Source organism: Pleurodeles waltl, chromosome 7, assembly GCF_031143425.1.
Source record: "Pleurodeles waltl isolate 20211129_DDA chromosome 7, aPleWal1.hap1.20221129, whole genome shotgun sequence".
Taxonomy (NCBI): domain Eukaryota; kingdom Metazoa; phylum Chordata; class Amphibia; order Caudata; family Salamandridae; genus Pleurodeles; species Pleurodeles waltl.
In genome coordinates, this window is record NC_090446.1 from 471,360,371 (window position 1) to 471,484,526 (window position 124,156).

The following is a 124,156-nucleotide window of genomic DNA, read 5'->3' on the forward strand; positions in this document are numbered from 1 at the left end:
CCGAGGTTGCGGGCGTGGTCTGCGGGGGTCGGTGCGGTGCCGAGGGCCGTGGGCCACCAGGAGTCGTCCCAGGCGGACGGGGTGTTGCCGAGGATGAGGACTTCCGTTTTTTCAGAGTTCAGCTTTAGGCGGCTGAGCCTCATCCAATCTGCGACGTCCTTCATACCCTCTTGTAGGTTGGTCTTGGCGCTGGCGGGGTCCTTGGTGAGGGAGAGTACAAGTTGGGTGTCGTCGGCGTAGGAGGTGATGATGATGTCGTGCTTGCGTACGATGTCGGCGAGGGGGCTCATGTAGACATTGAAGAGTGTCGGGCTGAGCGATGAGCCTTGAGGTACGCCGCAGATGATCTTGGTGGGTTCTGAGCGAAACGGAGGGAGGTAAACTCTTTGGGAGCGGTTAGCGAGGAAGGAGGCGATCCAGTCCAGGGCCTGGCCTTGGATCCCGGTGGAGCGTAGGCGGGTGATTAGGGTGCGGTGACAGACGGTGTCAAAGGCAGCCGAGAGGTCGAGGAGAATGAGGGCGACTGTTTCACCGTTGTCCATCAGGGTTCTGATGTCGTCTGTGACTGAGATGAGGGCGGTTTCCGTGCTGTGGTTGGTTCGGAATCCGGTTTGTGAAGGGTCGAGCAGGTTGTTGTCTTCCAGGAAGGTGGTCAGCTGTTTGTTGACGGTCTTTTCTATTACCTTGGCTGGGAAAGGTAGAAGAGAGATGGGGCGGAAGTTTTTCAGGTCGCTTGGGTCAGCCGTAGGTTTCTTTAGTAGGGCGTTGACTTCAGCGTGCTTCCAGCATTCGGGGAAGGTAGCAGAAGAAAAAGAAGAGTTGATGACGGTCTGGAGGTGCGGGGCGATGATGTCGTCGGCTTTGTTAAAGATGAAGTGCGGGCAGGGGTCCGAAGGGGCGCCGGAGTGGATAGAGTTCATGATGGATTTGGTTTCTTCCGTGTTGATGTGGGTCCAGTTGTTGAGGGTGATGTCCGGGGAAGCGGGTTCAGTGGTGTATGGTTGGGTCTGGTGTCCGAAGCTGTCGTGGAGGTCGCTGATCTTGCGATGGAAGAAAGTGGCGAGGGATTCGCATAAATCCTGTGAGGGCGTGACGGCGTTGGCGCTGGCGCTGGGGTTGGAGAACTCTTTGACGATGCTGAAGAGTTCTCTGCTGTTGTGGCTGTTTTTGTCTAGTCTGTCGGTGAAAAAGTTCCTTTTGGCAGTGCGGATCAGGTGGTGGTGTTCGCGTGTAGCGTTCTTGAGGGCGGTCATGTTGTCAGCGGTGTGGTCCTTGCGCCAGGCCTTCTCAAGGGCACGACAAGTTTTCTTTGATTCTTTGAGGGTGTCAGAGAACCAGAGAGGTTTTTTGGTGTTGGTCTGTCGATGCGTGCGTTTGAGGGGAGCAAGGTTGTCAGCGCAGTTGGAGATCCAGTTTGTGAGGTTGAGAGCTGCGTCGTTGGGGTCGGTGGTGAGGGTGGGTTGGTTGGCGGCGAGAGCGGAGAAGAGTTGCTCTTCAGGGATCTTGTTCCACTGTCGATGAGGGATGGGTTGAGTGCGGAGGTGGGAGGTCTTGCGTCGGAATGTGAAGTGGACGCAGCTGTGGTCGGTCCAGTGTAGGGCAGAGGTGTGGCTGAAGAAGACGTGTTTGCTGGCGGAGAAGATAGGGTCGAGCGTGTGCCCGGCGATGTGGGTGGCGGTGTTCACCAGTTGTTTGAGGCCGAGGTTGGCGAGGTTGTCGAGCAGGGTGGTGGTGTTGGGGTCGTTGTTTTGTTCCAGATGGAAGTTGAGGTCGCCTAGGAGGATGTAGTCCGGTGAGGCGAGGGCGTGCGGGGAGATGAAGTCGGCGATGGCGTCGCTGAAAGAGGCGCGAGGTCCGGGAGGACGGTAGACGAGGGATCCTCTGAGGGTGGTCCTTGGGTCGGTGCGAATCTGAAAATGCAGGTGTTCAGCGGCGAGGGGGGGGTCTTCGGTGGAGGTGGTGACGCTGATGGAGTCTTTGAAGATGATGGCGACACCTCCTCCTACTTGGTTGGTGCGGTCTTTTCTGGAGATCTTGTAGCCTTCGGGGATGGCGGGTAGCGATGTCTGGAGCAGAGGAGGCGTTCATCCATGTCTCCGTGATGAAGGCGACGTCCGGGGCTGTGGAGTCCAGGAGGTCCCAAAGTTCAACGGCGTGCTTGTGGACGGAACGAGCGTTGATCAGGATGCACTTGAGGTGGTTGATGGCGCGTGGGCTTGTGGTCGTGGTAGTTGCGTGGTGGAAGATGCGTTTGCAGGAGTTGCAGGCGAAGGGTCCATGGGTGCGTTTGGGGTGAGCTAGGAAGCAGGTTTTGGAGCGCCCTGGGTTGAGGGCGTGGAGGGTGGTGGGGTCGTAGCGGATCAGCGGGGCTTGGGGGAGCTGGGGACCAGGGGTCGTGGCGCTGGGCGCGGGCCAGGAGCGGACGGGCGCAGACGGGCTTGCCTCTGGCGCGCCTCCGGCGCGCCAGCGGCGCAGTCGCGCAGCGGCCGCCATAAGAGGTAGGAGGGGGGGGAGGGGTCAGCTGGGGGCGAATGGGAGCTGGGGGGCGGGGGCGTGCAGGAGGTCGCGGCGGGAAAGCGCGAGGGAGGGGGGGGGACAGGTAGAGTGAGAGGAGCTGGGGGAGGGGGTTTAGGGTGGAGGAGGGTGAGTGTTAGGAGGTTTGGAGATTAGGGAGAGAGATAGGAGTAGGGTTGTGAAGATAGGGGAGGGGGGGTTGTAGAGGTGGGTGAGGGAGAGAGGTAGAGTGAGAGGATAGGGAGATAGGTAGTAGAGGGGGTGGCGGGAGGGGGGGAGAGATAGAGAAATAGATAGAGAAAATAGATAGAGAAGTCGATAGATAGGGAAATAGATAGATAGACAGATAGGTAGGTAGGAGGAGGTGGAGAGTGGGGGAGTTAGATAGTGAGATAGGGAGCTAGAGAGATAGGAAGATAGGAGGAGTGAGGGAGGTAGATAGCGAACGGGTTAGCTAGGGGTGAGAGAGGGGGAGGCGAGTGAGGGAGGGGGATGAGGAAGGAGCAGGAGGGCAGGCTCGGGGGAAGAAGACGGAGGAGGTAGAAGAGCCGAAGACAGGAGAACAGAAGACAGAAGAACAGATATCAATATCAATATCAATATCAAACCAGTTTAGTTTAATTCTAAAAATGCAGCATTTCCCACACCCACAGCAGGGATATTTCGAATAACCTTGCCAAATTGTACCTTGGTGTGTACTTCTCTCACGCTAGTAGACAGAGTGGCTGTCATTTATTGCAATCTAGCGCCCTCTTGCGGCACACTCAGGGAACCGCCTATAGATTCCTTGATTACACTAACACTAACCATATCTGGGGGCTTATTTTGAAGGCCTTCAACCACTTCTTGTTCAGTTACTTCAGAAGCAGGTGTCAGAAACTCAAGAGGAGGAAATGCTTGTAAAGCTGGCCCCTAAAATCAAATGTGTTAGAGGACAAACTGCATTAACGGTGATCCTAGGCTTTGAATCAGTGGCTCAGTGAGGGAACACAGCGAACTGGATTTAATGCAGCACAGCGTGGCATGCTCTGTGAGTGTTTCACTATTTTGTCATTTTAACACATTACTAGTTGAGCAACATTTTACCCACTAAGGTGGTATCTGTAAAGATTAATCCTGCCCAGATTATTATCTCTCAAATTAGTAGGAATCTTTTTTTGCAGTTTTATATAGCGCTCACTCCAAGGTGGGGTGATTTACATGAGCAACAGTTACATCACGCATGGGTAGTTTAAGTGATTTGCCCAGAATAACAGGATGTTGATCTGGCGTCTAAGACTTGAACCTGGTTTCCCAGTTCCAAAGTCGGCAGCGCGGACAACCTCTTAAAGCCATATTAGTTTAGCTCCCAACTGCTTCATTCAAACAAATAAATGCTTTCATTACATCTTTTATTTGGGGACACAGGAGGCTCAGAAGATCTCTACAACACTTGGAGCTCCCAATCCAGAGGGGTGGATGGGCCTTCACTAGCACGAGATTTGATTACTGGGCTGCTACTTGAAAGAGGCTCGCCACATTGATCAAAGACCAGGACCCCTTCCACCCCATATCTTCCGTCCACCCAGCATGCAGACATGGACCATGACTTGATGGACCATCCATTACTTTGGCAAATGAAAGCATTTGGATAAAGCCTCGAAAACATATCCTCTGATTTGTGGGAACATAGTAATGTGCAGCCGGGATGAGATTACCGTGACCAGCCTCAAGTGATAAAGCATTCCGGATTATAACTTGTATATGCATTGATTCAGCAATCTGTCTTCTTTGTTTACTTTTGCTGAACCTTTGGCCTGAATAATAATAACAATAATAACAACAACAGTGATAATAAATCTGCAAGTGAATGATGAGCAGCTGAACTTTACAAATTTCATGCCATTGTGTGGCATCACTTGGGGCAAGTTTTCGTTGTACCTTCTGATATGTTTGTGTTAGAAACACAATTTATGTTGAAATCTGTAAATTATGCAGCAGCTGGTAGGTTATTCGCAGAGTGGTAAATCAATTATTATGCTCAAAATTCATTGGCTGCTGTGTTGGTTATTCCAGAGTCTCTGAGTATGAGCGACTGAATACATTGGTTTTTGATTTATAAAAATATAGCAGCTAAACAGGGACATAATTACGAATTGGATTCAGTTGGGCCCCGCGCTGCAGTATGTGATCAAGTCACCCCAGGAGAACGAGACAGAGGCCTATTCTGCGTCACACAGAGACACAGCATTGTAGTGTATACTCTCTCTCTCTGTGCTTCAACAATTTTTTTAAACGCTAGACCGTGTCGTAAAAACACCGACCATCATCCAAATTATTTTCAGGGAGAAAAGTGAGAGTACTCCCAAGGCCAGGCTTACATCACCCTACCCGCCAAAAAAAAAGTAACATAATGGGGAGCCACGGCCAACAGCCAATATGTCAAGGGAGAAGCGGGTCGAAAAAGTTTGGGAACGACTGCCCAAGGGAAACATATGGAGAACTTCACCACCTTGGATAAGGCACATGCTTCCATGAGAAACGTGTTTGGAGATGGCTTGTGTTTGTTTAAATGATATAGTAATTCTTTTTTATTATTTTATTGTTCATGTATAATTTCAAAATTAAAGCCTTTGCAACAATAAGCATCTGAAGGAGAGGGCAACCTTTCAGTCATACCTACATACCTACTATAAAAGGCCTTATGGACAACTTTTAACCTCAAAGAGGGAGAGGAGGAAGGACCAGATCGGCTCGAGGGAGTGCACAGGGATCTTATCGAGGACAAGGAGAGTACGAGGAATGAGATATTTGATACAGGAATGGAAAGAAATAATAAACAACCAATGACTGATAAGAACAGTGACAGCTTATGTAACAGAATTTCATCCACAGCCTCTTCAGAAGAAGGAACTAAGAAAGTTAAGTTTTCAAGACAGTCTAAAGAAAATTATAGCGTAGGAAAGAGCTGCTCTAAAAAAAGTGGTAATACAAGTAGGAGAGGATCAGACTGGTTTGTCAGTACCTTGGTTTTGGTGAAGAAAAAAGACAAATGGTGGAGACCTGAATTACATTTCAGAGCACTTATTTATTTTGTAATTTACAGACACTTCAAGATGAAAGGAATACATCGGTTGAGAGACATTTTGATAGATTTAGATTGGGTGAAGACAGATCTAGAAGATGCATATTTTTAAATCCCCATTGCACAGGACAGTCAAGGTTTTCTTCATTTCAGATGAAATGGATAGATGTACCAATACCGTTTTTTTCCCTTTAGTCTGTCTTCAGTACCATGGTGTTTTTCATAAGTGTTGCAGCCAGTAGTGGGGTTTCTCGGAGATCATGGAGTGAGATTCATTATTTACTTGGACAATAGTGCTGCACTTGTGTGCCTGACAAAGGAATGAAAAGGAATAGGGAAGCTGTGGAAATTGAACAAATGCAGTGTTACCTTTATGATGAGTAGAAGGAGATAGAGGAAGCTAGACATAAGCAGCAGAGGACATCGAACATATTCTAAATTTGTCAAGAGGGAAAATGATGGCTGTTTTGTGTGATGGCTCCCAGAGCCATCAGAGGGGGAACATTGAGGACGAAAAATCGATGTTGTTATGTTTGCTTAAATAGCATGTTCATCTGTAACTCTCAATACCTCTAGCAGACATGATTTAATTATCATGTACTCAAATTATGTCACTTATTAGCTGTATGTTAATCACGTTTAGATTTAGCAGAGGGAACCTTTTACATATATTTGGTTAATTTTAGTTTGCCTGTGTCCATTTAAAGTTAGCTTGAGTGGGCATAGCTGCTCAACACTATTTTTATAATAAATGTGTTTTTCTGTTTCAGATGCCAAAATCACTGTGTGTTCATTTAAAATATTATTCTTTGCTAGCTCACATTTAGAAGGTCAGAGTATAATGATTAGTTTGGTTGGATCAAAACCTCAACACCTTTATTGAATGAGAAAGTTGAGTTGATACTCCTTTGTGGTGGGAGAAAGAGTTGGCACTGTATTACTTTGTGAGAAAGATGCAGACTCTAGGCACAGAAAGAGCACTGGGATTTTGATTGTTCATCATCTGGTGGAAGACATGAAGATTGTAAGGTTTGGACAAAATGTTGTGTTTTTAACTGTGTGTCGTTTGTTAGTGAGCTCTTGCAGCTATCCTGCTTTGCAGACAGACATCTTCTCTCACCTCCTGAGGTCAGTGCTCCTTATTTTCATTGGGATCTTTATCTAGTTTATCTTTCAGTTCTATATTTTCTAATACAAAGTGCTTTTGACATTACCGGTCTTACCCCCAATCTTTTGTTTGGAATTACGGTGTTTCCTTCATGGAAACGAGTCTTTGCTTTGCTTCCCACTTTATGCATTTGATACACTGAACCATATTATTATTAATTGTATTTCTTGGATTATATTCACGCATCTTGTAACCGAGAAAAATCCTATTTTGTCTGATTGAACTGCTGTGAGATGTAATTTCATTAATCTGTTAATAAACCTTCAATCTGCTTCCCTTCTCTTTACTTGTGTGAGAAAAATCTGCGTCACTGTCAATGAAATGGTAGCGGATTGAGAGCTCAGCCTCAGTTCAAGACAAAGGCCCCCATGGGTAGAGATAACAGCTTTTCGAAATTGCTCCAAGATTAGCCAGGCGCAAATACCATCCTTATCTCATCTAATCTGAAAATCATTTGTAACAGTAAACATATGAGGATAATACTTTAAAATGTGTTCTCCAGCTGCCCGAATCACCCCTGCCCGATCATTAAACTGAACAAAGAAAGAAACGGCTTGTTAAAAATGAATGCAGACAAGTTCATGTTAAGTTGTACTTTGCAGATTGCATGAACGGATGCATGGTATTTTCTTTCTGTAAAGTGTGGCAACCGTGCGTCTTGTCCAGGTGCAGTTGCTACTGCTCGGCTAGGCGATTCAGGGAAAATACCTCTTGGAACACGTTTGTTAGGAATGAAAAATCCTTTGCATGGTTATGGACATGAACCCCCGCCCTGAGTACCCCAACTGTACTGATGCCTGGATCTCTAATGCCTATTTTCTCTTGTGATAGGCAAATACAGGACATGCATGTGTGCCATGACAAAGGTCTGTCTCATGGATTGGGGTCTTGTTGGATCAAGGATGCCACCCAAAGTGCCACCTTCATAGGGCTGAAAGGCTACTTACTGCATTTACTAAGAGTTAAGCAGCATAAGCCCAGTGCTGACAGCACACCATGTGGTAAGCAGTAGGAGGGAACAGGTCTTTTGTTATCTGTGTCACTGGAGCGAGACCTACAGGCCGCTGCTGTATGCTTAATTCACCCTTGACCTACATTTGTTTGGTGTATAGTTATGTGCATGTGTGATCTACATGTGTGAGGTGTATGTATGCCAGTGAATGGTATAATACAGGGATAATGCCGTACTGTGCTGTGTGTGTGTTTCTTATATGTATTGATGGGTGTATGTGTGCCTCCGAGTGGTACAATGTATAAATGATGTAGTGCTGTGCAGTGCATGTATGCATGCATGCACTGGGTGTATGTGTGCCTGTGAATTGTACAACACATGCAAAGCCTGGTTCCATTTTCGGAGACCTACGGCTGTATGGGTAAATAAGAGTTGAGGAAGTACAGAAATTCCCCCAGACAGATTTGTGTATTGCTGGATTTTTTTATTATTTGTATTTTTTTTAAATTACTTATTAACTCTTTTTTTATTGTTCATGTATAATTTCAAAATTAAAACCTTTACAACAATAAGAAATAGCTGCATTTACATGTAAAATATATTCATTAATATGTATTCACTTAGGTGCCACTTAAGGGAGTAAACATACTACCACGCTGCAATTCCTACAGAGCATAAGAGACAATGGTAAAACATATACAGCAATTCATAATAGATGTGCAAACCTCAGCAAAAGCTCATTATAATAAAGGTAAAGCCATAAACACATTATTAGGTCGTATAGATTTTTAAGGATTCTGGCCGACAAGTCAAAAAGGCTATGTGACCTGGGCCTGCTAGAGTGGGGAAGCATTTAATAATAAAGGTCCAATTGTAGTTGACAATACACCATGTCCATCAGCCAGTGTCCAGTAGAGGATACCCGCCCACGACCCCATATGCAGCCCACTTAGCAAGAAGCAATGCCAGGGAAATAAACTTTTTATTGTCAGCTGGCATTTCCGTCGGGAGACACAGGAGCGCCAATCTTGGTGATGGATGCAGGCGATAGCAGAGAATATCAGAGAGGGTGGAGAAAACAGCCATCTGGTAGACCAAAATTGGAGGACAAAATGGCCAAGTGCAAAAAAATCAGCCCTTCCCCCATGGCATTTGGCACACTCATCGGTGGCACACAACCTATATCGATACAGTTTAGATGGTGCATTATAGGCCTGATCAAGGAATCGAAAACGTACAATGCGAAGCTTGCCATTGGGGTACAAAGGCTGTATTTAGGCAACAGGTACCCGCCAAATCTTTCTCAGAAATTGATTTGCCCAAGTCCATTTCCCACCGACACTTACCTGTTGCAAACCCAAGAGCATCTCATACTGCACAGAAGGGTAGAAACAGGATAAGGGATATTGGGGGAAGGATGCTGTAAGGAGGCGAGAGCTTTGTCCAGATGTGGAAAAAGTGAACAGATCTAGGTCCAGCAGTGTGTCAGTACTGGTAGTCAATCTCTCACAAAATTGCCCATCAGGAAAAAGAGCACCCCTCTCCACCACCCCCTAACGTGACACCATCTGGGCCACCAATCCTTCCTGCAGTATGAAATGCATCGGGGAGTGAACCACCAATTGCTCGGGGAGTATAACATCTGATGTCCAAGCCTAGCTTGTAACCGAACCCAGGCTTGCTGCATACATAAAACCGTGTATATTTCACCATAAGATTGACTTGGGGTCAGTCCAATCAAGGCCAGAAGAGGGGTGGGGTGGACCTGGTCGGGTTCAGGTGCAAAAGGTTTCGTATACAGGGGTGGCCGAAACCAGTACTGGGCAAATGAAGCTTGGGCACAAAGGTAGTACAGCGATCGTAAAGTCAGGGTTTACCAACTGAGTCGTGACTGTCTCCCAGCCCACTCGAGGCACACCATAATGGTGCGGTCTCATAAAAAAAGTGGCGTAGGCGAGGAATAGGTATGTTCATAAAAAGATAAAGCAGCCTTGGGAGAGCGTCCATCTTCATGATAGCAACACGCCCCATCCAGGAGAGAGGCAGCTTGATCCATCCGCAGATCTGTTCTTCCAACGTGGATAGTGGTACTCCATAGTTCTCAAGTATCATTGCCTGTTCGTTTGCACTGACCCTAACCCTAAAGTATTTATTAGAGTCTGTTACCCAGTGGAGGGGCAGCGAAAGCGAGCAAATTGCTGCAGCCAGGGTACAGGGGAAAATAGAAGACTTGGTTCAATTAATCACCACGTCAGATATTACCCAAAACAGCGAAAACTCACATTTAAGTAGGTCCAGGTTCTCCCCTGGTTTCCTCAAATACAGCACAATATCATCAACATAGAGCAAAGTTATAATATTACGAGAAGCCGACATACAGCTGAGGCTAAGGGGTTTAGTCACCAGAGCATAAAGTAACAGTGACAAGGGGCAGCACTGATTAGTGGATCTGTAAATGGGGATGGGGTCGATCAAGAGCCCATTAACACGGATCCTCAATAAGGAGGTCATGTACAACAACTGACCTAAGCGCACTTAAGTATCAGGGATCCCGTGGTGTGCAGAACTCCAAACAAAAAGGAGCACTGAAAAGAATCAAAGGCTTTAGTGGCATCAAGGAAGGCAGCGGCCGCTTCTTTGTCCAGCGCAGTTGATGGAGGAAGGCAAAAAGTGTCCTGAGGTTGAGAGAGGTAGAACTGCTGTGTATGAATTCGGCCTGGTCAGGCAGTATAAGGTCAGGGAGTAAAAGAATTAGCCTGTTGACCAATACCTTAACAAGTATCTTAGCATCAGTGTTTATTAGTGAAAGGGGCTGGTAGGAACCTGGATGCTCTGGAGGTTTGTCTGGTGTGAGAAGAATTATGAGAATACTTTCCCATAAGAAGGGGGTAATACACCTGTTTGCAAGGCTTCTTTATTTACCTGGAAGAGGCGAGGAGGGCCAAAAAAGCCTTATAGAATGCTGAACAAAGCCCATCATCTCCTTGGGAGTTGCAGGTAGGCAACCCACTGATAGCAGGAGTGATCTCATCCAGGGTTATGGGCTCAGCTAGGAAAGCCCTATGGGGGCCCTCCTGCCAGGCCAAACTCAGTCGACTAAGGTAGGCTGTGTATTCTGTCTGTATATGCGGTTGTCAGGGGGTATATAAGTGACCACAGTATTCTGCAAATTCTTTCAAGATATCTTCAGCTTCTAGTATCCTGCTACCATCACATCAGTTCAGTTGAGTAACAACCGAGGGGGGCCACCGTTGGCGCAATACATGTGCCAATATCCAGCCTTGCCTATCATCCTTGGCCCGCTCTGTGTCATAGTGGTATAGGTGTTTGTGCTCTCTGTCTACCAAGGTATTGTAGGGTCGCCTGTACCTCTGCAATCTGAGGCAGCTTTTAGGCTGCCTCTATGTCGCACTCCAGCTGTTGAAGATAAAGTTTCATTAACTCCAACAGACCCCAGATATCTTTTTGGATCCAGAATTGCTTGGACATGCACATCCCCCTAATGTACACTTTGAATGTTTCCCAAACTGTCCCCACCGAACCGTCCCCACTGACTCCACGAAGCCCCCATTAGTCTCAAAGAATTCAATGAATCATGCTGGATAGCAGATGGAAAGACTGGATCTAAAAGTGCCTGGGGACAATATTTCCACGCAAATGCAGTGTGCTTGGAGGCAGGGAGAGCAAGGGTGAGTATTACCAAGGAATGATCTGAAAGGGTCCTAGGCAAGTGCTCTACGCATGTGACCCAGCTACAGACATCCTGGGTGCCCAACCAGTAAGCCAGTCCAGCCCAGGATTCATGCACTATTGAGATGAGTGTGCCCTCTCTGACCCAGGGGTGGCATACTCTCCATGGGTCGAGCTAGTCATAGTGTTGTGGCCACAGTCCGGTGGGTTTTGGATTCAGGGTTAGAACAGTCCCTACTGACGAGATTAAAATCCCCACCCAATAACACACTACCGGGGGTTAGTGTTAACCAGTGCCTCCAGCCAGTCCAAATGAATTCCTAGTCATCAATGTTGGGTCCCTAGGCAGTAAGAATGGTGAACTGCTTCCCTTGAATGACCAAACGCAGTATGACATACCTACCTTGCAGATCAGCAATCTCTTCCACTAAGCGGCTGGTAGGCCCTTCCGAACCAGCAGTACCACCCCCTGGCAAAGGCTCAGTAATTGGAGTAGACCCCCATGGTCAGCCCAGTTCCCAGTAAAATGGACCTCTGTCTGGGGCTTAGTGTGTGTTTCTTGCAATGATGCAATATGAATATTATGACGTGTCAAATAAGTTAATACCTTTTGCTTTTTCCATAGATCACTGAAACCCTGCGCAGTTCAAGTGATATCAATCGTATTATTGACCGGTGATGATATCCAGGTATGAAAAGAGCGATATAATTAAGAGCCTGGCTAAATTGAAAGGCCATAAGGGCTTGATGAGCTGTTTATCAATCCCGCATGAGCAGGCAGCAAAGATCAAATGCACAGTTGAAAGTTGGCAGTTATGTTGTGGACCCATTCCAGAAATCTAGGCGCAAACAGAACCCCCTCCACCCACCTCCTGCCACACTTACCATTCCCAGCATCAGTGTACACCCTAGAGCAAGAAACAATCATTAACTCAAAACCAAATATCAATCTACAAACTTTCATCGAAAATAACAGGTTGAACGTGCAATGCACGGGGGAAACAATTCATTCAGCCACCCCACCTACAGATTGATGAAGCAGAGCTGATTTCTATTATGGAGCTGTTAGGATTGGAGCCATTGCTCAGGCCACAGTAGACCTGACGGCCTCAGGAGCTGGGTTGGGGGCTGGTGTGAGGGGGAAGGTGGATGGTGGGACTGGCTTGTTTTCTATTATATGTATGGCACAATTATGTATCGCAACAGTTAACATCTGTGGCCTAAATGATAGTAATAAAGACGCAAAGTGACCCTGGAGTTAAGGTTCCTGCAGACAACAATTCTCTGCCTGGAGGAAACCCACAGAGAGGTGACAGAAGAAATGTACTTGATTCCCAGGGGTTTCCACTGGTAGTGACAACAACCCAAGCTGTCAGAACTCAGGTGTGGCTATCTTGGCGCAACATCAACTCTGTTTTAAGTGCAGTTTAGCAGACAGGCATGGTAGGTGGGCTATTATGGAATTTAGTAATTCTGGGCAGCCATTTACGATTTGCTCTGTTTAGGATTCGATACTCGATGATCTATCATGTCTTGACTGGTTGACAGGTGAACTGGCAGGGTGGCCGACTCCAATCAAAATCGCTGGGGTTCTTAATTTTTATATATTGAGGGATCATCTGGAGGACAGAGCTTGGGTATATATAGGTTACAAACCTAAAGTCCTTTGATCTGTGGTTCAGTTGGCCACTGACCACAGGCTGATTGACACTCAGCCTGGTTACACGTACTACTCGGAGCGGTATAAGAAGCAGGACTGACTCAATTCCTGGTCTCCTGCTGCCTGCTACAAGGATGTCAAATTGAGAAATACCTAAGGGTACTGCCTGACCATAATCCCTTGGTATTCGAGTTTCCTCTAGGGTCCCTAGACCTGTCACCCTTCAATTGGACATTCGAAAGAGCGTTAGTATTGGATGTGGAGTACATTTCATAAATTAATGAACGGATCTTAGTGTTTTTTAGGGTCAATGTAGGAAGTACATCGTCACTAGTGGTGTGGGATGCCTTTAAAACTGCTGTCAGGGAGGAAACAATCAGCTGTAGTCACAGTAAGAAGAAAAAAAACAGGATCAACAGGTTAAACAACTGTATAAAGAATTAGAAAGAGCGGAGACTCAGTTAAGTTTAGCAAAGTCAGAGGGGATCCGGAAAACACGCAGGTGTCAGTGGCGTTGGTGAACGCAGTAATTTGTGTTATTTCTTCACAGCAAGCTGCAGAAAAAAATGTTGGCATGGAGACAGAAGTGCCACAAGTACAGATAGCGGGTAGGGCACTTGCTAGCGAACCGCTCTCACCAAAAGGAGTAAACGCGGGAAATCGAGGGCATTATGAATGTGCAGGTCACGCTTGTCGACATCAGGGAGGCCTTTCGAGAATATTATGAGAAGCTTTATACCCGCTAACACTAAGAAAAGAGACTTGTGACCGACATCTCTCCCATGTCCACACATCACACATTTTCACTTTGACTAACGTGCCTGCCTGCTTACAAACCCTTGCCCATCTGTTTGACAACAACCTTTATTCATATTCACCGAATCCTCCTTACCTACTGGACCCTGCTTATTTATCATGTTATTGCTTTATTTGCATTGGAGAGCTCTGAATTCTACCTTCTTCCTGACATTAGCAGACCAAATTCCTAAGAGATCACCACATCTTGTGCACTTCATTCAAAACCCCGAAAGGGCAGGGACACTTACATTTCTTCAGCTGAAGTTTGAGGCTGCCGTTGGCCTTGGAATGATCCTCAACAGTGCATTGCCGTTTTCTACCTGTGATCCACTGATTAGCTGACATCACTCCAGGGTAGGGAACCACTTACACTGTGTCTTGGCATTAGCCATATTTTCAAACTGAGAGCTGCATTTGTTACCTGTGCATTTCTGCTATCATTTCCATGGACTACACAAGGGACTGACACACATTGGGTTCTATTTAACACCTATATTCCCTCACATCATTTGTACAAACTCAACATTGATATCACTCAGACCCAGACCTTCCCTCCTTCCCCAACCTTCACCTCTTGTGCATCTGTTACTCTACTCCCAGTAGCACAATGAACTTCAGAACACTGCCGCATGTTGCTTCGTATGGAATGTCAATCTGGCCTAGCACCTAAGGGCAAGCATGGGGCAACAAGAAAGCTACATAAATCCATAATAGGATGTCCTGCGTTTGCCTTTTCTCCTCATCAAGCAAGCTCTCTCTTCCTCCATATCAGGAAAAGCCCATAGTTAACAAGAGAATAAAGCAGACATCACATAGAAATATTGGCAAACCTTTATTGTGATACAAAAAGGCACACACAGAAATACAGCAAACCATGAAAACAATGTGCATACAAACATTTCTGTAGAAAAATAAATCTTTATTTTATTAAACAAATTAACAAGATTATCAAAACAATCCAGAGAATTCACAGAATATTGAAAACATTGAGGTGGTATAAAGGACACATGGAGACTGGCCTATAGGTAAGTGTGAGACTTGGGGGTCTCAGAAGGCATTTGGGGTCTTTTTTAAAATACAAAACGACAGGTCACATCCAGCAAAGTCTACCAGGAGCAGTCAGAGTGAGTGCTTAGTGACCAAAGTATATTTAGGTGCGAGTTACAGACTTCAAGCGAAGGAAGAGCAAAGGATAAACTGTTGTTAAGAAGAAAATCAGCTTGCTTTGTTTGCTGATCCTCAGGCAGGTGACTCTTATTACTTCATTAGATAGCTACCAGTTGTTGCAATGTTTCCTTTCCCTGAATACTAAAGAGTAGCTTTGAACCAGGGGAAGGCACCAAAGAAGCTGAAGATCCTTACCTACAGAGTCTTCTTCAATTAGAGAGAACTTATTCCAGGACTAAAAGTGACATTTACAGCACTCTCATGGACACTAAGGGATTCTCGGGTATTACCAGTAATTGTTGGACCTCTTCTGTGTTCCCAAGGATGCCCGGAACCATTCCAAGCCTCACTGTGATATTAAGTCCTGTTCTACAATTCTTGGGATACCTGGAACCTCCCCGCAATTTGCAGGGATAATGGAGCGTTTTCCTTTACTGTTTTATCTTAAATTCACAAATGTCAGCAGTTTGGCTCCTTGCAAAATCTAACACGCCAAATGCAAGAATATGAAAAAGGGTTTTGCATTTTAAGATTGGATTCAGAGAATCCATGGATGATTGAATTTTGTCAAAGGAATGCTTCCATGTTACTTTGAGCCTGATATACAACATTTCCATTTGCAAAAAGTCACAAAATGTACACTGGCTTTTTGCGAATGAAAAAGAACATTGCAAAACAACCTTTGTACTAAAAGATTGCTACACCAAATACCAATTCGTACTGGATCGCAATGTGATCTACCACATCACAATTCATTAACCAGATCACAAATTGCGTCTCACTACAATTGCATGCCATCACACTGATGGTGGCTGCTGGGATCAGCAAACCATCATGTCTGACAGCATTTAAATGAAGTAAACCTTTCTTTTAAGTATGTTTGAGAGCTGGCACTGGTCCCATAGACTGTCTTCTTCCCAACAAACTTTTCTTTTACATTCACAAAGAGGTGAGAACCCAAGGGGACCCATTCCCTTTTGCAGGTGTGTTACAACCCCCACTCGGCAGCTGATCACTTTTCAATGTTTTGTTACTGTATTTCAGTCACAAAACATTGATAGAGATCACATCACAATGAATCACAAAGTGCTTTTTCCAAATGGCCATTCCTTAAGCTTTTCTAAACTCATTTTGCAATTTGCTACCCTGTTACTGGTTCAGAAAACATGTTTAGTACATTTAAAAATCAATTTTGCAGTCACATGACTTATGCTTTTGTGAACCGCAGCCTTGCCACTGTAAAACAACATTATACATTAGGCCCTTTATTTTCTTCTTTTTTATGGGTGCTATAACCCCATAACCTTAACTTTTTTCCCCTCCCCTAGTCTGTTCTTTTTTTCTCTTCTCCCTCAACGCCATTTTTCTCCCTTACAAATAAGCTGCAAGTTCCCCCACTTCATCCATTACAATCACTTTTTCCCGCTTACGTTATCCCTCCCAGTTCTTCCTTACATCCACGCATCTCCCCTGCTTGATAGCGGATGATTTTCCCTCCCATTGCCTTAGTCCCTACCACGTTGGCTGTGCCCACTCCTCCTAACCATTTGTGTTTTTTTGCTATGCACAGTGTTACTTAGCTCTTGGACTCTGTCCTCTGTCTCTAGTTTAATATCAGTTGTGATAAAAACATTAGACAAATTACTGCAGCCCAATCTTTTTGTCTGTATCAAACCTCTATAATAGTTTTCCACAGTTGCTGGGTCTGTGGGCTTTGTTTGTCAATTAATTAATACCAAAAAGTTGCTAAACATCAAATTAATCATTTATCAGCTTTACCCTTAATCAAAATACAGTCAGGGCTATGCTTTCTTTTATTCTAACTTATGATAGACCATATTTAGGATCTCTAGTACATTGCCTGCAATAGGAAGTGTTTCTCCTGTACTACCAGGTATAAGATGGACCCCTTAAACTCTCCCAGGGATACTATGCTAATCCGGCATTTTCTGGTATATAGAAGCCTTGTGCTGTACTACCTATGACAGCTGTGACTTGGCCTGCATTGCAGGTGATAAAGTATATGGTGGAGTAATCCGAAATACTTAGATTTGGCAAAGTAGAACAATGACAACGAGAAAACATGAAATTAATAAGTAGAAGGCCCGGATGGTAAGCTGCAAATGTGCAGATGGCTGCCATTTCCCCAAGAATTTTCGGAAGAGGATTCTCAACTAAAGGCAGAGGGTTTGAATAGCTTCAGGTATTCTAGGTCTGAGCTGAATTAGCCAAGTTTATGAAAGTAGAGGAAGAGCAGGTGGGCACCGAACCTTGCACAAAACATTAAAATGGGTGAGGTGATACTGGAGCCAGTATAAAAACGTGACCAAGAGGAAAGGAGGATGTGAGTAAAGGTGGGGGACCACACTCCTTGCAAAGCCCAGTGAGGGAGGGGACAAATGCTGTAATAAAGAGGAAGGTGGGTGGAGGGTTGAAGGTCGAACTTAATACACAGGCCTAGGATGGTTAAAGAATAAGAAAGGGCAGGAAATCCTGAACAATTGGCAAAAAGTGGGGAATGGTGGGCAAAGGACAAGTGAACACTATACAGGCCATTGCAGCAGTTTGAAATCACACACAGTGCATCATCTACAGTACAAAGGTCATGTCAGGGGTTTGAAATCAGACAAAAGACTGCTACAAAGACAGGCCATACTGGGACTTGAAGGCTAAAGCATGAGGCAGTGAGTACAGAGCCAATACTGAAGCCAGAGCAAGAACGGATAAAGGACCAGATTTTTCCATAGAGGTCTAACATTTTGGGACTTTAAAAAACATATGGCTTTTCTAAACAGCTAACACGTCATTGTCAATCAAGTGAATGGGACATATCCATAACATGAAAGACTCTGGAAAAGAACATGAAAAGAGATAGTGGTGGTCGATTTTTATTCCAAAAGGAATGCAAATTATGAACCATCTTTTTTGGGTCTCAATACACTTAATGACCCATACAAAATTTATCTGGGCTCAGAACAATGCTTTTAGGAGTGATCTGGATCAGCCAGTGACGGCCCTTTTTCTCTTATTAATGGAGCTCCCCTAGATAAAGCCTCACTTTCAGCTTGCTCCATTTCAAACACCATCACAAATGACAAATGGATGAGCACATTAAAGGAAAACACATTAACAAGATGTGCACCTGGGTTCCATTCATATAGGAGCTGGCTGAAAATCAGGCCACGTCTGTGGGAACATTGGCTGAAGGGGCAATGGATTACTAGCAAGCCAAGGCAACAGCCAGGCATTAACTACGTCGAAGTTGGATATGGTAACTTTGAGGGAAAAGGGGTGAAGCACAATAAGAAAGAGATGGGGTTCACAGGTGAAGATGTTCCTTAAAATTATTATTTTTTTATTTTTATTTTTTAAATCACTTACCTGCTTTGCTCCCATGCCGGTCCCCTCCCGTCACTGATGCAGACACAGGCTCCCAGCCTGCCCTGCACCCAAGCCTCTCACCATGTTGCTGAGCTGGAGACAGCCCTGTGCGCATGTGTGTTTGGCCAGCCCGAGAGGCCGGCCAAACACACATGTGCTCTGAGGGGAGCGCACAGTGCAATCCCCTCAGCTAGTCACCCCCAATGCCCTGCCCCTTTCACATGGAAAGTATAATAAACAGAGTTTATCCTTTCCATGGAAAAGGATTTGCAGCAGTTGCTGCTGGCGGGGGAGGCGGGGGGCAACGCTCCTCCGCCCAAACGGAGAAGTAGCGCTTGCAGACTAATAAGAAGAGGGCTGGGGAGGAAGAGTGGAACCTTGGGAAAAAAGATGTAGACACTCCACCTTGTTGGTGACTTCTATTCATTGTTAGGTTTTACCTCCTCCTCCAGTATCCTTTGTTTTCTCCTCATTATCTGAATCCTTCACCATGCCCTCTTCTTCTACCTGTTTTTACTTGTTTTTTGTTACATCCACTTACATCTGAGATATTTAACCCCATGGTGAGCAAAAGAGATCAGTGCATGACAATGTACTATTTATAGACATTTAAATCATCAAATCTTTCACAGTTCTGCTAACCACAAATGTGCAGCGTTACATATTGCTACATGCGATCACCTGGGTAGCGTTTGGAATAATTTTATTCTCATGTGTTATTTCACCCCTAACTATTCAGGAAAGCTGCGCACAGGTGAAAGAAGACGCCCAAAAATCACACCCTGTGCCTTGAGAAGTGCAGAGGGTCACACAGCTGCTCAGCTGATCACTGCAGATCTGTGTTTCAAGAGTTCTACCTTGTGTCCACAGTACCACACATATACTAAATGAGCTCATACAGACAGGCATGTTTACGTCCCTTACTGAATGTTCGCTAGGTGCATATTCGGCTTACAACCCAAATGCATTTGATATAAATAACTTGAGATGAAGCTTGCACACTCAAATATACCACCTCCTGGCCAGTCTCTCTTGGTTCCCAAAATGCCTAAGACCAGCCTGGCTTTGGGGCGCAAGCATTCATAGATGCAAATATTCATATTTTTATGTAGCAATTAATGCCAATGGCAACCATATTACAAAGCTCCCATTTTTGGAAGGAAAGGGATCTTGAACACTTAAATATAGTGTGATTTATCCAGGATCAGGAAATAATGTAGTTTATTTATAATCTGTGTCTTCTGATGCCACTGTCGGCTATTTAATGGTTAGACCCCATTTCATTTGCAGGTTTTACTCAGTCCCCTGTCAAGGTATGCCATTTAACCTCTCCTACAGTCAATCCATGATGGCTTGAAAATGCAATGGGCTATAAAGTCACACGGAAGGCAGCCTGGATTAGCCTGGATTCTTATGCACTGAAGAGGGCTGCAATTCGGCATCTCTTTGAAAGGCGGACATCAGCTTTTCTTCTGCTGTATTTCAGGTCTTGCTAAAAGGATTCAGCAGGGGCCGGTGTTCTCCTTGTCCCTCAAAGGCATTCAATAACCTACCTAGCCAGCCATCCCAGAATCAGAGAGATGGGTCTTTTATATACTCTTGCGCTGGTCTCATCTTTCCACCAAGGCTCAGCTTCTCCAACAGCTGGGTGTAGGCCGTCGTTCAACTATGTCCTACACCTACGGACATTCTTGTCTGCCTGCCAATACCCAGTTAGCACTAGGGCCGCCAGATGAGGGTCTATAGCAAATATACAAAGAAACTTAGATCTTCCCAACTTAACCCACATTCTGATCTGGTCGCAAACATTCATCGAAGCTTGACTTCAAAACATATGCAGTTGAGGCTGTCGCAGTCAGGGGGCTGGTAGGCACAGGCACAGTCGCAGAGCGGGCAGAACTGGCATCCGGCACAACTCTCACAGTCACAGCCCTGGAATCAGATGGACAAAAAAGTGAGGGAAGTAAAAAACAAGCATAAAGGTAAATGAGAGAAAGAGAGATCGAGAGAGAGAGAGAGAAAGTAATGTAAATGGTTAGAAAGGGAAATGGGGGGGGGGAAGCGGAGAGTGTGGAATACGAATCACCATGTACCTATTTGAGAGCCTAATGTAGTAGACTCTTCTATCCGAGTTGTTGTAAAGGAAATATTAATCTCTCTTGTTGCCTCTTCACTCACAGTACAAATAAATTTTTCTAAGAGCTATTCAAATCAATGTTTAAACTAATAGAAGAAGTTAGAGACATTTCTTCAGCATTGGAAGTTAGAGGTTTTAGAGAGTGTCAGGGAAAGATCTGCAGTTTAGGCACAATTAGCTATTTGCCTCTGTTGAAAACAAGGGACAAAAGATATTCAACAACCGGTGAACAAAATTAATAAGAAGGAGTTTGTTAATCAAAATGTGATCCATCAACCAATAGCTGCAAATACTTTTTCATTGTTAAAATGAACATCATCTACTACAGGGAAGTCGTACAAAAATACTGAAACTAAGTCCTTCCTGTGAAAATATAGTTTGCATGTTGGTTTTGCTCAAAATAGTACGAGAAGGATGTTCTGGAGTAGCTTAAGATGCACCAGGATATAATCGCCGAAGCCGGGTACAGGAGAGCAGATGCGGTACCGTTACTCATGTTTCCGATAACAGTAGCTTGAGAGTCTTAGTCTTGACCCTCTTCACAATCAATGAAAACTGCCTGCTCTGGGGCTTCCCATTGTGTCACTCCACGCAAGACGCAACAACCATACATGGCTCACCAACGATCCCCACCAGTTCCTGCATTTTGTTTTCACTGACATGCAGGGCTCCAGCAGGGCTTGTGATCTGCAGAGATGGCTGTTTAGATAGTTAGGGAAGGAGAGCAAGCACCAAATGAGCCAAAATCAACACGAAGGTCTTCTTCCCTGCTTTTACATCTATAAAATGGATGGTTTATTTATTCATTTTACTGAAAATTGGATCTTGGTTCTGTTTTATGTGCATTTGTAAAAAACACAATCACCTGCAAGGGTATGGCGCTGGGCGGGGGTGTGTATACTTAGCCCTGCCTATGGCAGGTTAGATAATTGAAAAGCCAAGTCTTCAGCTTCTTGCAGAAATCGAGAAGAAAGGAGGAGGCTCTGATGTGGCTTGAGAGGCTGTTCCACACTTTAGGAGTGAGATAACCTGGTTCCAGGTATAATATGGCAGAAAACAAGTTACTTACCTGTAACTTCAGTTCTGCAGTTTTGGTATCTTACATAGATTCTCATACTTGAATCATCCCCGTTGTCGAAGTGAGAGTTCCACGGTACACTAACATGGCAGTATATATCATTCATTACCATAGGCCCTAATGGCAATGAACGGTCTCTTTGATAACATATCCATGTACTTAAAAAAAAAAAAAACGCCCAAACGACTTATGACTAATCAGGTGATAGCACCCTCTAGAACACTCCGAAGAGAGGCTGATTCCCTCAGATGTTTGAGGACAAGTAGGAATTTTATCCCTAGTTATAAGAGGAGCCTCTCAGGGGAGGAGGGTGGGTCGCCTGTGAATCTATGAAAGATACCAATACAGAGGGAACTGAAATTAGAGGTAAGTAACTAATTTTCTTCTACAGTATTGGATCTTTCATAGATTCACATGCTTGAATCAGAATAGCAAGGAGTAACTATAACCAGTAAAAACTTTTTGTCCCATAAATATATATGTGTGGATGGTGGGTTATAAGATTAAATGTATATTGTTAAATAAACCTTCATATGTATATAAATAAAAAAAAAAAGGAAAATGTTACTTACCCAGTAGACATCTGTCCGTGGCATGTAGTGCTGCAGATTCACATGCTTTGCATAAGTGCGCCATCTCTCTACGGAGTGTTATAAGTTCTTTTTCTTCAAAGAAATTTTTTCGAGCCACGAGATCGAGTGACTCCTCCTCTAGGTGATAGTGCGCATGTGCATCGAGTCCTTTGTTAGATCGTTTTCCCGCAGGAAAGTGAAGTAAAGAGTGTAGAAATGTATATGTACATATATATATATACATATATATATGTACACACATGTATATAGATATATAGTGAGAAAAGAAAAAGAAGATGTCCATGCAGTGTGTATACATATTTATAAAAAGAATATACTACAACGGCTACAGACCTCCGGGGAGGAGGGAGGGTGCATGTGAATCTGCAGCACTACATGCCTCAAACAGATGTCTACTGGGTAAGTAACATTTTCTGTTGGATGGAATGTGTAGCTGCAGATACAAATGCTTTGCATAGAATGAAAAGCAGTCCCCTCCCAAAATAAGCAGTGGCTAGCCTGTTTGAGTTGGAGTAGTCTGAAATATTGTTTTAAGCACTGCTTGTCCAACATTTGCTTGTAGGCGAGATAAAACATCCACAGAGTAGCGTTTAGTAAATGTGTGTGGTGTGGACCATTTGGATGCTTTTCATATATCTGCCACTGATATATTTCCTAAGAATGCCATTGAAGCTCCTTTCTTTCTAGTAGAATGTGCTTTAGGAGTTACTAATAACTGTCTCTTAGCCTTAAGATACCAAGTTTGAATACACTTTACTATCCCTCTGACTAATCCTTGTTTTGAAATTGGATTACCCTTATGAGGTTGTTGAGAGGCCACAAAAAGTTGTTTAGATTTCATGAAATCTTTTCTTCTACCTACATAATACTTGAGAGCTCCTTTAACATCAAGGGTGTGAAGAGCTCTTTCAGGAACTGAATCTGGCTAAAGAAAGAAGACTGTCAATTCCTCTGACTAATTGATGTGAAATGGTGAAACTATTTTAGGTAGAAATTTTGGGTTTGTCCTAAGTACGATTTTATTTTTGTGAATTTGGAAGAAAGGTTCTTCTAAAGTGAATGCCTGAATTTCACTAACTCTTCTTAAGGAAGCAAATGCTACTAGGAAAGCAACCTTCCATGACAGAAATTGGAGAGTGCATGGGTTCAAATGGTGGACCCATAATGCTGGTGAGCATGATATTAAGATTCCAGACAGGAGCTGGTGGAGCTCTAGGTGAAATAATTCTTCTAAGGCCTTCCATAAAAGCTTTTATAAGAGGAATCCTAAACAGAGAAGTGTGCTGTCTGTTTTGGAGGTACCCAGCTATTGCTGTTAAATGGATTTTAATAGATGAGCATGCAAGATATTTGCTTTTTGTAAATGATGCAAATAACAGATAATACCCTGTACTGATGCTTTAAGTGGATTAATGTTTTTGGGTTGACAGTAATATACAAAATGTTTTAATTTACTGCATAACACTGGTTGTAGGCTTGAGTGCATCCTTTAGAATATTCATACATTCTGTTGGAAGCTGTAGATATCCAAAATCTATGACCTCCGTTGCCAAATTGGCAGGTTGAGCATACTGGGATTGGGATGCCAGAATTGACCTTTGTTCTGAGTCAATAGGTCTGGTCTGTTTGGAAGCTTGTGATGTGGTACTACAGACAGATCCAACAGTATTGTGTACCAGTGTTGCCGTGCCCATGTGGGAGCTATGAGTATCATAGTGAGGGAGGTGTGACGTATTTTGTTAACCAGCAATTGAGTTAGTGGGAGAGGGGGGAAAGCGTAAGCAAATATCCCTGACCAATTGATCCATAGAACATTGCCCTTAGATTGAGGGTGTGGGTACCTGGATGCGAAGTTTGGGCATTTTGCATTTTCGCTTGTGACAAAGAGGTCTATGTCTGGGGTTCCCCACATTTGGAAGTATTGTTGAATAACCTGTGGGTGAATCTCCCATTCGTGTATTTGTTGCTTTGTCCTCCTTAAGAGGTCCGCTAGTTGGTTGTGTATCCCTGGGATATACTCTGCTAGTAGTTAAATGTGATCGTGAATTGCCCATTTCCAAACTGTCTATGCTAGAAGGGACAATTGAGAAGAGTGAGCCCCCCCCACTCCCCCACAGTTTATGCAGATAATACATTGTGGCCATGTTGTTTGTCCTTATTAACACTGTTTTGTATGTAATCTCAGGTTGGAAAGCTTTGAGTGCTAGGAACACTGCTAGCAATTCCAAATGGTTTATGTGATATGTTCGATGAATTGAGTCCTTTTCCCCTTATATGGTAAGGTTGTTGAGATGGGCTCCCCAACCTATCATTGCTGCATCTGTGGTGATTATGGTTTGTGGCACAGGGTCCTGAAATGGCCTCCCTTTTAATAAGTTGGTGTGATCCCACCATTGCAGAGAGTGGTAAGTCTGGCGGTCCAACAACACTAGATCATGAAGTTGGCCCTGTGCTTGAGACCATTGTTGCGAGGGACACTGTTGTAGCGGTCTCATGTTTAGACGTGCATTGGGTACTATTGCAATGCATGATGCCATCATTCCCAAGAGATCCATGAGGAACCTTACTGTGTAAGTGTGATTGTATTGTAGTTGAGATATGAGATTGTGGAAAGCTTTAATTCTCAGTGGGTTTGGGTATGCTAATGCTGACTGAGTGTTCAGAATTGCTCCCAGATATGCTTGTATTTGTGCTGGCTGCAGATGAGATTTTTTGGTAATTGATTGTGAATCCTAGGTTGTGTAAGATGTCCACTGTGTACTGTGTGTGCTGTTGACAAGTTTGAATGGTGCTGGTTTTTATGAGCCAGTCGTCCAGATTGGGAAATATATGTATATGTTGCCTTCTGAGATATGTTGCGACCACTGCAAGGCATTTGGTGAATACCCTTGGTGCTGTTGCTACTCCATAAAATAGAACTTTGAACTGGTAGTGTTTCCCTGCTATCACAAATCTTAAAAATTTGTGATGTGCTGGATTTATGGGAATGTGGAAGTAACCATCTTTTAAGTCTAATGCTGTCATGTAGTCTTGTTTCCGTAGCAGGGGAATGATGTCCTGTAGAGTGACCATGTGGAAATGCTCTGACAGAATGTACTGATTGAGGGGGTCTTAGATCCAAGATTGGTCTGAGTGTACCATCCTTCTTTGGTATGAGGAAGTATAGGGAATTTACTCCTGACCCTTGCTGGGATATAGGTACCATCTTTATGGCACCTTTGGGTAGAAGTGATTGTACTTCTTGTTTTAATAAATGTAGATGTTCCAGAGAAAGTCTGTGCGAGCGAGGGGGAATGTGTGGTGGAGTAGAGATAGGTTCTAGGTAATATCATGTTGGATAATTGATAGCATCCGTTGATCTGTAGTAATGTTGTGCCATTGTTGGTAGAAATTATCTAGTCTTCTCCGAAGATGTCGGGCGTTTGTTCCGATGACTTGGACGCCATCTCCAACCGACGTGCTCTTCGAGCCGTAAAAGTTTTCTTCGAACGGAAGGATCGACAGGCTTCACAGCTTTCTTCTTTGTGATCCGGAGAAAGAGAGATTGGACACAGAGTGCTGATCTGTGTATGGAAACTTGGCTTAACACCGAGGGCAAAAGTGAAATGGAGTCAGTTCCATCAGCCTGACATTGTTCGACAACCACAAGTCGAAGTAGGCCCAGGAAGGGTGCGGTCGCCCAAAAAGGGCATTTAATTGACCTCAACAATTACAATTGGATCAAATGTAAGTTAGACAATGCGATCAAGAACTATATCGACGTTTATAGAAAAGAGAAAAGTTCAGACAGTACCGAACCGAGACGAAACGTCCGAACCCAACAGCAGAAAGAAAACAAGCTAACAAAGGACTTGATGCCCATGTGCACCATCATCGTGGCTCGAAAAACCTTCTTCGAAGAAAAACAACTTATAACACTCCGAGCCCAACACTAGATGGTGGCCCTTATGCAAAGCATGTGTATCTGCAGCTACACATGCCATCGAACACACATATATATCACTTAAAAAAACAAAAGGTTACAGGGACGTTATAGTTAGGCTCATATTTTAAACATACAAAACCATAGAAATTCACCAATTATAGATAGAGTTACCTTAAGTAACTATAACTCATGCCCTAAGATAACTATATCTCGCACCCCTGGCATCCACAGTTTTTTCATCAAAAATGTTACTGCAAATATTACATTGATATCATCAATGATGTTATCAAAGATGTTATGTGTGGTGTAATTTATGGGGTCATTAGCACTGCATGGCGAGGGCACGAGTTATAATTACTTGAGATAACTAACTATAACTGGTGGATTTCTATGGTTTTGAATGTTTAAAATGTGAGCCTAACTATAATGCCCCTGTAACCTTTGTTGGTTTAAGTGAATTTCTATGTTTTTTTAAACTGTATTTCCTAACTAATAAGTCCCTGTAACCTTTGTTTTTTCAGTGAATTTCAAAGGTTTTTTAAACGTATAGTGATTTTCTCCAGCCAAGCCCTAAGGCCAACCCCCTATAAGCACCCGACCTTGCACCGTGCACGGCCTTCATCCGTGAGCAGGGGAGGTTGTTGGCAAGACCTGGCCTACAACCAGACCCTGCGGCCAACCCCCCTAACCACCCAACCCCATGCGGTGCACAGCCCTTTGGCCCTTTGTAAGCAAAGACCTGGCATTTGCTGTTTTCTTATGTTGCGAACAGACTGAGGGCTGTTTTGCCTCATAGAGAGAATATTCGCTCCAGTGTGGACTGATCCAGTTCCCAATCGTGGTAAGACTTTGTTGCTCAGCTCAAGTATGTTTGGCACGAATAGTGATGCCATGCTTCATTGTCCAATTCCATATTCTCTGTGCTTCCATGGACAGGGGTAACGATCTTGTGCCTCCCTGCTTGTTGATATAGTACATGCTGGTGGTATTGTCTGTACATATCAGAACTGAAGCATTTTCTATTCTCGGCAGGAAAGCCTGGAGGCTGATGTGCATGGTCTTCTGAGCTGGGACCACTTCCCCTGGATTTGCAACTCTTGCAGATGTCCTCCCTATTTGCCTAGGTAAGAATCCGTGGAAATTACATAGTCAGGAACCTTGGGTAGGAATGAGAGACTTTTGTCCAGATGGTGTGGTAGAGACCACCAGCTTAGAGCCAAAGTGACTGTGATTAGATAATCGAAGGATCCGTTTACTTGCAACCACGGCTTGACGAGCTCCTCATGCAAAGGCCTCATCTTCAAGCGAGGTAATGATATGAGATCTATGGAGGAGGACATCATCCCTAGGAGCGACTTTACAAATACACTGAAACTGATTTTCTTGTTTGTAGTTTCAGGCTAAACACTGCCGTTTTTGTTGTCTTTCCTGCGAAAAGAAAGCTTTGTTCTGTATGGTGCCCAATGTTGCTCCTAGGAATACTATACTATATGTGTTTATGGCACAGTGGAGGATTTGAGAAGGTTGATTGTTAGTCCAAAGTTGTTGAAAAACTTCAGGCAAGCTGAATCAGTTTCTATCGCTTGACTGGGTGACGGTGCCTTGATCAGCCAATCATCAAGGTATGGGAATACCTAATGTCCAGAACTTCTCAGTGCAGCCACCACAGGAGCTAGGCATTTTATGAAGATTTGTGGTGCTGACTTGAGACCAAAGGGAAGAACCTTGAACTGGTAATGAGTACCAGTTACTGTAAATCTCAAGAATTTTCCATTTTTGTGATATATAGGGCTGTGGAAATATGCATCTTGAAAATCTAGAGTTGTCATGTGGTCCCCATGATTTAGGAGTCTCAGGATGTCTGAAAGAGTGATCATACGGAAGGACTGTTTTCGCAGGAACTTGTTCAACTTCCGTAGGTCTAGGATGGGTTGTCATTCCCCCGATTTCTTTTGGATTAGACAAAAACGGTAAGAGAAACCCATTCCCTTCTGGGATGGAGGAACTCTTTCTATCGCTCCCTTCTTTAAAATGATGCGGGCTGCTTGTTGAAGTAAGTAAAGATGAGGTGGGTGCGCTCCCTTTGGGGAAGTTGTAGGTGGTCACTGAATGAATTCCAGGGTGTGACCTTGGGAGACAAGGTCTCATACCCACTTGTCTGTTATTTTCAGCCAATAATGAATGTCGTTTGAAATATTTGCACCCACTGGTAGTGAAGGACCAGGAGTAGCCAACACTTGATACAGGTCACTGCTTTCTGTTGGACTCTTTCCCTTAAAAGACATGTTTTCTGCAAGGCCCTTGTTTGTTGTAGGTTGCTGTAGGCAGTGGTCTATAGCAGTGGTTCCCAACCTCTTGACTTCTGTGGACCTCCACTTTATCATTACTGGGACCAGGGGTCCCCCACTGAATCACTATTGGAATCAGTGGACCGTCCACGGAGTCATTACTGAAAGCTGGAGACCTAATCTGTTAATATCATTGAATTTTCTGAGCAGATAGGGACCCCTTGAGGAGGCTTTGCGGATCCCCAGGGTGTAGAGGACTGCTGTTGAAAATACGGTCTGTATTGTTGGTGATATGGTTGTTGAAATCGCTGATAAGTACTTCGATACGAGGAGAGGCCTCTCCCATGAACTCCCCTGAAGGACATTTTGCTGCACTGTAAAGTACCCAGCGACCTTGCTGTCTCCATGTCAGCTTTTATTGACTGCAGTGCCTATATGTTTCCCAAAAAGTGCTTCTCCATCTAAGGCCTTGTCTAATATTTTGTTTGGACTTCCGGAAGTGGATTTTAACCACCCTTGGCATCTCAGGACTGTGGCACCTGCCCTTTGACGGAACCCTGTAGACGCAATGTCCACTCCGCAGTCAGTTATTTCCGAAGATGTTCTCATGCACTCTTGCAGTAATTTCTTGGCTTCCGTTCTTCTGTCCTCAGGTACCAGTTCAATCAGAGCTACAATATCCAACCTTATCTGTTGGTTGTATTGGGCTAAGATGGCCAGATCATTACCCCCCCAGGACCGTAACTGCAGACATTGAAGATAAACTTTTGTCTATATTGTCTAGGCGTCTCCCTTCACGATCAGGACGAGCCAAAACGGTTGCAGAAGGAGTTTTGAAGCAGCATTGTGCTGCTTGTGTAATAACCAAGCCTGCCTTCGGAAGGCCCACTAAACAGGCTGGTGAATCTTCAGGGGGCTTTATATTCCTTGTTTTTCTGAAGCAAGACAGCCAGCACTGTTGCTGGGTTCTGCATCATTTTAACTCCTTCCTGCCTGATGTAATTAATGATTGGGATAGCATGCACTGGTTTTCTTGCTGGCTCTTTAAAATCATACAGAAAAACAGTCAGACTGTCATTGGAAGCTGAAATCTATTAGCAGATCTCTCCATCTGAGTATGAAAACCTCCTACATCATTCAAAAAAGAATCTACTGAGTGGAGATGGTGTGGGAAGTAGGTATTCATTCCATTCTTGGTGCGAGCGGTTGTCAGGGATTGCTCCTTCTTGTTTTATGCTAGTTGACAAAGGAACCTCCCAAGAGGGAGCAGCAATGGTGGATGCTGGAATCATCCTTGGCCTCATTGGTGGATGAATATGTTCTAGAGTTTTAAGAGGAGCAATAAAATGTTCTGTAGTGGCTGGTCTAGCCGGTACAGGAAATCATGTTTGACAATTCTTTAGCAGGCCTTGTAGGTCCTGCAATAAAAATAGATCTTGGCACTTCACTCTTCATTCAGAGGGACTATGTGCTGCTCCAAATGGTCCCTCATTGGCGGAATCATCTATATCCAGCAGATGACTTGGACGATATGGAGACACCTTACTGGGAGAGAAGTGCTCCGGACGAATAAACTTTTTTGAAATTGTTATGATCCTCAACTGTGTTGTCATCGAGTTTTTCAGGGTCGTCAGTGGCGGTAATGTCTTCATCAACAAATCCGTTGTCCACAGTGGGGGTCGTCATCCACTGGGCCGTCATCGACTGTAACTTCTGTGGCGTCATTGGTGTTTTCATCAACAAGATCCCGGAAGACGGAATAGATGTTAAGGCAAAGGTGGACGGCGTTGTTGTTGTAGTCGTTGATGCCCTAGTTGGCGTTAAGGTAGAACCTGCTCTCATCGCCGGTGTTGTCGACGATGCAGTCATCATCGGGAGCTTAAAAGTATATTTCACCATCGATAACTGAAAAGGATTTTTAAGAGTGCATACCTCACCTCTATGGCGGAGCTGAAGGATAGGATCTACTGTGAGTGGAGTTTAACTTTTTGCTGGTGTGCCTTTAAAAGACACCCGAAGAGACTTTTTCCATTTTTAAAGGACTTTTTTGATGTTTCGAGATGTTCTTTGTCAGAAGACCTCTCCCTTTTTGATGACTTCTTGTGGTCACAAAGGAGTTCGTGTCCTCATTTGAGCTGACAGTTATTGAGGTTTTTGACCTCAATAGCCACAGGAAGTCACCTTTCTGATCTTTTAATGTTTTAGATGAAAAGGTGCAACAAATATTACAGTCTTTCACCCTATGTAGAGGGTATAGACAGTATATACAGTCCTTGTGTGAATCAACATGCGGTCTCTTCTTTCCACATGAATCAGAGTGTCAATAACCCTTTTTTAGGTGTTTCAGCCATATCAGAGAGGTAAGAGAGATTACAATACCAGTAAGTTGAGGAAAAACCGAGCAGGGCTCAGGGAGACTCCCTTCACACGACGTGCAGTAGAAAATCTGAGCCAATCACCCTCTCTTGGGCGTGTTCTAGAGGGTGCTGTCACATGATTGGTCATAGGTCAAATTTGTTCCTTTTTTTTTTTAAATAGGTCATGGATATGTTATTAAAGAGACTGTTCATTGCCATTAGGGCCTATGGTAATGATATATACTGCTGTGGTAATGTACTGTGGGACTCCCATGTCAGCGACCAGGATGATTCATGCATGTGAATCTATGAGAGATCCTATACTAGAGAATGAAGGTAAAAAAAAAAAAGTGTAAACTCAGACACAACTGAGAGCTTTCTTAGCGCAAGAAAACTCAGATTCAGACACAGTTCTACAGGGACATTTTTCCACAACTTGGGCATATGCCAGAGAAGACCTCAAATAAATAAGCTGTGAAGAAATTTCTTGTCATAAATGGTTTCTTTTGGCAAAGATGGCACTAACCAATAATGCATGCAAACAGAAGGACACACAGATATTTTATAACCTTATAAAATCTAGGATGGGAAGATGTCTTTGTAAATGCATCAATGCTGGAGTCATTTTGGTGGCGAAAAGGAAGACCACACAGAGAAGCCTGAACATCTCTATTGTCAAGCAATGTTTGTAATAAAAGAAACAATACGCCTTGCACAAATGATCTTAGATGCAGTTGCTTGAGAAGACAACTGTCAGGTACAAAAAGATGACAGAGGAAGTTTAGGGGAATCAATTCCTTTCTCTGGCCCAGTCAAATAGAAAGGTGTCTTGTTGCTACCAAAGACTTGTAGCATGCTCCGTTTGTTACCAAAATCCCTTCTCCAGCTTTCCTAATCTACTTTTGCCTTTGAATCTACTTCATCTTGAGTTGGGTATCAACAGTATTAATCAACCAGACGTTTTCCTCCTTTGGTTGCAATGGGTAAAGATTTGGTACTATGTGCATCAGAACTTCTATATGAACACCTGGATAAATCAACTCAAAAGTTTGTAACTTGTCCGTGATTGTATGAGGAAATTGCTCTCGAGCATTTAGGTTAGAACCAGAGGTAAAATAGTTTAAAACAATCTTTAAACAGGGCATGTTCTCGGGCATAGGTTAAGAAAGCCAACCTGGCACAAGTCTAAAACCTTTTTATGTTTGATTGTAGCTAGGCGTGATCTCACTAGGTAGGATAAACAACTGGAAGGAAACCCACCTCTCCTTTTGTATCTGCTTTTAGGATGATAAATATTTAAAGTCAGTGACTTATTCGAGCCCAATTCAATTAGATACTGGAACTTTAGGAATTGTTTCAAAATTTAAAAAGTACGAGAGTTGTACAATAACGGAAGTATTGGGATGGGGATGCACCTGGGTGGTAGTACAAGAGTGCACTCCTTCCCTGAGTGGACCCAGCTGTAGTGTATCTGGTATCCTGAAATTCTTTTATTTTTTTGGGAGGGGGGAGGAGAGAGAAGGGAGAGAGAAAGAGAAAGAAAGAGAAAAAGAAAGAGAAAGAAAGAAAAAGAGAGAAAGAAAGCGAGAGAGAAAGACAGGGAAAGAGAGAGAGAGATAGGGAAAGAGAGAGAGAGAGAGAGAGAGAGAGAGAAAGAGAGAAAGAGAGAAAGACAGAAAGACAGGGAAAGAGAGAGAAAGAGAGAAAGACAGGGAAAGAGCGAGAGAGAAAGAGAGAAAGAGCGAGAGAGAGAGAGACAGGGAAAGAGCGAGAGAGCGAGAGAGAGAGAGAGAGAGAGAGATTGATTGTTTCCCCCCCAAAACTAGACCTTGTAACTGACCATGAGAGCCAGGGCCTGGCTCTGAGGTCTGGAGGTTCGTACCAAGGAACATGAGACTAGGACATACACATTAAATGGTGACCTTCGTTCGTAAAGACCTATAGATCATGCCTTGTTCAGCACAGCAATTTGGATGATGGTGGGCATCAGCATGTAGAATGGTCCGTTTTGTTGTGTGGTGGGAGTAAGCAGGAACTGCCCCCTTTATCTCCACCCAGAGTACTACCCCAGAAGGCTGAAGACAGTTAGGTGCATAGTCTTCCCCCTTATGCTTAGGTTTAGGCGCTCCAGTGCTGAGGCAGCATCGTCACTATTTGCTGTGAGAGCCATTCAAGAAGGCTGTTTCTGCTGCTGCTGTTCCAGAACCCTTACCATGGAATCAACATTTCCCGTCTTGAAAATGACTGTAAAACTGGAACCCAAACTATTCCAATTGGTTCCACTTCCTTCATGACCAAGGAAATGACTGCTCTGCAGAGTGCTTGAGAACTATTAAATGCCTAGCTGATGTCCTTGACAGCCTGCATCCCACAGGTGAAGGAACATCGCCTGAAGTCTGCTCCATTTTGCTGTAAGAGCTGTGGGTCTTTCTTGTGAATGGGAACCTACCAGACCTGCTAAGAGAGTGGATCTCCCAAGGAGGAAAAGCCCAGTCATTTTGGCCACGGTGTGGGGCAGCCTAGAAGAGTAGCCTGAATTAAAGGAGCGTAACTAACAATGGCAGGAGTCTAAAAGTGGGCCTAATGGCATCCCTGGGCATATCATTACAAAGCTTCTTATGCCTACACAGTGGAAAGCCTGATCATCAGCACAACTGTGATATTGCAGCCCACTAGCAGGAGTGGAATAACTCATGCAAACACTGCATTGAGCTAACACCACAGACTGAGAACCTCACCCCCCACCACCCTTACCCCCCTCCCCATCTCTTCTCCCCTCTACCTGTCCCCCCTCCCTCCGCTTTCCCGCCGCCACCACCTGCACGCCCCGCCCCCCAGCTCCCATTCGTCGCCCCACTCCCCCCCACCCCCAGCTGACCCCTCCCCCCCTCCTCCCTCTTATGGCGGCCGCTGCGCGACTGCACAGCGGGCGCGCCGCTGGCGTGCCGAGGGCGCGCCAAAGGCAAGCCTGTCTGCGCCCGTCCGCGGCCAGCGCCACGACCCCTGGTCCTCAGCACTCCCAAACCCCGCTGCTCCACTACGACCCCACCACCCTCCACGCCCTCAACCCAGGGCGCTCCAGCACCTGCTTCCATGCTAACCCGAAACGTACCCATGGACCTTTCGCATGTCACACCTGCAAACGTATCTTCCACCACGAAACTACCACGACCACCAGCCCACGCGCCATCAACCACCTCAAATGCATCCTGGTCAACGCTCGATCCGTCCACAAGCACGCCGTTGAACTCTGGGACCTCCTGGATTCCACAGCATCGGACGTCGCCTTCATCACGGACACCTGGATGAACGCCGCTTCGGCCCCAGACATCGCCATAGCCATCCCCGAAGGCTACAAGATTTCCAGGAAAGAAAGCACCAACCAAGTAGGAGGAGGAATCGCCATCGTCTTCAAAGACTCCATCAGCGTCACCACCTCCACCGAAGACACCCCCCTCGCCGCAGAGCACCTGCACTTCCAGATCCGCACCGACCCCAGGACCACCCTCAGAGGATCACTCATCTACCGCCCCCCCCGGACCGCGCGCCCGTTTCAGCAACTCCATCACCGACTTCATCTCCTCGCACGCCCTCGCCTCGCCAGACTACATCCTCCTCGGCGACCTCAACTTCCATCTAGAACAGAACAACGACCCCAACACCACCGCCCTGCTCGACAACCTCGCCAACCTCGGCCTCAAGCAACTGGTGAACACCCCCACCCACATCGCCAGACACACGCTTGACCCCATCTTCTCCGCCAGCAAACACGTTTCCTTCAGCCACGCCTCCGCTCTACACTGGACCGACCACAGCTGTGTCCACTTCACCTTCCGACGCGAGACCCGCCACCTCCGCACTCAACCCATCCCTCGTCGACAGTGGAACAAAATCCCCGAAGAACAGCTCTTCTCCACGCTCATCGACAACCAACCTACCTTCACCACTGACCCCAATGACGCAGCCCTCAGCCTCACGAACTGGATCACCAACTGCGCAGACAACCTTGCTCCCCTCAGACGCCCTCCAAGACAGGCCAACACCAAAAAACCTCTCTGGTTCTCTGACACCCTTAAGGAATCAAAGAAAACCTGTCGCGCCCTCGAGAAAGCCTGGCGTAAGGACCACACCGCTGACAACATGACCGCCCTCAAGAACGCTACCCGCGAACACCACCACCTGATCCGCGCAGCCAAAAGGAATTTCTTCACTGATAGACTGGACAAAAACAGCCACAACAGCAGAGAACTCTTCAGCATCGTAAAAGAGTTCTCCAACCCCAACGCCATCACGCCCTCACAAGACCTGTGCAACTCCCTCGCCACCTTCTTCCATCGTAAGATTACCGACCTCCACGACAGCTTCGGACACCAGACCCAGCCGATCAACACTGAACCCACACCCCCAGCCATCAACCTCAACGCCTGGACCCACATCAACACTGAAGAGACCAAAACCACCATGAACTCAATCCACTCCGGCGCCCCCTCGGACCCCTGCCCACACTTCATCTTCAATAAAGCCGACGACATCATCGCCCCGCACCTCCAGACCATCATCAACTCCTCTTTTTCATCTGCTACCTTCCCCGAAAGCTGGAAACACGCCGAAGTCAACGCCCTACTAAAGAAACCTACGGCTGACCCAAGCGACCTGAAGAACTTCCGCCCCATCTCGCTCCTCCCCTTCCCTGCCAAAGTCATAGAGAAGACCGTCAACAAACAGCTTACCAACTTCCTTGAAGACAACAACCTTCTCGACCCCTCACAATCCGGATTCCGAGCCAACCACAGCACTGAAACCGCCCTCATCTCAGTCACAGACGACATCAGAACCCTGATGGACAATGGTGAAACAGTCGCCCTCATCCTCCTCGACCTCTCGGCTGCCTTCGACACCGTCTGTCACCGCACCCTAATAACCCGCCTCCGCTCCACCGGGATCCAAGGCCAGGCCCTGGACTGGATCGCCTCCTTCCTCTCCAACCGCTCTCAAAGAGTCTACCTCCCTCCTTTTCGCTCAGACCCCACCGAGATCATCTGCGGCGTCCCTCAAGGCTCATCGCTCAGCCCGACACTCTTCAATGTCTACATAAGCCCCCTCGCCGACATCGTACGCAAGCACAGCATCATCATCACCTCCTACGCCGACGACACTCAACTTATATTCTCCCTCACCAAGGACTCCGCCAGCGCAAAGACCAACCTGCAAGATGGTATGAAGGACGTCGCAGACTGGATGAGGCTCAGCCGCCTGAAACTGAACTCAGACAAAACGGAAGTCCTCATCTTTGGCAACACCCCGACCGCATGGGACGACTCCTGATGGCCCACGGCCCTTGGCACCGCACCGACCCCCTCAGACCACGCCCGCAACCTTGGCTTCATCTTGGACCCTCTTCTCACCATGACCAAACAAGTCAACGCCGTGTCCTCCTCCTGCTTCCTCACCCTCCGCATGCTCCGCAAGATCTTCCGCTGGATCCCCGCCGACACCAGAAAGACCGTGACCCATGCCCTCGTCACTAGCCGCCTAGATTACGGCAACACCCTTTATGCTGGGACCACCGCAAAACTCCAGAAATGTCTGCAACGTATTCAAAACGCCTCCGCCCGCCTCATCCTCGACATACCCCGCAACAGCCACATCTCCGCTCACCTGAGACACCTGCATTGGCTCACAATCAGCAAAAGGATCACCTTCCGACTTCTCACCCACGCACACAAAGCCCTCCACAACAAGGGACCAGAATACCTCATCCAACGCCTCAACTTCTACGCCCCCACCCTTCTCCTCCGTTCCACCAGCCTCGCTCTCGCCGCCGTGCTTCGCATCTGCCGCTCCACAGCGGGTGGGAGGTCCTTCTCCTACCTGGCGGCCAAGACTTGGAACACCCTCCCCACCAGCCTCAGGACCACCCAGGACCACTCCGTATTCCGGAGACTCCTCAAGACCTGGCTCTTCGAGCAGCAGTAACCCCCTTCCCCCTAGCGCCTTGAGACCCGCACGGGTGAGTAGCGCGCTTTATAAATGTTAATGATTTGATTTGATTTGATTTGATTTGACCGCCAACAGTGGGGAGGCTCCTCCTTTTTTTGGGCAGTGGAACATCCAGGTCTGTGCTGCTGCTTTGCCAGAGCTGCCTCAATTCTCAAACAACATTGGGAAAAGGAGGTGAAGCGCCTACCCATGCCACAGCTGTGAACCACGAGCAGGACCACTTTTATACTGCTGTTGTCTACAGTCCTTGCAAATCACACTGTTGTTGTCTGCATACCTTGCACTGAAGATTCACAAGCGCCCAATAATTCAAGTAAACCACAAAAGTGAACTAAATCATGGGCTGCCCCTTTATCACTAAAAGAATGTGTATTTGTTTCCTTTACATAGTGGAACCCTGAGATAACTTTTTAGTACTGGAATACGATCAAACTGACCTAGGGGGTTACAGAACCAGGAAGGCTGCTCGCCCACACCTAAGTGTGATTGCATCTGTGCCATAATATCACCTAGTCATATTCTGTGTAATTACAACCTTGTAACTCTCACATTAGAACCCTGTGCCTGACTGACCTTAACGTACTATTATGTTTTGATGAGTGATAAAAGTACATACAATAAAGAAAGGCCCTGGGCTTGGTAGCATTTATTGTCTTTCGCAAAACTGTATAAGTTCTGTGTTTCTAGTACACCTGCTTCCCCCCCCCCCCCACACACACAATTCTTCCCTAAGAAGAATTTGACTGCTCACTCTCACTAACCTGAGAGTCAAGTGTGAAAGGGTGTACTTGGAGCCAGAGCCTAAAATGGAAATATAAAAGGGCAGGTACACATTAACCCAGAGTACTTGTTTGGTACTGTGAAGTGCTGGTACTCTCCCATTAGACACTCTCCTATTAGAAGTATTACAACCCTCATGAGAAGCACTGGTACTCCCCTTTTCAAATTAAGGAAATGAAGGTACTCAGCATCTGGCAGTACCTGCCATTTAAAGCACTGCTTGATGTCCAGTTGCAGTCAGTGCCATTGTTGGTCAGGCAACAGAACATCAGTGGAAAAAAGTCCCAGCTGTAATGGTTGATGCCCAGAACCTCCTCCGCTTGCCCTTTTAACCTTGAATGGGTACTGCTGATGGAGAGGAGAAGCAAGATCACTGGAGGAACTCCTTGCAACTGCAAAACACAATCAGCCAGATTTCCTTAAAGGAACTTGTGATGGCTACGGAAGTGGTTGATTTTGGTGAAATTCAAAATCTATCACATGCTTCTCTTTGAAGTATATCTATAATTATTTTCTCCTTGCATAAAGACCAAATTATTCATAACACTGTTGTACCAGTGAGGTCCTTATTTATTTTTATTTATTGAAAAGCCAATTATTGCAAAGCCACGTATTTCCTCCTGAAACACAGAAAAATCTTTCCTCCACAGCATATGAGGGGGAAAAACTCAAATATATTTCCAGCTTGAAGACTGAACACTGTGTTTGCATACATGTTCCCAAGAGAACGCAGGAGTTAGAATAGGATATGTTACCCTGATTTGCTGATGTTCCCAAGTGCCAGCCTCTTTATCACGAACTGATGAAGGGAGTCACTGGGCTTTTCTATTTTTCCCGGGCTGTGGCAACTATTCCACATTTCTATAATTACGAAAGCTTTACCTCTGGCCATTTTTTCCTTTCCTTTCCTTCTCATATTTTAGAGATTGTAGTGTGTTTTCTGTTAAAGTTGACCCCATGCAGAACAAGGCTTTCACAGAACAACTGAGTGCTTGCTCTGAAGAGTACTGAGGGAGCAGTTTAGAAGTCAGAGGTTTAAGGAGCATTTTGCTCCTAATATTGGGCCGTATTACTGATCGAATTGAGGAGGACCCCTTCAAGATCAAGATCCGGGGTGGGTGTATCTGTGTCCACCTTTTCTTCGTCTTATAGTGGAGCGACACAGCTCCTTCACAGTAAGCCGTCTAACAGGTTCTGGTAGGAAACTAGAAGAAGCAGGATGGAAGCAGGGCTATAAAGCAGGCAAGGAGAGTCTGTCCTTTAGGTGCTCTGGTCGGAAAACTTTGAGATCATGACTGTCTTAGCCAATTTGGCTGAATAATCAGCAGCATTCCATATTTTGGAAACTTTGGGGAGGCTGAAGTGTTTTCTGTAGGTAGAACTGAGGTTAAAAAATACACAAAAGAAACTGAATAACTTTTGCTCATAGTAACAAGATAAATAATAAAACTTTCATATCTGAGAAATAGTGGTTATAAAACCTGGAGAACACCAGCTGAAATTAAGAGGTGGGGATAAGCTTGGGCAAGGAATCTGATCAATGAAATACAGACACTAGTCCAAAACCCGAATCCTATGGCAAAAATGTAGCAGTAGTTGATGTCTCTCCCTACAGCACAGTGTCAATGAGATATTAATATTGTACTAGAGGGGATCAAAAGCACTGAAAATATTTATCACCAACGACAGGAGGTGCAGAGATTTAGGAACAATCTCTACTAATAGTAAAGACAATGATATAAGGGTGGTTTTAGTACCCAAGTTCCAGGTTACTTGCACTGAAACCATTGCCGATTTGTACTTTTATTTCTGCATCTTATCATTCTTTAGCTTCGCGTGCTTTTTTAGGCACAACAACGATCCAGAACTAGCACCCATTGTACTTGGGAAACTGCGCTCTGTGCCCCTTTTGTGTCTCGCACCCGTGAATCAAGGACCATGATGGTCTAGGTTTTGGAAAAATCTGTGCAGCTGTGCGGCTCAGAGGTACATCTGTAGCTCGTCCATTAGTGTTGGTACTTGCAAAAGATACTAGTTCTCCAAAATAAGAGATTTGGGCAAAGGCCTAGCAATATGTTTGAGAAGTTTTGCTTTAGATGTGGGACATTTTGAAAAGTCACACAGCACAATACGATCCCAAAGTCATTCAACTCAGTTGTATTATTCAGAACATACCAAAATGTGTGTGTTTGAAGTTAGAAAGGGTCCAAGATCAGGGAACCTCTGACAGGCACTGTTGAATCATGTTGAGTAGGTGACTGCACATTACAAAATCCCTTTTAGTTAAAAAGAAGCAACGTCTGTCCCGCAACAAGAGTCCATAATCACAGCTAATACTGAATGAGGGTTGTACCTCAGTACCATATGTATTCCAGAGCCAAATGGACAGTCATTCACTGGATAAGACTTGATCAAGCATGAAACGCATGCTTTGTATGGGCTGTTCAATAATACAAAATGTAAAAAAAAAATAAAAAATAAAAAACAATTGCCGTTCTAAATCACAATCCTACAACAGCATGTAATGTAAACTGGTGCTCCATAAGTTAGAGCTGTGACTTTCCTGGGGTATGAAGTCACATAAATTCACTTTTGCAAGTCATCACAAGAAAAAAGTCTTAGAAGAATAAAACAAATGGATGTGAAATGTACAAATAAGATGATTTATCATAATAATGAAGGAATAATGAAAGAATAGGAAGTAATAGAAATAGCAATTTTATAGTCCAATGTGGAAGTAAGTAATGCATAAATGGCTCAAAATAGAAGATGGGCATTCTGCCTCAAGCAGAATGCGTGTTACGAGGATTCATGCAAAATCTGCCTTCAACATTTGTCAGCCTTAAAGTGGTAGTTGTGGTGAAAATATGCTCAAATGCAGTAGCGAAAAATATCCTTTGAGAGAACAAATGCGACTACATTTGAAAATCGCAAGAAAAAAAAAATTGTGATCGGACTGTTGCATGAAACATTGGTATGATATTCCTGTGACAGCTTATTCAGAGAAGACAAACCAGATATTCATAATTAGCTCTCTTCCACAACAACCTGGCCTCCAGGTGTAACTACATGCTACTAATCAATATTAGAACATTGGAATGCTGGAAGCTCCATTGAAAACAATGGAGTGCTGCGGGCTTTTACTGGCCGGTAAAAGCCCACAGCGCCAACATTCCAATGTTCGCTTTGTTCACAGCAACAGCTGTGAACAAAGCCTCACGGAGCCCGAGGGGATTTAAATCCCCTCGGGCTCCGTGAACATTTTTTTTTTTTTAATAGAACATTCTGCCCTGTGTGGCAGAATGATCTAATAGCCTTAGAACCCGCCGTAGCGGGCTCTACCGGCTATTAAAGTCCCTCTCCCTTGTTAAATGCCCTCGCTTTCGGCTCGGGCATTTAACGCGGGGAGCTGGCCTTTAATAGCCGGTAGAGCCCGCTACGGCGGGTTCTAAGGCTATATGGTGAACTCTCCTCTGAATCTTGACATGCACCGGTTTTTCCCTTATGACATCACAGAAGGTGATGACTCACTCTTTATCTGTACCTTGAGAGTGCACACCTTTCCAAACTTGGACCACAACATAATATGAACTCAACTTGGTGACTAGTAAGGTTTTTGATAATCTTTGATCCTTTGGCACATGCTATTACTTAGCTTTGTACTTTACCAAAACAGTCCATAGGAACAATATAGTTTAACAGATATGACAATTTTGAACTATCATCATAAATATTGAACAATGACAGTAATGTAACTACAATCTCTAATAACTACAAAAGCGTTTTTTTTTGTTTTTTTAAATCAAGACTATGTATGTTCTTAATTTAAGACATTATTTTATTACTTCATGTTGCAATTCGCTAAAGGCCTCATTATAAGTCTGACGGTCGTTCGCCACCGTGAGTCTGGCTGTCTGTCAGACCACATTATGACCACATCTGCAGCCATGGCAAGGCTGGTGGAATGAGGGCATTGGGGAGCCCCTTGGCATGGGCAGTGCAGGGGCCCCCATGCACAGCTCTGTTGCACATTCCACTGCCCGAATTACGGGCAGTGGAATGCACGACGCGTGCTGCTGCACCCGCTGCACCGCCACATTGGCACCAGCTCCATTAGGAGCCGGCCTCAATGTTAAAACCCTGTTCACCACACGTCCGGCTGGTGGCCCGCCGGCCATGCAGTGAGCTCCTTATAGGGCCGGCGGTGTTCAGGCCGCACAGGCAGCCTGAAGACGGTAAGAGTTTGACAGGAGGCCTCCGACGCCTGCCAAACTCATAATGAGGCCCTAAGTTTTATGTATAATTGATTACTCGCCATCTAAACTGGCATTCAACTGTGTATCAAAAGGCAATAATACCATGAATTTCACCAATATTAACACTTAGGCGGTCATTCCTACCTTGGCGGGCGGCGGTCGCCGCCCGCCTGGCGGGAACCGCCAGAAGACCGTACCGCGGTCAGAAGACAGCGGCGGTCATTCTGTCTTTCCCGCTGGGCTGGCGGGCGACCGCCAAAAGGCCGCCCGCCCGCCCAGCGGGAAAGCACCAGCAACGAGGAAGCCGGCTCCGAATGGAGCCGGCGGAGTTGCTGGTGTGCGACGGGTGCAGTTGCACCCGTCGCGATTTTCAGTGTCTGCCAAGCAGACACTGAAAATCAATGTGGGGCCCTGTTAGGGGGCCCCACGACACCCGTTCCCGCCAGCCAGGTTCTGGCAGTGAAAACCACCAGAACCAGGCTGGCGGGAAGGGGGTCGGAATCCCCATGGCGGCGCTGCTTGCAGCGCCGCCGTGTAGGATTCACAGGGGCAGCGGGAAGCCGGCTGGAAACCGCCGGCTTCCCTTTTCTGACCGCGGCGGTCAGAATAGCCCCAGAAGCACCGCCAGCCTGTTGGCGGTGCTTCCTCCGTCCCCTACCCTGGCGGTCTCGGACCGCCAGGGTAGGAATGACCCCCTTAGTTCCTTTCTAAGACTATATATGCCATTTGTTTTTGTCTCTGCTCAGAAGGCAAGTAATCCCTGATAAAATGTGGCTGTATTTATATTCTTCCCTGAAGCTCTATCTGTAAGGTAATAGACATTGGTATTAGTGCTGTGTGGACTTACCACCTCATGCACCACTACAATCACCATTTTGTTGTTTCAATTTTGAAATGTCTTTATAGTGAAGTTTGTTATCCCAACACATTTTCCAATGTTGCATTCGATCTCGTTGACATGAAAACACATATAGTGTTAAGACTAACATACACTGAAAGTGGATTTTATATGAGAGCTCCCATCAAATGCCGCCTCCTCCTCCTCCAATGGACTGCCTGTCCGCTAATTTTGTTCCATTCAAGAATCACTCTGCATGATTCTTCCACACTATTGGTATTTTTTCATTTATTATATATATATAAAAAAAAATAAAAAAAAATTAAAAAAAATAAAAAAACTTGCCTATACTCTACATTTTGCTTTTTATTTATTTCCTTTTACCAATATTTTTTCTTCCGATCTTGTGCAAGTGTGATAATATGAGAACTTAATACTATTATAAAGTCAGCTCTATTTAACCATTGGAGCGCCAAGTTTCAACATATTCTTATGTTGGTTTGTGATTTAGAATGTAAATTCTTTTTTTTTTTTTTTACACTTTTTTGTTTTGAACAGCCCTGAGAACGCGCATCAGTGGAACTGCCTTCCATGGATACGTATTCGTTATCCTCCAATTAAGGAAGGCTTAATTTAGGGTCACTAGATAGATGAATACACTCTTTATAGGAGAAGTGGAATAGCACTTCACCTTCTCTTACGTTTATCGGATTATACTGGGCGAAGGATTACACCCAGACACTATAATGTGCACACCCACAAGTGGCTATGCACAGCGTAGTGCAAAGTTATGCTTGCCCTCTAAGGGCTCTCTATAGTGAAAGATCTAGCAAAGATTGGTAGGTCGCGACTTTTCCTTTGGGCAGATCGGTTTATTCTAGACATCTTGGTGGGAGTTGAGAGGGCAGTCCCTGATTTTCATATGGAAGTTTGCCTAAATATTTCCGATTTCTGTTTAGGAGGTGAGAAGTCTGTTTGAGAATGACCTCTTGTGGATCATAACAAAAATTGACAGGGGGATAACAGCCCATCTATTGGTTACCACTGGTTGGCGTAATTGTCTCATTTGCTTTTTTCTTATTTGATGGTTAGCCTTCTTCTCTGCTAGTACAGCCTCCTTACTATCGTTTTGACTAGCTGAATTGTATCCTTTCACTACTCACATTTACAGATGTACTTTTTCATTTTCATTTAGGAATCCAAGAGGGTGCTGTGTTTTCTTATTCTCACTCGTGTGCTGCTCCCACCCCTTTTAAACACACATCAAGTTGCTTCCCCATCACCTGCTCTTCACCTGTTCCTGTTGCTTCCCTACCGCTTTTGGCCCTTTGAATGAAATGTTTTAATGTTAACTTTTTTGGCGACCCAGAAGTTGCCAGTTGCTGCTAGACTGTTCTACATTCCGAAAAGCATTTTTGTGTGCCTCTGTTTCTCCCTTACACATCACCCGTTTCTCAGTTGACCCCTCACCCCCACTCCACTACTCTCCCACCATTGTAGTCCTTTAAAAAATGTGTTTAGTTTCATTTTAAAACATTATGCTAGTACTAATCATACCTACAAATATTATTGCATTATACTAAAATAAATAAAGGACTAAATAATACTATTCTGACACTAGTCCTCAATTAATTTGATTTCAACCAATTACAAGAATGGTAACCCTAGGCCTGAATTAAACAAACGTGCAATATTTTAAATTGTTTACAAATAATGTAGCGATTTTTTAACCTTAGTGCTTAATAATGGTTACATTGAAAGTTGTTTGATAATATAACAAAGTAAATGAGGATGAAGTAAAGAAGTGCCGGGAAAGTCCTAGCCAGACGAAGTGAAGGGACGAAGCAAAGGTTGACACCCTTCCAACACCAGGTTTGAGAAAAACCTAAGCCAAACTATAAACACAATATTATCTGTCCTCCACCACAAATTGCGGATGGACCCTATGTGCTAGAAGAATCGCTACACTGAAAAATGCATCTTGAATATTCCGAGACCATCCAATTATCTCAGCAAAATCCAGTCAAGAAATGGAAATGTTAAAATGTACTTTTTGCAAATGCAACATCGGAGATGCCATGCATCAGCAGGAGAAATTACAGCACAGGGCCTTTTGGTAACATAAGGAATACTCTGAAAAATAATTTCTCTTCTTCCCATTGGTTGATAGCCAAAAAAGCATGGTCAAGTCTGCTATCATGTTTCAGTTGCACTACAGGAATGCCCTTCTGCTATATCCTACCTCATGGCTGTGGACACTCCAGAATTATGTGACTCATCTCATTTTTGTATTCAGAATCAAGCATCTATTACTCAGCATCTGTATGTATTCAGTGGCTCCTGATTATCAAGCAATCCATCTTTAAGCCGCTGTCCTTCTGGAAAGGGCCAATTTGCAAAATCATCTCATCTCTCTAGGATTTTCTTACTAAGTGCTTTCTGCAAAAGGCAATCTGTTTTGACTTCCTAACATTTGTAAATCGTTTGTTGGAGGACACTTTTTTCTTGCCACATAGCGCCCGAGTCACCTTTCTCAGGTCTTGCCCGAGCAATTTAACTATTCATCCTTTTGGAAACAGCTGAAGATGTTTTTTCATCTACTTAAATCCTTTCTTTGAATGCCACTTTGCACCCGTGCCAGACCACCTCCTGAGCCAACAGTGCACTCTATAATTACAGATCAACAGCATCATCAGACTTAGGTTGACTGGTGTGTATGTGATAATAGAAATACTGATCAGATCTTGTATGCATCTTATATTGTGTTGGTTTTGTGAACAGCTGCATTTTGTCCCCGAGAATACTTCCTGACTAGTCCCTTTTCCATCTGAATGATCTCAAATACTAATTACATGAAACAGCAACTTCCATAGTCCTCATTGACTTTTCGACGGATGGAAAATTCTAATGCAACCATATTGAAGAACTGAAACACAGAGTTTCACTGACAAGAGCAAGGATTCTCTACACCTTGCCGAGAGGCACAAAACGTGGCCTAAAAGGAAGGACTAGTGTTCTAGCAGTGGCGACCATCCCACCAACAATTTCTCACACAGTCCCATTTATAATTTACAACTTCACAAATAGGGGTGGGTGATACGCATACACATTGCGGAGGAGTCACTTACACTGCTTCGGGGGCAGCATGTGTCCAGGCAGTGAGCTACAGAGGGGATGCGACAGTCACAGCACTCAGCGCAGGTGAAACAGCACTCGCACAGGCCCAGATGGCCAACTTTGTCCCAGGTGCAACAGTCGGTGCACAATCCCTGTGACTGCAGAGAACACAAAACACAAATTATTTCATAGTCCAAGCTACAGAGACCCAACAAAAAAAATCAAAAGGTTTCTTCATCATAATCCATCAGCCTATGTATCTATGTATTATATTTTTCTAAAGGGACCAAGGGTGCACTGTACTTCGAGTTGGGCAGGCATACAAATTATGCCAAAGGAGGGAAGGACAATTCAAGAGTGCATACTGTACTGGTCAGTCCATGAGATGTTAGGAGAGGTATGCTCCTATTTTTTGTGGGGGTGTGATGTTTGCAGGCACATAGACATTATGCGGATATTAAAATACATGCAAAGAGTTAGAGGTGCTTTGTGCATAAGCTTTGAGTGTATGGACAGACTGCATGAGGAGTCTAGGCAAATTGGATTGAGTGAAAAGGGAAGACAGTGTAAGAAGTGTAACTCGTGGTCAGATGGTGTGGAGACCTGGGTCAAATGACAATATGAGGTGTTCGGGGACACACAGTCTGAAAGGTTTAGCACACAGACAATGCAATAATTTTAGGGATCTTGGAGAAACAGTGTGGGGAGCTTGCAGCACCACAACAGGTCAGCCTATTCCTCATTTTCCTTTTCAGGATTAGATGACATCCAAGCTGCTCGAGCCCCAGCACTCCATAAATAGTTTCCTCCCCCCCACTCCTCTCTTACCAGGAGGCACTGCCTGAGGAGTAGGAGGAGGAGCATGGCCAGCAGGTAGGCTGCAACTGCGATCAGCACAATGGCAGGAACGGGCAGCTGCAGACCAACCAGCGTCTGCGCCTGCACCTCAGATGGTGGGAAGGTCAAGGGCTGCAAGAGAGAAACATAAATGGCGAGTCAGTGATCTGTAACATCACATACAATGCTGGCAGCTACTGACAGGAGTGTGCCCCAATCTTGTAAAATACAACGTAATTCTTCATCCATCTCAGTCATTTCGGAACTACCCGCCCTCCCCCCCAACACGATCAAAAACCTATCTAGGCTTCACATATCTCAGAGGCTGGGGACCCCCATTCCTTACAAATTTAGCCCCTAGACCCATCAATGCCATACATATTTGATCTAGATGAACAGATGCTACAGCGATTCCATTCCAAAAAAATAAAGACCACAGGATCATACTGTCTTCTGCCTGGTTTCAAATGGGCTACTGATTTTGACATGGAGATCATTTTGTTACTTCTAGTTCATAAACCGCAATCCTTCTAATATAGCACAGTGATCTATTTACCTGCGTCAAGGAGCTCCATGGGAACTGCAAGTCATGGGTTTATATCCTTATTGCTTTTTTTCTCAGTCTGTCATTATTCTAAGATTGCAAACAAGGGTTCCATGGGAATGAATAAAGTCCTCTATTACATCCTAAACAGACAACTCTAATCACTGTTACGTCATATATTTTGATCTTGTGTTTTTCCCGACCATTCACTCTTTAACATCTACAAGTAAGGGCAATATAGGTCAGTGTTAAATGTTATTACCCTCAATGTCATCTGTAACATTTATTGTACGTTGATTTACACACTTGTATGACTTATTGTGTCTGTGTGTCATGTAATGTGCACTGACACCCTACACTTGGATGAGCAGTGCTTAAAAATAATTACATAAAAAATAAAATTAGTAGGTGTCATCTAAATGTTATTTTTGCGATTCCTCATACACACAGATAAATCTTATATTTTTAGTGCGTGCACATCTCTTACTCAGGGGTAGAACAAAGTAAAAAGCTTGCCTCCAAGTCATAGTTTCTTTAAAGTACTTGTGAAGTGACACGCTGTGTGCCTTTGTTTCCCTCCATTGCATTGCATACTCCAGATTTCCAAGTGGATACTTGAACAAAAGAAGGGCTGTGCCCCTTTAATTCAGGCCTTTCTGTCGGGCACAGCTGGAAGTCAAAATAATAAAGGCCACTTACGCTGCCTGCAGGTTGCTGCACCGAACGGAATGCAGACAGCACGTGTTGCTGTTGAGTTATGTCCTGGTATCTGAAAAGGACACCAGGACAAATTCAGCTTATTTCCCTCAGTCAGCTGATCCAAGGTACGGCCCAGAAATAACTGCAGGAACCCGGCAGGATCCCGCTACCTTCCAGCATTAATAGTATGTGCTAAAACTGGAATGGGTGAGCCCACTGCAAAGACAGGGGCTGTTGCACATTTTGACAACATAGTTTTATACAGTTCTGTTTCAAGTTCGGGGTAAATATTGGCGCAAACACCTGTAAAGGACTCGCTTAACCCACATTGTTGCCGAGTGGGGAAAAACAGATCTATTGCACATACACTGGCAACCCAACATCCCAGAGAGAGAGGCACGTGCACTGGTTTCAGCCTCCCCCCTTCCAAAATATTAACCTACAAATAATGTAAGGAGAGAGTTACTCCAGAGTTATTAATGTGCGATAAGGACTAAGGTGGCCATGATGATACTAAATACCATTTCCCAGTACACTTACGTTTTACCTCTATTTCAAAGTCTTCCCCGAATCCTGCAGTTTTTTTTAAAGAGTGCATTTGCATGTTTGTGAGGGGGGGGTGGGTATGGGGCTCACTTGTGGTGCTGGCGCGCCACCTGTAAAGGTCCTTTTGTGCCCCACAACAGGTGACAGTCATAGCCACTAAAACACACACTGCGCTCTCTGCCGGAGTATAATGATGCTGTTCCTGTTTACATTTTGCTTACTCTTGCGTCCCCTAACAGTATTTGCTTTATCCAGGATGTTGTGTTTGTGTAGTTTTTCAAGCAATGACCTATGCATAGTATGAAAAGAGTATCTCCTGTGTGGCTGTGGAGATCACGTTGCGGGTGGTCTACGACTGAGTTCTCGAGTTAATACCGAATGCAGCACAAAGTTCTCACCGTGCGTGTCAGTGGGTCATAAAGGAGTTTTGAATACATGCCCATCCAATCATTGATCTCTCTGCAGAGCACACAGAGACATGGCTTAGTGTGCCAATTGTAATTATATGTGACCATGTGTGAAGGAGGTAAATAGCTGACAAAAGTGACAGGGCGAAAGTTAAAGAAAAAGCCGTGCGCACTGGTGAGAATTGATGAAGTGAGGAGGTGCAAGGAAGTACGTGCAGGAGAGTGAAAAGACTGAGCTGAAGGGTAAAGAGATGGGGCGGGAGAAACGCAGATTGAGTGTTTCAGAGAGATATGTGAAAAAGAGCATGAATGTTTCACAAAGTGATTGCAGAAGAGAGTTATGTGAAGAGGAGTACAAGAGCTGTATGGACACTCAGAATAACTTGCCCTACCACAGACCACAGCAAAGATGAATTCTTAATAAGCGTGTTACTTTGTACATCACATGCACACAGTCTTCATGATAGCCGTCGTAGGTGGCCAGCCAATTTTACCTATGACCCTTGTGTGCCCCTTTAAAACAATCACATCTAGTGGCGAGTCCGAGGGGGCGGTTTGGCACAATTTGTAGGACAATGCGCCTGGCGTTCAAAAAGCAGCCTCTGCTTGGCTGCACCTCAGTGGTATCACATTTGATCCTGGGCAATGGTGAGGTATGCGGCACGCAGGTGCCTTCCGGGCTCTAGATGCTTGTTGATGTAACACGCAGACATTAAACACTACATGCAGACGCCCAGCATCATGTTACTCCACCTGACCATGCACCACATGAAGAATTCTCCAAATACACAATAATATAAAGGCTTGGGCCCGAGCTTTTCCGTCAAGAACCCTTGCGGAGGCTGGCTCACACTCTGCCACAAGCGAAGGGCCAAACACGTACCGCCATGGGGGGCAAGAAGGAAAGGGAAGGCCTCTCGTATAAAGGGCGCAGCCTTTGTGGAGCGTCGGAAGGATCCACAAACCGTGCTCAGCCTTCGTCGCACTGGAGTCCCCTTGTCACCTTGGAGACAGGAAACAAAAGAAACTTCGGTCAACAAAGTCCTCTGTCCAATTGAAACACATATCAAGCCACCGGTTCCGCACTTGGATTCAGGATATGCCGTGCAACAACCCCGACCCCCTTTGTCAACAATATGTCCTGCAAATCACCATCTATCACAATAAATAAGTCCCTCAACCCACCCTCTGTATAGAATAAAAAAGTTCACAAATGGTAGCATTGCATGCAAAGTTACCACTTGTATTTGCAGGAACAAATTCGCCAGGACATACCTGAAGGAATTAGTCCATGAACAATGGCCCAGAAATCAGCAATGTTGTGCAACAATTGGTGCAGAAACCCCAATAGTTGAGGCTATTCCCCATTCCAGGGGAGATACATTGTAATTCTGTGGTAACTCTGCATCATAATATTATCAATACCAACTGTATTGGTCATTTTGCTTGTGAAATTAACAATATAGGCCAAATTGATTTTTTTTACATGCCAGCACAACCCCGTTTATTTTCTGTTTGAGAGTACACCTAGGAGGTTGTTAGTAAACAACTTTGTACTGCATGTAGTTAGGGGTTGGACGTCCTCCAACCTGTTGAAACTAAACCCATCAAAACATAACATTGCCCTACCTCAAATGTGTTACTCACTTGAGAATTAAAGCTGAGGTCCCAACAATGGGAGTCTACCTAGCCGAACCATATCAATTGCGAGGAAATCCTGAGACAAATGTATCTATACCACAGATGGAAAAAGTTACTGTATTGTAATCATAGTTTTCCATCACGAGTATTTTCTCTGAATTCAGAAACGGTAGACTATTTCCAAGCACATTCAAATGCACAGAACATTTTTTTTTAAATATACACAATTACCATTTGGCGTACACTCCAAAAAGCAGCCTATAAAAAAAAAAAAACATTTTCTGAACTTACCTAAAAAAATTGACAACTAACCCAAATGGGACACTGCGTAATGGCCATGAATATTTACATTTTACTGCCGAGTGTCAAAGTGACAGATATGCCACCCGTCTTATTACAAGGCATTATATCCTATGGCAATTTTAATAAGGCTCATGGGATATCATCACATTTGTAATGATGGATTAACACGTCCATCACACTCCAAATCAGGCCCATTACATGTTATCTACACCTGCAAATGCCCAATGTATAATCTATTCAATTAGCAAACAGGCTCCTATATGATCGCAAATCTTCGAACTAAAAAACAGTTCCTTACCTGTGGCCTGAAACTTTCTTGACAATCTTTATACAACTATGTTTACACATTTTAGACATAACTGCACCTCATGAGAGCTGGAAACTGAGTTAGGATTTTATACCAGTCAGTTACTTATCTTTGGTTGCCTTATCTGGAAGGGACTATCTACCTACAAATTCCTTATCTTAGAATTACCCCCATGTGTCAGACTGGATCCAGAAATCCTTGAGCAGTACCAAATCACACTGGTAGATTGCATCATTCAACTCTGCATCATCTATGCAGGAAGTGATGTGTGCAATACCTACATAGGTACCACCCCAGCGCACAGACATCACTTAATTTCTTTCTGCGTCAGCTAGCATAGATCTGGAGAGGGCTACCCCCAGACAGTTTCCGACTGACGTTTTTCAACATTTTCTCAAAGCTATTTTTAAGATTTTTTTTCTCCTGGTGTGCCAGGGATGTCCCCTAAAGGCCGCTGGGTTTCAAACCCTGTGGTGCATGTTAAAGGCAGGTGTCGGTGGCAGACTCTCACTTAGTTTGCTTGAGATGCTTGGATCAGGGCCACAACTCCAAGACCTGTGAGGACTGCAACGCTATGAATCCAAAGAGCTTCGGCAAGATTCCCTGAAGCTCCTCGCCACCAGTCAACCAACAAACTTCAATATAATTGTGTGGTAGGAAAGGACAAGCACAATTAAAATAATTCTACAAATGTCACAATTATACTTTGAATCAATGACTGGGTAAATTACTTAACTACCTAGCTGATTGCATCAGGCCAAGTAGAGCACAGTGTGGAGGGATGGTTGGAAATTAGGATTAGGAGGCTTTTCTAGTTTCCTTATGGTGGCTTTTTAGAAGTATACTTGAGTTACATATTATCATCTTGTCCCTCAAGTATCAGGTAAACTAAACACTCCCAACAAAAACGTTCCTTTCAGCAGGTTAAGTCACCCTCTTCTTCCTAGGACTATTAAATTGGGTAAGTAATGCCTTCTTTAACACCCTTTCACTTTCTTCTTTAGGTCTGGTATGGTGGTGCCATTGACAGTCCTCAAAAGGAACAGGAGAACATCCAAGTAAGTGGTGTATGAAAAAAAACAAGTTTTCAGGGTAAAACTTTGCCAAGGAGGTAGGTGATTGCCATTTAGGATTCTAAGGTGTTCTATGTTTCCGTCACAATTAAATTGTGATCCCTTCTTTGTTCTCCTGTTGCCCTTTTAACCACTTTCATTTGGGGTGATGGGGTTTTACCTCCACAGTTCTCATCCTCGGTGTCTATGCCAGGTGCATGATTTGGAATAAAGGAGTACAGGGAAATAACCCTAACCTGTCACCATTAGCACTTTGGGGACCCTCCACATGATCCTCTTTTTACTGTTTGTGACCGAGGACTAGGGTAGCACATGTGCAAGCATCATGACCCCGGCCATCCCAGGATCTCCCCTTCCTTCTTCCCCCACTGTGCTCTGTCCCCGTACATTCACCCTGGTATCCACAACTCTTCGTATTTGTGGCGGGTGTATCTGCGTTGGTTGGCGGCAACCACCAGTCTTCAGACCATTCCCATTACTCTTCGAGTTCCTCAATCCCAGCGTCCTCGCAGCACTCTCTTCGTTCAGTGGGTGGGGCTTGGGCTTCGCTCTGATCAGCCCTGCAGGATGATTCCCTTCTTTGGATCCTCTGCGGGCTCTCTCCTGGATCCTTTTGGCAGCCCAGCAGCCTTCCATGGTCATCCACATCTTCCTCGTGGACCTCCACTTAGGTGTCCCTCTTCTGTGTCTCTTGCCAGTCTCTTTTCCTCTTAGCTCCACTCCTCTTCTCCGGTGTGCAGTGGTCTGCTTTTAGTGTCAGCTGTTTGCTTTGGTGGTGTCCTATTCCTTCCCTTTTTACTATACCTTTGGTCTTTTCCTTATTTCTAGGTTCCTGCCCTCTGGGAGGTCTCTCCACGGAATCCTCGATTGGACGGCCAGGTAGGTGCGGATACTGGCCTGAGCCATCTCAAAGGTAGCTGATTCGTGTACTCACCACAACATAGACTATATTGTTATGGAGTGCATCTGAAAAAATCTCCCATTACTGTAGGGGACCTCTAACAATCTAAAAATAAAATAAAATAAATGAATTTGAAGATTTGGACTTTGGGTGGTTAAATAGAGTATATTTAGGTCACTTGCAAAACAGGTCCTTACCCTCCAGTCTCTCTGACCCATTTCAGCATACGCCTTTGTACACCAACATCCCTGACGACAGCCTTTCACTCTTTCAGGAAAAGTTGTCAATACGAAGATGCCTCCTGCTGCATTCTGTGATTCATATGCCGCCCCACCCCCCACATTTTAAAATTCATCCCTAAAACTGCATGGTAATGCTTTATGCTTCACCCACTCAGATATGTACGGTTGCCCTTTCATTACTCATTCCAAAGTGTAACATTGTCATTTTACGTTAGTGTACACAAAGGTCAGTCTGCAGGATTCTAAATAAAAATTCAAGTCCCATGCAGTGAGATTTTTTGACATCATGTGGAGTTGCAATCAGTATGTCATACAAGGGATTCCAATACCAGCGTAGCATCAATACTGTGGCATAATACAATGCATCACTATGACCCAAATTCCGTACATCCAGCTGATCTGGAAAACTATACACTGGAGAGACCAGACTGAACAAGCCTTGTTTTAAATATCTGGTCTAAACTGAGCATCTTAGATGTGTGCCAGCCTTGCTGTTGGGCGTGTCCAGATTCTGTATGTCATACTGAAAAAAATAACTATTGCTGCGATCATAAGGGGCAATTAGTGAAGAACTGCATGTAGGAATGTCCGCCCCGCTAACACCATCAGTGATGTAATGGAATGTAACATGGATTTGTAGACCTCAAACTTGTCACCTGTGAGGGTATCTAGGCACCCGCGGATGTAATAGGGTAAATCTACGGGCACCTTTAGTCACTTACTCAGGAGCACCGTTTCACAGCAGACACAAAGTACATGCATCGTAGCATTTGATTTTTTGGCAAGTTCTTGACTCATGCCAGCAGTATGGACTCCCCTGAGCTTCTATTACCAAAAGAGTGCTCTTTCCCTGTCTGCAAGACGGCACGCCTTTAAACAGGTCTGCTGGGCTCAAAGAACAGAAAAGCACCCTGTTACAGTGATTGCACTGCCCTTGGGGCAGCTGGAAACTTGTGCTTCCGTGGGGCAGCGCATTCAGTGAAATACAGAGCAGCTGCTTCAAAGCACAACGGGTGTGTGCAACTGCTATGTTCACCCCGGAGTACAATGGTATTACTGAGAGGGCGCAGAGGCTTTTCCACACCCTTCAGTAATTCTGATAGCGCTAGCACACATGCAGCACCAATGCTTTTATGAGAGGGTGTTCCCACATGTGCATGGAGGTGTGGCCCCTTGTAAGGGAGGGAATCTTTGCGTCTATAATGTCTATAATACAGTGCGGGAGCAGAGGCAAACAGGCGATTAGGTGGTGCACTGTGAGCGCCTCCTGAAGGCAGCTGGTTGGGGAGGGAGGGTTTGGGGAATCCCATGAACCCCTCTATCCTCCCCCCGGCAGGTAGGTGCAGTCACACTGCACCCGTCTGCAGGAGGATCTGTAACCTCTCTTTAAAGTGCAGGCAGGTTTCTACCTGCAGTGTGAAACACAGATTGGCTTTGAAGCAGCCGCTCCTTATTTTGCTGAATGTGCTGGCCCCAGGGCAGCAAGAGTCTGCAGCTGCCCTAAGGGCAACGCATTCACTGTAATAGGGAGCACTTTCCTCGTTTGCGCCTGGGGCATCTATTTAAAGGTGCACCATGGAACAAACAGGGAAAGTGATAGACTTTGCCGACTAGGACTGCATTGCATCTGGAGCTTGTTGAGACCGCATTGAATATTTACGCTTTATACACATATGCAGCCCACAAGAAACATAAAATAAATCAGATACGATTGCATTACTTGCAGACTTGAGAAAGCCCCAGGCGTGCACGCCGGGAAGGGGCGAAACACATGTTGGCTGTTAGCTTTTCATGAGATCTGACTCAACATTTGAACCGGCACCTTTGTCTAATCTAAAATGAAAGCAGCACTTTTCAAATAATATTTAACTCTACTAGTTTCCATAAGGAACAAGACCAAGGATATACATGAACTCGATTTGGCCTCTAATCTTCTGTGATTCCTATGCCCCAGTGAGGATAATCGAGAATATTGAAAATCTTACCAAATAATAAAGGATTTACGACCCCTAGGACAAACCTCTCTCGTTTAAAAAAAGGGAGAGTGAGCCCTATAGGTAATATGGGCCCTGATATAGATGGGAGCCAGGGAGCTTTTACAGAGTAAAAGCCAGGAGATGGAACCACGAGTCTCATTGCAGATCTCATAGGTTTTCTCATCTCAGAGTAAAAAGCTCTCTATCTAGGGAAGCGCTTGTTGACTTGTTTAATGGAATCAGCTTGAAGGCTGTGAAACTGGCAACGGAGACCCCCATGAAGTTGTCAGTCATGGCTTGGTCATTCTACTAGACAGGTCGCAAGGGGCGAGGAAGGGTGCTACAGATTTGTATTAGGAATGGTCCTATGGATGCAGAGTTGACTGATCAGCAATACACACTATAATCCTCCTCAGTAAAAAGTATTCTAAGCCACAAAAATATGCAGTTTATTACAATGTGCGTGGTACGTCCCTTTTCAGTTTCCATGAAATGGTCTTGCTCTTCTGTACAGTTGCAGCAATGGACTGGAGTCTGAAATGTGATATTTTTTTGTAGTCTTTGGAGGGAATGTGGATGAAAACCAACGTTTCTTCCCCGAGAGTAAAATGTGCTCAAAATTCCTTAGACTTAAAGTCATAAGCGCTCCAACCCTGAAACCTAGATTGTTTTGCAGAATTCATACATTTCTTTATTCTGCGAACAGTTTCCATCTTGGCCTGAATTTCCAAGCAGCAAGAAAGTGAATAGAAACATCAGAAAGAAGCAGGAATGGGTATGGCCATGCAGGTGGTGAAAGTGAAGCCAATAACGTAGACCAGCAATACTGTATGTAGTGACTGACGTACTTCTTAGTTTAATATCAACTTAGCTAAGCTGCAGCCGAGACTGAGCAAAAGGCATCTACACTGTGAATCTTCAGGGAACCAATTAAGCTGAAGTCACTCAGTCACCCAAGACTTCATTCTCCGAGGACAGAATGTAACAAGAACGTTTTCACAATTAGGTGTGCGAAGAAGAAAAGGAGAGTCGCTTTTAATGTGCAAGGATGAGGACGCCCTGGTCTGTGGCTACAGAAAGGCGCGGGCGGGAGTGTGAGGAAAACTATGATTATGGACCTCAGGACTGTCACTTTGTAGAGGAAGAGAAAAGTGCACTGAGGACAGAGACTTACATATTTCAAAGACCTTGCAGTCTAAATTTTAAATAATGCTTAAAATAAATACAGACTGCAGGCTGACGCACCTTCACTCAGCACCCAAAAAATCCCAGTCTTACTCTTTGCCGATGACACCCTTCTGATATCCAAGACCCCTAGTGGTCTAAGGAAACTCCTTGCGTGCTTCGAGCATTTCTGCTCATCACAGGGACTCGAAATCAACGCCTCGAAAACAAAACTAATGACCCTCAATCCCCACAGATCTTTTAAAGGGAAGTTTACTCTACAGGGCTCCACACTTGAGAAGGTGGGCATTTTCAGCTACCTGGGCTTCACATTAACTGACAACATGTCTTGGAAGCCACACATAGGAAAACAAGCCCTAAAACTAAAACAAACAACAGGGGTACTACTAAAAAATTTTCACCTCTCACACACAAAACCAATTCGCCCAGCATTACAGTTATACGAAGCCCAGGCTGTTTCTTCAGCGCTTTACGGGGCTGAACTATGGGGCTATACCAAAACCCAAGACTTAACCACCACTGAAAACAACTTCCTAAGAAACCTTGTGTCCCTTCCACTAAGCACCCCACTGTTCCCCCTTTTCGTGGATCTCGGTATCAAACGCATTGGACACAAAGCCTGTCTGCGACCTTTGCTGTACTGGCGGCGTCTCTGGAGCACTCTGGAGCTCGATATCTTCACTGAAGCTCTACAGGTCATCCTAAAAGCCGACCATCTTCACAGAATCCCCTGGCTACGATACATCAAGGGTTCACTGTTCTCACTTGGGCTCGACGATCTCTGGAACTCACCATCCACGCCAGTCTTCCCCTCGAAAAGCGAACTAAAGAAACTATACTGGCAAATGGCAAATTACGAGGACACAAGGGCTGCACTCTGCACTACACTATCTTGTGACTTTGCCAACCTAAAAGAGTCATGCAAGTACAAAGCTTTTTGGGACCTAATCTCGGCGCCAAGGGAAAGGAAACTGTACTTCCAGCTCCGCATTGGTACACTCCCATTAAGACTTCTCACCAGTAGCTGGTCACACAATGAATCAACCGTATGCCCAGCTTGCAAAGCCCCAGTCGAGAATCTTCCTCACGTCCTTTTTGCCTGCCCCGCGTACACCGCCCCCGTAGGAAATGGCTGGCCCCGGCATGCAGACTTCTGGGAGTCCGCAGCTCTGTGCTAGTCCTGCGAATCCTCAGATCAGACACTAGGCCAACGCTAGTGATCGCCGTCGCCAAATTTCTCGGAACTAGTTGGCTTATTAGAAGGAAAACCCTTCTGGATAAAGACTCCAAATAAGACTGTCCCATCGTCCTGTGCAGCACATTTTACTCCATTTTTTTCCATTTTTATTCCCCTTTTTTTCCATTTTTTCTTATCTTTTACTCCCTTTTATCATTATATTTACTTGTAATTATCATTATGTGTATTTATTTGTATTTATTATTGCTTTCGCTTTTTTGGCTCTTGTAGCCGCAATAAAGCTCCTTTGAATTGAATTGAATACAGTTAATGCTGTTTGATGTAGTTTTCTTCTTGTTGACACTGCGGTATGAAAAAATATTTTCACCACGGGTTCTGCAGATTTTACTTCTATTTCTGGCAAACATATGAAAATAGTTCTTTTTCATATTTTTTTCTGCAGATTTTGTACTTCTTCTAGTCACAGCCTTCGGCTTCATAATCATATTTTACGGAATTTGTAAGCCACTAAGGATATCTGTGAATATATAGAGGTATGAGGCCTCAGAAACACTGCTTCTGTGAGGGTAGCGAACTCTGAGGTGACATGCAATATCATTCGTACAAATGAGGACATACCTTCCTCATTTACTTATTTAGATTAACATATTGAAAAAAAAATGTTCTACAAAGAAGCACGTGGTTTACAACCACTCCTATCCACCCCACCCATTCCTTTCATAACTGCAGGTAATCCTGCCTCATATTTGACACATGTGGGATTTGACACATTGAGTCAGTCAGCCCTGGATTTATAGCAAGATCATTTTTCATGCTGGAACATTTTAGGCAGCATTTGTTCTGTTGAAATGTAAACTACAAATTTCATGATGAAACCAGTGCTTACATTTTAACCAGTGGTTTCCAGTGCCCAGCACCAACTCATAATGTTTAACACTGCACTAGCATTTACGATAGTTTGCCACATGGTGGCACTATTTATAAAATTTAGAGATAAACACAACAGTTGTTTAATAATCCAATATGCATTAAAAATGACTACTACCTGTTGCCCAAGCCATTCTTATATCCTTGGGCCTGGAATAAACTGAACTGTCACTCTTGTAGGATTGTGATGGTTCGTAGTTCTGTTGGTACTGTCATTAGCAGCACTGATGGGGGCAATGGGTGGTGAAAACTGCAATAGCCTCCTGTCGAGAGCACTAGCACTTTTTTTTGTTTTGTTTTTACAAACAAAGCACTGCCACTAGCACTTATTTTATTAAGATCAACACCTATTTTTCCTCATTAAACATTTCCTGAAAACAAGCGAGGGGACGACACATAAAGGGGAAAGAACAAGGAAGAGAAAGATGGAAAACCATTACAAGGAAGAAAGCAAAAACCTCAAGGAGTGAGATAAAGGAGCTCAACGTTTCTGATGGTTGATCAAAGAGCCATGAGGTGGATTTCAGACTACACAGCCTGGGTAATCGTCCTGCTGACATAACAGCCCCAGCTGTGGGTTTCTGAGCAGAGCTTTGGGCACTCCAGCTCATTCATTTAATGAATGTTTTAGGCTGGAAAGCTTAGAAGAGCAAAAGGTGTCATCCGCCACATAAGGCCACTTGGTAGGTACAATTTTCAAAATGAAAAGAAAGAGTCTCAATTAGCTAGAGCATAAGGTTGGTGCAGTCCTGAAAATGCTTAAGCAAACAACTGAACCTTTCTGTCAACACTACACTCACAAACTACAAATCACCGTTTGGGAGCTCCTTCTTGCCAGGTGTTACATGGCGATACTTTTCTTTACACCCTCTAGTTCACCGTTTTTGCTGTTAATCTTGGACTGTCATTGAATGGACACACACATTTCTTCAGGGACTGTGAGGAAGATAAAAGTGGAAGTGCAACAGTGTCTGTTTGCCGGAAGAGGAAGATGTTCGTGGTTTTTTTCTTTGCTTCCCTTGGACAGTGGTTGGGCACTGTGAAGTTTCTCACTGCTTCTGAGGGAAGCTGGCTGCCTGATTGCTGATTGTAGGATGGAAGCATTGTGAAGTCAGTACTCACTTCGAACACTATTACAAGCGAGTAGTGCCGGGATTACCTTTTTATAGGCTCTTTCTGACTTCTGAACATACCTGTGACAAAATACAAAATAAAATATAATGTACAATTATTTTATAGTTGGGTGCTTTATTATACAACATGCAGCAGTATAAACATCTTTCACAGGGAATATTTTATACATTTAGTGGAAATTATGGAATACTTAAATTACATCATAATGAAAGCCTTTGTAGAGCTTCATGAATGCCCATTGTTTAGTTTGAAAAGAAAAGCATCAAATATCTGCCAGGTTAGCCATAGCTCATTGCTGAGCCGTGGCTAGTGCTGGGCCCTTTTTTGGGTATTTGGGGTACTTTGCACTTAGACCTCCACAACTTATTTTCTACATGCATTGTCCATGCCAAATTTGTGCCCATTTTCCCCAACCTAATATGGATTGTAAATGTACCACAGGTTAGTGGATTTCCATGGAAAGTACTGAGAAAATATCCAAAATATAGCTAACTTTTGGAGGGTTCTTGAAAAATGTGAAACAACTGTTGCGCATGAAAGTGCCTGTTTTTTACCCTAAAAATGGCATCAACAAAATGGTTTGCTGTGCTAAAATCACCATCTTCCCAGATTTCAAGGAACAAGCAGTCGAATCAAAAAACATTTTATACAACTGTTTTGGCATTTTTCTAACAGGCAGACAATTTTTCCGAATTTTTGTGCTTTCAACCTGCTTACGGTTTATGGAGGTAACAGGTGTGAAAAAAATCCTTGGTTAATGATCCCTAAAGGTATAGACTTTAGAAACAAAGACAATTCTGCATCCAGAAAGGGGTCATTTGTGTAGATCCCCCAAGGTTTTCTCAAAGAAACTAACTGTTGAAATAAAAAAAAAACATTGAAAATGAGTAGGAAAAATCAGCCATTTGTGACAACATTTTCATCTGTAACTTCTTGTCACGATGACTGATTTATAAAAGCAATACACCATTCCATTCACAAGAACCCTTCTAATTGTGGGGATATATAGGGTTTGTAGGTTATCCAGGAAGCCGAGGTACTCACAGCCAACAACTGAGCTGCACCTTACAATGGTTTTTCATTGTTTATGGAATAGACAACAGTTCATGTGGTAAAATATAAAGAGTGAAATATGGGTATGGAGGAAACCTATGTATTTCTGAAATGTACACCAGATACTGAGCTTTAAAGCAGTTATTTGTATACTTCTGAATTTGACGTTCCCATATTATTAAGTGATTCAGAGGGCATTTTGAAACACTGGCTTTGATTTGGAAGTCACAAATGCAGAGAAATCCCATTGGTAATAACATGTGACTGGAACGGTTCCAACCAGGGCTAATGACTGTCCCTCACAAGGACCATCATTGGGCCTAGTTTGATCCGTTCCTGATGTGGGACTGGGCCCAAGCACACAGATTGGGTAGAGTTTTTAATCAGGACAAGTGGAGGAACGCTCAGTGGTAGATGTTTTGTGGATCCCTGCTGATTTCGGAAGTTGATGTCACAAAAATGCAAGTAAAGTGTGTGATTTTAGACAAAGTTTGCAGGGCATTGTGGGTAGGAATATGTTGTGGGATGCATTGGAGGCGCACAGCCCTGGCCTTCCCTGGGTGTCCAGTTTTTAGAAATGTCTTGGTTTGGGAGGTTTCCCCGGGTGGCCTTCCAGACTGAGCCCAAATACCGCACATACTCCTAACGCCGATTTCTCTATCTTGTGTTTTGGGACCTTTATGTATTGCAGGTGTTAGGATCAGCCACATATGCACGGTATCGTTTATATTGGGACAAGTGGGAGAATGCTGGATTGTAGAAAAAGTGTGATTCCTCACAAATTCTGGAACTTTCCTTCACAGATATGTGAGGCAAATGCATGGTTTTAGGCAAAGTATGAGATTTGCAAGGCATTGTGGGTAAGAAAGCATTGTGGAATACATGCAATGCACATCACTCTTAAGCACCATGGGTGTCTAGTTTTCAAAATGCCTGGGGTTAATTGGTGTGTCTGGGTGGAACAGCATGGGCACGATTTGTGCAGCCATTCACCACGGCAAGTAGAAGGAAATTTGGATTTACTCTGTGCCTGTCCATGTGTCAAAACTGGCAAAAGGATCAAAATAACTATTGCTTGCCATGGGAAAGGGGCTATGTGCCTCAGGTGGGCAAAAAGACTGTTGGGATTTTAGGGTTAGAGGATATGCCCCACATCAGGGTGATCCACCTAATGAAATATGTCCTTGATGTCTAGAATGTTTTCTGCCTCCCTGGGGAGCAGACTGGGTCTGAATAGCCCCATCCACCCTTCAGAGGGGGTGGGGGGCATTGGCAGAAAGGCTAGTTGGGCTTAAGGGGGGGGCAGGTGGAGTACAGGTACATGACGGGGGGGGCTCCCACAGTTGATATTCCTGGTGTCTAATGGGCAGATCCCTGTTTGGGGATCACCCTACCCTCAGGAACAACCTGGAGATGACGTGAGCATGCCACAATCAAAAAAAGAATGGCTGCTGGGAAAGCTCCTTCTAACTCCTTTACAGCCCTCCCCAGCGTCGGCCAATGGCATACAGATACACTGGGGAGGTACTGTGTGCATCGGCCATTGGTCGAAACCCACAATTTAAAGGTTAACAGTCTACTTGTGAAAAGCAAGCAAAAGCATAACATTTTAAATGAAGTCAAGGTGCATTGTTAGCTCTGCCAGTGCAGACACTATTTTCAACAGTCTTAGACCATAGCCTCTGTCTATTGTTTAATCAGTCTGTTCATGAAATCTGAATATTCTAATTGCAATCGGGGCCATTGTAAACCCTGCCTTTCTACCAGAACTGTTATTTCTATAGTCAGATTGTGTTTTTTTGGTTTGTTTACAAAGCAAAGCCTGTTTTATCACTGTATTTACTATGCAATTAAATACTTTACTATTGCGATTACTACACACAGTACTTCACTTACTGTCTAAGCTACACTTTCCCTTTTTCAAAGACATTTTTTTCAGAATAACTGCAGTTAAATAAATATGTAATGTAAAAGTTGAGTTGGCACTCACAAACTCCTTGCCCTTCATCTGCATGGTATACCACTAAAAGAGCTCCATGGCAACATACAGCCTTATGACACAGTTACCCATTCTATATCCTTTAATAGATATATATTCACAGAAAAATAAAACAAAGGTCACAGGGACGCTATATTTAGAAAATAGAATAAAAAAAAAAAAAAAAAAAAACCCTTACAAATTCACTCGAAAAACCACAGGTTACAGGGCTGTATGACAGAACCATGCATGCCGGAACAATGCATGCCTTAACAACGTGGTCCGAACCACGAGTGCGTCGTTTACATGCATGTCTTTACTACGCATGCCTTTACAACGAATTTTGTTGTAAAAGCATGCCTAGTAAAGGCATATGTGTAAATGGCATGCGAAATGGCATCCGTGGTTCTGTCATACAACTCCCCAACCCACCCTGAGCCCCAAAACTACCCCCACCCCTAATAGCTAAACTACCCGACTCCCACCCCATAAAACTAAAACTACTGACACCCTCCCACCCGCCCTGAGCCCTAAAAAAGCAAAACATTTTTAAAAAAAAAAAACTATCCTTACCCCTCTATCCTGCCCGTAACAACTAAACTACCCCAACACCCCCACCCGCTCTGAGCCCTAAAATCTTCCCCCAAAAAGTAAACTACAAAAAAAAAAATCCCCCACCCGTGAGCCCTAAAAACAAACAACTCCCCCACCCTACCCCGAAAAACTAAATTACCCTGACACCCCAACCCACCCTGAGCCCGAAATCCACCCCACCGCTAAAAACTACCCACCAACCCAGCCTAACCCCACTTACCTCACCGCGTCCCATCCCGATCCTTCCTCCTCTTCTCTCCTCCCGCCCTTCCTGAAACCTTACCCCACCCCTTTAAAAAACAAACTACCCCACCTCCCACACTAAGCCTTAAATAAAATAAAATAAAAAAACACTCCCGCCCTTAAAATAAAAAATAGCCTGAACCCCCAAAGCCCTAAAAAAGAAATACCCAAACTCCTCCACTTTCGCCCCTTAAAAAAAATGTTTCTCCAATAATTTGACTTCTAATGTTTCATTTATATTTTTATTGATGTTATAAAAGTTGCCATGAGTGCTGTGAAATCTGGGGTATTTAGCAGTGCATGGAGAGGACGTGAGTTATAGTTACCTTAGGGTGCAAGTTATAGTTACTTAATTAACTAACTATAACTGCTGAATTTCTAAGGTTTTGTGTGAGTAAATTCAAAACATAACTATAAAGACTCTGTAACCTTTGTTTTTTTTCAGTGATTTTTCTTTTTTTTTTTTTTAACGTAAAGTAAATTTAATTACTATAGGTTAATGCAACCAACGCCACTCATGGTCTTGTGCAGACACGCCCCTTAAACTCACCCAACCCTGCATTGCACACGGCCTTTGGCCATGCACAGCAGGGGTTGGCTGCAAGGCCCGGCCTATGTGGCCAACTCCCTGGAGCCACCCAGAGAGGTTTTCTAGACCTTGATGAATGATATACTTACAATGAGAATGTATTTGTCAAGTAAAAAGAGTGCAATTAAATTTCAGTATACATCTCAAATATTTGCATTTAAAAAGTAATTATAACAGGAATGTGACTGCGGACACAGATTGAAACCCTTAACCTTCAGGGGGGAGCCTGAGACATTAACCTCTAGGCCACAGGTAAGACGCTGCTACTTTGATGGTAAAAAAGACATAAATGTTTAATCACTAGGAATGTTTAACAGTCAAAACAATAGTAAATAAACGGACACACTGCATGAGATACCAGGACTTGAATCTTCAGCCTACTGAGTGACAGTCCAAGAGCCTTATCAGTAGGCCACAAGAGACTCTTCTGCTGTGCATCACAAGGTAACTATAACATTCAAACTTGCTTGTGTGCCGCTTTGAAGTTATTCTATGTGGAGACCATTGCTGTAACAGTAGTCTCTCCATAGAATGACTTCAAAGTTGCATACAAGCAAGATGCTTGCTGCCAACAGAGGACCGCGGAGGAGCCTGAAGTCCCCCACGGTCCTAGCTGCCTCCCCGCTTCCTGCAGCAGCCAGCATAGGTCCCACAAGAAGGGAGTTGCTTGAAATAGCAGCTCCCTGCTTGCAGCACAAATGTTTTCATCTGTTCCCCTGCATGCATAATCACATGCAGGGAAACAGATTAAAACACTTCTTTCTGCAAGCAGGAGCTATTTGACAGCTCCCACTTGCAGAAAGCAGAGTTATGTTTGCTTGCGCTTGGTGGGAGCAACCAAAAGCAAACAGCTATATCCTGGGGTGGGTACCCTGGGACATAGCAGGAGCCGACCCTGGGGGGTGGTGGTCCCCAGGGCCATGTATTGCTTCATGAGAGCCCCCACCCCCCACAATGCTGCATCTGTCCTGGGGAGGTGGTGGTCTCCAGGGCTGGGGGTGCAACAGACCCTGTTCTTTCTTTTATTTTAGCCCCGGAGATTTGGCAGTCCCCGGGGCTGCAAGGGGGCGGAATGCCACCCTCCATTTCATTCAATAGTTGCCCTGGGGAGGTAGCGGTCCCTGGGGCTGCAGGAGGAGGAGGCGACCCCCCCCCATACTTTTCATTTGTTGCTCAGAGGAGGTGGCAGTTCCTAGGGTTGTGGAAGAGGGGGGGCATCTGGCCCCTGGAATTTAATGTTTGTGCTGGGGAGGTAGCGGTTTCAGGGTTCCTGGGCACCCCCACATATAACTGAAAGATAGCCCAAGGGAGGACGTGGACCCAGGGCTAAGGGTCTGCAATGGACCCCTCTTCATTCTTTTATTTTAGCCCCGGGGCAGTGCCGGTTCCCAGTGCTGCAGGGAGCCACAAGCCCTCACCGCCTTTCATTCAATATTTGACCCAGGCAGGTGGTGGTCCCCGGGGCGGTGGGTGGGCTGCGTGGGCCCCCCCTGAATGTTTACCTCTGATCGCCCCAGGGGAGGTGGCAGTCACTGGGGCTAATAAAGCCCTATGAGGGGTACCCGTGTGGTTCCCCCCCCCCTTTTAAAGCCTCCAATGCACCACATGACCTGGCCCACCCAGGGGCAAAATAAAAAATAAAAAAATGGCGGAAGACCGCTCCTTGAAAAAAAAAAAAAAAAAAAAAAAAAAAAAGACAAAGCAGGAAAATCTGCAGACCCAGATTCCTGACATTTTATTAGAAAGAAATGCTTTTTAGCCTGCGTGAGGCCCACAAGGGACCCCCAGACCAAGGCAAGGGGGTCAGGTTGACCATAACCTGGCCCCTTCTCTTTTTTTCAGAACAATGGCTGCCCACACTTCCTTGTTGAAGTGTTGACAGCCAATCAGATACCAGCATGGGGACAGTTGGATCCATGCCCCTAAATAGCTATATTTTTTACACTCTAAAATCTCCAAAACTACATAAGGATTTACTCCAAATCACATAACCATGCTTTCTTGAACAAGAGCAAGCTTTCTGCCAAATTTAGTTTAATACCATTCAGTGGTTTGGGCTGTAGCAGTGTTAAAAAATGTGTAAAATACCATTGACGTAGAATGGGAAAAAAAAACCTTTTTTTGGACCCCCTCTTCCCGGTCCCCGTTTGACGGATCACCCCGAAACTTAATACAGCAACTGAACTGACCTATGTATGTGTTTTTAACATTTCATGAAGATTGGTCAAAAGGTGCCAAAGTTATTGGCAAAACAAATTGATTGAAAAAATGGTCCCAACTATAACTATTTACTGGAGACTGCCAGAATGATATACATGATCCAAAATACTGTTCTGCAGGCTTACAAATCACAGCATGCAAGGCAGGCACAGCATATCCAACCTCATGACTAGTGCTTCAGTACACTTTTCTTTACCTTACCACATCTCATAGCTTTCCCTTTCTCTTATTTCTCTCCAGTTTCTTTATCCCTCACAAACTGAAGGTTCACTGGTGTCTACAAACGTTTTCATCAGCAAATCTTCAAATATAATTGACTAATCCATCTATGCCTCAATTCACTCAAACTAGCCTACATGAGCTGCATTTGAACTATGTTTTTGTGTCCTACAAATCCTATAAACTAGGCTCACTGACAGGAGACGTGTAGATTATAGTAATTAAGGAGAGGGCCATTTGAAAAAAAGGAAAGACAATCTGAAGTTTTAGGTCAAAGTCAGATTCTCAGGCAGTCAATTTTAAAAGTCAATTTTAGGAGTACCTGTCGGAAGGGCTTTTTAGGGGTCTTGCTAAAGACAATGCGCTGTCTGTTGCAAGACATATTGTTAGCCTGCAGTGGGTTTTGAGCATGCCCATTGCACACCATTGGCTGGCTCCATTGTGACTTATTTACTTCCTTTTTATTTGTCAGCTTCTGTAGGCTTTCCTTCCTCGTCTTATATTTGTACCTCCCATGGAGCCTAGATGCATTACTTGTGTCCTTTGACTGCTCATTTTCAGCTGCTACTTTTTTCTTTAAGCATGCTGCGAGTGTGTGTGTTTTCCGGCTGTCTCCCTTTTCTACTTCTACCTCATTTTTGATCCTCTTTCTTGCACTCCTTCAGTAGCCATTCTTGCTTTCCCACCACTCCAGTCAGTTTGCTTTCCCAGATCCTCCTGCCAACCCTCCATTGTCAGCGTTTCTCCATCCCCCTCCTGCCCATATTCCTTGTCCATGAGATTCCCTAGCCCTCCCGCTCACTCTCTATTGCCCCACCCCTTCCATTGAACCTCCACTGTCAGCTTGCTACCCTATGCCGTCCTGACCACACTGTGGTCCACATGCTGCCCTGCTGCCCTGCCGCCCAACATCCAATGTCAACTTTCTGCCCCTTCCCTTCCACCCACTCTCCGTTGTCAACTTGCTTCTCCCAGCCCCTTCAACCAACCTTCCATTGTCAGCTTGCTCCTCATGTCTTCCAGCCCACACTCAATTTGTTTTCTAAGCCCCTCCTGGCCACCTTCTGCTGTCCATGTGCTTCCCCAGCCCCTATCCATCAACTCATCCTTTGGCCAGTCTGTTGCCCCCCATCCCCTCACACCGACCCACTGCCGTCAGTTTACTTCCCTACCCCCTCCGTCCCACCCTTCATTATCAGCTCGCTACCCAATCCCCTCCCACCCAACCTCCATTGTCCTTCCCTATGCCCATCTAGCCCTTTTATTGTCTAGGTTCTTTCCCATCCTCTCCTGCCATTCATCAGTTGTCAGATTGTTTCCACATTCCCCAACACCCACTATCCCTTGTCCGCTTGCTATCCCACCCCATCCCCTCCCACCCAGCCTCCATTGACCATATCCTCCCCATTCCCCGCTAGCCTTCCATTGTCCTTGTGCTTCCCCATCCTGTCCTGTCATTTATCTGTTGTCAGTTTGCTTCCCCATTCTCTACGTCCATTCTCACCATCTGCTGTCAGTTTGTTCCACTAGCACCTCCCACCCACTCAGATTGTCAGCTTGCTTTGTTAACACCTTCCACCCACCCTTAATTGTCAGTTTGCAGCCTCAGCCCCTCCTGCACACCCTCCGCCATCAACCTGGTGCCCAAGTGGCTCCCTTCTGTCCACCCTCTGTTGTAGACTTTCTCTCCTATCTCCTTGTTCCCACCCGCCATTGTCCGCGTGCTCCCGCAGACCCTCCCATCCATTCATTCCCTGCTGTCAGCTTTCTGCTCCATTCCCTTGCATCCACCCTCTTTTGTCAGTTTGCTTCTCCATCCCCTTCCGCCCACTCGCCATTGTCAGCTTAATTCCCCATCCCCTCCCGGCCAGCCCGAGTTGTATGAGTACTCCAACCATTCCCTGCTCACCCTCCATTGTCCATGTGCTCCCCCAGCCCACCCTCTGTTGTCAGCTTGCTAACCTAGTTCCACCTGCCCACCCTCTGTTGCCAGCTTATTGCCCCATCCTCTGCTGCCCACTGTCCGTTGCCAGCTTGCTGCATTATCACCTCCCGCCCACCCTTTGTTGTCAGCCTGATTTCCCAGCCCACCTGCTCACCATCCAATGTCAGCTTGCTTCCCCGGCTTCACACGCCTATCCTCCATTGTCCATGTGCTTCCACACCCACTCCCAAACACTCTCTGTTGTCAGGTTGCTGCCCCATGCCCACCCTCTTATCAGTTTGCTTGTACATCATCTCTTGTCCACCTTCTGACTGTAAACTTCATCTCCCAGCCACTCCCGCCCACCATCTGTTAGCTTGCTCTCCCAACTTCTCCTACCCATGTTCTGGTGTCAGTTTGCCTCCCCATTCACTACCGCCCATCCTATATTGTCCGCTTGCTGTCCCAGCCAGCCCCGCCCACTATCTATTGTCAGCATGCTTCCTAAGGACCTCCTGCCCACCTACAGTTGTTGTGTGCTTCCCAGTTCTCCACCCACCCTTCAATATCCATGTGCTCCACTAGTCCATCCTCCACGCAAACTCTCTTGGCTCACACAGCCCCTCCTGCCCTCCCTCCATTGACAACTTGCTGCCTCAGCCTCCCCTGCCAACCTTCTGTTGTCAGATTGCTGCCCCAGCACCTTCCGCCAACCCTCCATTGTGAGCTTACTTCCTCAGTCTCTCCCACTCACCATCTGTTTGCTTGCTGCCCCAGTCTCTCCCGCCTACCCTCTATTGTCAGCTTGCTTCTCCATCCCCTGCAGTCCACCCTCTGTTATAATCTATTTCTCCCGGCCCCTCCCATCCACCTTCATGATCAGCTTGCTTTCCGAGACACTACCATCCACCTCCATGGTGAGCTTGCTTTCCCAGTACCTCCGCTGTCCGTGTGTTGCCTTAACACCACCCACCCACCCACCATCTATGTCTGTGTACTCCCACAGGCCTTCCCACCCGCCTTCTGTTGTCAGTTTTCTGCCCCCTCCTGGCCACCCTCCATTGTCAGATTGCTTCCCCAGACCTAACCACCCACCCTCCATTGTCAACATGCTTTCCCAGCCTCTTCCACCCACCACCCATTGTCAGTTGACTCTCCTATTCCCCCTGGTCTCCAATGCATCGTCAGCTTGCTTCCTAGCACCATCTCAACCACCCTCCATTGTCAGCTTGCTTCCACATGCCCTCCTACTCATCCTCCATTAGCGTGATTTGGCTAAACCCCCTGCTCAACCTCTATTGTTTGCTTGCCCACCCCACAGCCCCTCAAACCCACACTAAGTTGTCCCTATGCTTCCCCTATTGTTTTGTGTGACCTCTTCCCCCCCCCCCCCAGCTCCCTTCTCTCCAGCCCACCATCCATCCATTCTTGTTGTCTCGTTCACTCAGGCCTCTCCCCGGTTTGTCTGGTTTTTTTTTTTAATATAAAGAGTGCATTGGCGTTGGCCATATAGTGCTTTTAAAAAATATATTTTTAGCCATGTTGCTCTGCCAAGGCCTTCCTTTCTATAACAGAGTAGTTCACCTCTGATACTTGAAAGCCCTAGAAGTAAAAGTTATGGTTTGTTCAATTGCATCCTCAAAGTGTACTAGAGCAGCTCTCAGACCTTTAGCCCTGGCATCAGTGCTGAGTTCACATTTTCTACCTGGCACACATGCCTTCAGACACAGTGCTTTTTTGAAGTCAACCTTGACTTTACCAAATCCTTACTGAACAATCTTGATTCCATTCAACGTCTATGCCCTTTTTGAGAAAAGCATGCATGGCACAAGTTTGATCAGCCAAGCAGTCAACATATTTTCCTTAAAACTCTACCATGCTTAAGAAAGAAAGCGGTTCCTCCTTGTTTTAAGGAACCTTCTTCATTAAATACCTTCTACCAGGTCACTTTTGGTTTTGATGCCATGAGAATTTACAGGGGGCCTATATATGTAATTTAATCAATTCCAAAACCACACTTTTCAGTTTGTAAAGTCAAACCATATTCCTTAAATTTACCTAGAACTTTAGTTACTCTTTTGTCGTGTTCTGTTCATGACTTGACATAAATCATTGCACCCTCCAGAAAAAAAGTTCACCCCCATTATTTTCCCTAAACTCAGTGTCAGCTTGACTGAAAACAAAGCCAGCAAAAACTAATCCGAAAGGAATACGAACAAATTTAAACAAACCTATAGGAGTAATAAAAGAAGGAAAATCCTGCCAATCCCCATGTAGACAAATCTGATGGCAGGTCAAATTTGGTGCACTACCTGCCCCCCTCACCCCATGCAATTAAGCAAGTGATTCATTAATTGCGGGCAAAATACATTTACCAACATTAACTTCCTTGTTAAATGCACAAGATCAATGCACACCCTAATCTTACTGAGGACTTGTTTGTCACAAGAAAGGGAGACAACCATTTGGAAGCCTTAACAGGAATAATGATATCTTCACAGTATAATCTTTCTAGTTCCTTCTGTACAGCTTCAAGTACTCCACTGGTTGTCTCCAAGTTTAGATTAGCAAGTGGAGAAATTCTGTATTTGAATATTATTAGCACACACAGTATTTGAGATCTGGCCAGCAGCCATAAATATATGCAGAATATACTGCACATAACAGAATTATATTTTTGCACAAAGTCAGGCATTACCTACTCAGTGATATATTGTAGAGTTGGTTTTACTATTTTTAACTGCAGTGCCCAGTAGATAATACTGTGTGTGATACAGCATGCAGCAGTAGCATGGTAGCTTAGGAAAAAAAGCAAATTAAACTAAATAGTGTCTTTTCATACATGATCCCTGCAGGCAGAAACAGGTTTGGTTCAAATTCAAAACATTTTGTGTGGGCAGATTCCTGGAACTATTCAGTGAGTACAGTGGTTTGGCTCTATCTGTTGCTTCTATCAAGAGGAATGATAGTCTGTTACAAGGATCAATATATAGATAAACCAATTCAAACCAACAAACAGGTAATGCTGCTCTGGTTGCAGCTGAGAACGTGCACGAATGGCTCTGGCGTGGTGAATTAAGTTACGCAAAATGCATATCAATTCTAACACTACTTAAATACCTGTAAAATTGCTCAAATACGTTGGTAATCTATTGTATATTTAGGAGCCAATACTTACAGATACTGCTCCAGGACTTGAACAAAGACTTTAGGCTAATATAAAAAAAAAACATAGAATCCTGAAGCCCAGAAGGATTTTTCAGGAATCCAGGGTGGCAGAAGCAGCAGAGGGCACTGTGGTGTGATTGGAATGTGGTCTCTCCTCACTGGGCAGTGCACAGAGCTTTGGCCTCTGGTGTTGCTGCTCCATTGCTGTGCAGCAGCAGAATGACACACAAATAGAGTAAAGGTCTCACCTACGACAGCCCATGCATTGCACATGCTTTTGCTTGCGAGAAGTATTGTTTACAACAAGGGGCTTGCAGCCTGCCCATTGCTTACCATTTGTTGGTTTCATTGTCAGTCTTATTTGCTACTTTCTAATTGGGCAGTGCATGCGAGCTTCACTTTCTCTTCTTTTCGGCTGCAGCATGAATGAAGTACTGATTGCTTCAACTTGATTGCTGTTCTTCCCAGATTGTGCTCTGATTGAGGCACTAATGTTATTTAGTCTGTGTTGCTTCTTCCCCTCCCATGCCCACCACCAGTTGTCCATATTGCTACTTCACTTCCCACCTCCATCCCCTGCTGTTCATGTTGCTTCTTGCTTCTTCCACTCCCTGTTACCCACCCCTATCAGCCATAAGAAAAGAAGCCATATGACGTGCCAGTGCTGGCAGTGTCGTAGCACTGGTTTATACCTTGCTGCACAGCCGCCGTGCTGCACTACAACATGGTTAAAAGACATTGGCAAAGCCAATATCTTTTGCATAGCAGAGACCTACTGGCTTTGCCAATGCTTGTTTTAAAACTCATTGTTTTCATGTTATTCAATTCGAACAACTCGTTAGGTACCATGGTGATTCCTGAGCAGGAATCAAACATCACTTTGACTCTATGGGCCAGATGTACGAAAAAAGCAATTTGCGACTTGCAAATTGCGAGTCCCTGCGACTCGCAATTTGCAACTCGCAAATTGCTATGCAGTACGGTATCTCAGACACCGACTGCAACTCGCAATGGGGTCGCAATGACCCACCTCATGAATATTCATGAGGTGGGTCGCAAATTGCGGCCCCATTGCGAGTATAGGCACTCGCTAACATGGAGGCCTGCTGACGTCAGCAGGCCTCCATGTTAGCGACCTGCTTGTCAATAAAGCAGGTTTTTTTTTTTTTAAAGTGTAGCCCGTTTTCCCTAAGGGAAAACGAGCTGCACTTTAAAAAAATCCGAAACCTTTAGTTTCGGTTTTTCAGGGCAGGGAGTGGTCCCTTGGACCACTCCCTGCCCTGAAAAATTCATATCTGGTCCAGTCACAAAGGGGAAGGGGTCCCATGGGGACCCCTTCCCGTTTGCGACTGGGTTACCATCCACTTCAAGTGGATGGTAACTGCGAGTAGCCGCAAATGGAATTGCATACCAGTGCGAGTCGCTAATAGGAAGGGAACACCCCTTCCTATTAGCGAGTCTGAAATGCATTTTGCGAGTCGGATCCGACTCGCAAAATGCATTTCTGCATAGCAAACCCACGTTTGCGAGTCGCAAACGGCGATTTTCGCCGTTTGCGAGTCGCAAACGGGTTGCTACATCTGGCCCTATGTTGTTAATTTTAACTACTACAGCAGAAGGATCTTTGACACAGTAAACCTGTTGTAGAATTACCTCTCCACAGACTTCCTGGACTGCTTTGTACTTAACCATTATAGCACCAGTCCAACATACGACAAATGCCCTTTTTTACCACAGCAATTGCACATGGCCTTGCTCGCAGGACAGGTTTTGTCACTGGCCATTTGTCCAGTTTCCCCACACCTATAACACGGACATTTGAACACAACATTTTTCTAAGGTGCAATTTTCTTCTTCTATACAATGTGTTGACAAGCAACACAAGCTGAAGCTTTTGTCAAATTTCTATTGGTCTTTTTACATGACTGCCACACACTTCCGGTCCACCCTTGTTTGGAAACAATATAAACTTCACACAAAGGTGGTTCATCCTTCACTCACAGATCTTCCTGGATGGACTCATTGGTGCAACACAAGACAAACTGATTCTTAGGAATTCTTAACTCAAAGGTGCAAACTTACAGGTGCTTGCTAACTTTCTTAGAGTGGTAATGTAAGTTTCAACAGACTCACTTTCACATTTCTTTCTCTTACCAAAATAATATCTCTCCAAGATGGCACTGGCTTGGGTTAGATAATGGATACCTATTTTGTATTACAAATCACACGTTTATCGAATCCTCTTTTCTTCTGTAGTCAAATCATGCAAATTATCCAAGGTCTCCCGATCTTCTGCCAGAGACAAAGTAGTAATAGCGACCATTTTCTCTCAGCATTCAGATTAGTGTCTCACACACTACCATAATTCAGGGACATCTTTTTGCATTTTGACTATTTTAACAATGGTTCACCAGTGTAACTCAGGACAAAATGGTGGAGCTGAGACATTTTGCATTTTTTCACAAAAAATGAACTATCAGATACCATTCATATTAGCAAAAGTACACAATTCAAATGCACAACTGAAATGTAGAATTGAGTTAAATTTGAGTAAAACACAATTTCTTATCTCTTTTAGATTAGAAATTAGTCTTAGTCAAACATTCTGCTCCAAAAACACAAGGAAAAATCACCTTTGATCCTCTTCTCCTAAATGCAATTTTAATTTAACATCATTAATGTGCTTATCACTAAAACAGTGCTTTCATGAACAAACACGAAATACCGTACAATGGACAAGATATGGTAATAGAAAGATGATGGGTTTGTTGGGCATCAATAGGTAACAAACCATCACAGTATTATAGCTAACCATTCCTAGAGGGATTACATATCTGAGACTGCTTTGTGGCCCCAGGAGGTGGCCATTTTCTACAGCACTTGCTACCACTTGACCAGACCAACGATCGCTATAAAGCGCGAGGGGGCACACCGCAGTGTGGGACGCGCTAACCATTCCTAGAGGGACTACATATTCCAGACTGCTTCGTGGTCTTAGGAGGTGGCCATTTTCTACAGCACCTGCTCCCACTTGGCCAGACCAACTAGCGCTATAAAGCACGAGCGGGCACACCTCAGTGCGAGGCGCAGCCAGGAAAAGCCCCGGCCAAGGACTGACCTATCCACACCCATCGGAACCCGAAGGAGGCTGGGCTGGGCCACCCTCTAACTTCTACTATTAAGCAGGCTTTGCCAGAGTGTCTGTATTGTCATAGCTTCTGGGGACGGCTTCACTGACTTACTATATTTTTAAAGGGTTCACCCTCTGGTGAAAGCAATTGTGATGGGTAAAAGGAAAGCGACTGAGGGCAGGGCAGGGGTGGCACACAGGGAAAAATCTTAAACGGCAGAATCATGCAGCAAGTAACTGCATAATGAATAGGATAGACAATCTCCTGGTTGATTGCGAGGATATTTTGACTTTCCCCCCGGATAGAGTCCCTAAAGGTATTCAGAGTGAGATTTCCCCAGTAAGGTCAAGGGAGGGCCACAGGAAAATTCCAGAGGTATTCAAAACATGTGGGTCACTGGCTCTAGCTCCTACAGGGCAGGGAGAAGTGAGAAATACTATTATTCACATGCCCTCATCACCAGCGTATGAGCTTTCACCTGCTGGAAGAGAGGCCCTTCATTGAACCAATCGCTTCAGTCCCCTAAATGATATACCACATGATGATCCTTGTAGGAGGCTGGCCTGGTTTGTAGTGGGTACCTTGGGTACTTACACCTTATACCAGGTCCAGTTATCCCTTACTAGTGAAATGTAGTAGCGTTCTAGCAACTTAGGCTGATAGAGGTAGCTATAGCAGAGCAGCTTAGGCTGAACTAGGAGACATGCAAAACCACTTATAGTTACACAGTACTTATACAAAAGTAAAGACAATACTCAGTGTTACCAAAAATAAAGGTTTTTATTTGGGTGACTGTACCAAATATATATCAGAGACAATACTCCTTCTGGAGGTAAGTATTATACACAGTATATACACTAGTCACCAAAATTAGACAAGTAAATGCAAACAATAGGAAATGCTATAGATTGCAATGGGAAAAAATAGGTCTGGGGCAACACAAACCATATACTAAAAGTGGAATGCGAATCACGAATTCCCCCCTAGACAAGTGTAGTGTGTGCAGAATCGCTGGGAGAGTGTGAATACAGTAAAGGTAAGTAAATTACCCCACCCTAGAACCCAGAAAAGCAGTAGTAAAGTACTGCAAGTTTCCTTAGAACACACTACACCTCGTGATTGGGATTTTGCAGCAGCCAATCAAGTCTGCAAAGAGCAACTGATGGATTCCTGGGCCTGAAGACCTGCAAAGGAAGGGGACCAAGTCCAAAAGTCGAAAGAAGTTCCAGGAAGGACAGGAGCTCCTGCCAACTCAGAAGAGGGTGCAAAAGAAGAGTCCCGGTTAGTCGTAGACTGCAGGAATGCACCCTAGGAAGATGCTAGTGGGTTCCTGCATCATGCAAAAGATGTCCCACAGCGTGAAGATCGTTGCAGATGTGATTTTGTGTTGGAAGTCACCAACAAGCCTTGGGTACAACAAAAGTGCGTTTTGCGTTAAAATGGCACTGGATGGTCCCAGGAGCGACCTGGTGGCCTCAACTCTGTGTGAGGAGGAAGATGGGGCTCTCAGCACTTTAGAGAGCCCTTAGGATGCCAGCCAGCACTCCCTGAGGTCCCAGGACATGGGGACAAAGGAGGTGCAAAACACGGTTGATGCAGCACAACAAAGGAAGGTCCCACGCTGCCGGAGAACAACTCAGCGAGTTGAGCGTCACAGGATGGAGTGCTGGGGACCTGGGCCAGGTTGTGCACAAAGGAATTTTGCAAAGAGTGCACAGAGGCCTCAGGAGGTGAAGAAGATGCAGTACACAGGGGTACTGTCGCTCTCAGGGAAGGCAAGGTCTTACCTCCTCCAAATTGCGTCAGCAGGACCACAGGACAGTCTCTGACGATGCTATCCACCCTCGGTGTCCTTGGGAGCACGCTCGTCGGCTGTGAGAGGAGTCCCAGGGTACCGGTCATCATCTTGAAAGGTGCCTGCTTGGAGCAGGGGAGTGACTCAGTCACTCCACAGGAGATTTCTTCAGTCCTTCTGGTGCAGGATGAAGACAGGGAGTCCCAGAACGTGCACACGGTGGAAACTGTTGCAGTTGCTAACTTGGAGCTGAGGTTGCTGAAGAAAAGTGTCTCTTGTAGACACTTTGTTGCAGGTAAAGCGTTTCTTGGAGCAGGCTGCGGTTGATCCGCGGTCAGAAGAGTCTGAAGTTGTTGCAGAGGATTCCTGAAGGAAGCTTGCAAGCAGAATCTGAAGAGAACCCACAGGAGAGACCCTAAATAGCCATGAGAGGGGGATTGGCTACCTTATCAGCTAAGGACCTGACATCAGAGTCCCCTCCTGATGTCACCTGCGGACACTGGCCACTCAGAGGCCTCCACACCTTGCAAAGCAAGATGGCTGAAGCCTGAGATACACTGCAGGAGCTCTGGGTACCACCCTTGGGGTGGTGATGGACAGGGGAGTGGTCACTCCTCTTTCTTTTGTCCAGTTTTGTGCCAGAGCAGGGGAGAAAGGGTCCCTGAACCGGTGTAGACTGGTTTATGCAAGGAGGGCACCATCTGTGCCCTTTAAAGCATTTCCAGAGGCTGGGGAGGCTACCCATCCCAAGCCTGTAACACCTATTTCCAAAGGGAGACCCTTTGGAAGGGTAACACCCTGCTCTCAGAGGAAATGCTTTGTTCTGCCTTCCTGGGACTGGACTGCCAAGACCCCAGGAGGGCAGAACCCTGTCTGTGAGGTGGAAGCAGCTGTAGCTGCAGTACAAGCCTCAGAGAGCTGGTTTGGCAGTACCATGGTGGAGCCCCCAGGATGCATGGAATAGGCTCCCCAATACCAGATTGGAATGGGGAGACAATTCCATGATCTTGGACATGTTACATGGCCATATTCAGAGTTACCACTGTGAAGCTACATAAAAGGTATTGACCTATAAGTAGTGCACGCTTGTAATGGCGTCCCCGCACTCAAAGTCCAGGGAAATGGCCCTGAACTATGTGGGGGTACCTTTCCTAGTGCAAGGGTGCCCTCACACTTGGTAACTTTGCACCTAACCTTCAGCAAGTGAAGGTTAGACATATAGGTGACTTATAAGTTACTTAAGTGCAGTGAAAATGGCTGTGAAATAACATGTGCGTTATTTCACGCAGGCTGCAATGGCAGGCCTGTGCAAGGGTTTGTCTGAGCTCCCTATGGGTGGAAAAAGAAATGCTGCAGCCCATATGGATCTCCTGGAAACCCCATGTCCTGGGTACCATATACTAGGGACTTATAAGGGGCTCCAGTGTGTCAATTGAAATTGGTAAAGGAAGTCACTAGCCTACAGTTTAAAAGCAGAGAGAGCATAAGCACTGAGGTTGTGGTTAGCAGAGCCTCAGTGACACAGTCAAGCACTGATAACACATACATTAGGCCACAAACTATTAGCACTGGTGTCCTGGCTAGCAGAGTCCCAGTGAGACAGGCAAAACATACTGACATATAGGTTTTTATCTATGAGCACTGGGGTCCTGGATAGCAGGATCCAGTGACACAGGAAAAACACACTGACACACACTCACAAACAGGCCAAAAGTCGGGGGAACCCTGCTAGAAAGAGGCTTCTTTCCTAAAATCCTGACATAAGTATATTGATGGGTGGGATAGTAGACACAGGAACAACAGACATAAGGGCAGACCTGCCTAACGCTCAGTACATCTCATGCATAAAAGATCTAAAGAACGAGGTGCCTGAGCTTAAATCTATGGTTAATTCTCTAATTACCATGTGCAAACAATTAACATCTGTAAATGTGACGTCCTGCACGGATCACAACAGTAGGTCCAAGCTCAATCCCCCAGGTCTCCCAACAGTTCCAACCAAATTGCCCTTGAACATCAGTAACAAGATCTGCAAGTGCGCTCCTCCCCTGGATGTTGGCAGTCTGGTGCCCCGTGCTGGCCATCCTTCAGTAGGCGGCAGGATTAAGAACTCTTGTCAGGCTCCCACATACAATAGTCTAAACATGGATGACAAACCAAGATTTCATCACCAATTTTCTAGACCAATGAAACACAATGTTCCAAATTGTACTGGTCAGTCTGTTGCTAATTGTACAATCCTAACACCACTGTCCTAATGGTTAACGTTCCTAAATTACATCTACCAACCCACAGGGAAGGGGGAGAATCTGTTAGAAATAAGGCAATCCATTGGATCTGCCACATGAGGGGCTGTTAATCCATAACACACTAGGACATAATTGTTGCAGTTAGAAGGCCAGATCCAGACACAACTGAGCTGACACTTCGGGATAGGAGCCTGGTTGATAACTTAGTGGCCTTAGATGCAAGGACAAGCGCACCAGAATACTCACACATTCAGTTTAAGTACCCCAGAATTCCCCCACGTGACAGAGCCAGGTTCACCAACCACTCAGCAGGCATTTCTTCCACCCTAGATGAGAATGACTGACTCAGTGTACCACCTGAAATCCTTGCTAATTTACCATCCCTCCCAAAACGATACAACTACCCCTGGTCTGACTGCTTTTCCTACTACTGACTTTAAAAACACCCTCCCCCCCTTTTGGACAGATCCGACCTACCTACCCTGGGCCAATTGGTCAATTGTGAAAATACCATTCCTGAGGGGAAAAGAAGGATAGCATTCTGGAATGTGGGAGGTTTACTGTCTAAGGTGGTAATAGCAGACTGGTGTGATTTTGTTAACAGCTTTACTGTAGTCTCTGTACAAGAAACATGGGCAGTTCACCCAATCCATCTAAATGGTTTTTTAACCTATCACACCCCAGCAGTACCATCCAACTCAGGGAGAGCAAAGAGGGGGGGGGAATCTGTACCTACGTATTAAACACCTTGATGGCATCTAGTATATCTATGCTGGCACCGTAACCCTTCCATCAGATCATGGTTGTTGAAACATCAGATACATGCATGTTGGCATTAATCAACTTTTATAATAACATCCCGAAAGCTGAGATAAAAACAGCCTTGACTCTACTAAAAAGTGATGTCGAAGCTCTCATGAATGGGAAATTCCAGGATTTGGTATTTCTATGGGGGGGGGGAGGGAACGTTAATACTGAAGTTTGCACTAGGGGCTCAGAGAAGATCTGCAGTCTAAGTGAAAGGGGGAATGCTGGGTACTACCACTTTACACATTCCATCTGTAGGGAGCTATTGAATGAATTTATATTCAGTACTGACCTTGCATTCTGTAATGAGATTTGCTGCCCTCTAATCCCATTTGCAACTACATTCAACAGCCAAAGAAAAAAAACTCAGTGATAGATTACATATTGGTCACAAATAGACACGTCGCAAGGGTTGGAAACTTTATCACCCACACAATTGCATGCAGCGATCACTACCCTCTGAACATCGATTTGGATGTGGCATCAAGGGATTTTTTTTTATCCCAAGCGCCACTCCCGAGCTATTGCACAGTGGGTGTCATGGACATTAACAGGCTTAATGGGTATACCCTGCGCTGGTCAAAGATTGAGCCCCAAGAGTTTCTAAAAAAGTTGATTTGTGGATGTACACAGGCTTTGGAAAGTTGTTTAGACCCGGGTTCTGACCCCAAGGTCTTCAAAACATTGCTGGGGACGTCAAGGCGGGATTAGCGACAGCAGCAACAACAAGGTGAGAGGGTGGTTTGATGAACCTTGCACCAAGGACCATAGTATGCTGAAATTAGTCCTACACAAACGGCCACGATGTGTAAATGAAGTCAGGGCTGCTAGGAAAAACTAGAAGTATGTTTTAATGCAGAGAAAAGCAGTATAAAAAAAAAACTAAAAAAAACAAAAAAAAACTACGAGACAAATAACATGAAGCGAACACTAGTAAGGAGCCTGCAGCATTTTGGCGGGTAATCAATTCGCCCTATCTTCAGTCTGACACCGGACCACACCTTGAAATAGCCATTAGCGAAGGAGACAGGATTAATCACTTCTCGATCATTTATTTTAAGCGTACCAACAGGCTAAGGCTGACAGTAGACGATGCGACCGACCGCGACTCTTTTGCCCCCGTTATTTTCCCCATCAAGCTTGCATTTAACTTGGATGAGATCATTGTTGTCCTAAACACGATGAAAAAGCCGTCTAGGCACCGGGTCCATATTTCATCCCTGTGGACATGTTTAAAGTCAAAACAACCCTCTGGGGGCCACTGCTTACTCAAGTCCTAAATGCATGTTGTCAAGTTGGCCTACTGAAGTCTTGGAGAGAATCAATTATTGTCCCAATTTTCAAAAAAGGGGATAAACAGAGAACCACTTGTTATCGTCCTATCTCTCGCCTAGATTTGATGCTGAAAGTGGCAGGTCGCGTTATCTTGAACAAACTGCAAGAATGAGCCCAGGAGAAGAATGTTTTATCGGACTTACAGTATGGGTTCCTGGAGGGAGTATAAGCAGTGGAACAAAGTCTGCATCTAAGCATGCTGATCAAGAAATACACCACTATTAAATAAGGGAGATTGTACTTGGTCTTTGTTGATTTAACTGCTGCCTTTGACTGCATAATCCACAGTAAATTGTGGGTAATCATGGGGAACATGGGGGTGGACCAACTGATCATACAATTTCTCAGGGAAACATATCATGAATGCAGAGCCAGAGTGCGATATTGTCTAATGGGTGAATGTACCCAGCCTTTTAGTATTGAGAGGGTGTAAGGCAGGGTTGTGTTTTGGTACCCTTCCTCTTTTTCTTATACATTAATAGTCTGGGTAATGTATTATCTGCTAATTTTAACACCCTCCCTCAAATAGGGTCCCAGCCCGTCCCAGCCCATCCCCACCCTTTTATATGCAGATGATGCTATTCTTATGGCACGAACCCCGCCTGGCACTTCAACAGCTACTAACATGCTTTGTATCCTATATGGAAGAACTGGGGCTATTAGTTAATAAAAGCAAGACATTTGCTATGAAGTGTGGGAAAGCATTGCCGAAAACCCCTAGCCTCATGATAAAGGATACTAGAATTGGTTACTTCACAGCCTTTTCCTACCTGGGGATCATGTTCACCGTAAAAGGCAAAAATGTGGATGGCAATTAGAACCAGAGGGCTACACTTTCAGAAAACTGTTGCAGCCTTGCACAACTTTACTTGCAAGGCTGGTAAGAAACCCCTAGGGAGATACTAACAGTGTATAAGGCCAAATGTTTGTCAACAGCCATGTATGAGGCTGGCCTTTGGGTGAATTTAAATCATGACTCCCTGCAGCTGATAGAGAATGCCTTCTTGAAATATCTTCTTTTTCTCCCACGGAGTAGTCCATCACATGTAGGCCACTCGGAATTAGGGGTCCCGCTCATTTCAAACCTAGTTCAAACTCAACTGATTCTGCTATGGCACAAGATATGGACTTCTGAGTATATCAAGCTGAACCAAGAGATTATAGGGGACTGTCTTAGGTCCTCTCATGTAGGAAGAGTACAATGGTTGGGGTACGTAAAAAACTTTGAGTGATATAGGACATACAGACTATTACTATAAACCAGAAACATTATGAGCAGTCACACGAAAAAACCTGAAAAAAGATTGCTTGTTACATTTAGAAGAACTAAATCTATCTGCTGAACTGCTTAAGCCAAGTGTTCTTAAAAAACAGTTGATCTTAACCTCACCTGGCATGCAACTATACCAAAAGGAGGTGAGCAATGAACAGCATAGATTTGTTTTAACCAGGTTTATGGCTGGTCGAGGCCTATGGCTAAACGCCTGTACGCAATGGTTACTGAGCAAAATTCTTTCCATACAGTTCTTTTTTGTTCATTGTATAATTTGCCCAGAAAGTCATTTCTGCTGCCATTATTGAGATCTATGGACTTGATATAATGTCGACCAGCTTATGTGTTCTTACAGTCTTTCCCAAAAACCTACATTTGTAACATCAAGTCTAAATTTGTTTGGGCAATTGTTAGACAGGAATTTAATACATTCTATTAATGACTGAGAGGTCAATTCCATATCTACAGCCATATAAGATTAGTTGGGTGATTTCAAATATTTTATTACTGTCTTATTTCCGTGCTTTTATTATTTTATTTTGAACAGAATATATCTTTAGAATAGCACTGAACTACAAAACCCTGTATTTTACAGTTTTATATGGTCCTATCGCCATGTATTCTACTCGAGTCCTAAATGCTTTTTTTTTTTTGCGTTTCGTTCGTGAATAATGTATTGCTCTTGTTTTAGGTATGTATGCTTTTATGACAATCTTTGTCAAATAAAACTAATTTGATTTGATATAGAGAGTTCTTTGTTTCCAGTAGTCTTCAACACACTTACTTGCCAAATTTCCTCACCTTTCCTTATTCGTTGACCTCACCAATAAAACATTCTTGTAAAAGAGACAGCTATTGAACCCAAAGACCCGTTAGTTAAGAAATGCGGAATAGGAAAAGAAGGAACGTTTTCCCTTCTTTAAAGTCAAACATGCATATGTGGAACAATGAATACTTCTGTTCACAGCAAAACAATGCACAAGCACCATGCCACACAAAAGTCACATCTCCTTCTCTGAAGATGGCTCACCAGCATGGTCAGTCCCCGGCACTCTGTCATGGAAGATGTGAGTGAGGGCCCATGCCTCAGAATAGAATGTTGTTGTCCACAAGCTTCATTATGCAGAAAGGCCAGTGCATTCCACAGCTTTCTTGATTTAACAATCATGCTTTCCACTGATGACAGTTGAACTTGGTCTAACTCTGCAGGCCCATTATGTCTCTTTCTGACACACAGAAATCATTATTCAGCCTTCACAACTCCAGCAGCACAACCGAGAACCTCACAGCATGCACCAGGCCTCGAAAAATTATAAACATATTACTAGACCTGCAGGTCGAGTAACTTGAATGATCTACTCAACCTAACTGTAATGTACTTGACCCGTAAGCGGGTCTCAAATTGTGTGATCCTAGTCAATTAGTTTACAGAGTCACCTTTTTCTTTATTTTCACATACGAGTGCACCTTCAAATATGTGAGCTCAGCATTTTTCAACACAAAAAAACTTTTGTTTGATTAAATAGACAAAATGTTTGCTGTAAGTATAATAACAATCTAGCCCACATATAGGGGACAAATTATCCATTACTTGCCTCTTAGTTTACTGATAGCATTGCCATCAAGGCAGGAATGTTTTTCTGTTTATGTTCAAACACTCACTTTTAATAAATATATTACTAAAGCATGATGTGGTAGCATACTGTCATTTACAGACAGTTAATTTTCCAAAAATGTCCAAAAACCTTCCCACTAACTTGCAGCTTTACTGATGAAACTATATACAGTATTAACAACAATCTGTGAAAATTGGGTTTCAGAAAACATATTTATCTTTTACACATCATTAGGTAAAGAGTTCTGATTTGTTTTCGTCCGTTTAAATTATTTTTTTCATCACACGTAAGTACAAAACAAATGGGCTTTCATAACTACTGAAATGTTTTGAAATGTTTGTATGATTGATTTACTGTGAAATTAAAAGCTGTATGGTGTCAGTGTTTTCCTATTAAACAACATATAAATAACTTTTTACAGCAGGTCAAAGAAGTTCGTCTTACAAAATCATGGAACTCTGCAGAAATTTCCCTTCTTAACTGCAAGACAAACTGACTTTTGACCTCAGTCTCTCAACATAGAGCAAATGGGACAACATAAGAGTTGAAGGGTTCTTTATTGCTCCTTTACTTTCAGACTGAACGGAACACCTGTTCATTGTCAACTCTCCAGAAGGGGCGAGGAGGACCTAAAAATAGCTTGACCTGATAAAAAAAAAAAATGACTCGAAATACTAAGTTGTCAAGTACATTTTTCAAGGCCTGATGCACTGACCATGAACAAGGTTTCCTTTCTTCCGAAACGTAAACAAATTCCAACAGTGTAGTGATAGCTCTTCAGTAAGACCTGATGGCTTTTACCAGATCATTTTTAGGTGCAATTCTTAAAGTGGACACTGTATGTCCCAAATACTCAACTTTTAAGTCATCTGCATTTTGTTTTGCTAATGGTCATATCTCTGCTTTTAAGAATTTCCAAACTGTGTTTAAAATGTTATTATGTTCCTCCACTGTTTTGGCATGAATCATGTTGTCCTGAAAAGCACGGGACCCCATGTATGCCATCAAAAAGATGGTCCATTAACTTTTGGAAAACATTGGCAGCTGATGTCAAGCCAAAAGGTAGTAGCAAGTATCTGTAAGCGGCAAAAGGTATCACAAACGTGGTGAAATCATTAGAAATTTCAGACAGACAATCTAACTTGGTGGTATGCAGATTTCAAATCAATTATTGAAAATAATGCAGAACCACTCATAGCAGCCAACATTTCCTTTATTTTGGGAATGCAATAACAATCCATTATGATTTTTCTGTTCAATTACCCAAAATCCACAAAAAGTCAAATTTCTCCTGATTTTCTTTGTAATGACCACTGCTGAAACACACTCAGATGAGTCAGTGCGATCAATAATACCACCCCTACATAACATTTTCAGCAGTTCTTTCAGCTCCTTTCTAACTGACAATGGTACATGTTGAGCTTTGTGGGTGACTAGTATGCAGTTTTCTTTCAACTTGATAGGATGCTCAAAACCCTTTATACACCCATTATGTGCAGCAAATACTTTAAGCCTTTCTAAGGCCTCCCCCACATCAAAACCTCTATCCCCTTCTTCGACATTTAGAATAGACATGTCACCCAACACAATGGGTTCAGAGGAACATGGTTTAAGCATAATACAACGTTTACAAGAACTTGTCATCCCACTATGTCTCTTCCTCTCTCAGCCACAGGTGTTCGTTTTTATAATACGTCCTTTAAATTCTAGCATATCATTAAAATTTCCTAACATATTAATGTCAAATTCAACAAATGCTTTTGAGTTAACATCTGAGTCCAATAGCTTTACATTTCTCCACTGAAATATACAGAATGTTTGATCAGTTAAAATGGTTATTGGTGACCCTTAATCTGCCATAATATGGAATTCCACACTACCAATATGTACTATACTTTGTGGTCCCTTGAACTTGACTAGTTTTGGATCAACCGTTATAATATTTGCACACATTTCTTCATTCAAACCCTCAACTGAATTCACTTTCACATTACTAGATATTCTACCATTTCTACAAACCACCCCAAAATATCCAATATATTAGCATTTCAAGGACATCCTGAATAGTTTCCTAAATGAGACTTAGAACCCCGCCTATAACGCATTATGCTTCTCTTAGAGTGGACAGCAACCGAGGATTCAACACTTTTCTCAACATTTCTCTGTTCCTGTACAGCACAAACCGAATGGTAGTGTGAACTCTCAGAGGATATTATTCTAGAAGACATTAACAACCTCTCAATCCCTTTGGCTATGTCAATAACTTCATTTAGCCTAGGATTTGTACATGCCAAAAGTCTCTCCTGTATTTTCTTTGAATGGCAGTGAATACAAATTGATCTTGTAAATATGTATCAACCATGTCCCTAAATTCACACAAAGCAGCAACAATACGTAATCTAGTAATGTACTCCTCAATGCTTTCATGTTCATGCTGTTTTCTCATGAAAAACCCATGTCTTTCTACCATTACACTTGGTTCTTTGGTAAACTGCTTTTCTGTTCTTTTTATCGCTTCTTCATTTTCATTCAATGGCACAAACTATCCAGGCGAAGGTTCTACCTATGGTAGATTTACAACCTTTCCTGGCCAGCGTTGTCTAAAAGTCAAAACAATAATACCGTTCAGAATCAGTTTTTTGCCATCAATAGCAATTAAGTCATTCTCAAAAATACATTTGCCAATTTTTCCACTTCATTACATGTTTGCCTGGAGTCTGTAGACATAACTCTGGTTGGTTTACGATACCCGAGTTCGCCTTATTGTGAAGTAAAACTAGAGAAAAATGGAGAGACTAGAAAGCAAAACCTTTTTTAATGTTATTGTAGTAAAAGTCAGAATTTTGTACCTCAAATCCTGTATGTTCACACTTTTTGAAACGTGTGCCCAGATAACAGAAACAGAAATCCGCATCGTGTGACATCAATAACTCCCACGAGCCATAATTCACATTTAGTTTCCATATGAAAATTTCCCTTTGCCAGTCCAGTTAGCGCTCTCTCTTTTCATTGAGACTGCATGTTGCCCTTATACACACGTTAGCGTGATCCATCTCCAAGGGTGTCCTGTGATACACAGGCTGGTGCTGCTGTGCAAGCACATACACGCAAGATCAAAGACTTTGCCTCCCAAGAGCGCTCGCGCACAACAGTCTGTGCGCTTGTGCACACACTCAAAATTCCATTGTGAGGGCAGGAGGCATGAGAGCTGTTGCACACATTCTTCTGTAGTATATTTTGTTATTTTCGTGCCTCAGTTCTGCAAAAACTATGTAGTATCTTGGTGGGCCCTGTTCAAGTAATATGGTTTTCCCACAGCTCGTCGCCAAAATTGTATTGGTCGCTTAAGGCATTTTAATTCAATAAATAAACAGGCTCACAAGATGAGCAGAGTAAATACATCATCCAGCAGGAGCACATGGAGGAAAAGCCTCCCAACATTTCACCACCTTCCGAAAAATACCCACAGCAACATTCCACATCCTATTATGACATATATTGATTCCACATCCAACATCCACTTACCCACCAAGTAGAAACCATGCCACGAATGTTCATAAATACCAATCAATGCAACAATGAGCAGTTTCCAATGCACATGTTGTGCAAACAATCATTAACATGACTACTCAACACTGCACCTATGTTGAGGTGACAATCATTCAAGCGTGTTGCTAGTATAACATAAGAAGAATGACATGGAGAATTTTAGCTCAATGCTGTAGGGTTACTTGTCACACTAGCCTTGAACATAACTAACTACAAAGGATCCTTTGTCATCCAGCATTCTAGAATGATCCTACCACTGTTTGTCAACTATCAACTGGAAGATACTACACTCCCCCTTCCCCTGAATGACAATGTGATAACTCTTGCCATGGGATGTTCTCAACATAACACATCATCTCCCCCAACTTTCAGCTTGTTCCCACAATCCCACACGTAAGTGTAAGCTGCCCAACAATATCCTTAAGAGCTGTCCTGTAGGCCTAAGTGCAGTTATTTCATAGAGCGACCATCCAGGGAAATAAATACATACTATCTACCCCCTCATATGGAGGGTGCATGCAGGACTACGGAAGAGAATATGGGGCTTGAAAAACCTCTGATATTTCTTTAGACTTATGTCCGGTGGTTGGTGGGGGTGGTAGGTTTGAATTGAGGATCATGTTTGAAAGCAGCAGAACAAAGATAGCCTTCAATCATCAAGCTGTAATAGTGGTATAAAATGGCTGGAGATATAGAGCTTGATTTCGACTTACATAAAAAGCAGGTCAGGATATGTTCTGGTCTGCTACATGCAGATTGTGTATTATGCTGATGTCGCTGCAGTCAGAGAGTCCAACCAAGATCTGATATACAACCATGTTAAAACCTGATAAAACGCAAGGACAATGAGAAAGATCAAACTGAAGGCCACACAAACACAGGAAATGAGCTGCCTACGCTTCTTTGAGTGAAGCCCACATCTTGCACACTCTGCTTGCTTGCTTCCTGTGTAGGAGGACCATGTCCAGGTTTTCAAACACTTTTTCACATAGCCCAACACCCCCTTAAAACTCAGCCAGACCATGCGAATCACAAGCTCCAAATATAAAACTCACTGTTGAGGAGCAAAAAGCAAATTCAACCCACAATTGCTCCCTCACAGAACATCAATTAAAATAAATTTTACCCTCCTGGCCCCAGACTGCCCATGACATAAAACCACTCCCTGCACAAACAGGCTGCAATGTGTGCAGGGCCTCCCCTGGTCACCAATGTTGATGGCCACACATGCCAAACACCAGCACCCGGGCTGGTACTGATCGCCTTCAAACACTTCCCACAGAATCGTAATTACAATTTGCACATACATGAACATCGCTCTATTCATTCTGTAGAAAAGCGAAGGATTACATGAGGGTTATGTCAGAACATATTTTCTGACCCACTGAAAGGCACTGTTAGAAACTCACACTGTATTGATCCTCCCTCTCCAGAGATCCCAGTCATATCTAGTCAAGAACATCCGTCCACACCTCTAAGTCACCTATAGGATACTCGTTGAATGAAACCCAAAATTAGAGTTACACACTGTAGTATTTAGTGTAAGTATGAGTAGTGCTACTATATATATATATATATATATATATATATATATATATGTGTTAGAGATAAGTGGGCCTTATGTGGTGTGTAATGTACCTAGCTTTTAATTCTAGGTTCTAGATTCTAGGTGTATATGCTGGGAAGTTAAAGTAATTAGGTCATTCCTGCCTGGTTGTACTGTTACTGCCATCTGAAGTGCAGTGGGGGTTGATAATAAAGAAGATTCCTACAAGATTTTCAATGCATCATCCTTATTTCGATACTGGAAGATACTACATAATTTTGGCAATGAGGAGGAGCTTTTATCAACCCCCTGAACCCACACTGGAGAGTCTTTTGGAGTTGGATGTTCCCGAGTCTACAGGATTTTATTGGAAGAAATACATAAAGGACACTCTTCTGCAAGTTCTCAGGAATGCAGTTGTGATCACCTACCTGGTGAAGTGCCAACAATTAGGTGAATAATTTTACTGCAATGTCTGTGCTGCACCTTATACTATCCGTTACTCTGAGAGGCAGTGCTTTCATTTGAACTTATTGTGCGAGCAGCAGCTACCTCTTTCTTCTGTTATTGCATGCCAGATGCGGAATCCAACGGCTCTGTTAGAGCATCATCTTCCTTTTCTGCATTGTGCGCTCTACGATGAGCGCAGTGACTCCATGAGAGGAATTTCATGACCCAGCGTGCCACCATCTTGTTTATGTATTGTTCCAACGTATGACTTTTGGCCGGGGTTCCACATCTAAAGTGTTCCGGAAACTTATGACAGAGCTATTTGGTGATATGCCAAAAGCAGGGGTGTAGAATTCCTATAGCACGATGCCCAGGACATATTGTTTGGGGTCAAGGACAACACGTTTTCATGTTTATTTTGTTCTTGGGTCAAGTAGGCCCAACGCCCTGCCGCACAAACCCTTTGGCTACCAGTTTATATGAAAGGGAACTGTCTGCAGTTGAGGTAATATTTGTGCCCATATGTTAATACTGTTCTAACTTGTATTTATGATTAGTTAATGCAAAACCATTATTATTAGAGTGACCACTGTAAATAAAAGCTGTAAGGTCACACTGTACTATTGACACTGGTTCCAGGAAAAAAAAAGAAAAAAAAAAAAAAGGAAAAGAAACGTGTACACACGTTTGAAAAGTTTAACAATATGAGGCTACATATAATGCTCTCAGAATGCTCTCTGATAAGATGCAAATGTTTGCAGACCCTTTTTGGCAAGATTGATGACTCTTTGCTTTCAAAATAAAATGTTCAAAAAAATGCAAGTAGGAAAAATATATTTTTCTAAATTGTTGTGAAATTTTAGGTACTATTTCTTGGAAGCAACATTTAATAAAATCTGCGTGATGCATGCTAGTATTTCCCAAAAATATTCATTATGGAAAATCAGTTTAACCATTTTCAACAATAATATGGGAAACATGTAAATAAACAAGCACTGGCAAGGCAAACCGATCCGACATTGGTTGTCACTCTTTTGGTTTTGTCAAGGAATGTCTTGTTTTTACTTGGATTGTAACACGCATTGGCAAAAAGCAAAAAAAGTTGTTGGGTCTCAAAAAGCACACATTGCCACAGTAGTTCCTAGCACTGAACAAAACTACTTTGTGTTCCAATATGCTCCTTGTGTAAGAGCAGAATGCTATCACTCACAGTAAAGCCAGCTGATAGATGGATAGAGAGAGAAATAGAATTATAATAAAAAACTATTAAGAAATTACAAGTTCAATTTCCCACCAACTACTTTGTTCCCGACTCTGGAAAAACATCTACTTCTGCCCTCGTCAGGAGTAAATTTTCAACCTTCCTCACTATGGGAATAGATTAGAAACGAGCTGGTGAAAATCCTTAAAACGTGCAAGTTAGTAGGTTTGCACAGCCTTAAAGGCATTCCAGCCCTAGAACTAGTGCTTACTGCTTCCTCTAGCCCCAGTATGTAGATCTGCGGTAAGATGTAAAAATAAGGAAATTGCTTCAGTAGGGATTGAAAAATCCCTACTACAGTATTAGCCTGGTCATAATCGGAGAGAATATTGTCAGAGCTCTTACATAAAGAGATTGCTACCATAATTTGTTGCCACCAGTGGCGGCCGGCAGCTTTGGGAGGGGGGCGGGCGGGGCACACACACACACACACAGACTCATTCTTTCACACACAGACACGCACGCACGCTCATCCATTAACAACACTGATTCCATTCAAACATGCACGCACGCACCAAACATTCATTTTACAAGATCACACACATTAATTCTTTCACACACACACGCACGCACATCCATTAACAACACTCATAACACTCAAACATGCACCCGCGCACCAAACATTCAATGTAAAACATAACACACACACCTTTAGCCTCCAGGTCCCAGGAGGGTTGGGACTGCTGTCTTCCCTCATTGGCTGACCTTAGGGAGCAGTCCCAGCCTCGTCTGTGACGAAGTGTCACTGATTGACACTCGCCCTGGGCACTTCAGGGCTTAAACCTGAAGCGCCCAGGGAGAGTGTCAATGGGTGACGCTTTCCTCGTCACCCAGGGGAGGGCCACGAGGCACCTTTGCTGGGCCGAGGAGGTCACGCCCATAGGGGTTGTGATCTCCTCAGCCCAGCAAAGTTGGCTGCCTGACCTGAACATGAAGATTGTCTGTCAGGCTGACCTTTGTTCAGCCTGACAGACACTCTTCATGGGGTGGGGGGGCGTGGTCCCTCCGCCCTAAAGGACGGGCCGCCACTGGTCGCCACACTACATGGCACCAAAGGGACAAGTAGTTTTTTTACATGACAAGTAGATTTAAGAAGCAACCCGTCTCACAGACAAGTAGATAATTTATTAAATGCCACACCCCTGCAGAAGTAGTGTTTTTTCAAGATGACAACCTGACTGTGGGTGGTAGTAAGAAAGAACATAATGAAATATTGATAAAGGTGTCAAGTTTACTGCTTAAAAAAGGGTTAGTGGCAGAACTTTCAAAATGTAAACTTGCAGAGAAGAAAGTCACCTACTTTGGGCGCAAGGTCAGCTGTAGCAGAATAAGACCTAAGGAAAAACTGGTTAAGGCTATATCTGATGCACCTTTGCCCAAATCCAAAGATGACCTCAGGTCAATTCTTGGGTTTGGAAGAATTTTTAGAGAAATTTGTAGGACATTTTTCAGAAAAAAAAACTTGCCACGAGATCTTTGTTAAAGAACAATGTGTGTTTCGAATGGTCTGATAATTGGTAACAATCCTTTGATGAGATTAAGATTGCAATTTGCAAAGCACCTAATTTACAAATGTTTGATCCTATGGCAAACACAATTGTTACCACTAATAACAGAGCAAGGGTTTAGGTGGCGTCCTCACCCAATTTGATGGGGGTAGCAATGACTGTTTTTGTGTCATGCTCACCTACTCCTACAGAAGGAAGGAACTCCGTTATAGAATGTGAAACCCTGGCATGTGTACGAGTACTGGAGCATTTTAGGATTTTTTTTTATGAAGCAGGAAATTTACATTACGATGTGACCCTAAACCTTTGGCAAAATTATTGATGACAGATGGATTATTTTTAGTGATTGCTAGGAAACCAGATTATCTGTGTGATTACAGGATTTTAGATATGACATCCAGTATGTTCATGGTGCAAAGAATTTCACAGCAGATTTCTTGAGTAGAATGGCGTTACCACAAATGGAAATAGACAGGGATCCATGGAATGAATTCTCAGTTGCCAGTATGTCTCAAGTAAATGTTTTTAAAGGCAGTTTTGGACGGGATGAGTGGTTGGAAGGCAAAAACAATGATGGAGTTTTGAAAGAGGTGAGAGAGAAAGTTGTGAATGGTTGGAGTGACAAAAGGAGTCTTAATCATGAACTGAGGTGATTTTAGGAAATCTGAGATGAATTGTGTGTAAGTGATTCTTATTTTATGGGGAGAGAAAATTATCCCACTAATGGAGTACGAGGAAAAATGAATAACCTGTGTCTTGAACAGCATTCTGGAATCACACGTACCAAGCAAAGATGGTGGCCAAGAATTGATATGGAATAGACAGATTTGTAACCTCATATACAAAATGTGAAGTGGCTGACAAAACAGAGAAAAACTTTGAATCCTCTACTGAGTTCCTTAGGATGTCTGAAGTTGCCATGGTTGAAGTAGCTTTGGATCTCCTGGGACCTATTAATTGCCAGGACAGTACTTTCGGGGAACACTATGGTTTTAGTGGATATGTTTTCAAGATGTTTTGAAGTGTATCATGGATAAGGTGAATACCAAAACTGTGATCACATTTATGGATGAGGTGTTTAGGAACAATTCCCTGCAACCAGTTTCACTGATAATGGTGTACACTTTAAATCAACAGAAACTAATGAGTATTTAAAAGCTTCTGGTGTAAAGCAAACGTTTACAGCTCTTTATCATCAATCAATCAGGATTTGTGTAGCATGGCTACTTCACCTGTGAGGGTCTCCAGGCGCTATCATACTTGTGGGAATAGTGTTGTTGAAAGGATGAACAGACGTATCATAGGTATTTTGCAGCTCTCCAAAAAGAGCAATTTGTCTTGGGAAGGATGTGAAATAAAAAATGGTGTTTGTGTACGTAATAACTTGCCATGGGTATGTAGGCAAAGCACATTTGCATTGATGAGAGGCAGAATATCACACTCTAAAGCAGTGGTTCCCAACCTGGGGTCCGGGAACCACTGGGGGTCCGCAAAACCTCCTCAGGGGGTCCGCGAATGCTTAGAAAATGTAAAACTTTTATCAGGTTAGGTACCCAGTTTTCAGTAATGACACAGTGGGGGTACCTGGATTGAAATAACATGGGGAAGTGCGTGGGAGGAAGGGGTCCCAGGGTTCCAATATTGATAAAGTGGGGGTCCACAGAAGTAAAAAGGTTTGGAACCACTGCTCTAAAGTTAATCCTGGTTAGATGAGGAGGAGTGAAATGGTGGAATGTGATGTCAATTAGGTGAGGAGGTGCATTATATAATCTCAAAAGAAACATTCATTTGCAATGCAATAGGTCTTGCATCTATCTACTTGAGTTGGAGCCCTGAGTACTTAGGTACCATATACTAGGGACTTATACGGAGAGGGGGTCCAGTGTGCCAATTGGAATTGGTAAATAAAGTCACTAAACTGTAGTGACTAATTTGGAAGCAGAGAGAGCATAAGCACTGAAGTTCTGACCAGCAGGATCCCAGAGAGACAGGCAAAACATACTAACGGGTAGAAATTGGGGGTAACATGCCAAGAAAGATGGTACTTTCCTACAGGTGAGTTTCCAAGTGCCTCAAATATTGTAATATGTTGACTGTAATGCTCAGAACAGCCTTTGAGGACACCACAACAGAAATAGAATTGCAAAGAAACATGGTCATGTAACCATATAGTTAGCCCCTAGAGAGCACAACCACATGAAAACAGAATGGCAGAAAGTAATGTAGTGAAACCATATATTGAGCCCTTAGACAGTGTAGTGCATTATACATTTTCAGAGCTAGCAGGCCAACTGCAATGATATTCTAAACAAGGCCCCTAAATCACGAACTATTCTCAGCTGTAAAGCAATAGTTCCAGCCATGAGAGAGCTTAAAAAGAGACCGAATGGTGGGAGGCGTTATTATTTTGGGGTCCCCACTAACCTAGTGTTGGGTTCCCAGAGATGACCTAGACAGAAACAGTGTGTTCTGCTGAGCATTTTGGTGGTTGTCCCATTGTCCTAGGACTACCACAGGCTAAGTTATGGGCCAAAATGTTTTGAAAAAGAATGCTTGCAAAGCATTATGGGGTGAGTTTCCTAAAGTGCAGTGAATGTCGTAGTATTGGCCCTCCCACCTGTATCTTTATTTAGGCAAAGCTTTTTCAAATAAGAAGAGTTTTTTTTAAAGGCATAGAGCACGAAGGGGAGAGACAAGAGCAAAATGTAAATGACTCTGATTAGGTAACAGTGTGAACAATGTGACGAGTGCTCCAATACAGCAGATCGAGTTCATGCTCAAAGCGCCATGGCCACCATGGAGCGCGAAGGGAAGAGACAAATGAAAAAAGTACTTTGTCCTCCTGCAAGTATATTGGCAATTGTGCAATAATCCATGTAATAGGGTAATTCTGCAAGGCACAACAAAAGTGCTTCAAGATGGGACAAACATAAATTACATCAAGGGATTGTTGAAAGGCAAGCCTAGGAACGAATGAAAGTGATGGGCGTGTTTAAAGCCCAAAGAATAGATTACAACAGGTGGAAAAGCAGTGCTTCAGCACTGCTATGCTCAACTAAAAACAGGTATATTGTGATTCCAGACATGGAACAAAACAAGTGAAATTGTGTGTTGGTCAATGGGTACATGTAAAGAATGCGAGGAAAATAGCCAAAAGATGCGAGTAAATTTAGTGAACCTAAAGTGGTAACGTTTATGAATAATCCAGTTGTTTTGGACAATGGTGATGTCTGGTGTATGAGTTGTCTTGCGCTAGCAGGAGGAGGAACTGGTGGCAGTGCAGAAAAAAAAATACTGCCAATGGTAATTATTGGTGATTGGATCAGGGTTGATCCCTGGAGTGCAGATTGAGGTTGAACTCGACAGTGCAGGAGACTATGTAGACACATGGGAATGTTCTAATTCTAATAATAAATTTGATTATGTACAAGAGGATAATTATCCAGATATAGCACAAACGATCACTAGAGGCTGCAATGATTTCTGTGCTCCAGAGGAAGTAAAAACATTTAGTGGGTGAATTGTGAAGAAGCCAAACAAATTGTATATACTTGTATGTGACTACATTTTCTTCATTTGTATGTACATTTTTTTATTTAGGTATATGTATTCTGATCCATACAGTACTTTGTTTTTATTTGAAAATGGGGGGGGGGGGGGGGTTGTGTAGTATTTAGTGTATGTATGGTGTTATTTGGTATATGGATAAACAGTGTTAGAGGTAAGTGGGCCTTATGTGGAATGTACTTAGCTTTTCATTCTAGGTTCTAGATTCTAGGTTTAGAGGCTGGGGAGTTACAATGTTGGGTTCATTCCTTACTGGCTGTACTGTTGCTGTCATCTGAAGTGCTGTGGGTGTTGATAATAAAGATTACTACAAGATATTCAATGTGGCATCCTTATTTCGATATTGGAGGATATTACACATATCATCTGGGAAAAGGAAATGCTTTTCCTAAATTTGCCTACCACTGCTAAAGATTTAAGGCTGGGAAGAGCAGAATGCAGAAGAAAAAATATGTTAAATTGACAGATTTAAGCATTTTCGAGCTCCAGGAGAACAACTTTATACAGCCTTGTGGCTGTAGGAGCTTTGTTAATAATTCACACCATGTTTCACAACTCTAACGCCTCTAGGCGTTTTGATTTTGGATTGGAGCACTGACAGCTGGGACTTTGTAAGAAGGACAAGGTACCAATTTACATTGGTCCAGGCGTTACGCATTTAACGCAGCACAGTGTTGACCAGCTCCTGCACTTTGCCAACGTCTCACAGTCCACGTACATAGTCTATGGCACGTTGCATAGGACACACAGCACAAAGTAACATCGAGCCTGCACCTTTTTAATAGTGCAGGTGTTATGCCGCTATCAGGGCACAGGGTTACACAGTTCCAAGTGTCTGAAAGTGACTTACAACATGAGATTTATATAGTCAACAGTACATTGCTTGCGGTACACTGGAGAAAGGCAAGTTGCATAGCTTTGGCATTTTGAAGTACACAGCACAAGGATACACACCTGTCTGTGGTCGGGAAATAAACGAATTTACTTTCTCCCGGACATGAGTGCCAAAGTTCAAATGACTACAGTGTTTTTGAGGTCTTGGACTAGTCTGGAGGAAAGTGCTTTTACGGAGTGCTGATCAATGCAACTCCGGGGATCAAGGCTTAAAGAACGTTTCACTTTTTAAACAAACGCTAAACACCCCTGACCACCATTAAAATAAACAACACCAGAGCCGTTAGGATAACAATACCTTCTTGTTACTCTCTACATGCTTTACACTACTGACTTCATTACCTGTCTCCACTGGCTCCTCCAAAACCCTCTCGCTTCAGCCTCCATATCGGCTCCTGCAGCATCCCCTTCTCGCAGCGTCTCCTCCTTCTGGCTCCAGTTCCTCCTGTTACTCCAGCAACCTCTCAACAGTTTCACGGGCGTTTCCAAAGTACAACCACTACTGCTTAAAAAAAGAGGACCAAAACTACTACACCCCACACAACGATGCTGATATGCATAGCTCCTTCATTTTATGGGCCACGCTCCACTTACGCTTCTCTTGGTAGAAAGTGGATCCAGCTTGCCTTTTCACGCTGGGTTTCTGCGAAGGAGAGAAGTGTTCAGATGTGACAGTTGCAGATTCTATATCAGGACCGGAGGCGAGGATTTTATTACAAAACCGGAGGCTCCTATTATGCTTCCTTTTCTTTTTTTAATCTGAATAGCAGCCAAGAAAAAAAAATCACAACAAGAACTACATATCTCATGAACCAATAAAACAAGATGTCACATATGAAGTCATAAAGAAACAACCAATAGAAAGTCCGTAACCCTAATAACTGTCTTAACTGCGAGTAACAAGCCCTCTTTTCTTGCTGCTCGCAGTCAAGATAAGTTATACATTTCCACATACGTTTATTATTACTGTTATTGTACTCTGTGTGGTTTAATTGTCTTGTTTCTACAGTTTTCTGCTCGTTTCTGTGGTGTGCTGTCTGGCAACACGAGCGTCTTGTTCGCTCATCATTTTGAGAGCTGAGCGTTCTTCCAGAACGTTTGTCTCTCTTTTGTCTGTCATGTTCTGAGGTTTGCGCCTCAGTCAAGCGCTTACCTCCAATGGCTGCCTTCACATCGCGCTTCAGCAGCGCGCCTTCTCGGTGTTTTTTGTTCGTTTTCTTTAAGGGGCAGCCTTTGTTTACGTGGCGGTTTGACACAGAGTCCTCCACATGTTTTTCCCGGATTTAGACTTCCCCTTTCGGGCGAAGTCTGTGGGGCGTGTTCCGCCCTGGTTAGCCTTTTTTGGTGTTCTGGGAGTGTCTTTGTTCCTATTACACTCCCCTTGCCCACGTCCACTGCCCAGACTATATTTTTTAACCCCTTCTTCACTAGTTTGGATTTAGTGTAGTATTCTATTTTTTATCCTTCAGCTAATTTTCGATTTTGTCAATTTGTGAGCTTTCCTATCCCCTTTTAATTATTTTAGAACTTTTTATTGTAAACCAATTTCAACTGTCGCCGATTCTGTTATTAATATGCTTTAAACAAGCATAATAGGAGACTCCGGTCTTGTAATAAAATCTGAATTATGCAGTCCTTTCTTCACTTTATTACAATCAGCAAGTTCAAAGTTCAACCATAACAAAAAACTTCCTCACATACTTTGCTTTCTGCCTGTTGTATGCGCAGTAGGCTGCAGCCCGAGCATGTGGTGCAATGACGTCTGTTCACCGCTAGGGGCGCACTTGCGCTTCATACCACGGTCTGTCAGTTCGTCAGCGCTTTGCGCGCTGCGTTTGACAATCGCGTGAGGGCTTATCTGGAATCAGCCCTCGAGGTTTCTGATTACTGTGGCCCTCAACCCTCAACGACACCGCGCTGTGGTAGGTGCAGGTTGAACCTGCTTGTTATTTCTCCCTTAGGGGAACCTTCAGGGTTATCTTTGGCGTATTTCATTACCAGAGCACGGCAAGGGGGCTTCCCTATATACCTTAGGTTGGGCGTTTCATTGTGCTCGCACCCCTGTGTTATTGACACCCCTCTGGGGGTACGTTAGACCTCTTATTTCTGGGTTGGCCCTGGGGTCCTGCTCCACCCTAGATTATACTAGTGTGGTCTTCTCATGTCTATATATATATATATATATATATATATATATATATATATATATATATATATATATATATATATATATATACTGTATATTTTATTGTGGTGTTAGGTCTTCGACTATGCCTTCTATGGATTCCTTTGTGGATCAGGCCTATGCTCCCTCATTGCGGACGGAGGCGGTCTGGCCTCCCCAACACCATCTTCCGGGTGCATGGATAATCTCCTTTCGCAGGCGGTGGCGAAAGCTTTAGCACCCCTGCAAGATAGGGTGGATAGGTTCATGGACCAGGTGTTCAATTCTCCTGGTATGTTTGGAGACCCAGATTCACGGGCTGGTACCTCTAAGGCATCTTCTTCCTCTAGGAAGCATGACGCGGGCACCTGGAAGGTTTCGCCAGATTGAGGGAAACTTTTTGCAAGAGTGCGCGGACGCTTTCACCCGTACCCTGCCGGGAGGGTGTTATACCCAGAGAGCATGTTGCAGATTTACATTACAATGCACTTGTATTCACCGTTTCTTTGTCATATGTGTGACACTTTATTGTGAGGTAAGCGAAGTCCTAATGTCTGTCTAAAACATTAATTGGTGTAAGTAAACACTTGTTCGAAAATAAGACTTGAAAATACTCTAAAAATATATGGCTCTAGTGAAATCCTTTCAGTTAGTCTGGGTGTCTGTCTACTTAGTTCTATAGGTGTAATATGACTATGGGTAGGTGAGCTTGCATCTTGTTTGCATAATAACCAAGCCACATGGGCACCGAGTAATCTTCAAGATGTTAGCAGAGTGTTTTTTTTTGTGGGGAGATTGGTAAAAATGAAGCATTACTATACACGCAACACTTCTCCTTATAATAAATATTTTTGATCCAACATGCTAATTCCACATACCACCACCTTGCGCTGTTTTTTGAGTGAAAATCCCCATAAGGTGCTAAGAGCCTGCACTATTTAGGGCTGCTATCCGGCTGTTGCTTATTTTTTTGAAAACGTATTCTCTATTGACAAAAATTTGTGAAATCCACTATTTTTTGTCTTCTGAAACATACACCTAAAACACATGCCTAAATCATTTGAAAAGTATGCGAGTTGTCTAAATTCTTACAGAATGATGAGAGCAAACAGAAGGACACTCACCATGTTACAAAGGAACCCTGCCAATTTACACAAATTCTTTTTCTCCTACTGACTCTTGGTTGTTCCACAATAGAAAAAGGTCAACAGAAAGGTGGCGGTTGTCGTTCTCTCCACAGAAACTCTTATGATTTGCATGCATAAATAACATCTGTTTATTTAAGCTCAGATAATACAGGAAACAGGTGTGCTCAACTCCATTGCATCAGTAACTCTAATCTTGAATGCTGAACAATGGAACCTATGTCCATGTCATCACAATCCCAGCATTCTATGTCATTGCCCATTCCTAATGAATACAAAATAGATATACAACCACAACACATCCCCCTTTTATAATAAGCAACAATATACACAGGTATGTAGCACATCCCCCTGATATAATATAACACAACAGGAAATACATTCTACCTCTACCTAATGTAAAATGTTTTTGTCTTTCCAAATACATACATTAGCTAACCACTAGCCCAAAATAACTAAAGAAAACAAAAATGAATGAGAAAAGAAAAGAAGAAAAAACTTTTTTTTAAAAATACATGAGCATGCAATAATACAATAAATCCCTCAATATTTCATTACATAATATTTCACCATCCAGGTAAAACCCTTTTTCTTTTCGGACTATCTGATTCATCACTCACACCTGGCTCTTGAATAACAGATCCACTGACATCATAATTGACGCCATTAACCTCAGTGACTACATCACCTTCCATACCACGCTCTTCCACATCTTCCTCCACATGCTCTTCTTGAAGAGCAGACCGTACCCCTCTTTCTTTGAAGCTGTCATCAAACCACACAGAAGTTTTGTACCCATCCTCCCTTAGTCTATTCCCACAGTTATTCACAATGCCCCTGAAAGTAGGTGTTTAAGATTTCATATTTTACCATTTTTTAAATAAACATCATTCCTCAAAATCTCCACAACCTCCTGAGGTTAAAATAAACAAACTCTCTCCTTTCAGCACTTTAATAGGTTTCCTCACTCTTACCCAATCACCCTCTTTCCATGCACTTCCTCCAATTTTTCCCTCACCAAAGGGGGCGACCACTGCTCCACTTCACTGTCCCGTAACCAAGCAGGGGTAAATTTACACCTTGGTCTTCTTCCTCTCATCTTCACAAATGGAGCTAAACCAGTAGTGTCATTATTAGTTACTCTATAGGCCCAGACTGCCTTCTTCACCTCCAGGCCCCAGTCATTCAGTTTGTTAACTCCACTTTGAATGACACGATCACCCACACAGTTAAATCTCTCCACAGTGCCATTTCCACTTGGTTTATAGAGTGACATTGTTCTCTGCTTCACCCCAATCCTTTTATAATAGCTCATTGCTAGCTTGGAAGTGAATTGCACACCATTATCACTCAACACAACAGCTGGAATCCCTTCAGACACAAAAGTTCCTGACAGATATTATACACTTTACCTGCAAAATGTGGAATAAATTTAGCTCAATATTCTGCCATTCCCAAAAATGATCTTATCTCACCTTGTTAACGTGCAAAAAAAACCCAATAATGGCATTAACCAAAGAAAGGTTTGGTTCGGACCCCTTCCTCGCTAATTACATGGCCTAACTAAGTCACACTTCTCTACGCAAACTAACACTTAATCCACTTCACAGTCAATCCCACATCCTCTAGAACTCTCCTCAGTCCCTCATCACACTTTTCTCTATTCATCCCAAATACAAGAATATCATCCCAGAAGTACATCAATCCACTTTCCTTTCTAAACAGTCTGTGTGTCAACCGATCAGCATACTTTTGAATTGATAACATCCAAAAGGCATGATAAACGCAGTGTATTTCCTAAATTCTGGCGTAATGGGCAATTTGATGGTATGCTGCCACAAGGTCTATGGTAGAAAACCACGTTGCTCCTTCGAGAGATGAAACAATTTCTGGGATATTTGGAAGTGAAGATCAATAACTATATTATTGTTCACATGGTATATTCTTATTGCTTTTGCGTACCACTACAACTGGCAAAATCCATTCTGAACTTTCAATCGATTCAAGTATATCCAACTCAATCAGCTTATCCAACTCCTGCACTACCTCCTCCCTTATCATGTTAGAAATCATTCTCATTTTATGCACTTGTGTTGTGGTGTCACTCTTAAGTACCGCATTGTGGTCAAACCCCTTCATTAGTCCTAGGTCTTTACTGAATACTTAGGAAAATGTATCCACCATGGCCTTGCCCACTATACTTCAATCATCTACTACCTAAACCTTTTCAACACTGTCTGGATCCTGGATGATGTGTAGGCTCCCTTGGTCTACCCACCCTAAAACCGATGGTCCATGGTTTGCCACATAGAGTTTACCTTAAAAGAGAAGGTTAACCATCTAAACCCCAGGATGTCAATTTCTTTACCCATATAACTTCCAGGACTTATATCTGATGGCAACAAGTATGAGCCAACTTTCTCACAAAATGTGTTGTTCCAAACTTCTTCATTCACAGTATTGAATGGCTATCGAGAATCTGCATAAATCTTGATCGATACTCCGTCTATTCGCATATCACACACAAGCTTGCTTTTACAACTGCTTTCGTTAATGTTAAGCACAATTTTTCCCTATAAATTCTTGACACTATCCAACTTTAAATTCTCTTCCTCTGTGTCACTTCCCCAGGGCTGTTCCCTTCCAAAATACTCATAACATTGTTCTCCATCTTTCTACACACTCTTGAAAAGTGTCCCATTATTCCACAATTGCTGCATTTTTGTTTTGCATCAGGACACTTCTTACTATATGCGAGATGATCCCTATCTCACATTAATAGCATCTTCTGTCATCTCCTGTCTTTTTCTCCTTAACACTACTCTTTCGTTCCTTCCCTTGCATTTTGTACTTATGATTTTGCACCTTGTATATGCTTTCCAAGTCTTTGTCTGATTGTTTTAGTTTCGTGGTGCACCTTCTTGAAATTTCAGCCTTACAAACAATTGCTAACACTTCTTCCAATGAATCGTCATTAATCCACAATCGTTCTTTAATAGCAGCGTTCTTCGCGTAAATGACAAATTGTTCCCTTATTAAATCATCAGGTAAATTCCCAAATTTACAGTCAATAGCTAAGTTCTTCAATTCTGCCACATAATCACCTACAGTCTCCCCTTTGTTTTTTTTACGTTGAAAGAATTTATATTGTATAATGCCCATACACACTTTAGATGCATAATAAGTATCAAATTTTTTAATGCTGCTTCAAAAACATTTACTTCACCACTTATAACTGCCTTTGGCATGCAAGTATACGTTTTCAGCACCACAGGCCCTAAAGTGTGCAGAAGAATTATTTTCTTTTGTTCCACTTTCATTTTTTCTGCTTCATCCACAGTATTAATATATTTAACAAAATAGTCTCTCCATTCCACCCATTTCATAGTTGGATCTGATCCAGATACCCAAAACGCATGTGGTGCACAGCATCCATTTTAGGACATCCTCATTCCTCACTCCTCATGCCTACTTCTCATCCCTGCTTCTCATCCATCATCCCTACTTCTCATCCATCATACATCATCCCTACTTCTCATCCATCATCCCTGCTTCTCTTCCATCATTCCTACTTCTCATCCCTCATACATCATCCCTACTTCTCAATCATCTCTGCTTCTAATCCATCATACATCATCCCTACTTCTCATCCATCATCCTTGCCTCTCTTCCATCATCCCTACTTTTCATCCATCATACATCATCCCTACTTCTCATCCATCATCCCTGCTTCTCATCCATCATACATCATCCCTACTTTCATCCATCATCCCTGCTTCTCTTCCATCATTCCTACATCTCATCCATCATCCATCATCCCTACTTCATACATCATCCCTACTTCTCATCCATCATCCCTACTTCTCATCCATCATACATCATCCCTGCTTCTCATCCATCATCCCTGATTCTCTTCCATCATCCCTACTTCTCATCCCTCATCCCTGCTTCTCATCCATCATACATCATCCCTTCTTCTCATCCATCATCCCTGCTTCTCTTCCATCATCCCTACTTATCATCCCTCATTTCTGCTTCTCATCCCTACTTCTCTTCCATCATCCCTACTTCTCTTCCATCATTCCTACTTCTCATCCCTGCTTCTCATCCATCTTCCATCATTCCTACTTCTCATGCCTCAGCCATCATCCCTACTCCTCATTCCTCATCCCTCAGTCATACCAACACATTTTCAGTTTTGTGAAACACACCTTCATACTGATTGGCTGGCAACAGCCAATCGAAGTTATGAGAGGCCTTCATTCTATTTCACTTAAAACAGCCTTCTCATTGCATGTGCTGGGTGAAGAAAGAGGAGAGAAATGCAACTGTGCTTGTTTCCAGTGAATTCAAGGCTGTACAACATTTCATTTTATTTAACTAAGGGTTTTTCAGTTTACACAGGCCTCTGCAGAAAGGTCTGCTGGTTTTTGGAAATACAAGGAGCCCATAAGCCTGGGCCATAAATCAACTCTTGGAGAAACTGATGAGAAGTAGGAATGATGGAAGATGGATGAGAAGTAGGGGTGAGAAGCAGGGATGAGAAGTAGGGATGATGGAGGAGAAGTAGGGATGAGAAGCAGGGATGAGGAGTAGGGATGATGGATGAGAAGCAGGGATGATGGATGAGAAGTAGGGATAATGTACGATGGATGAGAAGTAGTGATGATGCATGAGAAGTAGGGATGATGGATGAGAAGCAGGGATGATGGATCAGAAGTAGGAATGATGGAAGAGAAGCAGGGGTGATGGATGACAAGTAGGGATGATATATGATGGATGAGATATAGGGATGATGGATGAGAAGTAGGGATGATGGAAGAGAAGCAGGGATGATGGATGAGAAGTAAGGATGATGGATGAGAATTAGGGATGAGACGCAGGGATGAGAAGGAGGGATGATGGAAGAGAAGTAGGTATGATGGATGAGAAGTAGGGATGATATATGATGGATGAGAAGTAGGGATGATGGATGAGAAGTAGGGATGATGGAAGAGAAGCAGGGATGATGGATGAGAAGTAGGGATGATGGATGATAAGCAGGGACGAGAAGCAGGGATGATGGAAGAGAAGTAGGGATGATGGATGAGAAGTAGGGATGATATATGATGGATGAGAAGTAGGGATGATGGAAGGGAAGCAGGGATGATGGATGAGAAGTAGGGATGATGTATGATGGATGTGAAGTGGGGATGATGGATAGTATTATATTTATCTCCTCGTTTTTTTTTTTTTTTAATGACTATAAGGGACTATAAATGTGAAAAGACAACATGTGTTTCTTTATAACTACTACACAATGGCAAAATTTTACGAGCAATACAGGGCAAGGACTAACCCCCACCTGTGTCCTGTATGATTTCCCCAACGTAATACAATGTAGCTAATCGTATCACAGTTTACTGAGGCGAAGCTCAGATCTAGGCAAACTACCTTGTGTGCTGCAAGTTTTCAAGATGGCTCCTACGCAAGGTCACGCTGCCTGACTCAACATGCAGTGACGAATGACACAGCGTCGACACTGATGCCTCTTTCAGATGCAGCCTCTTGAATTGAAGGGTAAATGCCACCTTTGTGATGCAATCACTGGAACTGATGATGCAGCTTCTTCGATGCTGCTTCTCAAAGGTACAACCTCGGAATTTCATTGGCCTTCGAAAAATGCAGTTGGCACTAACAGTAGGTTTACCATTACACTTAAATCTTTCCAGTTGACATTTCTGTTGACTCTCCCACACACCTTCAAACTCCAGTTCTTTATGGAGCTGCAGCCACATATTTCTACCAACACATATACTGAAGAGTGGAAAGAGTTCTGTTCGTTCAAAAGGTTTCTTTATTTTTCAACTTGAACCTTGCTTGAAAAATATGGGCCCCATCTTGTTCTTCCAATTTCTTTTTAAATTACCCTCACTAACCTTTTTCCAATGGCCGTCTTCACTCTGCCCATTAGTCTATATTTGTTTCTGTTGCAAGGATTAGTGAATGTTAAATAAGTTTTGTTTTTACCAAGTGGCTCATCCCGAATGAGATGCTCCTAAATTTAGTCCAGCCAAATTATGGACAATTGTTATGTTGTTGTTCTCTCCACAGAAACTCTTATGGTCTGCATGCATAAATAACATCTGTTTATTTAAGCTCAGATAATACAGGAAACAGGTGTGCTCAACTCCACTGTATCAGCATCTCTAATCTTGAATGCTGGACAATGGAATCTATGTCCATGTCATGACAACCCCAGCATTCCATGTCATTGCCCATTCCTAATGAATACAATATGTATATAACCACAACAGTGGCAACCCTAGCAAGCATATATCTGCTTACATTTGTGTCGAAATCTACAAGTGCCTGCTGGGCACAGCTTAAATCTTTATACAGTAAAGTACTAGAGGTAAAGATAACAACAAAAGTTAAAATTAAAATCTGCACTCATAGGTAGCCACAAGAATCCCGTGTCAAAATGGACCATCTACACATACTGTGAATATGTCCCAAGGGAGGCAAGACCTGACAATACATTGTTTATTTCTTTGAGAGACAACCCTTAAAACTCTGTCTATGTTTCCTTTACAGTATGCCTGCCAAATCCGACGGGAATTACTGTGGCTAAAGGGTGGTGGCCATGACAAGTGCGCCTTTTATTACTACACATAAACTCAAACATTCGCTTATAAACAATGGCATTTTAATGAGGTTTTTAAGATCTCACAAACTTTTTATTTACTTTTATATTATTGCTCAATGATGTTGGCTGTTTTTACGGTCATCTTTCATTGTATGATTAGTTTTCCCACCCAAGATATCCCCTGCTAGATGCATGCAAAGAACCCGGTAAGTGTGCAATCTCGTCCTGAGCCCAATACTACAATGAGCATGCTTTAGTTTGTTCATGGAATATTTGCAGGCAACCTTTTACAGAAATCGGCATCGAATAACACATCATATGTTCACTCTGATAGTTGTCTGGAGGGCTGTGCTCAGCACAGATGCTTTAACATCTGATGTGACAATGCGACCTGTTAGTTGACTTGTCGATGAGAAAGGAACACCACCATACTCACAAAGCACAACGTAATGCAACTATAATTTATTGGTTTCTAAAATGTATTATACACCTCATAAGGAAGGCTGCATACGGTATAAGATAGGCTAGTCTGCCATGAATTGTGGAAACAAATAGTGTTTAAAGTGATTACAATGCTTTCAAGAGTTATATATTTAGTAATACACAATCAGAATATACCTAGTGCCGTTTTTCCATGTGTTTTTGTGTAAGAGGTTAATTCCAGAACTGGTTACAGCCTTACAGTACCTCAAAGGGAGTAACTCTTTATTATCATAAAGCTTCAAATGAGCCTATCAGTTAAAGCCTATACTGGACCTCATGCAGCCCTTTGATTTGCTGATTAACCCGTTTCATACTTTCACATTTCTGTCATGTAGCAGGCATGGAGAGAAGGTTGCCTTCAGCTGACGGCCCCTTCTCTCCCTTCACAGTGCAGGAGACTCCTCTCCTTCCTCTTCACCCTGAGGCAACTCAAAGTCAGTATTAACCGTGCAGGAATGGTTGTTTTTACCAAAAAGTATGAGAATTGTTTTGATGAAATAAAAAAAACCCTAAGAACATGATTTCCAATGCATTCCTCCAACTTCAACCACTGGTGTCTGGGATAAGGTATCAACTAGACTGGAGCTTTCCATGTTGCTGTCACTGTAAGAAATTAGGGTATTAGTTGAGGGGTAGGTACCCCCTTCACGTAATAAGCACAATCCTTGTTAGGGTGAATCACTAAAGTTGCTAAATTAACCCAAACTCAACCCCCTGATATCTTTGTTAAGTAGCAAACAGGCTTAATTTATAGGCAATGTGTAGAGTATTCATGTAGTACTAAAACAGTAATAAAGTTAAATACAAAACAATACCAATCCTTGGAAAAGTAGAGTAAAATGTAATAAACAATATCACACCAATGTAAAAAATCCAATAAGGGGAACCGGAGATACACATGTTTAAGGTTTTAGGTGGAAGTAGATTCAGATGGGTGTTCTTTTCCCATTGAGGACAGACTAATATTTGGTCCTGGGATCAAGTTCATACCACATTCATTCCTATTTAGATGCTAGTTCCTGTCTGGCAGAAGTCACAATGAAAAATGCAGATTTAACTTCCAGGGACTTCAGGCAGGGCAAAGGTAACTTTCTAAAAGTCTTCTTTTAAATATATTTATTACAAATCCATCTTCATTGGTGAATTGCACTTATAATAAGTATTTCCAAAAGCCTGAAAATGAAATTTGTTTCTGTTTTTAGCCAGATATAACATTTATTCAACGTAATGTTGTATCTCATTGCTTTCCTGTGGAATAGCCAACCCTTCTACATTGAAAATAGCCTTTAGGGCTTTTTCACTGTAAAGACTTAAACATTAAACTTTTTCGTACTTTTAAATACCATGCACTGTGCCTTATGGGTAGTAAAGTCTACTTAGGGGTGACATTAATATTTAAAAGAGGGTTGAGGGGTTATTTTGACAGGTCAAATTTGAGGTTTAAGCCTGCGGACCCCATCCATAATTTTAGGCCACTGCTTTACCGTGTCGCTGTAGTAGATGGCACAATGAGTGCTGCTGCCCACTGGTAGCATTTAATTTACAGACCCTGGGTACACTTGGTTCTATATACTAAAGATGTATAAGCAATTTAAACAAACCAGTCACATGTATACCAATGTTACCATTTTGAAAGGAGGAAACCAGGAACTTTATCTCTAGATATCAGGGTTAAAATCCAGAGAGTACGATACACAGCAAAACTATGGCTCAGCTAAAAGGTAAAAAAATAAAAGAAATGAAGGTTGACCTTTGCAGAAATGGCAAATTTCCAACAGTCCCGCATTCTAGGCAACTCCAAATTTACATCTGCTGAAGATGATACATGCTTCCCAATATGGAAATCATACTACTCTGTGTCAGGCCAGCGGACATTTTTGATAAGCAGGGCATAAGATCATTTGAGGAATTGAAAACCACCTATGGCTTACCTGTAACAGAAGGGTTTAAATGTTGTGAGTTTCAACATCAGGTATCCGAACCATAAGTCAAACCCCCTATTCACCAGAATCTTCAATGAATTTGAAAACTGACTGTACACAAAATAGAATAATAAAATATCTATTTCAGAGATATGTACACTGCTATTTTCTATACCAAAGCAGGCATTATCCTATGCCCCGAAAGGTGGTAAGCAGAACTAGAAAGGCCTATTCCCAATGATGAATTGGAAAATATATTCACCCAAACACATCCCATTGCCAGGCACACTACAGGAAAGGAGGTCACCTTGAAAATCATGGTACAATGGTATTATACTTCGACAAAACTTCAGTTGTGAAAATAGGTGTAGATCGGGCAATCCTTAGTGGGGCTGTGGTTTTCCCTGCAATACCTAGATTTCCAGTCTACACCTTGTTGGATCTCCTAAACAAGCTGCCTTCCCTCTATACACTCTTGGGAGTTAGCACATTTCATTAGCGTTATGTGCAACAAGGCAAATAATGACAGCAATACCAGGCAAATCTGGGCTTCCGAGAGTAGTGAAATGAAGACACAGCCTCTGGGATCTGCTCAGTTTAGAAAAAATCACAATGGCCTTTTTGGAAGAGCTGAATTATTTGAGACATACAAGTAACCCTTTATATGTTATGTTGTTATGCTGGGCATTTATAAAGCACAAACATACACCCTGAGATCTCTTACCACCACCAACCAGGGTCACAGTGCAGTAGGACAGGTACAGTAATGTTAGAGGGAAAGTAGTAAAGTTTTAACCTTCCTAACCGGAAGGTAAGAGAGAATAGATTACAGCTCAAGTAGTTCATAGTCAGGGAGCCAAAGTGGAAAAACATTTGCCACTGAATGATGATTTGTTGATGTGTGGAACAACGAGTGAATTAGAGGAAGCTGAACAGAGGGTTTGTGAAGGGATGTATTTGCCTAGCTCGGTCTCAAGAAATACTGATATTGATCGTAAAAGACATTTGTGTACAAGGCAGAGGGTTTTGAAGTGAATCCTTCAAAATATGTTCAGCCAGTGATGTTTGAACAAGCTAATTATGGCTAAAGAAACAGACACCAGAGACAACAGAAGAGACCTGGGTCATTAGGAGTTTAGAACTTAATTTGAAATCCACACATTAAATTTGGTTTAGAGCAGGGGGAAGGGAACGAAGTGTGGATGGCTATAATGGGGGAGACTAGGATTTAAAATTGACAAATGTCTCAATGCTATAAAGAATCAGTGTGTCATGATAGCATTAGGACCATTTATAAGGAAAGCAAGTGTAGGTCATCTGCATATGTGTAAAATGTACATCCAAAACTTCAGATGGGTAGGATATATGTGTTAAAGACATAACGAGAAAGTGTGGATCATTGAGGAACCCCAGTGTTTATTACAGAGGAAGGGAATGTGAAGTTGTTCAGAATTATTCTCTGGGACTTGTCCTTCAAAAAGAGGAGAACCGGGACAGTGCAATTTCTTTGATTCTACAGTGAGACAGCCCAGTATTCAGAACGTTATGGATGAGGCAGTCAAAAGCTGTCAACAGGCCCAGAAGGATCAGGGCATTAGTGCTGGTACAGTCTGCCGCCATTCAAAAAATCTTTTGACACTGATAATAGAGTGGCTTTTGCGTGCCCCTGTTAGGCTGAAAATTGAGTTGTTCACCAAGACTTGTTTTACCTTAAAGGAGGACAGTTGTTTAGCCACAAGGCTTTATAGGACTTTTGGCTATAGCTGGAAAAGTGTTATGGGCCAACAGTTAGCCATAGCATTCGGATCCAAATTAGATTTTTTCAGTAAGCGTTTGACAATTCCTTGTTGAAGTTCAGAGGGAACAAGACTGGGGTTTAGGGAATGTTTAACAATTTGGTGACTAGCTGGTGTATGTACAGCAATGCCTTGTGTGATATTTTTATAAGAACAGGATAAGGAGGGGGGATACACTTTGCAGTTTTTCAGTTACTTCTAGAAGTAGTCAAGCAGAAGATTGTAAAACTGCTTAAGAGAATACGAGGAAATCATTACCTCATTATAATGACAATTAAGTCATGCACAGGGGTTTCCTTGCATTGTTTCTTGAATGTGAGTAGTCTTGTCTACAGTGACATTTTCTGATGTATTGCAGAAGTACTCCGTGCACACTGATTGATCGGTGGAATTAGTACTGTTGGAAATCTTGTTTGAGATTTTTAAAGGTTTATTTTTATTCATCAGCAACTACAACAAAGGTAATTAGTACAATATTTCTTAAAGGTAATTTGGATGACAAGTTTTGTTGTGTGAATATTTTTTGTAAAGCATTGATTTATCCCTATTTCTTCTAAGGGACATACATTGTTGGGACTTAAATGTCCCCGCCATGCTGTACAGGCATTTTTCCCTGCCAGACTGCCCACCTGCTGTATCTGGTATCCTGACTTGATTTTAAGACCTGGCATCAAGTTAATCCACTCTCTGTAAAGAGGCCTAGGCTACCCCTGGACATGAGTAGGTCCTGGACTTTTCCTGTGACTTGGAGAGGTGCACCAAATGTGCCCTCATCAACTCAAAGAGGACTATTCTGTGTCATTGATACAGCACACAGTGTAGGAGACTGCATTTCACAAATCAATAGTTGTGACCGGACATTTTTATCTGTTTCATTAGAGTGGAGGCCTACTGGCCCACTCGTGTGGAATTCCATTTCTGTGTGCTTTGCCAAGTCCTAGTGCTGACACCTGAGTGTATGTTGTGCTTGCTTATGTGTATAGCCTTTGTGGCACATACAGGGTGTGTGAGTAAGCTAGAGTAATGAGACCCTGTGGGATCCATTTTGAATAACCCATGTAACAGAGTTGGCCTGCATGACGTAACAAAGCAGCCTAAAGGCGGGACAAACAGAAAGCATTTACCTGTGAAATCAAGGGAATTGTGAAAGGCAGGCCCAGGAAAAAATGAAAGTGATGGGTGTGGTTAATACCCATAGAGTCGATTACAACAGGGCTGAGAGCAGCACTTGCGCGCTGCTAAGCTCAATCTGAAAAGGATGCTGGCTGAGACGAGGTCCCATGTACCAGTTTCTTGTTTATGACATGCAACAACATTGCATGTGGGGACAAAACCGACATTGAACAGGTATGTAGACTCCTGGGCTGTCAGCAGGGTTATTCCTAATGCCTCTCATGATTGTTTTCCGAGACAAGGTAAAAAGCAGCATGGGGTTAAAGGGCAAGCTGTAAAGCGAAAGCACTCAACCCCTTGAGGTACACAAGGTACAGCACTGGAGGCATCAATGATTACATTCAGAGAAATAACAACGGGCACTTCCTAGGAGAAGCAGTTCAGCATTGCCATTATGTATAGGGCAGGAGGAAGGGGAGGCCAGCCTGTTTAGCTGCACTTGAGGAACAGTCAAAGCTGTGGAGCAAGCCATCTGCTTTAGTGTGACAGTGTGTCCTTTTCATTGAGGCTTCTGTCCTTCATCAAAGTTTCCTTATTTCTTTGTTTTATAAAACAGACCAATTGCTAAGCAAGTTTTAATTCCAAGTTAAATATAATCATTTTCAGATACTTCTCATTAAATATGCTGGGGATCTTGCACATATTCATATGGTCATACATTTAATTACAATAAGAACGATTAATAAAAATGTATTTTAAAGTAAGCAACATTTCCATATGCCAGTGCTGCGCTGTTAGGATAGATGAATTATTCCATAATGCATATTCTTGTTATCTGTAGGACCAACAGTTCCAGGATAACAGAGGAGTAAGCAATGCTTAGGATTTTGTCTACTGCTTCTGTTTCAGGAAAGGAGAGCTTAAGCCATAAAAACACAGTACAAGCAGGAGCCCTTTAAACCAGTTTTGGCTGCCAGGACTCGGAGTACACCCAAGATGACAGGGGCATAATAGTAGACGCTAGTCAATCTATTGCAGTCTCTACATGATGTAATGGGAAAGGCTCAGATATAGACTTTTGACACAATCTAGCTTTGAAATTATATGAGACGGATTGGAAAAACCAATACTTCATCTTCAGTTGAATACAGTACACCTCTTTTGCTGCTGCTATCACCTGGGAAAGGATGAATTTTGCGGGCAGTGCTTTAGACTGAGCCAAAACAGAGCTGAGCTGGAGGAGTAAGGAGTTAAGGAACTAGGTTTGGAAACTACATTTTTGGAGAAGAGACTAACACATAGGACATGAAAATGGCAGAAATATTTTAGACTGAAAGAGTCAATCAAATGAATAAATCAAATAGAATAGTGTTTTATTTTGGTATTCTGTATAAAAAAACCTTGCAAACTGCATTATGTATGATTCACAAAAATTCCTTTCTTAATTCCTTACAGTTTAAGAGTTTCTCTAGGAGATCCAAATGTTGACTATTGAATGTATTGCTCAGCGCATTTTCTTAAATTACTCTTCAGAACTCTTTCAAGGTAGATGCATGCTGTATTGCACGGCATAATGTAGCAGGACAGTCTAATAATATGTGTGCAACCATTTTCAACACAAATAGCATAACCTGCATATGTGCTTATCTATAAGTATATCCCCCCACCAGTGCCCTTCAGTTGCCAATAGTTCAGAAAGTTTAAAACAGTTTGCTGACTTCGATGTTGGTTGAATGTGTTTTTTTCAGGATATAAACTATGAAGGCTGCTAATGCCAAGACTGGTTATTTGTGGACTTTCGGACTGCTCAAGTTTGACTTGCTGCTGTATTAATAATGGTGATTTTTATCAACATAAAGATGTCTAGGTGACTTCTGCAAAAAATAAAAAAACAATGTGACATTAATGAAATATAAACAATTTGCAGAAAACTACATAAATAACATTTTCTGTATAACAAAGCCCAAACTTAAAAGAATCAAGAGACACAATGCAACACATTTCTTGAAAAGTTTCTAAAAAAAAATAACAGCTGCCTAGTACTGTACCAGTCAACAGCAATAAACCATCCATCACCAACTGAACAGACATGAATTAAGTAAAGACATCTGCCACATGCCACTGGCTAATTGAAGGCTTTATATAATCTACCATTGCAGATCTCAACAAGCTACAAACTATGACCACTTCTTGACCTCTCACAATGTCAGTCATATATGGGATGATATTATCTAATTCCATTCCAACAGATCTCCCCACCATGTCTTTCTTCAACCTATGCCTGCTCAGGACCATAAACTTTGCACAACATTTCTCAGAATAGACTTCCCAGAGAAGCACCCAGTTATGTGGACTGTAGTTATAAGAAATACCATAAAAGGATATGCACAGCTGTTCTAAGTGGTTAACTTACAGAAAACTATAAACTCTGCACCTCTCTCTCACACTTCTCCTGTTGTGTTGGCTCTCATTATAACAATGAGACTGCTAGATTTGGGCGGCTGCACCACTGGATTGTGGGGAATTGAGTCCAATTCCACACTGTGTGACAACTGTCGGCCCAACCCTTCTGGCCAGCTAGCAGTACCTCACTAGCACCCGAAAGTGGCAGTGGTTTGTGGCAGCAGTGTGCATGACATTTTGATTTCTCAGGGAAACCGCAGTGGAACAGATCTCATCCTTTTCTCAGAGTTACATTCCATCTGACACGTGCAAAGACAAACAGAAGCAGAAGACTGGTTCAATGCATTTTATTGAATCAACTACATTCTAGATAAATGGCATGTACTGCAATGATTAGGATAATGAAACATAATAATAGCACAGCTGTGAACAAGAAAGTGAAACACAAGAAAATTCCCACCATAGTGTCACAGTCCTAGGTATTAGAATTCCTGCCTACACCACTAAGGTTCTAGAATAGAGCATGTAGGAAGCTGCCCTGGTGTGTAGTGGGTACCTATGGTACATACACCATGTACCACGTCCAGGGCAGGGCTCCCCTAGTAGTGAAGTGTAGGCAGTGTCTAGAAGCCAGGTTCTCAACAGGTAGCTGTGGATGAGCAGCCAAGGCTTATCTAGGAGACATGCAAAGCTCATGCAATACCATTGTAGTCACACAGCACTTACACACATGAAAGAAAACTCAGTGTTACAAAAATAAATGTACTTTATTTTAGTGACACAATTACCAAAAATACTAGATAGGCAATACCCCAACAGAAGGTAAGTAAACACACTAAATATGTACAATGGGAAACAGAAATAGGCATAAAAAGTAATAGAAAACACTGCAATAGCAATAGACAATAGTGACCCTAGGGGAAGCCAAAATCATATACTAAAAAAATGGAATGCGAATGCAGGACCCCCACCCAGGTAAGTGGAATCTGTAGTGGGGAGCTGGAGGAGCTAGGAACCCCAAAAGGTAAGTACCAAAGTGCCCCCCCAGCGACCAGGAAGAAATAAGTAAGTTACTGGATTTTCCCTAAACTACCAAAAAGACTGAAAATAAGGATAATGCAACACCCAGACAAAACTGCAAGAAACCAGTAGCGGATCCTGAAGAAGGAAGACCTGAAAGAGAAGGGGACCAAGCCCATAACTCAGAGAAGTGTCTGGTGGTGGCAGGAAGCACTACCTACCCGTCTGTGATTGCAGGAGTTGGTCGATGGTAGGACGAAGACGGTCAGCAACGCAGCCCTGGAGTCAGTGAAGAGTTCCTGGAGGATGCAGTTGACGTCCCACACCGGATGGAAGATTGCATGTCTGTGGTGTGGAAAATCCAACAACAAGCCTTGGCAAAGGCAAGAGTTGAGGTAGACTAAGAGTGGGGCTGCCGGGGACCAGCAAGGTCCAGTAGGACTCAACCCATGGTGGGGAGTCCCAGGTGACCCTCAGCAATGCAGAGAGTCCACGGAAGAAGAGGTACCCCCCACAGAAGACCCACTGGAAGAAGCCCAGGAGTCACAGAGAAACCCACGCAGCACAACTGAAGAGGGGTCCCACACCGCAGGAGAAGCACACAGAGGGGTGTGCATCGTAGGGCATCGTAGGGCAGAGTGCTAAATGGTGGGGCTAAATGGAGCCTGATGATCCCTTGGAGGAGATGCCAACAAGCCTTGGTAGCTGCAAGAAATGCTGTGCATGGGGGTACTGTCCTGCGTGGGGAAAGTAAGGGCTTACCTTCACCAAAGTTGAACAGCTAGCAGAGAGGACCAAAGGGAACTCCAGACTACCACCAGTGATGCAGGATCGACGCAGCCGGTCGTCATTGCAGTTGGTGCCTGTGGTTGCAGGGGAGTGAATCCTTCACTTCAAGGGAGATTCCTTCTTCCTTCTCATGCAGAGTGAAGACTTGCCGCCCTCAGAGGATGCGCTGCTGGGGAAAAGTTGCAGAAGCTGGAAGGAGCAGTAGAAACAATGTTGCAAGCAGAGTCTTTGTCGTGGATGCAGAATGTTGGTTCCTAGAGGGTCCAGTTGCAGTTCCATTGGCCAGAAGTTGAAGTAAATGATGCAGAGGAATCTTGCTCGTCAAATCTGAAGACCCACCCAAGAGGGAGACACTAAAGAGCCTTGGAAGGGGGATTAGTCACCTAGCCAGGTGACCACCTATCAGGAGGGGGCTCCGACATCACCTGCCTGACTTGGCCACTCAGATGCTCCAAGAGGCCTCTGCCCACCTTGGATTCAAGATAGCAGAATCAAGAGACCCTCTGGAGGAGCTCTGGGCACCACCCCAGGGGTGGTGATGGACAGGGGTGTGGTCACTCCCCTTTCCATTGTCCAGTTTCACACCAGGGCAGGGACTGGAGGTCCCTGAACCAGTGCAGACTTGTTTATGCAAGGAGGGCACCAAATGTGCCAATAAAAGCATACCATTGGTTTGGGGAGGCTACCCCTCCCAAGCCACGTAACACCTATTTCCAAAGGGAGAGGGTGTTACCCCCCTCTCCCAAAGGAAATTCTTTGTTCTGCCTTCCTGGGCTTGAGGTGATCAAGCAGCAGGAGGGCAGAAACCTGTCTTAGGGGTGGCAGCAGAGTGGGCTGCCTGGAAAACCCCAGAAAGCTGCTTGGAGCAATGCTGGGGGTCCTCTAAGGAGCCCCCAGAGTGTGTGGAATTACACTTCCAATACTAGCAACAGTATTGGGATATGATTCTGACATGTTTGATACCAAACATGCCTAGGTTCAGAGTTACCATTATGTAGCTGGACATAGGTAGTGACGTGTGTCCAGTACACATGTAAAATGGCATCCCGCACTCACGAAGTCCATAAAAATGGAGCAGAAGTTCATGGGGGCACCTCTGCTCATGCAAGGGTGCCTTTACACCCTGCCCTCTGGGCTAGGACGGCCTACCATAGGGGTGACTTACAGTGACCTGGTGGAGTGACCTGTGGTGAAAAGGGTGCAAATTTATTTTAGGCCATTTCTGCCCCCGGGGAGGCAGAAACCTCTTGTTTGTTTTTTTAGAGATGGGGAGCGACCCATCAGGCAAGGGTCGCTCCCCTGGGGGGCAAATTGTATTTAGGCCATTTCTGCCCCCCTTGGGGGCAGATTGGCCGATTTTAGGTCAATCTGCCCCCAAGGGGGCAGAAACCGCTAGGCACCGGGGATTTGTTTTTTGGCGCCCATGTCACGCAGGGGGAGCGACCCCGTAGGCAGGGGTCGCTCCAGGGGGGGGGGGGATGGGGGGCAAATTTATTTTAGGCCATTTCTGCCCTCCCTGGGGGCAGAAACCTCTAGGCGCCAAGGGAATTTTTTTTTTTGTGTTTTTTTTTTTTTTTGTTTGTTTGTTTTTTTAGAGATGGGGAGTGACCCATCAGGCAAGGGTCACTGCCCTGGGGGGCAAATTGTATTTAGGCCATTTCTGCCCCCCTTGGGGGCAGATTGGCCGATTTTAGATCAATCTGCCCCTAAGGGGGCAGAAACGACTAGGCACCTGGGATTTGTTTTTTGGCGCCAATGTCACGCAGGGGGAGCGACCCCGTAGGCAAGGGTCGCTCCCGGGGAGGGGGGTGGGTGTTAGGTGGGCAAATTTATTTCAGGCCATTTCTGCCCCCGGGGGGGGCAGAAACCTCTAGGCGCCAGGGGATTTTTTGTTTTTTTGTTTTTTGTTTTTTTAGAGATGGGGAGCGACCCATCAGGCAAGGGTCGCTCCCCTGGGGGGCAAATTGTATTTAGGCCATTTCTGCCCCCCTTGGGGGCAGATTGGCCGATTTTAGGTCAATCTGCCCCCAAGGGGGCAGAAACCGCTAGGCACCGGGGATTTGTTTTTTGGCGCCAATGTCATGCAGGGGGAGCAACCCAGTAGGCAAGGGTCGCTCCCAGGGTAGGGGTGGGGGTTGAGGGGGGGGGGGATATTTATTTCAGGCCATTTCTGCCCCCGGGGAGGGGCAGAAACCTCTAGGCGCCAGGGGAAAAAAAAATGTGTGTTTTTTTTTTTGGTTTGTTTGTTTTTTTAGAGATCGGGAGCGACACATCAGGCAAGGGTCGCTCCCCTGGGGGGCTAATTGTATTTAGGCCATTTCTGCCTCCTTTGGGGGCAGATTGGCCAATTTTAGGTCAATCTGCCCCCAAGGGGGCAGAAACCACTAGGCACCTGGGATTTGTTTTTTGGTGCCAATATCACGCAGGGGGAGCGACCCTGTAGGCAAGGGTCGCTCCCGGGGGGGGTGGGGGTTGAGGGGGGAAATTTATTTTAGGGCATTTCTGCCCCCCCCTGGGGCCGGCTGAGCTACAGGCCAAACTCCACAGGTAGGCACCTTGCAAAAAACACCTCTGTTTTCTGTGAAAAAATATGTTGTGTCCACGTTGTGTTTTGGGCCATTTCCTTTCGTGGGCGCTAGGCCTACCCACAGAAGTGAGGTACCATTTTTATCGAGAGACTTAGGGGAACGCTGGGTGGAAGGAAATTTGTGGCTCCTCTCAGATTCCAGAACTTTCTGTCACCGAAATGAGAGGAAAAAGTGTTTTTTGGGCCAAGTTTTGATGTTTGCAAAGGATTCTGGGTAACATAACCTGGTCAGAGCCCTGCAAGTCACCCCATCTTGGATTCCCCTGGGTTTCTAGTTTTCAAAAATGCGCTGGTTTGCTAGGTTTCCCCAGGTGCCGGCTGAGCTACAGGCCAAAATCCACAAGTAGGCACTGCTTTTTATAAAAAAATGTGATGTGTCCACGTTGTGTTTTGGGCCCTTTCCTTTCGTGGGCGCTAGTCCTACCCACACAAGTGAGGTATCATTTTTATCGGGAGACTTGGGGAAACGCCGGGTGGAAGGAAATTTGTGGCTCCTCTCAGATTCAAGAACTTTCTGCCATAGAAATGTGAGGAACATGTGTTTTTTTAGCCAAATTTTGAGGTTTGCCAAGGATTCTGGGTAACAGAACCTGGTCCGAGCCCCGCAAGTCACCCCATCTTGGATTCCCCTAGGTCTCTAGCTTTCAGAAATGCACAGGTTTGGTAGGTTTCCCTAGGTGCCGGCTGAGCTAGAGGCCAAAATCTACAGGTAGGCACTTCGCAAAAAACACCTCTGTTTTCTTCCAAACATTTTGATGTGTCCACGTTGCGCTTTGGGGCGTTTCCTGTCGCGGGCGCTAGGCCTACCCACACAAGTGAGGTATCATTTTTATCGGAAGACTTGGGGGAACGCTGGGTGGAAGGAAATTTGTGGCTCCTCTCAGATTCAAGAACTTTCTGCCACAGAAATGTGAGGAACATGTGTATTTTTAGCCAAATTTTGAGGTTTGCGAAGGATTCTGGGTAACAGAACCTGGTCCGAGCCCCGCAAGTCACCCCAACTTGGATTCCCCTATGTCTCTAGTTTTCAGAAATGCACAGGTTTGGTAGGTTTCCCTAGGTGCCGGCTGAGCTAGAGGCCAAAATCTACAGGTAGGCACTTCGCAAAATCAACTCTGTTTTCTTCCAAAAATTTGGATGTGTCCACGTTGCACTTTGGGACGTTTCCTGTCGCGGGCGCTAGGCCTACCCACACAAGTGAGGTATCATTTTTATCGGGAGACTTGGGGGAACGCTGGGTGGAAGGAAATTTGTGGCTCCTGTCAGATTCCAGAACTTTCTGCCAAAAAAATGTGAGGAACATGTGTTTTTTTAGCCAAATTTTGAGGTTTGCAAAGGATTCTGGGTAACAGAACCTGGTCCGAGCCCCGCAAGTCACCCCTCCTTGGATTCCCCTAGGTCTCTAGTTTTCTGAAATGCACAGGTTTGGTAGGTTTCCCTAGGTGCCGGCTGAGCTAGAGGCCAAAATCTACAGGTAGGCACTTCGCAAAAAACACCTCTGTTTTCTTTCAAAAATTTGGATGTGTCCACGTTGCGCTTTGGGGCGTTTCCTGTCGCGGGCGCTAGGCCTACCCACACAAGTGAGGTATCATTTTTATCGGGAGACTTGGGGGAACATAGATTAGCAAAACAAGTATTATTGCCCCTTGTCTTTCTCTACATTTTGTCCTTCCAAATATAGGAGAATGTGTAAAAAAGACGTCTATTTGAGAAATGCCCTGTAATTCACATGCTAGTATGGTCACCCCGGAATTCAGAGATGTGCAAATAACCACTGCTCCTCAACACCTTATCTTGTGCCCTTTTTGGAAATACAAAGGTTTTCTTGATAGCAATTTTTTACTCTTTATATTTCAGCAAATGAATTGCTGTATACCCGGTATAGAATGAAAACGCACTGCAGGGTGCAGCTCATTTATTGGCTCTGGGTACCTAGGGTTCTTGATGAACCTACAAGCCCTATATATCCCCGCAACCAGAGGAGTCCAGCAGACGTAACGGTATATTGCTTTCGATAATCTGACATTGCAGGGAAAAGTTACAGAGTAAAACGTAGAGAAACATTTATGTTTTTTTCACCTCAATTTCAATATTTTTCTTTTTCAGTTGTTATTTTCTGTAGGAAACCCTTGTAGGATCTACACAAATGACCCCTTGCTGAATTCAGAATTGTGTCCACTTTTCAGAAATGTTTAGGTTTCTGGGATCCAGCATTGGTTTCATGCCCATTCCTGTCACTGACTGGAAGGAGGCTGAAAGCACAAAAAATTGCAAAAATGGGGTATGCCCCAGTAAAATGCCAAAATTGTGTTGAAAAAGTAGGGTTTCTGATTCAAGTCTGCCTGTTCCTGAAAGCTGGGAAGCTGTTGAGTTTAGCACTGCAAACCCTTTGTTGATGCCATGTTCAGGGGGAAATCCACAAGCCTTCTTCTGCAGCCACTTTTTCCAATTCTTTTGAAAAAAACGAAATTTTCACTGTATTTTGGCCAATTTCTTGGCCTCCTTCAGGGGAACCCACAAAGTCTGGGTACCTCTAGAATCCCTAGGATGTTGGAAAAAAAGGACGCAAATTTGGCTTGGTTAGCTTATGTGGACAAAAAGTTATGAGGGCCTAAGCGCAAACTGCCCCAAATAGGCAAAAAAAAGCCTGGCACAGGAGGGGGAAAAGGCCAGGCAGCGAAGGGGTTAAAGGGAGTGAGCATAGTCACTGGGGTCCTGGTTAGCAGGATCCCGGTGAACTCAGTCAAAACATACTGACAAAAGGCAAAAAGTGGGGGAACCATGCCAGAAAGAGGGTACTTTCCTACAGAGCATAGCAGTGTCAGCCCTTATCTGCCCCTCACATCCCCTGGGACGACACCATCCCCCATATCTGAATATGATAGTAGCAAAGAGGGCTGTTGGTCTACCAAGAATCCTCTTCCATGCAGGCGGAAAAGACGTCAAGTCTCAGCAGACAGCTGCAATGAAGCAACAGCATGCAGTGGCAATTTCTGGCTGGAACTTTCCTATAAAGTATAGGGGGGCATAGAGATGTTTTATAATCAAACATCTGGTGTTCTAGGAAAGCTGCTCTAACGTAATAACATGTATGTTTCTGTGAAGAGGCAGAGATTGTGGTGTTCCACTTTGCACCAACAACAATATCACGTACAGCCTTGAGCAAATCACAGAATGAAAATTTCAAGCTAAAAAGAATGAAAACGGTTTCTAGGCTAAAAGTGTATGAGATAAAAGAAATAACGCATGTCTGGGGATGAGTCCTCAGCGAGAACATCAACAGATCAGTATGCAGTGATAGTAAGCATTGCATGGAAAGACACAATTTCAGTGCACATTTGAAAAGGCACCAAAGGCAACGAAACATGGGCTGCACACAATCCAAGACCGGTCTAAACGACAAGGACCAATTGCACTCTAGTTCTTCAAGGAGTGGTGCTACGAAGTACTGCATCATGCGTTCATGACACAGTTGCACTGGTGGAAGCGCGATTAGTCCTCCTTGTTGAGAGGGGCAGCCACTGCGAATAAAAAACAGCAACAGCAAAATGCCACCAATAAAGGCCAAAGTAATTGGGAATCCCCCAAAAATGCCTGAAAATATTGAATGTGTGGCTGAAGGTATTATACCAAATATAGACAAGAAGGTGCTGACAAACCCAGAATCAACAGCCTTAAAATGTACAATCCTGGCCGTATTGGGCGCATTAAATATTCATCCCACAAGTTCACCGAAGTGTCTCGGAAAGTTTGTATTTAAAAGGGACTGTATCTCTGTAGATGACCTCACTACTTGTAGTACATAGGTCTTGCAGTCAGATGTCAGCATTACATGTTTCTGAAACAATAGAGCTTTTAGTCTGCTTAACTTGTCAAAATTTACATTAGAAGTAGCAGCATGAGGCAAAATGTCTGCTACTTTCGTCTGTTGCATGGGTGGAAAAGGACGTTACCTTAACAAGTCACAATTTTGGAGACCGAAACTACGTAGGCAATTTTGGCTCATATTCCCCAACAGCTCTCACTGTTTAGAAGCACATAACTTCCATTTGAGAGCACCTGGAAAGCTGGTCGAGTCAAGGGGAATGGAACTCCCTTCAGATAGCAGGCCAAAATCACTGCAGAAGCATTCCAAGTTCCTTTCAAGGACAGTTGTTTGCAAACCATCGAATGGCGCACTGAGGTCTTGCATTTGCTACCGCTAAGAAAGACCTCTTTCATGCCATTGGAATATTTGTACAAGAAGGGTAGCTCCCCCACGTCATCAATGTAACTATCTCCTAGCCTTTCATATCTGCCTACTGGAATGTGTTTCAAGCAGGATGTGAATTGGAGTGTTGAAATAGACAGATTGATAACCCCATGAATTAACCAGACTGCAGATGGTATTTCCCCCGAGTGAAAGGCAACTTTTTGATGTTCAGCATAACATAAATTGCTTCTTTCTTAGCCATTATTGGTTGTTGTCGTGTCAAATTAAACACAACAAATGGGTCTTTTGCTCTGACTTAATCCCATGGAACGTGACCATTTTTCAGTGTCTGTAGTGTCTAACCTAACTGCATAACGGACCTAAATTGACTCTGTCCATATTGTAAGGATGACATATCAGTGTACATAATGTCAATTGCGGAGGAAATTATGCTGTTAAGAGTGTATATGCGGCCAGACAAGATGGTAATCCCATTATCTACAATGACTAATGCTTTCTGTAGGTTTTCCTGATCTATTTGCCTTTCCGGGGCCACGGCTTCTTGTTATGAAGACTTCCAAATTTTGTTGTAAATTGCATATAAAAAGCACTTTTTATGTTGTCTTTTGGGTCCTAACAGAAAATCTTGTAAATCTAAATTATTTTACAAGAGAATGAGGTGTTCTTTTACAGCGTCTAGTGAGGAACTTTTTAAAAATTCCTGTCATAATTTTTCTACAATGTATGTTTTCACAATACCCGAATGTCCTGATGACACCTAGCAAGGGTCTGGTCTGTTTGCTCTGAAACCCCCATGGAGTTTACAAAATGCACACAACAATCATTTGTGTCCACTGCCATAATAACCACCCGCCAGGACTTAAAAGTGTTGTGTTAAGTTACCATTTTGGAACCACCCATCGAGCTGTTGTTCAGTTGCATTAATGTATTTTTGCCATTTGTAAAATTTTGCAGAAGTGGGGATACGGGGTGCATTCAATTCTTTTGTTTTCAATCAATCAGTACTTGTAGAGCCCGGCTTATCACCCGTAGGGTCTCAAGGCTCTTTGGTGGGCAGGCTGATTATTTGAAGAACGTGGCCTTGAGATCCTTCCTGAATTGCTTCAGTGATGAGGCCTGTCTGAGTTTGAGACAGAGTGTGTTACATGTCCGGGCTGCAAGGTAGGAGAAGGATCTTCCTCCGGCTGTGCTTTTCTTAACTCCGGGGATGGCAGCGTGGGTGAGATGGGAGGATCAGAGTT

At 43.8% G+C, this 124,156-nt stretch overlaps 1 protein-coding gene across 1 annotated transcript; it reads right to left on the reverse strand.

Moving 5' to 3' along the window:
* Window positions 1-14,665: 14,665 nt before the first annotated feature.
* LOC138304210 (uncharacterized) lies at window positions 14,666-97,129 on the reverse strand. The gene is made up of 5 exons (XM_069244077.1): window positions 96,995-97,129; window positions 49,680-49,799; window positions 46,592-46,732; window positions 45,775-45,921; window positions 14,666-20,326 (listed from the first exon to the last, which is right to left on the reverse strand). Exons 2-5 carry the CDS (start codon window positions 49,683-49,685, stop codon window positions 20,204-20,206), a joined length of 417 nt encoding a protein of 138 aa, XP_069100178.1. The 5' UTR covers window positions 49,686-49,799; window positions 96,995-97,129; the 3' UTR covers window positions 14,666-20,203.
* Between the last annotated feature and the right edge of the window lie 27,027 nt (window positions 97,130-124,156).

Coding starts and splice junctions, on each gene's coding strand:
- LOC138304210 (XM_069244077.1), bottom strand. Junction 45,922..46,591: donor TCCTCAGGCAGTGCCTCCTG/GTAAGAGAGGAG, acceptor TGTTCTCTGCAG/TCACAGGGATTGTGCACCGA. Junction 20,327..45,774: donor CATGCTGCCCCCGAAGCAGT/GTAAGTGACTCC, acceptor ATCTGATTCCAG/GGCTGTGACTGTGAGAGTTG.